The sequence below is a fragment of the Ceratotherium simum genome, chromosome 9, assembly GCF_057802395.1.
Source record: "Ceratotherium simum simum isolate JZ-2026a chromosome 9, ASM5780239v1, whole genome shotgun sequence".
NCBI classification, from domain to species: Eukaryota; Metazoa; Chordata; class Mammalia; order Perissodactyla; family Rhinocerotidae; genus Ceratotherium; species Ceratotherium simum.
The window spans coordinates 15,556,531-15,700,709 of NC_141908.1; positions in this window are offsets into that span (position 1 = coordinate 15,556,531).

The following is a 144,179-nucleotide window of genomic DNA, read 5'->3' on the forward strand; positions in this document are numbered from 1 at the left end:
ACAGTCAAGGGAAGGGGCCCAAAGTATACTGCCTGTTGATGGAATTCAAACGAGAGAATTAACACTTTTAACTCGGGAGATAAGATGTAAAAAGTGTCAATAAAATAACACCTCACTTTAGAGCATCGCTTCAAAACTGTGTGGTAATCTCACTTAATCCTCACCCGACGGCAGCATTGGACCCATTTTTTATATTTGGAAAAACTGGAGCACAGAGATGTAAATTACCTAAAATCGTAGGAGAACTTAGTGCCAAACCTCAAGTCTTGGTATTTCAAACCCGGTTCTCCTTCCATCACACTGCAGCTCCCCTGAGAGCTCTATCCTATGAGTTAGCAAACTGGCTGAGGAAGGCTTCAAGAATACAGCAAAGAGGCCGACCAGCAGAGGGCAGAGAGAAAGTGTAATGTCAGGTGGGCACCAAGAGAAATAGAGACTACCCGAGATGCATTTCATTTTTTCACTTTGTTCCTATGACTTTCATGCTGGCTGATGTTCAGACTTGCTTATTTAGTCTGGTCTACTGAAGTGTGCCACAAAGCAAACTTTAAAAAAAAATGAAATCATGCTCCATGACTGGGAAAAACCAAATAACCTCCTCAGGAAGTAATGACTTGGGGTTGCTCCTCTTCTTAATCATTTTGTGGCCATATTATCAAGGTGGGGAATAAATAGCAGAAATAAATATCATACTGTTTGTATTTCCTTACTCCTCTAATGATTGTTTTTCAATAATAGAGAGAGTAGTTGAGCTTTCACCTAAATTTCAGGAAATTTGGATAAATTCTAGGTGTACTCATTCCTCGGTCCATCATTTTGGAAGTCTAAATTCACCCTTCAGAGTGGAGAGGCTCTGTTAACTTATATTTAATATTTAATTGATGCAAACATTTTAATTTGGATGAGGAACAGTAATATTAACTGTGATATAGCACATTCATTTTTAATAAGCCCTGTAAATATTATTGCATATTTCTGGGAATTTAATTCAAAAAATTTAATGTGAATGAGCATCCAGGGAGCATTTAAAAGTCTTACAAAAATGTAGCAGGGAAATAAAGAAGGAATTCCAAACATACCAAATTTCTTTAACAATTTTTTAGCAATTTTCCTTAATATTAAACCAACTCAATTTGGAAAGGTTACATACACTTAAGCACATGATGCCATATGAGAAATCAAGATAAATGGAAAATATATAACTCCTTTTTACAGAGCATGATTTCAATACTTAATTCATCATCCACCCTTTTGACAGAGAGCTTTAGTATGAATCTAAGCTCCAATACACAATGCACAAACTATAGCTATTTATTACAATGTTGTGTCATTTGTCACTTTTATGGAATTCAGTGTATTTTGCAGGCTGTAAAATGGGCTAGAGTGATTCAGAAATGATCTATGCCATCATTATTCCTCATTTCTAGTGCTTGAATTGCATCTAGTCTCCCCAACAGGCTTGATTTATTAGGTGAATAAATAACAATATGCTTCAATAATGTATATCTATCGAGACTTCATTAGCTGCCCAGGAGATGCTGTCCTGATTTTAAATAATTGAAACACATGTGATGGGGTCCAGTGGACTTGAGATGATTGGGGCATAAATATTTACTAAAGCAGAGTGGTGTAGGGAAGATGCTTTCAGAATAGATTGGAATTGAAGGGACACATTCAAATGACAGTAAATGTTCTTTGTAACAGTGTAGAGATTTAGAGCCTTCTGCTCTCAAAATAGAAAAGGCAACTTAGAGTGGAAGGTGAGGAGATTTGTTTATTTTCTCTGAATCCCAAACAGACTCCTCCAACTTTCAGCTGACTCACCCTTAAAAATATACCTGTAATGCTGGTCAAATTCATGAATGACTAAATTCCCAAGCCCACCCAGTGCTGAGTCTCATAATCCAATAAAATAAAACCCCCAAGGAGTGGCGTATATTGCTCTCCTCAAGGCTAGCACTTTACCTTCAATAGTTGAGGTTATTTACTTGCTAGGTTAAATGAGTTTATGCTCTTAATTAAATATTTTTTAGCTCTCTGTCTGTAACACACATGTGATGAAATAAGTTTAAGTCTGTGGTCAAAAAGACTTGGTTCAGTGCTGTTTCATAAACTTCTAGAATGGTTTGTGTCAGAGGCCATTTATAGCAAGTGCAGCTTAGATAGTTTATAAAGATAAACCTAGTAGAATTTCTAACATCCCTCAGCTGGCATATTTTGACTGAAAATGAATTTGGGGAAGGAGAATTTATTTCTTGTCTAAAATAGACTTAGGAGTTCCTTCTAATTGGAAAAAATATTGTCTCACAAGTGATGAATAGATGCTCAAGGATAATATTTGTTTCTTCTCTAAAAGCAAACTGGAAAGTTCCTTCTCTCTAATTGGAGATGGGGAGGAGTAGTCTCAAAAGAGAGAAATAGTTGCTAAAGGAATGATGTATCTACAGCTAAAAAGTGTGTGCGTGTGTGTGAGTGTGTGTGTGTTTTATTTTGGGGAAAGAGATCCATCCTTTCTCTCCTTAAAACAAACAAAGTCCTCCTCTTCCTTGTTCCAGTGGCACAGGGACAGCAAGAGAGCTAAGATGTCCAGCAGCCTCTGAACCAGGAATCCAATTAGAGAGGTGAATGGTACCATTACCTGAAGCATGAGGCTCTTCACCAAAGTGTCAGTGAAGATGAGTAGTTAAATATGATGAATCAAACCAATGCTTTCCAACACTGAATGCATTTATTTGAGGCATCAGAGAGGACCCACATTAGCACATGATCATACATATTCCTTTTCTTCTAGAAGCTTTGGATGATTTCTGTATCCTGTAATTACCTTGTTTCTGTAACCTGGTGAAAATACAGCATTCTCAATAATGCCTTGTTATGTGAGGACTGAGGCTTGCGTGGGAGAGGTAGTGGAGGGAAACATAATAGATTGGAGAGTACATGAGCGTCGTTGTAGGGAACCTTGACCTGACCCATCACTGGGTCCAACTCCCTTCTCGTCCTGGACCAGTGCTAAGCCTATGTAGATACAGGGTATGTACACCTGGTCTTTCTGCCAGCAAGTCTTCCTACCTGACACTAGCCTGAATCTACAACTTCTCCCTGAAAAATCTTTGGTTTCTGTTGGCCTGATATTCCAGATCCTGGGCACATGATATCCCAGGAACCTTGAATTGCATACACCATAGCCTAATTATGCCTCAGATAAATCGCTTAACCTCAAGAAGCCATCTCCTTTTGTGATTTTGCCTGTTGCCTCTAAGTATATTACATCCACATCTGTATTTTCAGGTCCAAATTTTTTTCTTGAGTTCCCACATATTCAACTGCTACTACATGTTGCTACCTGAATATTCCCAAAATGCAAGTCTACATATTTAGTACTGGTTATTTTTAGTTCACTATATACCAAGAATTATGTTAAATGATTTATATATATTATTTATAATCTTCATAGTAATCCTATGAGGTACATAGCAATTTATTTGAAAAAAATCTATTGAATGCCTACAAAGCATTGTGCTAGGTATTGGAGTACAACAATAAAAAGGTTAAGTCCTTACCCTCATGGGACATACATTCCGAAAGAATTACTAGTCATATTGTATTGATGAAGAACTGAAGCTCAGAGAGATTGATGGACTGACCAGTGGTCCCAAATTTAGTAAGTGGGTAGAGTTACAATTTATTCCCATGTTCTTTATACTACACAACACCAACAAATGTGTGTTATATTCTTCTCGGTCAAGTGTTGGCAAATATTTCTGTAAAGGGGCAGACAGTAAACATTTTAAGCTTTATGGGCCATACAGTCTCTGTCACAGCTGTTCAACTCTGTCCTTGGAGTGGGAAAATAGCCACAGGCAATGCATAAATGAATACACGAGGCTGTGTTTTAATAAAACTTTATTTATGGCTGGAGGAGCATGGCTTGTTGACGTGAGTTCTAGACAATTCCTCTAACTCCAAGGATTGTGCTTTTTCTGTCAACATTACTATATCTTCTAATCATGTATGTGAAAAACCTTGAATTTATCTGTAAAGGCTCCTTCTCTTCCACGGTCCTCCTCTTCCTCCCAACACCCACAATATAGCCTGTGGCTCACCAATAATAGCTTTTTCATAATGTCAATCACAATACAGATTAGATGACTTCTAAGATCAATTGCATATTATTTTAAATCACTAGGACCAAAATTTATCCTACAAAGAAAACCCTTGATGATGGACTCAAATAATGTTAGCGTTAAAAAAGACCTTAGACCAAATCACTCTATAAATGGCACATAAAGTAAGTGCAGGCTTGAGAGGCCAAAGGTACATATCTGAGAAAGACATATTATAGTCTCCATTTTCTCCTTCCCCCCTTCCTTCCTTCCTTCCCCCCTTCCTTCCTTCCTTCCTTCCTTCCTTCCTTCCTATCTTCCTCCCTCTCTTCCTTCCTTCTTTCTTTTCTTTTTCTTTCTTTTTGTAATCCAAGATAATATCTGTGATTTTCCAGGAACAGAGTTTATTTTTTGCCAAATTGGGAGAGGAGTAACTTCTCACCCTCTGGGCTCTATCCCCTCTCATTACCATCTGCAATCACCAATGTCCACACACCTCTGATCTACTTCCTCACAATCCATGCAGACTGGTGGAACAATCCCACAATCCAGAACTCTCTTTCTTGAGAGGCCACCTCTATTAATTAGGAAATCTACCTAATAGGGAGTAGGAGTGAAGAGAGCTAGAGTGTAGTTTTGATGTGAGGAACTAAGTATATTCATTTCCTATTGCTGCTGTGACAAAGTACCACAAACTTAGTGGCTTAAAATAACACAAATTTATCATCTTACAGTTCTGAAGGTCAGAAGTCCAAAACGGATTTCACTGAACTAAAATCAAAGTGTTGGTAAGATTGCACTCCTTCTGTAAGCTCTAAGGGAGAATCCATTTCCTTGCCTTTTCCAACTTCTAGAAGATCCCTCATTCCTTGGATGGTGGCCCCCAGCCAGCAATTGCATCATTCTGACTTCTGCTTCTGTCATCACATTTCCTTTTCTCTCTCTGACCTTCCCACCTTCCTCATTCCCCTTGCGATTACACCGGGACAGATTGTATAATCCAGGATAATCTCCTCGTCTCAAAATCCTTACCTTAATAACATATTCAAAGACCCCTTTGCCATGCAAGGGAACATTCACAGGTTTCAGAGATTGGAACATGGACATCTTTGGACGAAGGGACATAATTCTGCTTACCACACTAAGCTGCATCCACAAGAATATGTTTATTTTTGGACATGAGATATACTTCTGACTATATTGAAATACAAAATACAAATTAATTTTGAGTCACTCATTGATTTCACAAATATTTATTAAGTATCTGTTATGTGTCAGACAGTGTGACAGGAGGAGGAACAGGCAGGAAGAGTATGTGGTTCTGTCCCCAATGTGCTTAAGGCATGGGAGGACAGTGTGTTCAGAAAGTCAGCAAAAATCTTTGAAGTATATCTTTAAACATATATTCTCTATACCACTCACATTGGCCATTTTGTTTAACAGATATTTATTGAGCACCAACTGATGTCCAGCATTGTGCTGAGCACTCAGTATATACAGCAGGAAGGATGAAAATTCCCTCTTGGAAAGAGCTCATAGTCTGATGGAGGAGACACACAAATGAACAAAGAGTAAACAAGTTGAGATAGATGTTATAAATGAAATAAAAGTGGCATGGGTGAGATTGACTTAAATTGATTGTCTAGAGACAATCTCTTTGAGAGGATGACATGTAAATTGATGCCAGAAGATGACCTTCAAGCACCAACCATGTGTAGGGCTTGGGGAAGAGCATTTGAGTAAAGGAAGCAGAAAGTTCAAAGGCCCTGAGGCCAAATAAAAGCTTGATGTGTTTGAGGTCAAGAAAGAGAGTCCATTTATGGGGAAGAAAGCTAGGGTAGGAGATAGTCATGAATTTTTAAAATTGTTTTTGCTTGACTTAAAGTGAATCCACTGCTCAGAGGACTTCCAAAGACCTCTCAGCCAATCAGAAGATAGGCTGAGGATGCGTGCTTCAGGTCACTCTGTCTTCACATCCACTATCAATTTTGGAGGTCAATAAATACTGCATGGTGATGATTACGGTTTTTTGAGCTTCTCCTGAACAACAAGTAGTTCCCCAACTTTTCATTTCCAGTCATGCTCGTGAATTTTTTAATTCACTACCTGGAGTGTGGAAAAGATTTCTAAGAAAGATGCTCTGGTGATAAGATCTGGTGCTGAGAGATGTGCAGAGGGAGAAGGATGGACATTCGGAAAGAGAATTCAAGACTGTAATCAAGACCGGAAGTGCATACCGTGTGAAGAGTTCCGTGAGAAGATTTGACTTACTAATAAGGCTCCATTTAGGAGACTGTCATGATTGTGGTCTGAATGAGCCCTAAATAGATCAACTACGTGGCAATTATCCACACTCCTTCCTTTCATTATTTCAGACAATCTAGAACTCACACTCTAGAAACAAGGCACAGTTGATATACAAACGCATGATAATGCGTTTTCTCTATCGACAAACGTCTACTCGCAGAAGACTGACCACTAGTGCTCAATCCCCCAGCCTCCTCCCAGGAAAAAAACATATGAAGTGAATACCTATTGATAATAACTGAATATATAAGCTAGACCCTGTTTGCTGACTTGTTAACTAAGAGGAGAGATAAGAATGTTATGGGCAGACTCCCTCTGGATCTGCAGGTTTCTGAAGCCATTTACATGGAGAGATGTCTGTATTAATCTCCACTTCTATTTTCAGTTTCCCTCTTCCATGTCCCCAGTCACAATTAGGACAATTTATTAAATGCTTTGTTTCTAATATGCCCCTGCCTACCTTCTTCTACTCTACAAGGCTGCAGAGAAGGGGCTGTCAGGGAAGCCAAGTTTGACTTGGGGCACAACCATCTTGCTCACTACCTATGAGCAGAAGATGAGCCAGGAGAGCTGCAGCCTGTCAGCATTCTGAAGGAAGCCTTCCCCACTCTCCTTCTCGCTAAAGGAATTTCATTGCAGGCTAACCTAGGGACCAACTCTAGAGAGAAAAAAAAAAAAAGCCTCAGCATTCACCCCTACTTTTCTCACCGTTACATATCCCTCACAGAATCTATTTTAATTCTAGACCCCGAGTAGAGATCTAATAAATAGCTCTTTTCTCTTCTCGGCAAAATTTTTCAAAAAAAGCTAAAAAACCATTTATACTACCTGTTGCCACTCTCTTATTTCCATTTTTTCTCCTCAACTCACTCCAATTAGTTTTTGTCCCCCCAAACACTCTCTACAGTCACCAATAACCATATCCCTGCTCAAGAAAAATGTTTAACTCTGTCATCTTAACTTCTCAACGTTGTTTAGCACAGATCTAGAATGCTACTATGCTACACTCATCGAATTTTCCTCCGATCTCAAAAGCCACTCCTTCTCCCTCTCCCTTGCTGGACCTCAGCTATTAAACCTCCAGATCCTAAAAGCTTGGTCCCAGAGTTTGGTCCTCAAACCCCTTCTCTTCTCTATTTATACCCTTTCATTAGTTGATCTCATCCTTTCCCTGGCCTTAAATACCATCTTGACACAGATGCCTCCTAAGTGCCAGCCTGTCTCCTCAAAATTCTAGCCTCATATCTATTTACTTCACTTGTACATTGTAAAAGTCAAACTTTAAAACGTTGGTACTGAACTATCTATCTGTCTCCATCAGCTTTGTTCCTCACCACCAACACAGCCTTCTCCCTCTCAGTAAATAGCACCAACATCCACTCAACTCTTCAGGCCAAACCTAGGGAACAACCTTATTTTCTCTCTTTCCTTCCCATCCCACAGTGTTGTCAGCTCTACATCATATATATGTGATATATACACGTCATGTAGTCATCAGATATATACACATAACTCTAATTACATATATGTTATATATATGTATTTTTCACCATTTGTCCTGTTACAGCCCTAGTCCAAACCATCACCATCTCTCCCCTAGACCTCTGCAACAGCTCCCCAACCAACCTTCCTGCCTCCCTTCTTGCCCCTAAGTCAATGCTCTAACAGCTGCCAAAGAGAATTTTCTAAACCTTAAATTAGATCTCACCACACCTCTCCTCCCTCTTAAAATTTTCCAGACTTTTCCCTTGGAATTGACCCAGTCTCTCTCTCTAGCCTCATATCCCAATCATACTTCCCTTTGCTCCAGTCACACAGGGCAGCTCCTGTGCCTTCAGGGTACCATGCTCATACCTGTCACACTGTCTTGTACTTCTGCCCCTTCTCCTTGGGATGCACTTCTCCCAAATTCTCATATGGCTCTGCCCTTTCATCATCTGTGTTATGACTATACTTACACATGATGCTTGTTGTATAATAAAACAATAGGAAGGATTATAGTGTGTATATATATATAATATCAATTATATGAATCATTAAACATTTATATAGTTTATTGCACCAATTGTATAATAATTGCACTTTGAACTTATTTTTTCTATCTTGTTTTGCTAGAGGAAGGCTCCCTGAGTGTGGAGCTGTTTGGTTTATTCACTGATGAATCCTTTTAGCCTAGATAAGAGCCTGGAGCATAGAAATACTTAATAATCTGTGTTGAATGAATGAACTCAAATATTCTACCCCTCAGAGATCAAAAGCTACACAGATAGCCATTATCTATATCACATCCTTCAGAGTACTCATCAATATCTGAAATTGCCTATTTATTTATTTGTTTAATATATTTGCCTATCTGTTTATTTGTTTCCTGTCTCCCCCACTAGAATCTACGCCCCTTGAAGGCAGGGATTTTTGCTGGTCTTGTTCATTACTGAGTCCCTATTTCTGAGAATGGTGCTTGGTATATAGTAGCTGCTCGGTAGATACTTTTGGTCTGACCAGTCTTGATGTCCTGAGACAACAAGGGAAGCTGACATGTCCAGTAGGAGCCACTTCAGACAGTCCAGGGCTGGAGTCCTCTGCACATAGAAACACACCGCTACTCTACTCTGAGTGTACACTACAATGTATATGAGTTACTATATGAGTTACATAGAATATAGTATATAGTGTACTGTAATGTACACACTATGTACTGTATATGGAGGGAGGTAGGGATTGGTTGAGAGCCTTTGTTCTGCACCCAAGACCAATCCCACAAAACATTGTGATGGCTTAATTTGTCATTGGCACTTCTCCTTTTCAGTTTCAGTGTTCTTTTCGCCCTGATGCCCAGGTGCATCATGTTTGTTGACTCACTGGCTAGGGGCAGCAGCCCGTGGACACTAATTGTGTTCCTTGTCCCTCATCTGCTCTTTTTTTTTAAATACTTACCTGTTTGAGTCCTTTTTGCTACCTTTGTTGCTTTCAGCTGAGAATGATAGCAAAAGGATAAATCAGAAAAGCAAATTTATATGAATGCCCCAATATCCAAGGGGGCAGAGGATGCCCAGCCCATTAAAGGTAGATTTAAAACCTTTGAAGAGTCAAGTTCATGGTGGGGAGTAGGGTGTTAAAGCCCTGACGTGGACAATAAGAGAGGTAGTTTGAGGGTACGTCATCACACTATTTATTTGATAGTATGTTCTGTATAAGAGATTGTCCCTACGTGTACCCACCAGGTCAGATCAACTGTGAGGAAGCTGAGGGTACTGAAGTGGCACTGAGAACCTCATTTTGATCCCTCATGACCTCATGCCAACTTTTGCTCCCTTTTTCCTCCCACGTGGACTATTTGTTTAAGATGCCAGGTATGTGGCCTCCTATATATGGAGCTATATAGAGCATCTCACTCGATTGACTCCACAAATGAGGAGCTCAGGCCCAGAAAGGGGATGAGACCTGCCCAAGATGATACACCTTTGGTGGTGAACTAGATCAGAATCCAGAACCCCTTGCAGCTCAGAGCTCAATTCTCACCAGCCCCTACATCTGGGGCAAGTCCTGGCACCTTCTACTGATGCTTCAATAGATGTTGTTGACATTTTAAGGAGAAATCCCCCCAGAGTTCCTGATCTCAGGATGGTTACTGAGGGTTGGAGTGGGTCAGAAAGGAAAACATGGGATGAGAATGAAAGAAACATGGGTATGGACAGAATTGGACCCAATTCAGAATCCATCAAATTATCCAAATGTCCTTCAGCAATTATGGATTCATAAACATAAACCTTTCAATAAGAAGTTCTTCTTGACCATCCAACTCAAGATAGTCTCACATTTCCCTGTTTTATTTTCTTTCTAACACAATGGAAATCATCTAATTTATCTGTTTTCTTGTAATTATCAGCCTTGTCCATTAGAAGGCGAGCTCCATGAGGATGGGATCTTATGTGTTCTATTGACTTCATATTCTCAATCTTGGAATAGTGACAGATATTTAATAAATATTTGTTGAATTAATTAACACTGAATAAATCAAAGTTATTGCATAGGTTTTGGTACCATGGAATCCTCAAATAAATATTTTTTGAATGAATAAACCTATTATTTTATCTGCCCTTACTTCTACTGTTTGAATCTAAGAAATCAAACGTCTCTGCTTTGGAAAAAAGATTCCTTATATTTGAGATAGCTGACAGCCTGGATGGCTGGTCAATCATTATAATTCATTTGCTGTCCAGTCCACATTACCACTTTATCTAACTCATCTCTCATAAAATGACAGAAAACTACTGAAAACCACTCACCTCTCTTGAATCCCCCTGACATAGACCCAGAGTGAAAAGGTACAAATATCACTCTCCCCAGGGAGAAGCAATCCCCACCCTAGTCATCATCAGATGGACGGTATTATGATTCCTAGGCACTGAAATCTATCATCTTCAGCTTTTCCACCTACCCAGGAACAGACTGTGGTAATAACTTTAAGGAGCTGTGTTTCAATTCCAGCTGTGGATCAAATTTCCACTTATAAGATTTAACCTGGAAATTATCAGTGACAACCACAGGGGGAACATGAACAGCTGATGTGGGAGGTACATTGGGAGAAGCTGGCTCAGCCTGGCAAGAGGAAAAGACAAGTGATGCACAAGGCAGACCTGAATAAAGAATGTCCTTGTGGAAATGAAACGTGATGTACAGTAATTCCAGCTGTGAAGCCACCAAACAGCCTATTAACAAATAAGTGGCTTGATGTGATTATGGATAAGACAAGTGAAATTAAAGAACGTCACAGGCAATGAAAGCCACATCTGGGAGCTTTGATTGAGAGCTGGTGAGAGGGCTAAACAGCAAGAGGAGATGATGACTGGCTCACACTTTGAATAAGAAAATCAAAGGAAAGGGGATACATGGGGGAAATTCTATTTAATTGGGGTGCAAATGTAGGGGATCATTAGTCTCCAACTTTAAAAGATTAAAGATAAAGGCTGAGAATTATAAGAATGTATAATAAAAAGTTAGAATGTTTCAGCATCTTGAGCCGTAGGCATTTCATTCATTCAATAAACATTGCTGAACACCTCAGTGCCAGGCACTGTGCTGATACACTGAAGAAGACTAAAGACCTCATCTCTTCCCTCCAAGAGATTAAGTTCTAGGGACAAACAAGGCAGTTGAAAAATACAGAAACAAATTTTGTGGTGGGAATCAATGCATTCTACTCCCACAAATGTTATGCTCTTTGAATTTCAGGAACAAGAACCCCTTAGCATGCTTTTAATTGCTTTTGCGTATATTATCTCATTCAATCTTCACAACACCCTGTGAGCCATGCAACAAAGCTGAGAATCTGAGACATCTACACACATCACAGGGCTAATCATTAAACAAGCTGGGATTTGAACCCAGTGTTTGCTCCAAAACTCATGTTCTTTCCACTACGCTATGTTATCTCTGTGGATACTTAGCCAAAATAACACCTGGCAAATCTAGAAAGTGCATAGGCTCCCCTTTTCTTGTGCTTTGTGTCCAACTAGAGTGACCCCATTTTACCTTCTCAGAGAGCAGGAGCCTTTCAAACCTCTCTTGGCAGGATCAGAAATTTGTTTACAATCTGGATAATTGGGGGTGGGGGGGAGTGTGTATTTTATTCTTCCCAAGGTTATTTGAATGCTAACATGTGCTACACTGTAGCCTTAAGATCTAAGCCTGAATAAAAATCTCCAAACAGCAATCAGGTCAGGGATCAGCAGGGAGAGACAGAGGGAGGTATTTGAGGTAGGGAAAGGAAGCCTCTGAAAACTCGCTGCCGAAGTCCCACAAATACTCAGCTCAGCGATGATGCAAATGTGTCCCCCCAGAAAGGACCAGGTCTAGGATGCAGGATGGCGGAGCTCTGTTTGTGGCAGTAGTAGCATCTCTGAGAGAATTTGTCTCCAGCAGCAGTCAGCTCTCTCAAGTCTGTTGTCTGCAACACTTGTCACCATAGAGAGGGTGCTGACTGAGCTGGAACTCAGAGGAAACTTCTCTCAGCCTGGAGCCTGGCCGCAACACTAGGAGGCAGCAAAGTACCTGGGAAAGGAACGCGCTTCACTTAACTTTAGCTCTGGAAATGTTTGTTATTTGGTGAACGTGTGTCGTTCTGCTGGAGTTGTGAATATAGTAAAGAACTAGAAATCGTAGCCTTGACCATTTAAGGGTGTACAATCTCACTGAGGATATAAGAGAAATAAATCTATAGTCAAATTTTTAAAGGGGGTGGGGAGTGGGAGGACTGTTCCAGAGGTGGTCATACTGAGAGTAGGTTTTAGGAAATAGATAAAGAGAGATCAAAGCAAACTACTTAGTTAAGGAAAGCTTCATGGACAAGGAGGACTATGAGACAATTGTGATGAGAGAAAAGAGAAGATCTTTGGTGGAGAGCAAGAGTCCAGATGGTAAAATAAGCCCCAAAAAGATGGAGGTGGGGGGAGCTGCATTGCATTGTCTCAAAGAGGAGATTTTGCAGTGCATCTATTACATAACAGCCCAGGGCTACAGGTTTACAATCATCATTCAATTTGACTCTCAAAATAACTGTGTAAAGGAAGTACTCTGTTTATCCCTATCATAAAGAGAATCTCAGAGAGAAGTAATTTCTCTAATAGGCAAGAGTCAGAGCTAGAAATTGAAAGATCATTCACACCATTCTTTATTCAAGTATCTACATGGGTCAGATGAAGTGAGATGAAGGTAGATAGTTTCCCTGACCTCAAAGAACACACAGCTTGTTTGTTCAGGACACTGACAAATTAATCAGGGATTTCAATCTGGTGTAACGTGTCATGCAACCAATTCAGACAGGGGATTGGTTTATGGAAGACCCTGTGTGGTGCTTTAAGTGAGTCTTGAAAAATAAACAGAAAACAATCAACAGAATGGAAGAAAATATTTGCAAAAGACACATCTGATAAAGGACTGTTATCAAAAATATACCAAAACAAAAACAAAAACCCATAAAGCTCGAAAAGAAGGAAACAAATAACCTGATTAAAAATAGGCCAAAGACTTTAACAGATAGTTCACCAAAGAAGATATACAGATGGCAAATAAGCACATGAAAAGATGCTCCACATCATATGTCATCAGAGGAATATAAATTAAACAATAATAAGATATCACTACACCTATTAGAATGGCCAAAATACACAACATTGACAACATCAAATGCTGGTGAGGATGTGGAGCAACAGCAACTCACGTGTATTACCGGGGGGAATGCAAAATGGTACAGCCACTGTGGAAGACAGTTTGGCAGTTTCTTACAAAATTAACATATTCCTGCCATACAATCTAGAAATTGTGCTCCTTGATATTTACCCAAAAGGACTGAAAACATGTCCACACAAAACCCTCCAAATAGATGTTTATAGCAGTTTTATATGTAATTGCCAAAGCTTTGAAGCAACCAAGATGTCTTTCAGTAGATGAATGAATAAATAAACTGTGATACATCCAGACAATGGAATGCTATTCAGCACTAAAAAGAAATGAGCTATCAAGCCATGAAAAGATGTGGAGGACCCTTACATGCATTTTGCTAAGTGAAAGAAGCCAATCTGAAATGACTACGTACTGTATGATTCTAACAACGTGACATTCTGGAAAAGGCAAAACTGAAGACAGTAAAAGGATCAATGTTTTCCAGGAATTAGTAGAATGAATTGGCAGAGCACAGATGATTTGTATGGCAGTGAAACTACTCTATATGATACTATAATGATGGACACATTTGCCATTATACATTTGTCCAGACTCATAGAATGTATAACACCAAGGGTGAACCCTAATGTAAACTATGGACTTTGGATGATAATGATGTGTCAATGTAGGTTTATCAATTGTAGCAAATGCACCACTCTTCTAGGGGATGTTGATAATGGGGGAGGCTATGCATGTGCAGGGGCAGCAGGACAAATGGAAAATCTCTGTACCTTCTGCTCAATTTTGCTGTGGAACTAAAACTACTCTAAACAATAAAGCCTATTAAAAAATAATAAATAAACAGAAGATATCCAGGTAAAGGAAAGGGCAAGGGTTGTTTCAAGATGGGGAAATAGCCTGCATGTAACCCCAGAGGTGAGAAGGACTTGGCTCAGACAGGAAAGTGTACAGCAGCAGGCCCTAGAGGATAAGGGCATAGACTCTGAAGGCAGATGTCTAGTCTAAGTCCTGGCCCTGCCCCCTGCCAGCTGTGAGACCTTGGAAAAATCATTTAACCTCTCTGTGCCTCAGTTTCCTCATCTGTAAAATAGGGACAATAATAACACGTGTCATAGGGTTGTTGTGATGATCAAATGAGGTAACATTTGTAGAGGACTTAGAATGGTATCTGGCAAATATGTAATGTCATATGACTGGATTCTTTTTTTTTTTTTTTGTGAGGGAGATCAGCCTTGAGCTAACATCTGTGCTAATCCTCCTCTTTTTGCTGAGGAAGACCGGCTCTGAGCTAACATCTAGTGCCAATCCTCCTCCTTTTTTTATCCCCCCCAAAGCCCCAGTAGATAGTTGTGTGTCATAGTTGCACATCCTTCTAGTTGCTGTACGTGGGATGCAGCCTCAGCATGGCCGGAGAAGCGGTGCGTCAGTGCGCACCCAGGATCCAAACCCGGGCCGCCAGTAGCGGAGCACGCGCACTTAACCGCTAAGCCACGAGGCCGGCCCTGACTGGATTCTTAAAATCAAATCTGATCACGGAGGTCCTTTTGTATTATGCTAAGGAGCTTGGAATTTATCTTGAGAATGATGCAGGAATGTTGGGGGAGTTTAACTAATACAGTGAAATCTCTGGACCAGCATTTTAGAAAGCTGAGGAGACTTGCAGTAATTTAAGTGAGAAATAGGGAAGATCAGAAGCTAAGGCAGTGGCCACAGAGAAGGACAGAACACAATGGGTTCAAAAGATACTGAGAGTGGAATATCTAGAATGAGGTGACAGAATGGATGGGGGCAGAGATGGCCCCTAAGTTGTAGGCTTGGGGATGTGATAATCTCTGAAGGAGGTAAGATGCTTCCCTGTGATCCTTGGCCTTCTCTTGCACTCCCTATCACCCCATCCACCACCCTGGGCTGTTTCCCTCTGTGTAAAATGAGTGCTTTCCAGAATATAATCTCTAATTGGCCTTTTAGCTCTAAGAACCTTTGTGTGTCATGTACAGAAATGAGTCCATTACAGGTCAGAGTTTCTCTGCCAGTATCATGGTAGCCATCCTTGCCCTCCCTCTTCCTGTTTATATAGACCATATAGTTTCTATGATCTGCTTACAAATGAGGCTGTAAATTGGCCACCTCTTCTTCTCAAACACGTTAAGTACCCAGAGCTAATGCTTGACCATTGCAAATGGCTCTCTAAGTGGAGTCTTATCCCACGCCGTGGATCCCTCCCTGCCATATGACACTGATGCAGAAGTCGGTGAGTGATTCTGGGCCAACGAGAAGGATGTGCTTCTCCCGTCCTGTCCTACCCACCCACTCCTTTCATGCCTGTGTACGCTACCACATGAAAGTTTCCTGGAGGCCAAAATGTGACCCAAATGAAAACAATGCATTTCTAATCCTTCTCCTTCACCATCCACTGCTAACACGAAACGAATTTAGTCAGTAAGAAAACTAAACGTTACTTGCTTTGATTTATATTTCTGTTTTCATGTTCTTCTGTTTAATAGGTATTCTCCCACTCCTTTTTTAAAGCCACACATTGGAGTATTTAAACACATCTTTCTTTAGAACTAAACAAGATGTTTCACATTTCAACTTCTCTTTCTTAGAGTCACCTTTCGTATACGTGCCGCAGGAGAAACTTCGCAGAAGAAACAATTTTTCTTCCCTCATTACAAGCAATTGGTACATAGAACACTCGTGCATGGAGAGAGGTGATGTCATTTCATTCTGTCTGTTGGGGGTCACCGCCCCCACAGGTCCCAGAACTAACAGACCCACAGCCACCAATTCTATGTGTTTTCAGCATCGCCTGGGAAGCAGCTCCAAAAGTGAAGTAGAAGATGATTAGAAACAACCTGCTGCTTCAAAGACTCACCCACCTGGCCCTCCAGGCTTGTCCCAGGAGGAGATGCATGAATATAAAAGCAGTTTCTTGCTCTCTCGCCAATCCTCACAATTAGCCTGTTATTCGTCATCCCATTTCAAAGATGAGTAAGGGGAGGATTAGAGGAGGTGAGTGACTTGCTCAATTGTCCTACAGAAACACGTCAGGGCCAGGATTAGAATCCAAGTGTCCTCACCCTCTTGATCTCTGTATTCCTGATTTTGAGGCTATGTCACTGGAATTTTGTTTTGTACCTTACGTAACATCACCACTTCTGAGCATGGCAGTGTGACAGAATCAAGAATGCAGCAAGACTTCCCTTACTCTCCCAGCCCCACTACCTGAATTCCAACTTGCTCCAGCTTCTCCAGAGAGATAAATAATATGAATACCAGTAATGAATGTCTCTGCCTCTATTCAACGGTACTTTACAGTTATAAAGTATTTTACATATTTTATCTGATGTGATCCTCAGAGCAGCTATACTAGAGCTGAGTGAGGCAGTCTCCCTTTGCCCTCCACTCGCCTCCCTCACCTCCCTCTTCTGGCCGTGGGAGGCTGATCTCTGTGGATAAATCAACAGTGGTCCCTGCAGTGTGGCTTCCGGTCTATTCTTCCTGAGGAAGACACCACAGGAGATGAGAGGACAGCAGGAGAGAGAGGTCAGTGGATGTGGTCACCAGCTCCCTCGCCCACTAGGTCAAGGCACGGCAGCAGCTGTGCTCCCCTGAAGAGGTGACATCTGTCCAGTGGTCCACTTCTACCCTATTCTATAGCAATGGCTTCAGTACCTTCAGCGTTCTGTTGACCATACCCTCCCCTGCTGGTAAAGGTGCACCACTACTGTGGGAAGCAGTCAGTCTCCAAAGGCTACTCTCTATATCTACATATGTATCAGACTCACATACATATGTATATACCTGTGTATATAACCATATAAATACATATATACTCATAAATACACACACACACACACACACACATATGTCCTAGCGCTTTTCAGATTGAACCCTGACCTTGACTAGCCATCACAGATGATCAGATGGCTAAGGGACTTTCTCTTAGTCACACAGCCAGAGCCAACTACAAAATTTGCTGGGGCCCAGTTCAAAATGAAAAGGTAGATCTCTTATTCAAAAAGCAGGAAAAGAGCTCTTTCGTTTCTTCTGTGGTCTCCCTCTTGATCTGTCATGTGTTTATTTTATTTGCTCCTTAATGCTACACTCCCCAGGAGCAGGTGCAGGCCCTCATGGCACCTGGGGTCCAGCCCCACAAGTTGGCAGGCCGGGCATGTGCTCTCAACCTGAATCCTCCCGGCGCCTGCCTCCAGGCCCCAAACGGGCAGAGAACAGCAGTGATCACTGGGCAGGAGCAGGGGAGCGGCAAAGTGGTGCCCTGGGGAGATGGGAAGTGGCAGGTGGTGAGAAGGCCAGTGAGCTGAGGCATGCTCCAATGCCCCATTGCACTTCACTTACAAAACGCAAATTCAAAGATAAAATCAGTAAGAATTTTGAAATGACAACGACAGAGCATTAAACTCCAGAAGCAGGGTGCCTTTCGGATGGGGCTTATGCTACTGCACACCGAAGATGCTGGCCCTACACGTGGACAGGTCGTGATGGAGCTGGAACTTGAAGAGTATCTGACTCTGAAATCTGTGCTTTTGCCATGGAATCACATTGCTTTCCAAAGCCTGTACATGGCTGCTCTCACATGCAGTGGGAAGATGGGGGTCAGCATAAGCATACACCCTGACAAACAGATCACACCCTTAATTTCTCAATCCTATAACCCACCTCCACTCTCCATTTTGTTAGCTGAGGAAGGAAGGTATTTAGTTTTCCTTAGAAAACAAGGTTGTGCCAGACAATATTTCTAGTGACTTTTCTCCTAATCTCAGCATCAGAAGCACACTGAGCCTCCATTAAGTGTACTCACCCAGCAGAGGTGGCAAATCACTAATTAGAATGCTTTGCCTTAGGAGATACGGGTATCACCAACTGCTTTAAAATTGAACAGTGGGCTTGACCGTTCTTGCTGGAGGTGGAAGTATTGGTTGAGGGAAAATTCAAAATCATCAGACTGGAAAAACATTTCAGCACTTTGGGCACACTGCGGGGGCATTGACTGCAAGAGTGTTTGGCTGCCTGGGTAACACTGAAGTCTGACTCTCAAGAAGGGATTGATGGTGTTGCTTACTGTGCATGGGGGCAGAGGAAATGAAACACAGAACGGCTACCAGAAAAGAAACAAAGACCACCAATATGAGTTTGCAAGCCAGGAATCTATTTCAAAGTAGAACTTCTTTGTGGATTTTCCACACATAACACAAGGCACAGGTGTCTCACATAATAAAGTGGCAGCAGCAAAATCAAACACTCACAAGAGTTTTGCACGTGTGAGATTTGCTCCGTGGATTGAGGTACAAAGGAGATCCAAGATAAGACTGAGTTTTCTTGCAGGTGGGATCAGGACTATTTCATAAAACATAAACAGTCACATTTTAAAAAGTTAAAATAAAGAGGTGAAATTAACCAATTTAATAATATATTTTATTAGAAGAAAACATAGGCAGTACGCTCTTCGACATCGGTCTTAGCAACATCTTTTCAAACACCACATCTGACCGGGCAAGAGAAACAATAGAAAAAATAAACAAATGGGACTACATCAAACTAAAAAGCTTCTGCACAGCAAAGGAAACCATCAACAAAACGAAAAGACAACCTAACAATTGGGAGAAGATATTTGCAAACCATACATCTGATAAGGGCTTAATCTCCAAAATATATAAAGAACTCATGCATCTCAACAACAAAAAAACTACCAACCCAATTAAAAAATGGGCAAAAGACCTGAACAGACATTTCTCCAAAGAAGATATACAGATGACCAACAGACACATGAAAAGATGTTCAAAATCACTAACTATCAGGGAAATGCAAATCAAAACTACAATGAGATATCACCTCACGCCCGTCAGAATGGCTATAATTAACAAGACAGGAAACAACATGTGTTGGAGAGGATGTGGAGAGAAGGGAACTCTCATACACTGCTGGTGGGAGTGCAAACTGGTGCAGCCACTATGGAAAACAGTATGGAGATTCCTCAAAAATCAACGATAGAACTACCATATGATCGAGCTTTTCCACTGTTGGGTATTTATCCAAAGAACTTGAAAACACCAATTTGTAAAGGTACATGCACCCCTGTGTTCATTGCGGCCTTATTCACGATAGCCAAGACTTGGAAGCAACCTAAGTGCCCATCAAGGGACGAATGGATAAAGAAGCTGTGGTATATATACACAATGGAATACTACTCAGCCATAAGAAACGATGAAATCCAGCCATTTGTGACAACATGGATGGACATTGAGGGTATAATGCAAAGTGAAATAAGTCAGAGGGAGAAGGTCAAATACCGTATGATTTCCTTCATTAAGTAGTAGATAATAACAACAATAAACAAACACATAGGGACAGAGATTGGATTGGTGGTTACCAGAGGGGACGAGGGGAGGGAGGCGGGTGAAAGCGATAATTCGGTACATGTGTGTGGTGATGGGTTGTAATTAGTATTTTGGTGGTGAACATGATGTAGTCCATGCAGAAATAGAAGTACAATGATGTACACCTGAAATTTTTACAATGTTATAAACCAACGTTACCGCAATAAACAAAAAATTAAAAAAAAAAATAATAATAATAATATATTTTATTGAACTTAGTATATCCAAAATGCTAATAAAAATTGTTAAATTATTAAAGAGATATTTTTCACTAATTTTTTATTGTCTTTAAAATATAATGTATATTTTACATTGACAGCACTTCTCAGTTCAGATTAGCTGCAATTCAAGGGCTCACCAGCCACATTTGTCTGGTGGCTATCATATTGGACAATGCAAGCCTAAACTCTTTCTTAAGCATTAAAGTCTATTCCATCAACTAACAAGGATTTAGGAAGTCTTTCCTCTGCTTAGTGCCCCCTGCAAGAATCCTTGATACCAGTCATGGATGGATCCCAAGGCAGCTCCTTGTAACTGGAAGCTCCTAGAGAAAAGATATTGTGTGTTATTTTTTTTTTTTTTAATATGGTCAGTGACCTGGTTGGAGACATGCATAGAGTTTATGATGTAATGAATGAGTGAATGAATGAACAAATGAATGACTGTCATTATGGACTACCAGCAGGATTGAGAGGGAATAAAAAATAGGACAATAGAGAGAAAAAACACACATCATCACAACTTTGAACTCGATCTGGTGTTCAAGACTCTCTACGTCTTATTTCTTAGTATTAGTTTTAACCCCATACAACATTTCCCATTGTACTCTGTAATAAAAGCTAATCTCAGGGCTACTCTGCACAAGTAAAGAAAAGAGGAGGATTCTATCAACTGGCGAGTTAAACACACACATATTATAGTCCCTGCTTGGAGATTTACAGTACACACCAGCACTATGATAAACACAGCTGAAAGAATTTCTTTTCAGCAGGACTTCTCAGAGCCTTTAATATGCTGATATTTAATAGTCCTCTCTCTGCCATGTCTCTCCACCTAAATGGTGAGCTTGTTGAGGGCAGGCATCACATTCATTTTGCTTTTATAACCATTTTAGGGCCTTTTATTCCTGCTGGCACCCCTGCCCCTACAATCCAAGCACTGTTAAATGTGGCCTTTTACAATATAATCCGATCACATCACTACACTGCTGAAAGCATTCTGTAAATCTCATCATGCTTAAATGATGTAGAAGCTCCTTCCCATGACCTACAAGGTTCTATGTGATCTGGTTACTATGTATAGCGCGAAACCTGATGGCCTGCCCCAGCGGTCTGCAAACTGTGGCCCTGGGATCTAATCCAGTCTGTTTCTGTAAGTAACGTTTTATTGGAATACAACCACACCCAACTTTAAGTTCTGTGTCTGCTTTGGATACACTGGCAGAGTTGAATGGTTTCCGTAAAGACACTGTGGCCCACAAAGCCTAAATTATCTCCTGTCTGATCCTTGACTGGAACAGTTCACCGACCCCTGGCATACCCTTTCACCTTTGTTCTCTGCCTTCCAGCCCTGCTGGCTTTCTTTCTGCACCTGAAACTCACCACACTCTTTTTGCTTCAGGAATTTTACTTCCGTCATGCCCTCTGCTTGGAACATTGCCCCCACATTACTGCAGGACTGGCTCCTCCTTACTGCTCAGGTCTCAGCTCAAATGTCACCTCCTCGGTTACCTCCCCTAACTCTCCAGTTTAACATGGCTCTTCCCCCCACATCCCGTTACTCTCTCCCTTTACCATGTGGTTTGTTGTTGTTGTTGCTGTTGTTTCTTCACAGCACCTACCACTGTGCTGAAATGACTTTATTTATATGTTTACACACTATCATCTGTCTCCCCTAATAGACTGTATACTCCCAAAGGGACATTCTCTCTCCCTTTCACTGCTGTAGCCCCAGAACCTAGAACTGTGCACAGCACATAGTAGCTACTCAAGATGTACTTAGGAAATAAAGATTATGGAATAAATAAATCCATGTTGGGTTTGCCATATGGCCTCAAGGAAAGAATTTTATGGACTCATTCAGATCAGAACCATAATGGCTTTTAGAGACCATTTAGGACAAACTTCTCATTTTATGTACGAAGAAAATGGGGACTCAAGAGAGGATGTGTCTGGGTTGAATCCAGTTTGACTCTTATCTCAGGCCCAGGGTACCCTGACATCCAGCCCGTCACTGCCTTAACTGACTGTCCACATGGAACTTGATTTAGAGCAGCCTTTCCCAAGGATCTCATTGACCAATAAGCTTTGGAAGATCACAAAGCTAAGTGAGATAGTTTTTTTACTGAGAATTCCTCACATCTTTTAATAAATTATTTTTTGCAGAAAATCTACAAAAACAGGATGTTTTATATAGACTTTCCTAAACAAATTTGAATCCTTTTTCAACACTAGGAAAATACTATCATTTTCTGTATGGTGATCTATATTCTAGTCAATCTTGTTTAGTGAAAGCCGGCAAAGAGAAATGATTAGCAATGTTACCCTCCCCAAATCTCTTTGACGCTCCTATAGCATTCTTATAGCATCCTATAAGGATCCTATAGCATCCTTAGCTCTTTGCTTTATCAATAATCACAGTATATGGAAATTGGCTATTTTGGATCTGTTTCCTATACTAGAGTAAAGCTCCTTGAAGGCTAGAAACATACTTGATTCGTCTGTGTATCTCCAATGATTAATACTGCCAAGAATATAAAAAATTCTTAAGAAGTGTGTCTTGAATTTTTTCCACCACAATGCTTTTGTCTTGGCCTGGAACATTCTTTCCGCAAATGGGTTTTTGGCTCACTCCGTCACCTCTTTCAAATCTTGACTCACTTCTCAACAGAACCCACACTGACCACTTTATTTAAAATCCTAAACCTCTCCACTTGAACTTTCTGATCTCCCTTATCCTATTCTATTTTTTCCCAAAGCACTTATCACATTCTAATACTCTATATACAGTAATTTGCACAGAATACTTACTTTCCACGCCCTCCCCCTACTAGACAGTAAGCTCCAGAAAGGTGAAGATTTCTTTTTTTTATCTGCTATATTCACTAATATATCTCTAGCACCTAGAATGATTGAATATTAGGTGGTCAAAATAAATCTGTTGAATTAGAAAAATGAATTCACAAATGAATGAATGAGGCTGAAAAGACCAAGCTGCATCTCAAGGCTCACCTGAGACTGGCTAGCAGACTAGCAGACCTTGCTGTAATCAAAGCAGATGCTGGGTACTCCTCTCCATCCAGGAAGAAACTAGAGTTCAGGCCAGCCATGTTTAAGAACAGCACTGAACAAATAAAAGTTAACAGCCCATACAGGAGAGGAGTTTGCCTTGCTTAATGACTTGGCAGTAGAGCAAGCGTGGGGAGCGTTTGAAGAGATTTGAGAACTTATCTTTTGTTGTCTCCCTGTTCCCATAGCCCAGAGGAGCCATGAGCAATATTTCCAAAGGACAGCGAACAATGTAATCTTGTTCAACCACCAGGAGGCAGGATGTACCATTAGGATGAAAGGAACAAATAACAGTTACTCTTAACTGATTTCCACGAAGAAATAAATCTTCTTAGAAGGAAAGGGAGTAGATTACCTTTTACCTCCAGCTGTCTTCTACTTATTCTTCAACTTTGGCTGAGGGGCTGAGAGATTGAGGATGCCGTCAATATGGGGCTTGACTGGGGTTAAGAATAATAGAAATTAGCACTTGGGCAAGAGGCGTTATGGGAGACCTTAGATTTGCACTTAGCTGAGCATTGAAAACAAGATGAGGCCCATGCTTAGAGATGACAGAAAACAGGAAACAAAAAGAGGAGCTAAGTGGTTTAAGTTAATTCTTTTTATAAAAGAAAAATGATAATGGTAAGAAAATGAAAACTTTGTTTTTGTAACAAGTGAATTTTGACAATTAGTACTGTTATTCACATTCCATGATCTCCTCAGGAAATGGAAAAAGCCACTAGAAGAATTAATCTAGTCTTTGTGGGGAAAACATCTTTTAAATTTCATTCTATTAACTTGGAAAAGAAAACTCGCTATTCTCTTGAGCAAAACCAGGGCGTACTTGAATGAAGCCAGGACTTTATTTATTCAAGGTTTCAGGCATGTGTGGAGAGCAAGAAGTGGAGCCAAAGAGACTCATAAGAAAAATCTCATCCTAAGAAATGAGAGGCAGCTTCCATTCCTGGGTTTTACCACTCTTTCAGGATGCTCAGCTTTGGAAGCATGGCGCAATTAGGAGTCAAAAGAAATAAAGTAACTATCCATTTTTGAGAACTTATGCTAAGTTTTTTTTTTTACATGGATTTCCTCATTTTATCCTGTGAGAGCAAGACAGTATTCACTACCACTTTACAGATGAGAAAGCTGTGGTTTACTGACGGAGGTAGATAGCCCAGGGTCACCCAGCTAGCGAGCGGTGGAGTCACCCACAACCGAAGCTGATTTGATGCCAAAGCTCTTGTTCCTCTATACTAAGAGATAAGAGGGCCAGAAACTCCATCCCTCAGCAACACAGAGGATGCTAGGGAGGCTGAAATCCAAAGGTCTCGATGTATTAGTAAGGTAAGACATATAAATCCAGGTCTAAATCTCTCAGCGTCTCATCCGGAATCAGCCTTGTGGAAAGGCAAAGAAGGCATGCCCCCGGCGTGGGCCTGTGTGAGACTTGCATGCTATTCGTACCCAGTAAGCAGAGCAGATGGAAGTAGATGAAGATATCCAGGGAGATACAGAGACACACAAGCAGAAACTGCTTGTTAAAACTCTCCTGTTGGAATTCCTCCCTTCCTTCTTTTTAACCACATTTTTTTCCTCAGAGCAAAAATAACAGAGGAATATTTCAATAATTAAAATAAAAACCATAATCCCATTACACAAAGGCAACTATTTCCTTCTAGTCTTTTTCTGTGATATGTTAAATAGTTTTCATTACATTGTAGTGCTTCCTGCTGTGTTTTCTCAATATGTAACATCAGCATTTTTTTGCCATTAAAATTCTATGAGTTTAAAATGTTTAATAATTTTATGTGGAAAAAAATTAAAACACTTTGTAAATGTAATTTTAATATCTAGGTAGCGTATCATCATGTATATGTCATAATTTACTTAATTCCCTAAATGTTAATCATTTAAAATATTTCCATTTTTTTCCTATTATAAATGACAAAGATTAATTTCTTTGACTTAAAGCTTAGCATTCTGCAATTACTCAAATGCCTTAGGAGGGTTGGAATGTGAAATCTGATGGTCCATCTGTATATTGAGAGAAGGAGCTTGCCATATGTTTTCCTGGAAGCGGGTTTTGAGGGTGGGTAGGTGTGCAAGCAGGAGGGCGTGGAGTGCCTGGCGCTTGGAGAATGGGACTCTCCCAAAGGGGAAGGTGGCACAGAAAGTAGAGATTGGGCCAGCAAAGACCACCTCACAGTGCTGACCACCCTGAATGCACCCTAACATAAACCACTGGACGGAATATGAATGACTCAGACCTAAAGTATCCAGATTCATGAGCATACCCAGGGAGTATAAGGCCAATCCTGAGTTTTAGGAGGGAAGATTCCTGTACATTGAAAACAAAATAGAGTGGTTGAGAAAAACTGTGACAGCCTCCATCAGAAGTCACATCACCCACCAGAGAAGCTATTTCTCAAAAGAGCAAATAGCTCCATTGAGAAGTTTCTGAGTTCTAACTTGAAACATTCTTGAAGGCTATATTCACCTCTTAGAGATGTAGAGGAGACATAGTATTTAAAGGACCAAAGAGATTGGTCTTAAGCTGTGACAGGAGCCGGGGAAAGGGTATATAAGTTTCAGAAGCAAATTTCTGAAGGAAGTTCACAGCCTTTTCTGAAGATAGGACTAAGAAGAGGTTAAACAATACTATTTCATGTCTGATTTTAGGAGTGGGGGAACCTGGTAGGGGCATACTCAGAGATAAGGGCAAGGGTTGAACGACCTTTCACGGAACTGTTACATAACAAAGTGTTTGTGAAGGCTCTTAGTTTCTACTCCTTTTCATTTAAGCCTCAATGTAATTAAATCAAAGTCAACAATAATGAAATATCATAAACAATTTTAGTGTTTAATATATGCTGACGAACGTCATTAAGGAGATGGCTACAACAGACAGGGAATATTTAGTGTGGCTCCGTCTGAATGTTACATTGCCAAGGAAACTCAATATTAAGTTTTACTTTAATTATTCCAATGAAATAACTTCTCTAAATCATTTTAAAACCATGGCCAGGAATACTTAAGGAATTTCCAAAATTCTTTTAATGAGGATTTGCTAACTTTATCAAGTATATACAAAACATTCCAGTATTAAAAAATGTATATATTTGAATTGTTAATACTACTGATGTATCATTCATTGGTAACCTTTTAAAATAGGCAAACAAAACTTCCAATGACTTTTTCTGTTGAGTTCTGACTAGATGACAACCATCCGTCTCAGATTTTCCATGACAGTTCTAATAACATATATTCCATGTCATTGTCCTTCCAAACTATCATATTGCCCTAGATATGTCAATATAATGGTGTCAAAAGTACTCTTATTAGATGATTCTCCACACTTGGAAATGACACAAAAATCCTTTGTCAGACTATATTTGATTTTCTATTGGGAAAATATTATCACTCCATCAGTCTCACCAAAAAAGCTGAATTAGTGGTATCTGCCTTTAAAAATATGTTCCACATTCCTTCTGCCACTCAAACCCTAGGTTTCCATCTCTATTGTGTACTCTAATATTCAAAAAAATTAAAATATACACTGAAAATGTACAGTAGGGAGGTGATAAATTAGAAATTCTTGAAATTATCATTACTGGCAAAAAGCATATTATAATAATTTACTTATTATAATAATATTACTAGTAACTTAATATAAACAACTACTGTTCTAAGTGATTTATCTGCTATGGCTAGATCATTGTGTTTTTGATGACTAAGAGTAATATTGTGTCTGGGAGGCCTCTGTTCATTCATCCTTGCATGTGATCACTCCACAAATATTCACTGAGTAGCTTCTTTGTGCCTGGCACTGTATGAGGTACTGAATATACAACAGAGAACAAAACAGTCATGATTTCTATGCACATGGAACTTACAGTTGGTCAAAGATAACAGTGAAGCTGAAACATGAAGGATACATAAGAATTAGCTAAGCAAAGAGAAAGCAGAGAGGCAAACAAGGGGAGGGAACAGCATGTGGGAAGACCCTGAACACAGAAAGTTCTTGAGATATTGAAGAACTGAAAGAAAACAAGTGTGATAGTGTAAAGTGAATTAAGGGGAGAGTGTGATGAGAATAGAAAGGGCTGGATGAGGCAAGGTCTATAGGCCTTACGGAATAGCTTGGATTTTATTTTAAGGAGATGGGAAGGAAATATAGTTTCCTTCAGAGCTGTGAAATAATAAAATGTCTATTTTAGAAACATCACCCTGGCTGCTTTGTGGAGATTGATGAAGGGTAACAGTAGAAGCAAGCAGATCAGGGTGCTGGTCCTCTTCTGTGCTCATCAATATCTGTTCTCTTCTCCTTCTGAAGGACAAGGAAGACAGTCACATCCCAGCTCTTTTGCACTTCGATTGGTACAAGCAAGTAAGTTGGTGAAGGGGCCATGAATAAAAGTAATATGAAGCACTTACAGACCCAAATACAGAGATGGGTGTGAGCTATCTCTGTGTTCTACCCACTTGGGAGGTTCATGCTCTATAAGATACATCTACCAGAAGCTGGAGACTCTCTCGGTCTGGGTCCTTAGTGACTGTGAGGAGAAGTACCTCCCATCCACCCTATCTGTCACCCACTAATCCACTACAGTATGAGCAAGAAATAAATCTGTGTTACGTCATTGACCCTGAGATTTCAGCACTACGTTGTTACCTCAAGTTGGGTTAACTTATCCTGCTTAAAACATGGGGATAATAGCCCTCAATTTGTAGGTGTGACAGTCAATAAAGTAATAGATACATAAGTGCATATGACAGTAGCAAGAACCCAGTAGATGCTAAGAAAATGGTAGCTAGAAATTACTATTACTCACTCTTTTGATTCTGTCTCAACTCTGTTGTGAACTAGCTCTCTGGACTTCGGGTGACCCCTTCAGTTCTCTAGGTCTCAATTCCCTGCCCTGTTGAATGAAGGGTTTGTACCTTATCTCTCAAGCCCGGAAAACCTAGGATTCTAAGCTGATAGGCTAAAGAATGCAAGGGAGTTTGTGGTAGCTGGAAAATCTGGACAACACTTTCCAGTCCTCTTCTTTCATCAAGCAGAATAAGCAGATTCTTTGGATACCAGGTCAATAGACAAATGGCCCGAGGAGCCAGGCCACTAATCCTCCCCTTATGCTCTTCTTTGCATCAAGAAAAAAGTGAAACAATTTAGAATTCTTCCAAGGCCACCAAACAATCCTTAATCTCGCTCTGGAGATTTACAAGCCCAGCAGCTAACCCGAGAAAAGAAAGACACCAATTCTTCTGGCTAAGATGGTCACAAGTGTTGATAAACTACTGCTAAAGAATTTCCCAGTTTGCATTTCTGTCCTTTTCTGAGAACTGCCAGGCGAATCTGAAAACCTCCAGAGCCACTGATACAGACTTCCAAATGAGAGGGAGGTTTGAGCTTCCTCCATGTCCTGGGCATTTCTGTGGGCAGGCAGTGCATATAATCCATTTATGTGACAGCATTTCTCAGAAAATCTGGGCTCTGGCTCCAAAGCTGCCACTAACTAGATCTGTAATTCTGGACAAATAACTCTATATCCTCCACAGCTCTGGATCCTCTTGTGTGAAATAGTGATAATAATACCCACCTTATGTACCTCCCAGGGTTGTCATAATGGTCAAACAAGATGGAATAGAAATGAGTGCCCTTTGAAAAGCGCACTCTGCCCCATGGACACATTTGAGAACCATTGATGCATTGTTGTTATTATTGCTATTATGATCGTTCCTGCTCCAGGATGATTCATCCCGAGGGATCTTCCTTGTGCACATCAGGGACAAAATGAAGAAGCTTCCTCGCCTCCTCCGCATCATGCATGGTGTGGCTGTAAAGGGAGTTTGCTGCCTTGAAAATGCAAACAACCTATTTCCGCTGAGATGATTTTCCTTATATAAAAAGGAACAACTGTTTTTTCCGGTCTGAATGCATTCCTGTCCCCCTGAGAGATCCTAACTGCTTTATCTCTGTAATCAGTTTACCTTCCCAGGTGCTTACTATTCTCTGAATAAACTTACTAAAGTAAACATCTATTCCTCAGATCTCATGGGAGTCTAATCGACTGTTTTTACCCAACTCTCATCCACAAGGGCATTGGGTGTAATAAAAAAAGCAGGATTGGAGACAATGCTCTATAACACCAGCACACACCTAAGGCATGCTGTGAGGTCACTTAGGGGGTGGGAGGGGAGGGCGCCTAGTAGAGTGCCTTTGTCCAACAGCCTAATCAGCACTCTCAAGTGCCCCTTCCTTAGGAACCTTCAGTCTTTGGGGCTATAAGACTTCTCAGGCATCCAGAGTCCTGCCTAGTAACGCAAACATGTTTGGGAGTGTATTTGAAATTTTTAGCTAAAACCTTGGATGGACTTATTGGGAGCTTGCTGAAAGCAAATTGAACTAGGAGATACCAGAAAAGGGGGTGCATGTTTTGGGGAAGTGGCAGAAAAGAACAGAGAGATTATAAGGAAGATAAAAATTTTAGAGTTGAATTATAGATATCTCATCAAATCACTATAAAAACGACATAATTTCAACTCAAAGAGGTTAAACAGTTAATTAGGAATAGACCAAAGTTACTTCAATTCCAGGCCAGTGAGTGAATTTTAAATCAAAATGGTTCAAATAATTATGGAGGTGGGTAAAATATCCCCCTAAATGAAAACATTCCACTGTTGGCAGCCCTCAGTTTCAATGTTATCATGGCAGGAAACATTCTACTATGTGTCAGATAGTATGCAGGACACATGGGAGACAAAAACAGGGCAGCTCTGCCAGGGCATGGAGTTCAGCAATTCGTATCAATATGGGTCAGAACAATAGGATGTCCAGAGGACTCTGGAAGTGTGGAGCAGGAACTCCAAGTCAGCTGTGGGAGGGTTGGTGAGAGGTTCCTTGAGGCACCCAAGCTGGTGTTAAAGGATGTCCCCTGAAGAGAGAGGACAGGGAATGCGCTCCAAGCAGAGGAGCAGCATTTAGAAAGGCACAGCAGCACAAAACTCCGTGGTGTCTGCCACGGAAATACACGTGTGAGTGTGGTCTCTCTGAAGTGCCACATGCCAGGAAGGCCATAGAGAAAATGAGGTTGAAGACACTTGTGGGGAGGGGAATCCTTCAGCTCTCTGCATGCCGCTCTAAGTTTGGACCTTATTAAAGCAATAACGATTCATGTGGGAGTTTTACAAAGGAAAATGACATAGTCATATTGTATTTCAGAAAATTCAGTCTGGCAGAAAGGAAGTGGATGGATTTGAGGGTGTGCAGTAGGAAAAAGACAGAAGGAACTGATACAGTTAATTTACACATCAGGACCCACAAAATGCAGGCTGCCCCAGTGGCCCAGTCCAAAGTCTAAACCTAAGTCAGCCTGCACTTACAGGAAACACCTCACCATCAAGAAAACCTAACATATGCCAATCACAGTCCTCCAACTCTGCTTTAGCTAGCTCATTGTAGGACCAGCTAGCCTTATAAGGAAATCCCCGACCTCACCAATCTTTCTGTTTCCACGCCGCCTCTTCTGATGCTTTACAGAGGTCGTTCTTGCCCAAAACCCCTCATCAAGAGTGCTCCATCTCTTATGAGGCACTACACTCCCCAATCCACGGATTGTTTTCCCTTGAATGAAGAATATCAAACTCATTATTAAATTGTTTTAGTTTCGTCATTTGACAGAACAAATGCAGGAGATATTCAAGAGGTAAAAATCATCCAAATTCAGTAAATAATTGGATAAGGAAGTGGTGAGATAGGCAATGATTAAGGGCAACCCCTTGGTTTAGTAATTCTTTTAATATTGGAGGAAGACTAAGTGTATGTGTTGGGGGTCCAGTAGGATTAATTAGTTTAGAGACTATTTTAATTTGTCTATATCATATTCTAGTGCTAGATTGAGGGAGAAACTACTAAGATATGAAGGAAATTAAGAGTAGAGAGTTAACCTGCTTTCTCTAGTTTAGCTAACTACCACTTTTACCTAGTAATCAGTGCTAGAAAGCTAGACTATCCTAAATACAATAAGGAAAGAGTATCATAATGGTACAAAAGTAGTTGTCTTAGAATTTATGAAAGCAAAATGATATTACTCTCCACTTAAAAGAAATCAGGAAGTATTTGTTGAATGGGTGAAGGCTTAACGTTAAAATTACACCAGCTGAGTGATGAGTTGAGATGGCAGATTAAACACATGCATTTAATGTTGTTTCCTCATGAAACCCACTACATTTATAGTAAATAAACTTTGTAAAGTCTTAAACCCACAGAAATTGGGACAATAGGAAAGGAGAGAATAGCAACAACATTTTGGAAGCTGAAAAGCAGATGAGCAAAAGGTATCTTAGCAGAACTGAGAAAGTTGAATCTTAAGTCAGTATTGAGAAAACCTGAGAAACAACAGAAGTTATATCTTAGAGTCCTCAAGAGGGTCAAAAAATGCCAGTCCCAGGCAATTTTGGAACTGTAGAGTTGAGGGACAGGCAGTGAGGGGGCAGGAAGAGGCTAAAGTAAAGAGGAGGCACAGGTGAAATTGTTTGAGAATCAGGTAAATCATTAGTTGTCATTTTCCCCAGCCTCATGATACTGAGAGATTTCTGCTACACCATAAAATTCTTGAGGCCTATTCCCTTAAAAAAAAGTAAAAGGTAAAACAGAAGGTTCCTGGGGACACCAGGTACAGGTAAGGGTGTGGATACCATACTAAAACCAAAGGAAATAAGTGACTCTGCACAAGAATACTGACTGTTGAAACCCCAAGTCAGCTTCCTGAAAAGCCCGGGCAGTCAGACTTTGATAGCTGTAGGAGGAAGAGGGGAAGGTATTTTATGGGAAGCCTGACCAGCATAGAAAGGAAGTCTCAAAGACATTGAGCCTTCTCCTAGAAAGGAGCTCAAGTTGACAGCCTACCAAACAGAGCTTCATATAACCTTCTAAGACCCCATTCTTAATCATAAACAGGCAACAAGGTTTACCAGATATCAGAGTTAGAGGAAAGCCTCAAAGTTAGAGAAGACTCTCTCACACGGAATACAGAGACCAAAGTGACAAATAGAATAAAAGCAGCTTAGAGAAAACAGAGACCATGCCAAAAAAAGAAGAAATAAAGAAAACAGTTATTCATAGTCTCAGAGAGATGAGATAATGCAGACATGAAACAAGCACAGAAATAATATACAAGAGAAACATTCCTATAATTTAAAAAGAGAACTTGGAAATTCAAAACATAAACAGAAAAATAAAATGAAAATCTCAATAGAAGAGTTATAAGATAAAGTTAAGGGCACATCCTAGAAAGTACAGAAAAACAAGAGACGGAAAATAGAAAAGCAGAAAATTAGTTGATTACATCCAAATAATAGATGTTCTAGAAAAAGAGATCACAGAAAACAGAAGAGAGAAAATCATCAATCAAGTTATTCAATAAAATTTCCTGGAAATGGACGACAAGAGTTTTTAGATTTAAAGGGCCTAGTGAGAGCCCAGCACAGTGGAATCACAAATTTGTATAAACTTCAAAGCAGGGGGAGAGAAGAGACTTACACAAAGGATATAGAGTACTGAGATGGCTTCAGGCTTCTCATCAATCACCCTGGAAGCAAACAACATTGGAAAAATGCCTTTAACATTCTGAAGGAAAGTTATTTTTCATCTAAAATCTATACTCAGGCAAGTAGTTATTAATATGATGCTATAACAAAGATATTTTCAAACATGCAAGGTTAAAAAATGTACTTCCCTCTCACCCTTTCTCAAGAAATACTGGAGTATGAGTTCCACCCTCCACTAATAAAAGAAAAAGGAGAGAGAGAGAGTGAACCAAAAAAGAAGACATGGGAGGTAGGTCATCCAACACAGGAGAAAGGATGAGAGAATCCATTAGGAAATCAAAAAATGCAATCTTAGTGGATAGCTGTGCAGCATACTTAGAGGGCAACCAGTAGAGTTGGAACCCAATGCATCCCAAGAGACAGACACATTGAGGACTGTCATCACTAAGATGCCAACACCATCCACTTACTTTTTACCAGAGAATAAAATGCCCAGGTGAGCTTGACCCTTATTCGTAGCTCGTCTTGGTTTGTCTTGACAATGTGCTAATGAATTTCCTGTTCTTCACACTGCCATGCTTCCTGAATTAGTTGAAGACATTTACTTTGCATCACAGAGATGTTCATCTTTGACCTACGCCTAACAGTTGTAGGTAGAGCACGATGAGTTCAGAAGCAGAAAATATAGAGCCACCCACTCCCCCGCTCATGTTCCTGCAGGATGTCTAGTACATGGTCCACATCTTAACCCTGCCACATGTCCTCCAGAGGAGACTCATGTGAACATGAGCGATGCCACATGATTACTCAGATTCTATTCTTTTTATCTTCTTTTGGAAGCCTTCATGTAATAGTGGCAATATTGTCCTTTCTTCATACAGCTACTCAAATTTCAAAACTAATCTATATTTTATTTGCCAATACTTACACTGGTGATGATATCATAAATAAAACAAGGGAGCAATTAACCCAAAAGTCAGGGTAGTGAGTACTTCTGGAGGGTGGAACAGAGAAATGCAATCAAGGAGAGGCACACAGGAGGCTTCTAAAACACTGGCCATATTCTAATTCTTGAGCTGTGTAGTGGATGGATAAATGATTGCTTTATTATTTGTAAATGATGCATATGTTTTATACACTCTTCTATTTATGTAATATATCATAATCTGTAAAAGTAAAAATAAATACCATACACTTTTCAAAGCTCTTTGCTTTTGGACCCAACTGATCCTCAATGAACCTCTATTTGGTTCTACTTACATAATAGGGTAAACACTTATTCAGTCACCATCATCAAGAAAGAGGTTATGTGTGACATAAGCAGCACCTTTTAGAAGTCTTCACAGAGACTGCTGAAGACAGGAATACTTAGGGAGGGCTTCCAAGAGTGAGTTGAGTTCAATGTCAAGGAAAGTAGGGTGTGTTTGTCTTCTCCATGCAAGTACCCCGGTTTATTTATTCCTCTTTTCTTCCCCCAGTGACAAGTACAGTGCTTAGAATATAGTAGGAGCTCATAAACATCGAATGACTGGATGTATGTTTGAGGAAAAGGCATTCCAGTCTGGGGCACAAATGCAATCTTTTCTAATACTATAGCTGGTCTTCTTGCTTCCCCCTATAGACTATCTTTGCCCCCTGCTTCTCAGAATTATTAAATGAAGAGAGTTCCTATAATGAGGTTTCAACTAAATCATGTCTATTTTTTATCAACTGACATATGTAAAGTATTCTAGACTAGATATTTACATAATATAAAAATGAATAATGTAGCTTCCCCAGTATCTCTCACTGGCCATCAGTGGTTTTCTCACCGTATATCTAAACTTGATGATTCAAAAGTATATTTTCCTGTTTTGTTGATGCCACAAAACTTAAGAATTAATACTATAATTAAGCCTCTACTGTTTTTTTTTTTTTTTTTTTTGACTATCTTAGTGAAAGTAGAACTTCCACAATGCTTCTGCTGCAATCATTATACAAAAGTGATGAGCTGAGGTCAGCAGAGTGACTTGGAAGAAACCCTGGAGGGGATTTGAGTAGTTGAGTTATTGGCTTGTGCTCTGAGATTTTATTGTGGATGTTCATGAAAAATGGAATTCAAGACCTGCCATTGACCTGAGAGCCGCTAACTGTTTTTGAATGAGCCCCTTTTCTCTGATTATGGGTTATGTTTATTCCCAAACTCCTCAAGTCAGTTTTCAGTTTAACTCACAACAGATTACTTAAATAATAATCATAGAAGCTACTTTCACTGCTGTTGCTGCCTCATTCAAACATTCTTTGTTTTATTTTTGTTGTCCTGGTTGGCTTTCACTAGTGACATTTCTTTTTTATTATTCATCCAATAAATATTTATAAAACAGCAATTATGTGCCATGAACTGTGCAAAGTACTGCAGATAAAATGATGAAAAACAACACATGAAACAGATCTCCACACACACTTGAACTTATTTTATATCAGTAAAACAATTACACAGATATATAATTATTTCCATGATAAGTGCTTTGAAACAAATATACAGACCTATGTCTTAAACAAGTCCTATGGCCTATTAACTGGAGAGTCAAACTCCTGTGGCAAGAGCGGAATGACATTTCAAGGATAGCTTCCCCTGAAATGAGACATTCAATGTAAAATTGCAGACTAGGGATGGGAGGGAGCAAGAAAAGAGAGAGGAAGTTCTGAAGAGAGGAGAGAATTCAGGAAGACACTCAAAGTGAGAGGCCATGTGACAATTTCAAGGAACTGAAAAAGAATGACATGGCTGAAGCCCAATGAGAGATAAAGTAACAATGGAGGTGCAGGCAGGGTCCAGATTAGACAGGCTGTGGGCCACGTTAGAGTTATTTCTCTTTTTTTTTGTTGTTGTTGAGGAAGATTCACTCTGAGCTAACATCTGTTGCCAACCTTCTTCTTTTTGCTTGAGGAAGATTCGTCCTGAGCTAACATCTGTGCCCATCTTCCTCTGTTTTGTATGTGGGTCACCACCACAGCATGGCCGCTGACAAGTGGTGTAGGTCTGCACCTGGGAACTGAACCTGGGCTGCCAAAGCAGAGTGCACCGAACTTAACCACTAGGCCATGGGGCTGGCCCCTATTTCTCTCTATCTTGAGAGCAACAAGAAGCCTTTGAAGAGTTTTAATCAGGAAAGTGACTTGGTCAAATTTGCCCTTAAAAGATCACTCTGCCTGTGTTATGGAGAAGGTCTGAAGTGGGCAAAAGTGAGTGTGAGGGAAATAGTGGATCATTCAGTGCTCTGCAAGAAAAGGGGTGGCTTACTCAACAAGACTTGCCTAAAGAAAAAGTAGCAAAGGGATTGTTTACACTGACAGGAGCAAAATTAAGGAAGCAAAATGGAATAGCAAGCCACTGGCCCTCCTCAGCCTGAAAGGACAAAGGGAGCAGGAGTTTACCAGAGCCTGGTACAAGTCAGGGCAGAAGCGGGGCCAGCTGACAGAGCGGGGAGTGGAGATAAATGTTCTAATCTCTCCACTTCCTAATGCTGCTCTCTTGCCAGTGCCCCCACCCAGACCCACATGGAGCCATAGGTCAAGGTCATGGCAGGTAAAGGCCAAGAATGGATCTAGGGAGAGGGGTGCAAATAGAGGATAACAAACTCAAATGGTTAGCAGATCCCTATGGTGGTCCACATTTAAAGATGAACAGTAGTGAATGGTTTGGAGACACACTTAGGAGGCAAAAATCAATAGGCTTCAGTGATGAATTGCTTGCGGGGATGAGGAAGAAGGAGGGGGGCAAGGATTTCTCCTCAGACTCTGTATGGTGCAATGATGACGCCATGAGATAGCCACTGATACCCTTCACAAAGATAAGAAATCCCAGAGGAGGAAGGGGAGGGTGTGGTGATGTTAAGAGCTGAGTTCAGCGGTTGATATACTGAATTTTAAGTATATTTGAGACCATCAGTGTGGATGTTGAATAAAATTTTGGTCATCTCAAATCCATACAAACTATCAAGTTGCAGTGAGTTCCACAGGTGCAGCCCTTGACCACAGCCACGATCCCACAAACCCACGGCATCAGTTAACCCGGGGTGCTGGGGAGAGAACATGGATGTATTAGAGCATTCCCTGCACTGACTCTCAGCCTAGAGTTTGAATTGAGCATCTGGCTAGGACTAGGCTGCCATATCCCTCACCAAGAAAGAGGTGAGTAGCTAAACCCTGTGGCAGTAACACTCACTCCCACAAAGTGATTGAAAGTTGATTTTCTAAGGTATTATGTCTGAGAATAGAGTCCCAAGCACTCTGACTGACTATTGGGCATTAAACGTAATGTTCTCCCATTGCCTATGAAACCCACTGGCTTGTGTTTCCACAAGATCACAGTGGCACCCAGATGGATCCCTTAGCTAGCGTCTCCTCTGTAGCTACTTCTCTGCAGTGCCTGTGCTTGTGGTGTGTGTGAAGGGTGGCCATTCCATTGCCCATACCTTGGGATGAGGCTGACAGAAATGGTGCTGGATGTGCTGCTCCTTTCTCAGGCTCATCTTCAAGAAAGTTCCTGATATAATTCCGCTTCGCATTGACACTCCACCTTCCGTCTCTGAAGACTTTACCTCTTTACTGTTTCAAATTAGTTTCTGATTGTTAGTCCTCTCACTGGAACCCGCTGTATACATCCAGGATTTCTGCTAATATCTTTCTACCTACTCCTGCCCTAGAACCAAATGTCCTTATTTCGCTGTGTGGTATTATGTCAGCACTATAAAGCCTGATATACTAATTTCTTGCTCATAATTCAGAGGATAAATTAATGCATAATTCCCATGACTGAGAAAACAAGACCAATCACATTGGACAACAGTCCCACTCTCCTACCTTCCCATGGTACCAATACAGGATATTAGGGAATATTCCCATTTTGATTGGGATTTTGACAAAAGGTAGATTGGTGAAACATGATAGGTTGTAAATCATCATGTTCGGTAAACTATCAGAATTCTGGTCTTTGGGAAACTCAGTTTTTTATTGAGAGGAAAAAAGGCATTATTGAAAAATTACCTGGGTGAAAAGAAATGATTCCAGGGTTTAGTGACTCCACATTTTATACAGAGCTAGTCATAGAGTAGACAATTAATAAACTCTTATCTAAAGATTGATCTCATAACCGTAACTACATCTCATTTCATGTGGTAAAAGCTTTGATAGAGGTAACTGAAGTGTCCAAAGGAAGCCCTGAGAAGGGGTCTCAAACACAAACTAGAGAAACTATGGACCATTTCCCAGAGTAAACACTTTAAAAGGTGGGCAAATGATATGACATCAAAGGTGGAGTGTTATAGGAAAAGTGAACAACCATCCACAGTTTGGGAAAGATCACTGTATAGCTATAACTGAAAATAATACCCATCCATCTCTGAAACATAAAGGCACATAAAAATGTTTTCCATGGGATATCTTAGATGATTACTATCTTTATAGCTCGTTCATGGAGAGAATGCTTATGGTAGCAGATTCCAAATAGTTCTGTGATTTTTGATCCTTTCCTCATTTTAGGAGTCCAAGCAGAGATTGTGAAATGGAAACAATATCATAAACAAGTACCAGGAGGATTTATCCTCTTGGCTATCAATGTGCAACCTCTCCCCCAGTTATCAATGGAAACAGAAAGGGAAATAAGTAAAGAGCCCATATTCTCTGGTGGACCAATGTAAAGTACCTCTGCTTTGGTGATTTTACACAACAATATAACTGCTGTTGAGGAATGAAGCTTAAGGCATATTAGGTCAACTGTCCCTTTGGCTGGCACACCAACCAGTGTCCCAGAAATGATGAATAAGCATTGTTCACAACCAGATTACAATTACCGTTTGCCAAAGAACATTCTTCTCAGGCAATAAAATACGACTTTGTTTTCAGTGTCAGACATGATTAAGTAAAACACGTGAAGGTTCCTAACTTTATTGATTTCCTTGAATTATGCTCATATCTCTCATGCTTTTCAGCACCTTATTCATGCCTAAAATAGAGGGAGACATTTGAAAGAACAGCTACAGTTTAGAAGACAAAGAGAATTTAGGCAGGGAGATGTGGAGCAATGCTTCATGGGAAAGGTATAGACATAGGATGCTAAAGAGTGTAGAAAGACTAATGATTTTGCCTTTTTTCAGATATGACTAGCTGCTAAATCAAGACAGTTCCATGGTGATGAACATGAAACCATACAGCTGGAACAAACCTGAGAAATAGTTTAGATAACTTCCTTCATTTTACAGATGAGAAATGGGAGCTCAAGGTATGGCCTGCTTTGTTCAAAAATCACATAGCAAGTAATAAAATCAAAACTGGAATCCAAGCTTCTTGATTCCAAAACTACGTCTCCTTCACCTGGCCTTGTACAATATTTAACACCGCTAAGCCTCAGTTTCCTCTCTGTGAAATGGAGATAATGGCTTATGTATCTCATAGGGTTGTTGCTGGAATTGAATGATCATAATATGATTAAAATTTCTTAGCACAATGATGTTCACGTAGTATGCAATAAATATTAGCTGTTATTATTATATTATACTCTTAACACATGCTTTTCTTCAATATTTTTATTAGAAGCCAGACTCGTGAAATCAGCAATCAAATATATAGTATGACTTAAGTGTACTAAAAAGGGTCCCTTTACCAAATATGTATTTTCCACTAAGATGCCTAAAATCCCTGCCTTCAGGGATTTTTCTTTGGGTTTAGCATTACTTTCTTCCAAAAATACCTTTATACAATAGGAACATGCTTGAATTAATGTGCTAATATCTGTGTGTATGAGTTTAACTGATTATTTTTTTCTAGTGGGGTATAGAGCAAGACTGGATGAAGTTTCTGGAAGCCTAGAAAGTGAGTTAAACATATAAGGAAGAATTCAAAAAGGGGAGACTGAGATATTGCGAATATACCCGCAAACCTTCCACACACAGACCTTCCAGCAGACTATGCTGAATTCTGTGTTCCCCTCACGCTCAGCCCTCATGCTGTGACCTCATCAGATCACAACTGAGTAATGGTCAATTCTGGAAGGCCATGTTGGAGAAAAACATTAGAAAACAACAAAATCTCCAGAGGAGGACGGAACAGGATTAAAGGAATTTAGACGTCATGTAATATGAGAACAAATTATAGAACTGGGGTATATTCAGGAGAACAAAAGAGGAGAGGCCAGAATGGACTTGATTGTCTCCCTCAAATGTAGGAAGGAATATTCCAGAAAGCCACCAGAAATCCTCTCAGGATACCAGACAGTCATTCACCTCTTCCTCTAAATTCCCTTTAGTGTTTCTTTCCTGGCATTTATTACAACAAAACTTGATCATCTATGTCTTGTTTTCTCATTAAGTTTTAAGCTCCTCGAGAGCTGGGACCACGTCTTCTTTACCTTTGTCTTCTCCCTTTTAAGGCAGCACTTGGCATATAAATCTTTTTGTTGAGTGAACGAATAACTTCAAAGCGCAGAAGTACACTATGGGTGTAATTCTCAGCGAGAGATTTCCACTCCATAGCAGGAAAACATCCTCAATGCTTAGATTCACACACCAGTTTACATTAGCAGGTCATGGAAAAGAAGCATCTTGGTTCTTCCATGAGAAACGTGGGATCCTGCACTTGGCTGGCAGGTTGCATTAACGACTGCTAAGACGAGTTCAGGCTTTTAACATTTTTACTCAGAATAAATAGCCCCTAATTGGCCTCCCTGACATTTTCTTCCCTCCCTGAACCACCCTCCACATTTCTTTAAAAATTATCATGCTAAAACACAAATGTCACCTTCACCTATATTTCTTGGAAACTCACTGGGTCTCAGTGCCAACACCAGTGTTTGTTAAAGAATATTTTTGTAGAATGCTAAGGCCATAGGATGGTCAGCAAACAATGGGTCCCCTTGTAAACTAAATTTGCAAAATGCCGCATTCTAGTCCTTTCTTGAGACTCAGTGTGCTCCTTAGTATATGTTAGAGACATTGGTGTGTCCCAGACACGGGACAATCTCAAATTGATTCTTTCTAGTCTCATCTTAATCTGAGTCAATGTTTTCTTTTTATTTTCAACATCACCCACAAAGTGCCCTGTTTCTCACCTACTGATCTTAGGGGCTTAAAAGTTCCAGACTGTTATTAGAGACATGGCATCTGAGGTGAGTTGATCACTGGGGTGGGTGGGGAGAAGAGAAGGGTAGGATGAGCTGGGCAGAATCTCTGGAGGCCATCAAGCAACACTTAATAGCTTAATACGCTGACCATCAGAGGTCATTGTGACTTCACATCTGACAAGACGAATAATAGCTCGATGCTAAGAACACTTCCATAAAGCTCATTGGTGAGCTTTCTTCCAAAAAATCTAGCCTCCGCCACCCTTTCTCCTCTCAGAACCCTTTCATCTCCTTCTCTTGATAAAACACAACTCCTAGAGACTGAAATCTTGCAGTTGTAAACCATAATAAAGCATTGTCTTTTTAATTATTTATGTATTTATGTGGTCATATATTTTGATAGATTGATTCTTCCATTTCATTCCTTTCTTAAGATCTGCCTACCTGTTTTTCTTCTCAATGTGATGTGCAAGTCTTAATTTATTCATCTGATATCTGTTTTCAAATAGTTTACATTCACTTTATCTTAAAGTACGACAAATATATTTTTCTTTCATTTTCTTCTTCAGTTCTTTTTCTGATATGTTATCAAGTTGCCTTTTGTTTTCTATATTTCTCTTCTCTACAGATCTTGTGTCAGATTTTCTTCTCATTGTTCTTCTTGGGTTGAGGAAAGTTTTGTCCAAACCAGTGATTTGTCCATGAAAAAGACCATTTTATGGAGGACAGTGTGAGCAAAGTGTGATCTAGAGAACCCAGTGGTTTCCACTCAGGTATGTGGTCTCAGAACACTTTTATACCAGATCAGCCACATTGCCTATTTGGAGGCGGGTTCTCCTCAGGTTCTAGCACTCCTCTTTGGCTCAGCTTGGTTCTCAGTCAAGCCCCACATCTCACACATCCTCTTCTTTTTGCTTTGCTGTTAGTTTTTATCTCTTCAAGGGACTCTGATAAGCAGCTTTGTAGAATCCATCACACTTTTCAAGATGGAGAGAAGAATGGATTGGCTTTTGGCACACTTCTATGGAGAAGATGGAGTTTCTTCTCCTCTTTTTCTTCTTATCAGTGAATACTTTCATAAAGGGGAGCAAGTTTTGCATTTATCCAATGATCTTTTACTAGAATTCCACTTTCTATACAGTGCCCATGCTTCATCTGCCGCTGCTTTACAATTCCATTATTGTTTACTACCAATGAAAATCTGTATTTACTTTTGGCCTTTCTTATTTTATCTGCTATCAATTTCCAAAAATTTCTACAGAAAAAGCAGCAGCATACTTGCAGTAAGCATTCTGCCCTTAAGCCTTTATGAAGTAGTCTCTAGGAATGCATTATGTGCAAATTAGGGATCATCTGTATTTTACTTAATTCATTTACTCACCCATTATTCATTCACCAAATACCTATTAAGTGCCTCTGTTGTGTGTAGGCCTAAACAGAAATTGAGAGGGAAAAAACCCTCCAAAAACCAGCAGTTCATAAATCCCCTTGAGATAAACAAAAAAGTTTTAAAGAGTTTGATGATAGTTTTAGAGACAACTTTTATTTACTCTGCATTTCTATCATCCATAAATTTTATTAAGCGATGATTATCTGCTTTGTTCCTGATCAGAGAAATTTAATTTCATGAGCTACTGATGAGATTGATTTTTCTAAGAAAAGAACATTGGTCAGTTGTTTCAGTACATTTTTCTCTTTTCTTGTTGGTTGTATTTTGAAGGGGAATATATGGACTCCTGAGAAGATTTAAAGAAGTAAGTATTTTTACGATAACCCCACCACAATACATAAAGGAGAATGTAAAACGACTTCATGTAAATCCCACAGGTGAACTAGTAAGGATATATTTTGTAGACTTCTAAGACAAAAACTTCAATTGCCTGAGTTCTTTGGAGGAAATATGCCATGTAAAGCCAATAAACATATAAATAAGTAATAGACCGATGCAGCTATCAGATGGAAAATATAAAGGGTGGATGATGGCTCCACAGTATGGCTCTGGGAAGTGCACTTGCTGCTTTTTTGAGGCAAGAAGGAGCTGCATTTAGAACTGGGCTGTTAAGGTGCCGTCTTTCCCTGTAGAATGCAGACAAATCCGATCAGGGACTATGGCTGTGACTCTGATTATGACTCAGGGACTCAGTCACAGAAAGTATCAACTGAAAATGAACTGGGGAGTTTGGTCCTCCTTAGCTCACTGGGGTGTGCAGGACTGGAAATTGCTTCATGAGATGTAGGATATCATTGGGTGTCTCAGACCTTTGAACCCTTTCTAGATCAATGTATAGGAAGTGAATGGCACTGGCCAGTGTATGGCTGAGGGCCAGGGTGCACTCAAATAACCAGTACTGATAAAATGACTAAATAAAAGAGAGTATCATGAGGTCTCATAAACAGTTCTCCTGCAGTGCAAAAAGATTAAAATCAGGACAGAATAAGGCTAAGACTGAGAAAAACAGTGAAATTCAGTGACAGGAAGCCTGAGTTTCTCTATCCTACTCATGGAACCTCCTAGAGGCAAGTAAACTGTCCATCTCAGAATCTGATGTGTATATAAATGAAGAGATATTTTCCTTTTTCTTTTTTTTTTTTTTGTGAGGAAGATTAGCCCTGAGCTAATGTCTGTTGCTAATCCTCCTCTTTTTGCTGAGGAAGACTGGCCCTGGGCTTACATCCATGCCCATCTTCCTCTACTTTATATGTGGGACGCTGCCACAGCATAGCTTGATATGCAGTGCGTCTGGGATCTGAACTGGCGAACCCCAGGCCACCAAAGCGGAGCATGTGAACTTAACCACTACACCACCGGGCTGGCCCCTATTTTCCTTTATTTAAAAAAATTATTTCTTATCAATGAGTGATACTATAATTACAAAAAATTTAGATCAGAAGTGACTTCAGAACTCCTCAGCTACAGTGGCCTCAAATCTCTTTTGCAGGCAAATCTTTTCTTCAAACAGTGTCTTATGTTCAAGTCTAGTGCATAGAAGCTTATAACAGAGTTGCTCGGGGCTCAGGCGGAAGTCCCTGACCTCATCACTCAGCCTCTGAGGAACCCTAGCTGAGTGAACAGGGTTCTGAGGAACACTGCTTGAACCACCGAGCTGACTGGTCTAGGGTCCTATAGCTAGATAGTGGTAGAGCTGAGACTAGAAGATACGCTGCTTCGATGACAATCCTCTTGACCAATAACGTTCTAAGTTTAATAAGCACATGAATCACCTAGAAATCTTATTAAAACTCAGATTATGGTTCCATGGGACTGAGAGGGTCCTGAGATTCTGCAGTTCTAACAAGCTCTCAGGTGATGTCATGCTGCTGGTCCAGGGAGCACACTTGGAGAAGCAAAACTTTATACTATACGCCATGTTGCCAGGAGTCACGCAAGCATCCCAGAAAGAAATTTAATCTAAAATATAAACCATCTTCCTGAAAACTCATTCACTCAGAACTTCCACCTTCACAGTCTTGACTAATCTGTACCTAAAAATAGAAGGGGCAAAATAAGCCGAGTAGAGAGAAGGAGAGGATTTGTCAGTCCAAGGTGGCCCACCGACTGACCCTTAGAGAATTAATATGAAAGTAAGGAATGGCTCACATTAAGCCTGATTATTTTTGAAATTATAAAACCAGACTTGAAAATGCTGAATTTTTTTAAAAAGATTTTGAGGAAGGATCTACAAACGGAATGAGTGCAAAAGATGAGACTGACATCTGCCTCTAGAAACATTGCCCAGGAGGTGGCGCTAAACCTCAGAGGTCCTCCCTGGTTCCTTGGCTTCATCCTTCCGGGCACTCACCATCCTGGAGCCTCCCCTTTGCAGCCTAGCATTCACCTCACCAACCGGGGTAGCACTGAGCTTTCCTATCAGATGTCCTCTGTTCCTTACCCTTGCAGACTCTTCATACATCTGAGGCAGCTGATCGAATAATTTGCAGGTTAAAGATAGCTTAATGTGTTTTCATTTCAAAATAGTATTTGGATTCACATAATGACCTTAGAGACTCTAATGTAAATTAGTGATAAAAATATGAGTCAAATGTTTCACAGGCTTCCTTGGCGTCTTTCTTATCATACGGTGAAGACAGACGCTGATTCCTCAGTGGAAGTAGACTCTTGTCCACGGAGTGATAGACCCTTTAAAGAGAGATTTTACCTCTCAAACCCTAAAAATTTGGTTATTTCTTGTGGCATCAAATCCACAATGAAAACTAAAATGAATTGTCATGTAATGAAGATCTCACTAAATCAATGATAAGGTACAAAATGCCTTCAAGTTAGTTGAGAAAAGAGCCGCATGTGGAGAAGGTGATGAAGAATTGATTGTATTGACCTTGATCCATCAAAGTTTCTATGAATACAACATAAGAAGAGGAAAATCTTTTTGTACCCATTGGCAGGATCTGTATGCAAATCAATCATGTGGCTTTCAAAAATTCCTACAATAGATTCTATGTAAAGATTTAGCTTCTTTGAGTGCTAAACATCAGTAGTTTGTGAAAACAAAGAAAGAAGTTAAAAATTTTTCAATAATTTATTGTCACAAAACAGTTCTAGTCCATTTATATTTTTAAATGAGACACTCTTCTGAGTTAATGCGGTAAACCAGTTTAAACTATTTAGAAGCCTCCATTGGTATTGTTTTCTTGTAATTTGGTAAAGTACAAGCAAAGTGTTTGAATAATGAAAGAGAGGCATTTTCTCCTCAATACTACATTAAAGAAAAGCAAATCACTATGTTATAATCCTGTTTCCATGGGAACCTAAGTATAGAGCCAGTCTGATACAAAGCATTTCTCCTGGTGTACATATTTTCCCCCTTCTCCTTAAAATATATTTTTGATTACTGTCCAAAGGCTAACGAGTAAGTCCTGGGAACCAAATGACCGTCTTTGCTCATATTTTCCAGGTTGGGAGAGCTGCAGAAGTAGCTAAAACAGAAAACATCAGAGCCTCGTCCTAGCAGGGCTGGAAGATTGGACTTTGAAGGAAAAAAAAAAGCTCTAATGAATCTGATTCTCTGACTTAAGATATGGAGATTAAATTTAAACCCCTCAATTCCATCTGCATTATTTCCTAAATTGTGTGCATAGCATGCCTCTGCCTGGTGTACCCAGCAGCTGGCACAGAGCAATGCCCTCTTCCACCCTCACCACCTTTAACCAGAGTGAAATCATTCGAGTGACTTTTTTCTGGAACAGTTGTTCTCAAATTCTTGGTACTGGACCAGCAACATCAGCACCACCTGGGAACATGTTAAAAATGCAGATTCTTGAGCCCCACCTGGGATCTACTGGATCAAAAATTCAAGAGGGGCTCAGCAATCTGCGTTTTAACAAGTCCTCTGGGTGGTTCTAACACAGATTCTACAGAATCATCATTTATACACCTGTGTGAATAGGGACTTGTGGGGATGCACGGACTTTAACATGGAGCCGAGTGACCCAGAGCATGCAGGGAAGAGTGGCTACAATTCATGTCTCATCTACAGCACCTGCACTGAGAGATCCCTAAGCAACCTAAGTATCCTGGGCATATTTAATATTTAATGCTAGAAGAAGTATGATGTGAGAGGTGGGGTTGTACAGGGCTGTGTATTAAGATTAAATTATAAAAAAAAGAAGCAGCAAACTGTGTTTTATATCATTTTGGACTTTTCTCTTACAATGAAATTGGGTTGGGGACAACCTTTGGTTCCAAATGGTAACTAATTAATTTAACAAATGTTTGGATAAACAATATTTGAATTTAGACTTTTCAGGGTCCACATTGAACTATTTTCTATCCATTTGTGGAAATAGACTCTCTTATTTGCATCTAAATCAGCATTTTCTTTTTAGGAAAAATAGTATCAGAATACATTGCACCAAAAGCTCTATTTGTAAATCATATCTTCAATAAGCTGCCTACTGTTCAAGGTACCCTAGACCTCTTGCCTGCTCTTGTTAGAACACTGCACGGAGCCCAGATGCCCATTACACAGATGTTGAAAAGGGATTTGGGGGCAAACCAGAAGCCTGGGCCTCAGAGCCTCAAAGCCTCCTTCTAACACTAAAATTCTCTTATCTTACGACAAATTGGGTTCTGGGAGGACACGGCGGTAATCATTCTCAATGTTCACTCTCATCATGAAAGGCTATGGATTTAAAATGTTGGAAAGTAAAGCTGATCCTAGGATAAAATTGGAAATTGTCTGAGGGTTAAATCCTCACTCCAAGCACTTTTCTAATCTCTTGCCTCTCTCTTTAAAGAGTATGCAGAAAAAGAAGATCTAGTTATTTGAAGAAGTTTGTACCTAAAGTCCAGTTAATCGAATATCTGCTGAATAACCGTAGCATGCTGTATAATATTGCCTATGCACAACTTGCTGTCCCTTATTACCACATCGAGTGAATGCTTTGAGTATAGTTTGGGAGTAAGGCTGTGATACTTAGTAACTCCTATTACTCTGATGGGGAATTGGGGCAAATATTCTGATAAGGACCTGAACTTCCTTTTCTCCTGCCTCCACTATGGAACAGTTTATACTTTCTATAGAGAATAGAAACACATTTGTAGCTATTTTTCTAAGAAAAAGTTATTGCATTTTTTTATGTAAGAGATCTACATGTTTGACTTAAGGGACAATAAATAACATTTGCAAAACCCAGTCTTTGTCAGGGACCATGCAGTCTGGCCCTGTGCAATGCAAATATTCCTAACTTCTTTAGACAAGGGTGTATCCTTTTATTTAAGGCTTTGCTCTTCTTCGAGCAATTGATAATGGGATTAAGACCTAGAGAGTCTCTAATTACATTATAATTATATCCATTCTCAGCCTAGGGAAGAGGGCGAGAACATGTCTGTCATTGGCTGTAGCTGATAGCTCAGAAATTCCCTAAAGGTGCTTGGCTGCCAGCTGTGGGCACACCCTCCTGTCTGCACTTCCATCAAAAGTGGGAAATGTCAGGGTCCTCCTGGTGGCCTAGCGGATCCGGGGTGCGGATGTACGCACTGCTTGCTTATCAAGCCATGCTGTGGAGGCGTCCCATATAAAGTGGAGGAAGATGGGCATGGATGTTAGCCCAGGGCCAAGCTTCCTCGGCAAAAAAGAGGAGGATTGGCAACAGATGTTAGCTCAGGGCTAATCTTCCTCACAAAAAAGTTGGCAATGGCAAGGTGAGCCTCAGGACCATGCAGAGAACTGAAGTTTTCCATCTTTAGGCAAAGACCAGATAAAATGCAGATAATATTTAACTATTTTTTGTGCATTGCATTTAATTGAGAACTAACCTGGATAGCAGGTTTTTCTGTGTTGGTGTCTGAAATTCCTTTCTCATTATGACTAAAAGGACCAAAGTGTGCGGGTCACACCTAAGCAGGTCAAAATAGTATTGGTTTCCTCCTCCTTCCTCCTACTTCTCTTCCTCTTCACTTTAAAAGACATCACAGGCAGTGAAATGCAGCTCCTCGAACAGGCGAATGTTCAATCAATGATCTGCCTTTTACATAGCACCTGTCTCTGATCTTTCTCCACAAGGATGTTGGAGGATGCTGGTCAGAGGTGCAGGCAATCCTCAATGAGGAAGTGCTGCCAAGCAGCCTCTACTCCAGTGCTGAGGACAACACTCACACAGGTCTGCTGCTGGTACCTGGAAAGTTCACATGTCTCCAAAGGACCTCATATCCCAGTTCTAAAAACGCTCATGCTTTGCTGGTGGTAAATTAATATTCTCAGAGTCATAAGTTAAGGAGAAAACTCTGGCTAACTTATGATATGTAAGGGAAAATAATATACTTGTTTATATGCATAGCATTGTGCTGAAAGGAGAGGGAAAAATTTACTTTTATCTGTGCTTATGGCCCTCCAAGGACTGTGTTCAGCATTTTTATATATGGTAGCACAATTAATCCTTATAGTAATTTTCTTTATTTACACATGAGAAAACTGAGGGCACAGAGTTTGTGCATCTTGGCAGGTTTGTCCAAAGCACATTAGGCTCTCCAAAGGATGAATAAAAGCATAAGGTACTGTTTCTGTATGACCAAGTCAGTGAGACAAATTGACGCCCATGAAATCATCGGTCCTAAGGTGTGGGGAGATGTTGGGGTTATTTTAGGAACAAGAAGAACTCAAAATGTGAAAGGAGAAGGACATTGGTTGGGGCTTGTGGAGAAAGACCCTTCAAATAACAAGCCTAACTCCTTTCCCAGGTTACTAAACTAACATTGGGGTTCACTTATTCAGAATAAGATCATCTGGATTATGTTTGTTCTTTGAAAGACTAGAGCTTTACCAATGGCAGGAGCAGCCTGGCTATGCTATCTACTTATTTCTGTGCTGTTTCCCAAATAAAAGTAACTCTACGTCATTGATAGGTTCAAAGACAGTAATTAGTATTTTGGTGGTGAACATGATGTAGTCCATGCAGAAATAGAAGTACAATGATGTACACCTGAAATTTTTGCAATGTTATAAACCAATGTTACTGCAATAAAAAAAAAACAAAAAAAAAACAAAGACAGCAATCTTTTCAGAGTAATGATGAGTATCATCTCCACAAGTACCTGGAGATCTTTACAGATAATCATTTGAATTGCTACTTTTAAAAGTAGATGATGCAATATAAGCTTTTCTAGCAAGGAAGAAAATTTATGGAAAACTTATCTCTGGAAACAATACAAAGCAAGAAGCAATTTGAAGCTCACAGACAGCGTGAGCCTGGAGGAAGCATCCTGTGCTGGGGTGATGCCATCATGCCTAGGCTCCCCTTGTGAGCTCAGGATCACTTGGTGGAGAAAATTCACAGCAGAACTTTGAATTATTGTGAGGTTTGGGAGCTAGTGGGTGGTAAAACCTCATGGAGGCCAATCATCCTTGTCTCCACTTACTACCGATTGTTATACAGCATTTAGACCAATAATTGAGTTCAATTAGCTTGGGAGTGCTCCAAAAGCCAAACTCCAGTCCTGTGAAATATCTAACTCAGGTTTATTGGGGTTTCCCTGACATCAGCTTCAGACATTTACATACACTTTTTTTTCTGCAGTACTTTCAGTGGACTGTCCTCAAAAATAGCTAGTCATTCCTTTCCGTCAGTTTTAAATTTCTCATTTTAGTGCAGGAAGAAATGGACAAATGTCAAAAGCCTATGTTTGTCTTTAGCACAACATTTTAGGGCCCAATTATGGAACTTTTTATTGTGATTTATAAGCACGCCTTCCCTCAAGGCACAAGTTCACAGTAATGCTTTCCTGGAGTCATATTGATTTTATGAAGTTTCTTTGCACAGAAGAATGTTCAAGGCTAAATACAGAAAACAACCAACTAATAATTTTTTTGCAAAGCACTATGCATTAGAGATATATCCACATATGGATATAAATATATATATATATATTTTTTTTTTACTGTTGGTATAGGATAAGACTGAATCACTAGTCCCTACTCTCACCTCCTCTATATATTCCACAGAAGGGATCGTTCACTAAGCTTCATGGTCCAGGCATACCCATCATCCCTGAACCATAGAAAGATTTAATACTCTCTGTGTCTAATGCTTTAAACCACATACTCAAGCCCTTTGTCACCTGTAACTAAAAAGACACTTTGATAAATTTAAATTAATAACTACAGAGAAGTCCTTGGCCAATTTTTACCTAAATTTGAGTGCGAGAGTAGAATGGTCACCCCACCACAGGCCATGAAATAATATTCTCCACGGAGAACCTCTTTGATGATCCACATCAGAGAAAATCCTAAAGGTAAATAGCTGAAAAACTAATGAATGTCTCAAAGAACAGTAGGAAGTAGTGATAAGAAACCTAATATTTCCTGAGCACCTGCTGTGTGGCAGCAGGCTTAGTATTTTGTTTACATTACCCCCTTTAGTTTTTACAGCAAGCCTGTGAGGTCTAACAATCTTCATTTTCAGATAAGGAGACCAAAACTGACAAAAGACCAGCAATTAGTGGCAAAGTCTGTATTCATATCCAAGTAGCATGACTAAAACATGTACTGTACCCATTCCGCCATCCGCCTTTGAAGTCCGCCAGGCCAGGGGAATGATTGTGGGTGACTTCCGAACAAGCCTCATAACTCCTGAAGACCTTCCTCCTCCCTGTCTTCCCCTCCTCTTCTCTTTCCTGTGTCCTGCTGCTCTTGTTTCATTTCACTCCCTCTGCCAAGTCCTTACCACCCCATTCACTTATAATAAGGAACAGAAATAAAGTGGTTAGGTTTTTAAAAATCATATCTGTTCCCTCCATAAAACACACAAGAAAACAAACAAACAAGTATGCAATAGGGGAATACTTATATTTCTCTAAATTTTGCATATATGAAATATAGTCCTATATAGTCACACATGCTTATAACTTTCCTGCACTCCTAAACTAGCATCCTGTAGCATTCACAAATGGGTTTCTTCAAATATCCTGTACTCTATCTGCCCTCATTGTCAGCAAATGATCTAGATTCACAGAGAAAGTAGAGTGCATAGACAGGACTTGCTCATCGCCTATTACTCCCTTCACTCCCTTGGATGTATAAATGGGGGATCACTAAGTTGAGGGCGCTTCCTAGAGCCTGGGCCGCCTCCTTCATTTCACCGGTGCGGGTCCAGCATGGAGCACTGTTTCCAGCAGGGACGTCTAGATCTGCTTTCCTCCAACCACGTAAACTTGTACAAATTATTTCATTTCTTTGAATTTCAGTTTCTTCATTTGTAAAATGTGAAAAGAAATAAAAAGAAAAACCCTTCTTCATACGGTTGTTGTGGGGGTAAAATTTAAGAGACCAATAAAGACATTCTTATTAAAGTATTTGGTTCACGGTTAGGACTCAATAAATCTTCATAACAATTACGATTTGCCTCAGTCAGAGATTATTTGGTTGATATGTTTGTCAGAAACAAAAGCCCTTTGAACCTAGTTTAGACCAAAGACAGAGGACACTAGAGGACTATCAGGACATTAGGCAAAAGATCCAGAAGGAGTTGATTGCTTGACGTCTTGGAACACTGGAAGAGGGAGGAATAGCCGTGGGTCACTTCTCTGTCTTGTCACTTAATCTCTTGGGGCTTATCTGCTGCATTTCTCCCTCCCTCTCTCTCTGTCTCTCTCTCTCTCTCACACACACATTGGAGGTCTCTGCTCTCTCAGTACTTAACACAAATTGGCTATCCCAGCCAAGTCCACCTTACTTCTAGTTCAAGCATACCTAATCAAGTAAACAAAGCCTCTGTTTCTGAAAGCCCCTATTTTTGTATTTCACACTCTCAAGGGAGAAAATCCATTTGGCACAGCTTGAGCCAGGTGTCTATCTTAGTTCAATGAACCAAGGCTGAGATGGGGCAATGGTAACTGGCTCAGTGGAGGCTGTGGGAACATCTTCTCTGAGAAGAGGACGTAAGCAGGCCAGATGAATGCAAGGGTATGCCTGCTTCATTATTATTATCATCATCACTGGAGGCAGAGAGAAGACCAGAACAAAGATGTTATGATTCCGGCACAGTGTGCTCTGCTTTCCATTATGACCCATTGTTCTCTTTCCATACACACTAATCCCTATGAGAAAGAGAGTCAGCCCACACAAAGCCTTGTCTTCAAATGTTTATAGCTACATTATTCATAAAGCCAAAAACGGAAACAACTCTAATGCCTATCAAACAGTGAATGGATAGACAAACTGTGATATATTCATACTATGGAACACTACTCAGCAATAAAAAGGATTAAAATATTACCACACGTAACAATGAGTGAATCTCAAAAACATTATGCTAAGTGAAAGAAATCAAATGCAAAAGACTACACATTGTATGGTTCTATTTATACGGATTTCTAGAAGTGGTGAAACCACAGTCACAGAAAACAGACAGTGGTTGCCTGGACCTGGGAATGGGGGGGGGGGGGGTTGACAGCAAACAGACATGAAGCAACTTTTTAGAGTCATGGAACTCTTTTCTGTCTTCATTGTGGTGGAGCTTACCTGTCTGCATGTAATTACCCAAATCCATCAAACTGTACGTTAAAATGGATATATTATGTTGTACATAAATTATACCTTAATAAAGTTTTTTTAAAAAGCTAAGAGAGAGAAAGAAAGAAAAAAAGTAGTGAAAAGAGAGAGAGTCATCTACAAATTCTACATGCTATTTTTTCAGGCAAGTCAGCATGTATCAATTACTGTGTTCAAGGAATATTATTATTACTACTAATAAAAACTTTTTAGTAAGCAATTACCATATGGTGGAAAGTAGACTAAGTAATTTTCTTATATGCATTACTGAATTTAATTCTCACACCAACCCTGCAGAGTAGATGTTATTATCCCCATTTTAGATATTAAGAAGCGGTTGTTCAGATAAACTAAGTTTCTTGCTAAGGTTGCCCAGTTGGTCAGTGGCAGAGCTGGGATTTAAATTCAGGTCTGCCTGATTCCCAAGACTCTGTTCCCAGCAGCCATTCTTTGAGATTGAATCCAATATTAAAACCAGTATTTCCTCAAACCATGATCGTCCTATTGGTTAAAAGATAGGAAAATAAGCTAAAACATGGTGAAATTGAGTTTTTAAGCCAACGTCCATGTTTTTTGAAGATGTGCGCTCTGGTGCCCATTAAGGAGAATCTAAGGTAGTTGAAAAGTGTCTCCTATCATGTAGACTATAACTGTGTGCCGTGTGTGTGTAATATATGCATATATTTCAAATGGTGTGATTTTCTGGTTTGTGTGATGTTTATGTGGAAAGGAATGTTTAAAAAATTGTTTCAGAAAAATGTCAAGTGAAAAGTGAATAATTCAGACCGACTGGAGCCCAACTCAGAAACCATTGCAGAATGCTAGTCAACTGTCACCTAAGCAGAGACCTACTTTGTAGATCATATACATGGAATTTAAAATACTTTATAGTGTATCACTAGACTTGAAGGTTCTTAGTCTATACTGCCAGAGGGAATTACAAAATCAAGACAATTATTGTAAAATTGGAGGGAAGGAGATCTATCTTTGCCTTATCTATCAAAAACAAATGAGTATTTAATGAGTTCCTGCCATGAGCTGGGACTGTATACTGTTTTGGAAAGAAAGTAGAATGAGGCATAGAACTCATTTTAAGATATCTTGCTGTATAATTTCCCAGAAAAAAATTTAAAACAAATGAAATAGACACAATGAAATAATACATTGTATGGTTTCAAATAAAGCTACCATAGAAATTCATACTGGAGGAAATCAGTATGAGCCGGAAGACTCAGAGAAGACTGTGAAGGGAAGAGGCAGTAGGGTAGCAGAAGGGTTTAGCAGGCTGTCTAGGATGAGGAAGTAGACAGCCTGGTTTTATATTCCAGTTGAGTGACTTAATAGCTGTGTTATTAGGCAATTTATTCCTTTGTGCCTCGATTTCCTTATTTATAAAATGAGGATGTAGAACTATCTTATAAGGTTGATATAAAAATTAAACAACAAAATACATGACACGTGCTTAGAACACGTGGCTGGCACATTGTCAAGTCCCAATGAGTATTAGCTATTTTGTTATTATATAGGTGGGAATTAGGGTGAAAGTTAAAACTCAGGTAGATTTACAAAGGAAGAAGAGGGTGGGGTGGGTGCTCTTGGGAAAAGGGAATGGCATGAAGTCTATGAGAGATATTGAGGAAAAGGGCTTCAGTGGGGGGAAAAGTACATTTTATACAGAAGAAGGGCAGAAAATTAAAATGAGATCAAGTGGAGCAAAACTGAAGATGACCTTGACATCAGGGAAGAGAAATGTAGATTACACACAAGAGTGATAAAAAATTGGTTATATTCTTCAACAAGGAATTGCTCAAAAAACAAAGTCATGTTTAAAGAAAATTCGTCTCATAGCAACGTATAAAATGAGTTGGAAATAGGAAGTAACACATGAAAGGAAAATAAATAGAAGGCTATTGAAGAATCCTGTGTATTTCAACAAAATTCTAAACTTTAGGCCTGAAATGAGAAAGTCAGAAATCTACACAATAAAGAGCACCCCACACCAGTCTTACCTTAGAGGAAGACTCTAACTACTTATTGCGACAGTGGGGAGGGAATAGTGCCTGATTCTGTAACAAACGGAGAAAATAGAGGCTTCACATTACTATGCTTGGTTAAAGCACATCTATTGCAACAATCAAGGTAAATTCTTCACTGCATCTCACTCCTTTCCCCTCATAGGCGTTCTAAAACTTATTAGGGATATTTTACAGTACCCCCAAATCTATATAAAATAGAAACTGATGAATAATTGTAAAAAAAAAAAAAAGAACTTTCTAGTGCCTTATATTTCACGGCATAAAAGTCTGACAATATCCAGCATAAAAGAAAATAACAGATAGCCCGGCTGGTCTCAGCAAGGTTTACAATAACCTGGAGCATTTTGAGACCATCCCAATCAGAATTCACATTTCTGTGTGATGGTTGCGCTGGCCTTTATCCTACACTCGCTGCCCTTCCTTTCTCACAACCACTCTAGTAAAACAGTATATTATTTGGGTCCAGATCCTTCTCTCCCTTTCAGGATATCCTCTTTATCTCAAACTCAGGTCCAGTATCAGTGCATATTCTGTAGAGTGAGTCTCAATTCAGTATTCTAAATCCCAAAAAGTGCCCCTCCAAGCTATAATACACTATGAGTATCAAGGTCTTTGAATTTCTCAATCCTTTAAAAGAAACCAAATAAATTATTATAATCTATTGAAACTCCAGAACAATAAACTCTGGTTATAAAGCACATAATTAGATATTAATGATCAAATTAAGCCACTTTTTCACAGTTATTTTTAGGACAAACTCCTCCCTATGTGAAAAAAGCCACTGTCGCAGGAGTATGTTTTTTTATCCCAAAGCAAATGTCACCAGATGTACTGAATTGTATGTGTCCCTCCTTTTATAAAGTTGGGCAAGTCTGGGAGCTCTTGGAGCATCTGTGTGTGAGGCAGCATGTTATTGGTGAGTTTCCAGTCATTGCAAATGGTGTCCGCAGCCAACAGCATCTTAAACAGAGGAGCAGTGCCAGTTAAATTCATTTTTGAAGCTCTTACACGTCTATTTCTAGGGCTTTCTTTGGCTTCTTTATACATCATGCACACACACAGATGCACACATTCACACTCATACACACATGCCCACACACACTTTCTTGTTGTCTTTTGTCTATCTAAAGCTCCACACTGTGGCAAGCTCCATGGTCTGTCCTACCCCAAGTGTTCCAAAATCCTAATAGTGTTCCATTCCCTCTCTCTCAAGCAGAATTCACATTTTTGTCTGGTTTCAATTTGGAAAGAAATCATACATTTAACATTTCCAAAAATTCACACTAAAGCATGAGTCACCAGATGATGGGGTGTTTGAATTCTAATACAGGACTCTATTAACTCGAATGACTTTCTACTCAGTAGAATGTGTGGGGAAGATATTTTGATTGGAGTGTGTTTTGGGGTTCCTCCATGATGGCACCCACATGAGAAAAAGAGGGGGAAGTCAGTTGGCATTCCAATTCTGAAAGAAAACACTCAGAACATAGGTTATTTAGCTAACTCCCTAGTTTTGTTTAGAATGATGACAACTGGTTAATTACTTACCCATGGCTGCTTTGGAGTCTCCCCTTTTAGCTTTGCCATAGCCTAAAACCGAATAATTTAAAAAAATTTTTAACAAAAGAAAGCATATATCTACATACCACTACTCTCTTTATATAACAGGTATATCCATGAACTAGTCTTTTCTATATTAAAATTTCATAAATAGCAATATAGTTTAAATGTTTGAAAAAATTTTTTAAAGGAACTCTTTTGAGTACAGAATATACACACACAAAAGCTCTCATATGGACCCACTAAAAAGTTTCCTAGAATGTTGGTCTTACTTTTTTCTCTTATCAATCGTGTCCTTACTTTTATAGTGTTTGGCCAGATGGAAAGACACCTTCTTCATCAATTATTTCCCACTATGCTTTAAGAGTGAATATGTACTTCTGAGTAATACTTTATCGTATGACACCTGAGCTACAGCTTCATGGGCATGAGAGTCACAAAATGAAATTGAACCGCTCTAGCACCAAAGCCATAAGCAGGATGACAGGTATTGATTGTACCCTAAGATGTAATGTAGGCACCTAATGGGGCGTAGTAATGTACAATGAATCATTAGAATATTATTTTAAATTTTCCATTCACCTGGGGGATTGCTAACGGGGTATTTCACCTTCAAGTCACTCCCCCGCCTCCTCAGACTGGGACAGCACTTGATAAAGGTCATTTAGAATATGGTGGATTTTTAGCAGCTTTTGGAAAATTAGTGATATAGTGATTATTTTCTAGGTCCTAGGGAGCAGAAGTCCATATTACTAAGGATTAGGAATCTTTCAAAATTTTTAAAAATGCATCCTTGTGAGTCAAAACACAAAGCTGGAAGATTTACCTGCAAGAACTGGACTCTAATAATCACAACATAATAAACAATGAGCGTTTATTAACCCCTCACCATTACTACTGGGACAAGGGCTCCACATGCATTATTTCCCTAACATGCACAATAACCCTCTGAAGTAGATCCTGTTATTATCTTCATTTTAAGGATATGACAATTGAGGCAGATGGAGATTAAAGAACTAGCCTGAGATGGCCAAACAGTACATGGTAAAGCCAAGGTGAAAAGACAGATTTTACTGCATATGCAGACTATCCACTCTTAACTACTATATATTTCTGACAAAAAAAAAAAGCTACGAGACCTGAAGACATTTCTCAGGAAGTTAAATGACTGCTCATCTGATAACTACAGTTCTTACTCTACAGCAAATTGCCTAGGCCAACCTCCTGGTCACAGCTGTGAAGTGCATGAAAAATCTCTCCAGTGCCCTTTCTGTGGCTCTCGATTCTGAGCATTCATTGCTGCCCTTAGCCACTGACATTCTCCGTGGAGAACCCCATGCACCAGGTGGATTCCTACCTTGATATTCTTCCCAACAAAATTACCTGTCCTGGGCTCCTTTCTCTCACACACTCTAAAACAAAAGTGTTTCAGATTCAATGTTTTTGTTTCTAGTACATCAAATCTCTTTTCCTTTCTGTCTTTCCTTCACCCTTTGTTTTCTCTGTTTTTCTTGGATCCTGAAGGCCAATCTACTCTTCTTTGCTTTCGAGACACTTATTATCCGAATACGGTAGTGTGGCAGGGTGGTCAGGTCTTGTTTTTAGACAAGACAGTGTTTGATGTTAGGCTGACTAGGTCCAAATCTGATTTCTATGACTATTTTGCAGAGAATTGGGGCTAATCTGATCTGATATATTGGTATGATGCTTCCAAATTAGCATTTTATCAGGGCTTTCAAAGACTTAACCCAAATAACAAAGTAGTGGGGGTTGTGAAAATCGCCAAAGATATAAATATTTTAATACCATAGAATCTTTGTTGCCATCATATTTCATCATCAAATGTATATTTCATTCACACAAAATGTGAGACTGATTCAGCAATTTTCTCCTGGTATTTGTCCAATAGCGTAATTAAAAAGTTTAGGAACTTGATGAAGGGTCCTCACAAATTGTTTAATTCAGTCAATGGAGTCAACAAATATTGATTAATTGCCTACTGTGTGCCAGGCTTCTGTTAGCTTCTAGAAATTCAGCATTGACCAAGGCATAGTTTCTGCTTTCAGGATCTCTCTGTATTGTGCAGAAACAAAATAATTTATGCCATGATAGAAATAAAAAAAGATCTCTGAATAGATGAGGGTGCCCTAATATTCTCAAAAGATCGGCAGAAAGGAGAGAGGCCAGTGAACTCTTCCTGGAGGAGGTGACAAGAGATGAGTCATAAATTCTGAGAGGGAGTTGGCTATTTAGAGAATATTGGATTGTATGAACACCAACAGAAGTTTGAATGGGCAATAGAAAAGTTCTACAGGGCTAGCACATTATTACACATTAGGGTTCATTTAGGGAAATTTATTTATTTATTTTGTATCATCTGCAGGATGGTAAGTTTTCATTCCATAAAGGCAAGAGCTGTCAGATCTATCCTCACTTCTCCCTCAAAACTCCTCTTCCCATCTTGTTTAATCTACTTATAGCTTCCACCTAATTGCCTGAAATGATAAATATTTGGGATTACTTCTGGGTGCAAAGAAAAATGTGTGTCCCATTATCTTAGCCTGAGACCTTCCCCACAACCCAGTAAACCTCCCCCTGCTCCCCAAAAAAAGCCTTTGCAGAAGCTTATTGTGCTACTGTTTCATTAGAGAGAACAATCCCAAGGCAGCAAGAGTGAGAGAAAAGGAGTGTAGGAGGGAGCAAATATAATAGAACGTGTTACTGAGCTGGCCAGAATTTGTGAGACGCTGTTTGCTCAGCCCTGCAAGACATCTTCAGAGAGGCCACATGAAGTTGTTGTAAATCTAAAGACTCCATCCAAAGAGAGGAAAGGAGAAAAAAATTTATCCACACATTCTAACATCCCTTGATCTCGCTTGCTCAGGGCTCACACCAAAGAGCGTTAACTCCCCTGCTCTGGCCTGATGGGCATCTCTTTAGAATCTAGGTCCCTCTGTGTAGCAGTACCTTCCCTTGCCTTGTTCTGTGCCCCCACTTGTTTGTTCCCTGTAGTTATGACCCCGTGGCCCCGCCTTATTCTACATTTTAGCCGATGAGGAAAGCTCAACGTTTCCTTTGTTGTTAGGCAGATCTCCACTAGAATCCTACCCTCTACTCACTGACTGAAATTACCTAAATCCTCTGAGTGTGATTTTCTTTCATCTGCAGTATAAAGATAATCCCACTTCCCTAATAAAGCTGTTGGGATTATTAAATGGGATGATAATCTGAAGGATTTAATAAAATTCTTGACTTGTAATGGGGGAAAGAGAGACATTAGTTTTTTCCCTGAATCATTCTCATCATCCTAGTTTATGGTTCACCACTCACCCTCCTCTTAAACACTTTTATACATGTCTGTGCACGGTGAGAGAGTCTCCACAATACTTCTATTAGGAATACTCTATTACAGTAAAACTTGGTAAAAAGATGTGTGCTGTCATTAAACTATTATCCCCCAGACCAACACCAACCCTTCCATATTCTGCTTGATGACACTGAGGCTGGGATTCAGCAAACATATCTCTGCTTTTCCAGAAGGTTCCACGTCAGGCTCTGCCAAGCGGTACTAGCAAGAAAAACAAGGGACTTACTTCCTCCAGTTTTGCTTGCTGTTGCTGCAGGTGTCACTTCAACGACGGCCCTTCGCCCTGGCAGCAGCATTTGGTTCCAGTTCTACTCTTCTTTGGGTCTTCCCAAACCAGCCGCATTGTGTCCCCTTAGAAATAGTAGAACTGGTGGCAAAGTATCCACTCATTAGAAGTCTAGGTCCCACACAATGTTCTTTCTGATTTAGTACCACCAACTGCACAGAGCCTCTCCCTCCAGAAGTCTGGATCCCAGCTTTCTGGGCCCCTCCTCCAAGCTTCTTGGATCTCATCACCCCAAACCTTCTCCTCCTTCCACCATCTGTAATCATAGAGGTGGTAGCTGCTTCCTACAGTTACCAGCTCTGTGGAATTTTAGAGCTAGTCCTTCAACATTTGTTAACCAATTTCGTGGTCATAGTTTGTCTTTGTTAAAATATCCTGTATGGTTTCTACTTTCCTGACTGGGCACTGACTAATACAAGGGATATTAAAACTTTTCCTGCCCAAAAAGGAAGAAGTCACCAAAAGGCAACATGAAAGCTGTGAAAAGAGGGAGAGGTGAGAAAAAAAGATATTATACATAGACATATATCAATCTATATCTATCTCTATCATATCTATATCTGTATCATATCTATATCTATATCTATATCTATATCTATATCTATATCTATATCTATATCTATATCTATATCTATATCTATATCTATATCTATATCTATCTATATCTATACTTGGCATTTTCTTTTCAGCTAATAGAGAAACCGCCAAAAGGATGGCTTTATTTACTTCATCCAACAACCTTTATTATATCTGGACATCCAAGATACATAGCCCTGTTTATCCTCCAGTTGCCAATTTACCAAATGTTTTTGAGATATCACTTTATGGTCCCATCTTTTAATGGCCTGTCACTGTTGATAGCCAATGCCAAGTAGATTCTTCTGGTATATTTTATAGAGGATAAAACCTCCCCTCGCTACTTCTTGTAAAAGAACATTCTCGGGGCCGGACCCGTGGCTTAGCGGTTAAGTGCGTGCACTCCGCTACTGGTGGCCCAGGTTCGGATCCCGGGTGCACACTGATTCACCACTTGTCCAGCCATGCTGAGGCAGCGTCCCACATACAGCAACTGGAAGGATGTGCAGCTATGACATACAGCTATCTGCTGGGGCTTTGGGGAGAAAAAGGGAAAAAAAAAAAAAAAGGAGGAAGATTGGCAATAGATGTTAGCTCAGGGCTGGTCTTCCTCAGCAAAAGAAGAGGAGGATTGGCATGGATGTTAGCTCAGAGCTGATCTTCCTCACAAAAAAAAAAAAAAAAAAGAACATTCTCCATCTTAGTTATCAAATTGTATTATGCCCAAACTCAGTATCTTATCACAGCTTGAGTTTTCTGAGGAATTAGTTTTCCATGGCTGGTATTTTCTAAAATGATGGATAAGGAGAAGAATGAGATAATGGAGAAAGACTGCATGTTTTCAAATGCTTACAAGTGGTTTCCCAGAGCTAGGGCAATATTCACAGAGTTCGATATTTGCTCTCTTATGATATAAAAGAAAACTTGAATCAATCAGAGTGGCAAATGCAAAGGTAGATAAGATGAGTTGAATGTAGCTGAATTCTTACAGGCACTCTTTAAAGAGTTCTAAATTAAGGGACCTACAGCAAAATGATGACTCAGCACCTGCTTAAATACCAGCACCACATAGGCTCCGGTGACAGGCTATGGATGAGGACATCTATTATAATAATAAAAAATTATGAGAAAAACATATACAAAATAACCCATGAAGATTTTCACGCATATATTTTTAAATATTTCTATAATTCTTACAAATAAAACTTAAACTTTTAAAAATGAGATTAATTGCTCCTTCTTCTCCCAAATTATCTGGCTACCATTTGAACTAGAGACACAGGTTCTCAAAAAGACCTCCAAAATCTCATAAAAGCTCTCCACAAAAGTTCTCCACAAAAAAACAGACAATTTCACTACAAAATTAACTCTGCAGTGACCCCAGTACCACCTACCTGTGATTTAGATGGGAAAGCCCAAAGGGAAGGTCCAAACCTTTCATGACCCAAACACTAGCCCACTCTATGACCAGTACTGAACCTGCTGGAGTACATCAGAACTACTGTTACCTAAAATCCTCTCTATCTTTTACCTTATTCTTGCAGAGTACCCCTGACCAAATGGCCTTAATAAATGTGTATTCAACCAGAATATGACTATGAGCTCCAGCTTCCCCAAAATGCATCCTTGTTATGCCATTTCCTTTTGACAACCTCCAGCATTTTCCCACCCATTATCTTTGCAGAGCTAGACATAATATGCTTAGTAGCTATGACTGTACTCCCTAATCCTTCTAGTAGGAATCTCTGTACTGGAAAGTAATGTCCTCCATTATTCAGTCCTGGTTTCTTTCTACTCTAGAAAATGGCATTCCAGGTACCAAACTTGTACTTGGTTCTTTCTTTCCACATGCTATTTCCCTTGCCTGGAATCTCTTTCCAAATCTTTCTATCTTTAACACCTAGCTCACATTAGTTTCATCTTTTCAATGGAGCTTAGTAGCAATTCTGTGCTCTTTATGTGCAGGGCTCTGCTATAAGCAGCTTCACACATATTAACTTATTTAATCCTCATAAAAACACTACGAGGAATATAATATTATTATTCCCATTTTATACATGAGGAGACTGAGGCATCAGAAGTTGAGTAACTTGCCCAGGATCAGACTGCACAGTGCCAGGATTTGAACCCAGGCAGTCTGGCTCCAGAGTTCAGCTCTTAACCATTATTTTTTTCCTGACATTTTTTTCTTATTCCTGTCTACATTTACCTGCCACTGTCCTAAATTCTTGAAGTATTCCTTCACTAAAATAGATGATTAAGCACTTAATAATATGAAATATTAGGTTATGCTCTAGAGTCTACAGAAATACAAATGAAAATATTTGTTTATATAATACCCACAGATGAGGCCCAGAAAAAGTATTATTTCCTAAAACTTCACCAGAGTTTCACCAGAAGCCAGGTCTCCTAACTCAGAGCTCTATCTGCCACATGGTTTTTACCATCTTCCATAGTAAAAGTGGAAGGAAGTATGTTTACTCCTCTTCTCACTTGTAGAACAATCTTCAATTTGTCCTCTATATCTCTCAGCAATTACCACACAGTCATATCCTAACTTCATTCAAACTAAACTGAAAGAATACCCAACTATCGTTTTTTTAATTATAATTCATTTTCCTTGTTCAATTTTTCTGCAATAATGAGTGAATCTTCTAATCTTTTTAAGTTGGAATTGCTAAGATTGTCTTCTGCTAGTTTCTTGCAATCCATTCCACCTTGTCTAATAGGAGATTTCTGAACTTGTCAGTTGAGAGATTTGGGCAAGTCCCTTTTTGTTTATGGGCCTCCAGTTCCTCTTACTGGTTCCTACTGGCATTAAAGTAAGTCCCTCTCTTCCCTCCCTGCCCGTGCTCCACCCACTTCTGGGCAAACCACTATTCTGAATTCGGAGTCTTTCCTCTTTGAACTACTGTAACCCCCTCATTTTCCTTATACTCAAGCATCCCTCATCTCCCACTATCCTTCCACTCTCTTTTGTCCTTTCTGTCTCTGCCCTCTGTCCCTTTTCTAGGTTCCACAGCAAAAGCTGACTTTCTCCATTTACCTTAGTAATTTCAAGCAGGCTGACACCACACTGTTCCCCACCCTCCACTCAGCACCATTCTTGTCAGTGTGTGCTACTCTGCTCTCACCGGCTCTTTATCTTTTCCGCATAGCTTCTGCTGCTGTATCTCATGATTGGTTATGAAGCTTTCCCAGGTGTGATGCTCTGCCTATAATAATGCAGCACACAATGGCCAGGGCCTCCTCCCATTTCCAACTCCCTGCTCATGCCTCTCTCATTATTCACAGGCTAGGAAATATTCTGCCCCTCCCCATACACTGAGCATCTCACATGCACTCTTACCCCAGAGCAGTTACACAGAAGACCACATTGAAAATAACAGTGTCATCATCATCATGTAGGCAGCCTTTATTGAGCGCCCACCATAGACGACTCTCCTTGCCAATTCTCAGACATAAATTACCTCATTTAATCCTCACAATATCTCTATGTGGTTTGTCCTATCATAATTCCCATTTTACTGCTGAGATATAGGCCTAGAAATTAAATGACCTGTTAGGAATTAAATGACCTTGAGACAGGAACTGTCCACTATTTCTCATATTACCAGTGTGCCTGTGGTAGTATCCACTAGAATCTAAGCTCTGGAGAACCAGGGTCATGTATGTGTTGCTCATGTCTGTATTTCCAGAGCTTTACAGGGCATCTGGGCACACAGTAAATGCTCAATAAGCATTTGTTGAGTGAAGATAACATATTTCCAAAGAGAGGAAGCTATTTCTCCATCTGAAGTTGTATCTTTAGTAGCTGTACCCTAATGCAGAGCCACAGCCAAGTGTACTCAATGCTGCTGTTGTGACTGAGTGTGCTAGTAACCCTATACACTTAGATATTATTAATACAATTAGTTTCCTTTGGAAAGCAACCTGTTTTAGCTTATATTTAAGACAGTTTTTATTTAGTTTGTTGTAAAGAAAGGAATATATTGAAGTGAAAAGTATTTGCATCTAGTTCTGGAAAATATAAGCATGTGCATATAAACCTTATTACTTTCTTCCTTGCAAGCAAAAGGCATTTTCAATACTAAATGATGCTCATTGCATGATTATTATTTTGCAGTTACACGTGTGTGTGCCACCATTGTGGTTACTATTATTCAATTAAAAGAAAATTAAGGTATTTTGGTTAGTTGGTTATTGATAACTTAACCTTAATGGCTCATTTAACAGCCCTCATAGGGGCTTTTAACATTTCATAAAAGTGGTTTAAAACAGAAAATTAGCTTTGGGGAAAAAATTATCCAACATGTCTCTTTGTCAGACTAAAGAATTTCTGTGTGATAGCTCCTATTAAAGAAAAGAGCCACTAAAATAATACATTAATTAGATATGTAAAAATAATCTTTTAAGTAAAAATGCACAAGGCAATCCAGTTGCAACAAATGCACTCAACTGATGTCCCTTAACCAGGACAGAGGTGAAACACCTATGACCCTACGCAGAGCATCTGATAACAGAGTTGGCAAAGGGATGATACTCCTTCCTAGTTCTTGATCAAAGGCTTATATTCATTCATCATTCTATTTTTTTGAGGTCTTACAACTGTTTTCCATGAATACTACATGTACAAAGAAAAAAACGTTGAAGGAAAAGACACAAAGATGCTCATCAGTTCTTAGGAAAATCCTTTTTGTCTCATGAATACCCAATCTGAGAACATTCATTAAATCTGCCTTCAAGGTGATCTAATTACATTCTAGAATTAAATATCTGAAAATTAATTCTTCCAGAATTTACCTGACTTGCATTTATTTTGAGGTCATGTTTTGTTTTTTTTTTTCTTCAGTGAGTAAAATATTCTCAGCAAAACAGCTAACACTCTCCTAAAGATATGCCATATTTGGTGGAGAAGGTCCTAAGCAAATTGCCAATGGAAATGAACCACTTCTGCTAGTATGCAAGGAAAACGGCACTCCTTCTGCTGCAGAAAAGATTTGCATAACAAACTGGAGGGTCAAGTCGGGTTTTTAAACCTGTAAATGAAAAAGATCTATTCTCCTTCCTTTATAGAGATTTAAAGAAATAGAATCACCATGGACGTTGATTTTTATACAAAGATATCCATTGCAGGTTTAATGACAATAGTGAAAACTGAGAACAGACTAAATGTCCACCTTTCAAAGAATGGTGACATAAAGTACACGATATCCACACCTTGAAATAATATGAAGCCATTAATAATGATATTTTCAACAAATATGTCATGAAGGAAAATTTTCAGTAGGAAAAAGCTACTTGTAATGTTTCATTCCTTCACTATATTCTCTAGTTTTCAAATTTTAAACAATTTGAACTTTTAAAATTTTAACAATTTTCTGGTCCTCAAGAGGATAAAGATAATTTTAAATGGAAAGAATTATATATGCAGGAGTCCATTCGGTATAATTGGTTTCCTTGGGAAGACAAATTTCTTAAAATGTCTTAAAGCATTTTGAATATAAATCAGAAGTAAGAAAAAGGACAAAATGCTAAGGTATGAGCTTGCCAGGGCATAGTAGGCACCTGAAAATGCCTTAATGATAATTACGGGTCTGATTTGATACTTATTTTATATCACGATTCTAACTATATTTTCAAACACTGATAGCTTGGCACCATCAATAATATCACAATTAAAAACTTACAGCTAGGGCCAGACTGGTGGCGTAAGGGGTTAAGTGCGCGCGCGCTCCGCTGTGGAAGCCTGGGGTTCGCCGGTTCGGATACCAGGCGCGCACCGACGCACCGCTTGTCAGGCCATGCTGTGGCAGCGTCCCTTATAAAGTGGAGGAAGATGGGCATGGATGTTAGCCCAGGGCCCTTCTTCCTCAGCAAAAAGAGGAGGATTGGCAGATGTTAGCTTAGGGCCAATCTTCCTCACACACACACAAAAAAACCTTACAGCTAAATATGTCTACAAAAGTCTCATCTATAAAGTTCAATTCAACTAATTTTTATTAAACACTCTCCCACACACCAGCCCACATTTATATCATGGATTAACTGAGGCTCAGAGTTTTTAAATACCTTGCCGAAGATTACACAGTTGGAAAAGCAAAGCAATGAATCAAACCTAGATCTTAAAGTTCCAAATCCAAGACTTTTTCCTACACTCAACAGAATTATTTCTTCTCATCTTCCCTCCCAGCTTCCCTGTTGTGTCTCCATTTAGCCAAATTCTATCAATTCTTCAAGTCTTGCCTCCTCCACAAAGCTTTTCTTGGCTGTGTCCAATTCACAGTGGTGACCCGCTGAATATCTGTCAAGTCTCCTCAAACTGATGATGGGTTTGAAGCTCTTGAGGCTCCCTTTCAGGGGCCTTTTTCCTCCCTCTCCCTTCCCTCAAGTTTTCATTCCCTGTAAAGCTGGCAGGACAGTGAAAAGAGCCTGTGCAGAGCTATGAAGAAAGAAAGTGTAGAACAAAACCCACCTACAGTAGGAAGCTCATTTTTCAAGAGGCACATGACGAGGGAGAGCAAGGCTGGAGAACGTACCAAAGGCAGAACAGGACCGTTAGGGCAGGAGATTCTCTGGGTAGGACGTGGCCAGAGGTTGAGAAATTAACCCTTCAGAAAAACACATGTTTCGAAGTGGTATTGCTGCAATAGACATCCTTCAGAAGGCATGTACTGATAATCAGTCTCTAGTGGAGAAGCCATGCTGACCTTATAAAAAAGTCCTGGACCAATAAATTGTTGTAGTATAGTAATAACACATTGAGATTTCACTTTGTTCAGACATTTCTTACGGGTTTTAGATGCATTGTTTCTTTCAATCCCAACATCGGCCCATTGAGAGAACTAAGCCTTTGAGGGGTTAACAAAACGTGCCAAAGGACACAGCCGATAAGTGCTGGAGCTGCATTCAGACTCAGGTCTATGTGCCGTCGTATGTGCCCATAAGACTGTATATTTACTGCAGAGATTGCTGGTTGAAAAATAATCACTTGCTGTGTATGGTCCGAGGTACTTTTACTTCCAGGAGCTAGTCCAACCAAACTCATGTACCCTGTTCTCAAATTCAAGGTAGGGGAAAAAAGACAATTCTCTTGCCAGGCCGCTGGTTGAGAGAGGAGCTAAAATGTAACTCTTTGAGTGCTATGGTAATAGGATGAATGTTCATAAATAGGGGTTACCTGCTATTCCGCACTTCCCGGGAGTTGATGCTAGTACTGAAGAGACGTGAGAGAAAAGTACTTCGATTTCCATTTAAGTGTACTTGGTATTATTTTATCAAGACACAAGGGTCAGATGCCGGAATTCCAGGTACAGCAAATGCAGCCCTCTCTGCTCATCTGGATTGGGAAGCTACTGTCACTTGCCTCATAGGCCATGGCTGTTAGATACAGCGGAACTTGGCCCACAGGCTACGTGTCTATTGGCAGCTTCCCAGGAAGGCTGTCTATATGTTTAATACTGGTTGCACTCCTTCCTAGAGAGAAGAATGGGATGTATATCTAAAAAGTAAAGGTGCAAGAGAGAAAGATACAGCAGGAACATTATAAATACGTCAGGGATCCGGGCATGGATGACATTTCACAAAGCCTTCTGAGGGAATTTGGACTCTGATCAAACATTGAAAGCAGCTTCTGATCATGCTTTATTTTGAAAACAGATTCAAATAGGATGGAAATATTCACATGTAAGCCAAAGGGTGTCTGAGGGAACAAATGCTCCAAATGTTCTCTCTGGCGGAGGGCTTCAAAGAACCAAGAAAATCTAGGACTGAGTTAATGTGTTAGATGATGTAAAATTAGTTAGCATGATCAAAAAGTGCTTGTATTTGCATCATGCTTTACCATCTGCTAAATTAGCCTTGACAAAGAGCACGAGGCTATGGTTCCAAATGTGGAGGACACAGACCAGAGCTGGAACTGAACTTCGAAAGGAGCTGCTTATTGAAAGGACGTTGCAGAGGCCAGTTTAGTCCTGGGGATGCCAACAGACTGGAGTGTTCCAAACTGCATTCTGCAGAGCAGTGTCCATGTGAGATCCTTGGACCAAAACTAGTGTCTTATGTCTATATAAATCTAGAAAACACTACACACTGTGCCCTCCTCCCTTAGAGATTCACATTGCAAATTAAAAGTATATTAAAGGCTATGAAAATTCTGTAATTAAGAAATGCTTAATTCTGCCCTAATTGAAGATTTATTGGTCATGGGCCTCTTTTTCAATACTACCATTACTATTACTAGTGAAACTATTACTATTACTAATAAAAATCGATAACATTAATTGAGCATTTGCCATGTGTTAAACATTGTTTGGGAGTGAAATACATGTATTAACTCACTTACTCTTTGTGTGAGCCTAAAATGTAGTAGGTATTGCCATTATCACCACTTTATAGGTGAGGAAGTTGAGGCGCAGAGTAATTTACCCCAGATCACATAACTAGTAAGCAGTGGGGCCTGGCTTAAAATCCATCCGGTCCCACACCCTGCCCAGTCATTTCACCGCTAAGTCAAAGTTACTCAGCCAATGTCAACAAATGACATACAGGTCAGCCATGACATATTGATGGCTAAATTTGTAAATTGATGGTAAAAGCCATAAAATGGTAAAAATTTAAAGACTGTTTTTTTAGCCATTCAAAAATTTGAAGTTGAAATTACATTTGAACCCTGTTTGTATGTAACTTTTTGAATTTAGCAATTATTACTTCAGCAAATGAAGACTTCATGGGAATAACATGTAGCATCTTACTGTTGAATCACCCCAACTGATCTGTAATTTATTTACCAAGAATAAAGCTCTCCTGTTGGCTAGTGCATGCAAATCATTTGCAGTTCTTTCCCTTTAATGTTCTTATTTTCATGATTTCTCTATTAATCTAGATGTTATGTCTGATTGCTATTGATATTTATCATGCTTTCTTATTAGATATTGATATTTAAAAGGTAACTGATGTGGTAAATTTTGTAGATTTCTATCTCTTGATTTATTTACATGTTATTAGCCTTTGATGTTTAAAATTAATCAAAGTCTGTCTGAGGAAATTTCATAATAATTATTGTTGGTTTATACAAATTTTTATTTCTGATAAAAATAAATGAACATAAATTGTTTAAATTGATTTATTAAAGAAACTATAGGTCTTTATCATTTAAAAATTACATTTTATAAAGTTTTAAAAATTTTCATGATTAAATTAAATGAAACTTAATAGGCCAGTAATCAGAAAATCAATTTTCTGAAACTATAAAGATCATCATTTCTCCTGAGAACTTTATTCTTATATGGATTTAATTTTACTTGACATTTATTTTCCCACCACAATTGGAATGTTTTTGATTAAAGCTGAAGTCACCATATTTATAAGACAAAGAATTTACCACAAAAGAAGCTGACATGAATAATTAGGCAACATGAGAATTCTCTCAAATTTTTGTGTGCCTGATACGTCTCTTCTTCAACATTTATGACTCATTTGCTACAAACAAATTGCCACAGACAAACTGCACTAGTATCTAGTCAAAACAGGAAAATACTTGAGCTTGAAGTGTGTACAATGGCAAAATATGAAACAAAGTTTTTCTATGAGCTTTCTATAATAGTAGGAGGTGGAGCTCAAGAAACTAGTTGTAAGAGCACATCATTATCACTAAATCCAAAGTACTTCCCCCCACCCCCAAAGCGCCAGTGGATAGTTGTAAATCATAGCTGCACATCCTTCTACTTGCTGTACGTGGGACACAGCCTCAGCATGGCAGGAGAAGCGGTGTGTCAGTGCGCGCCCGGGATCCAAATCCCGGCCGCTGGTAGCGGAGTATGCGCACTTAACAGCCAAGCCATGGGGCCGGCCTCCCAAAGTACTTTTAAAGTTTGGTTTCAAAAAGTGACTTACTTTAAAAAATTAAAAATAGAACTACCACGTCATCCAGCAATCCCACTCATGCATATCTATCTAGAGGAAATGAAATCAGTACCTCAAAGAGATATCTGTACTCTCATGTTCATTGCAGCATTATTTACAATAGTAAAAATATGGAAACAGCCTAAGCATCTGTGGATAGATGAATGAATAAAGAAAATGTGGTATATATATGCAATGGAATATTGTTCAGCCATAACAAAGGAAACCCTGCCATTTGTGACAACATGGATAGACCTTGAGGGCATTATGCTAAATGAAATAAGCTAGACAGAAAAAGACAAATACTGTATGATCTCACTTATGTGTAGAATCTAAAAAAGTCAAACTCATATAACCAGAGAGTGAAATGGAGGTTGCCTAGTATGTGAATGGGGGAGACATTACAAGATGTTGGTAAAGGGGTACAAACTTTCCGTTATTGAGATGAATAAGTTCTAGAGATCTAATGTACATCATGGTGATTATAGTTAATAAAACTATAGTATTGTATAATTAAAAGTTTCTAAGAAAGTAGATCAGTGTTCTCACCACACACACACACACACACACACACAAAGGTAAGTATGTGAGGTGTGGATATGTTATTAACTTGACTGTGGTAATCATTTCACACTATATATGTATATCAAATCATAACATTGTAAACCTAAAACAAATCACATTGTGTAACCTAAATACATACAACTTTTATTTGTCAATCATACCTCAATAAAGCTAGGAAAAAAATGACTTACTTCCCTTACATTTTTGAGCACCAAAATGAACTTAGCCAAAAATTGCAAAAAACATGTAAAAGTATATCACTTACTGACAAAAGTTATGGATTCAAAACAACAACTCAACTTTGAAAAAGTGAGTTTGAAATAGTTCATTAGTAATGTTTAATAAGCGTTTTATTGGAACTCTGAAAAAGAATTGTTAACACTAGTAGAATAATATCTGTGTATTCTTGGAGAAAAGCTTCATTATTGTTTTAAAATTCTTGATATGAAAAAATTGATAAAAAATCCATATGCCTGTATTATCACAAGTATTTTCGACACTGTATTTTCACTTGAAAGAAAAGGACAAATCAAAATCATTAGAGCTAGAAAGCTACAACTCCCTTGATGTATAATTTAAGGAAACTAAATTTTGGTGAATGGCAAGAAATGAGTTGTAGTCAAACAGAGAAAACGGTAATACATAAGCTCCTGATATCTGAGACCATTTACTTGTCATGATAAAGAATTACAAGAGATGATCATTAAATTAACCTCCTCAAAAATCACTTGTAGCTATTTCAACATAAAAACCTGATATAAAACATTATGTTCTTGGAAGGAAGCTTGTTAAAAAGACTTAATACATTTTATTTGGATGTTTTAAGCTAATTCAATGTTTAATATTCTATCTAAAATGTTGTCTTTTCTTTTTCTTAAAATTTGAAAAAAGGAAAATGCAATTTTTTCAATAATTCCCTTATAGATGTCCCCAAATGTTATGAAAAATATTGGAGTGTTGCATGCAATACTATGCTCTGTCGACAACACACACAAAAAAAGAAATGTACTTTTGGAAATCCTGGCCCAGTCATTCTGATCTACCCAGGATGGTAGCACCATTTCCTGGGTTTCCACTATTCTTTAGTACGGATTACAACCAACCTATTAATATCAATATCCTGTTTCTTCTATGACTAACTTGGTGGTTGAATGTGGCCCTAATGAATCTTCCAGGCAGTTCAATGTTCTCTCAAATTGGATCAGAGAGTATAAGCAAGCTCATCAACTTGAGTGCCTGAGTATGAGTAGGGAGGAATGGGATAGGAGGATGTGCCCTAGCCCCGACCCCTCTTTTGTACAAGGTAGCATTTAATTCTCAGCTCAGGGATGTTTCCCATCTCCGACTCTAAAGTATTCATGCTTTCCTTTGCTGGAAGACCAGATGATCTTGGATTATCAGAATCAGCTCATCAGTCAGGCATGTGGGATTTTTAGAGTCCGGTTTAGAAATTGACAACACACAAAAAAAATGCAGTGAGGGAGAAGAAAAGGAGAACATTGGGGAGAGAGCTAAAGAAGGGAAGAAGAGAGGATCCCAGACATTCCAGAAAAGATGCAACAACAACCATAACAATGCAAGCTCCTTAGATTCAAGTTATAATTCCAATTAGACACTGTGGTCAGCTTGTGCTTCTCAATACCACCGACGGCCATTCAAATTTACCAACCTACTCTACAGAGCGTTGCCTAGTTAATCCCCCCTTATTCTTCTATTTTCTCTCCTCAGTTTGTGCTACAAGAACAGTGGTTAATTTAGTCTAGTTTTGTTTTTTTTTAAACCTTCGGAATCCTTTCTTCAAACAAAACAGTAGGAGAACCCAGATGAATAAAGCAGAAAAACCACATACTACTCTGTGTTGAAGCCAGGAAGGAACTCCATGAAGCTCCTGTATGGAAGGTTTTGAATTGTTAGTCTTTCTATATTAGTCTTTCTGTTTTGTGGTCTTTCTATCTTATGTTACATATTTATTTGCACATTCTCTGATTGTATATATGTCAGTGCCTCTCAAACTCTAATGAGCATTATCTGAATTACCTAGGGATCTTGTTAAAATACAGAAGCTGATTCAGGAGGTCTTGGGTGGAACCAGAGAGTGTGTATTTCTGACAAGCTCCTAGAGAATGCCACTGCTGGACCTTGGACCACACGGTGAGTAGCAAGGTCTTGTGTTACCAGCTGTAGGCTAAAACCTATGGCAGACAAAAGAAAGTATACATTTTTACTTCCTGCCATTGAAGAACTTAAAAATAATCCATAGAACTGATTAATGAGCAATAAAGCTTATTGTCTAACTAAATGGTTCCTTCACTTAGCGCTTGGTCATATCAGGAAAGTCCTCCAGCACTATAGACCTCAGTTTCCCCTAGGTTCAGATTCATTTTGGTTCCATGATTCTAAAGGCAAAATGGTGTAAATCTAACTGCAGGTGTGGAGTAGGTAGAGAGATCTCAGGAGAGTCAGAGTAGTTAAGGACACCTCAGGTCAGATCCAGGCTAAGAACTGGGGTTGGGCGTTGGGCAGGCTCCCAGCCTCTGCATGGCATAATTAGAGTCTGTGGTCTCCAATGCTGAAGTCACTCCTTTGAGTTCTGCAATGCCATGACCCTCATGGTATTTGCTTTGGTCAAAAGGAATGGGAAAGAATGGCCAGTCTGACAGAGCAACACAAACTCCTCTGACTCAAAAATCTCCAGGGGCTAGGCAGCTAAGGTAAATGAGTGAAGTTGTCCTCAGGCCAATAGGATCTAATGCTCCGGGAGTGTGACAAAAAAAGGTGCTGCTACTCAACTCCAGATGATTTTGCAATTCAAGAAATTCAGAAATGCGGGCATGTTGATTGCAGAGAGGCAGACACTCAGATTTTTCAGACAAATTAGAAATCTAGATTTTTATGTGAATCTTATTTAAAATACGGTGTGTGCTGGGCAACGGAGCCTGTGTGAGGACCTCTGGTTTGCAAGCCCTGGAAGGACTGGATTCCACGTGCAGCCATGAAGGCTTCTAATGAAATCTAGGTTCTCGCAAGTGTGAGTATATTCAAGTATACTTGAGTATCTCGCAAGTTGCCGAGATCTGCCAACCCTGTCCCTTTTTTATGACCAAAAAGAAATTACACAGCAGCCTGCAATAATTTTAGTACACATTTTTTCTTTTTCTTTTGAATGTTCTTGCTTGTTACAAGGTGCTTGTAGTAATAACAGGCTGCAAGTACTTCAAGTGCAGACTGTTCTCTTCTGCTCTGCAGAGACTGCCTATTGTCCAAGAAGCACCTTAGGGTTTCATACAGTTAGTGATTGGCATCTTGTTCCTTTATATATAAAAAAGGTTCGATCATATTGTTATTTATGAAGGCTTCATGACACTTGTTTTAAAGTCGTAGCTGAATGCTTGAGTCATTGGACATTTTCAAACATGTCCGAATGATAGAGGAAGAAAACATACTTGGATGGATGTGCACTGAGGTCTCTCCTTTTTGACAGAAACCTACTTCTACCTCATTTTCTACCCTCTCATCAAATTCAACACTCTGAAGACTGAGAAAAAACAAATAAATCAAATTGGCCCAAAGTGTCTTACTATGTTCTAGAACATTAAAAATTTTTGAATTTAGACAATCCCTGGTAATAACAAAATAGTCAATCAATCTAGTTATCATATTACTTAGATCATTTATCCAACTCTTGGGTCATATTTCTAAAGAGCTATTTGAAAAAATGGGGGAAAAAAGCAAGTATAATATATTGTTTGTTAAATTGGCCCATAAGCACAATAATTTATTTAATTAATTTGTTTGTTTTCTCTTGCTAAGTTGTCAGACTGAATTGAAAGAATCAATCTTGTGTGGCCAAAGAGGTACAGATGATGTGAGGTTTTTTTGACTCAAGGAATTAACCTGGTGACTGAAGTTACAAGATCCAGGATGTAGGTTACCAAGCAGGAGGTTTATTTTTTGAAAACTTCAAACCAAAGTCAACAAGTTGCTTACAAGTAACCATATAGAGAGCAAAATGTGCATTGGACAATAGGCGATCTCTGACAAAAAAGAGTGGAACAATCTCTATTTGAAATTCTTAAAAAAAGACATGAAATTAACAAGTAATTAAAAGTAATTAACAAGGCTCCTACAAAAAAGAAATGGTTGACTAGTATTACCTTAGGCTGTTTTGCACTCCCTTCTTGGCATACTTCTACCTCCAGTTCACTCACCAATCAGTTTAGATATTACTACAGGTGCAAATCAACCTAGCCAAGATCTACCTACCCTGTCCCTGATCAGCAGAACTTTCCAACCGACCCTGACTCTTGTGAAGTCATAAATGATTGTTGTTTTAAGCCACTAAGTTTTGAGGTGGTTATTCAGCAATAGATAACTGATATATTTGGCTTTCATAATTTTCATTTCTACTTAAGATGGAATTCACAGAGCTATAAATCATAAGAATCTATCTCTACTGTATTTTTTTAAACAGGTAAAAATAGATTCAATTAAATTCATAGCTTATAGTGAAAGGTCTATTTTGAAAACCTTATTTTTTTAAACGTAGCTTCCTTTAAAGAAAGAAACAACAAAAAAAGTTAAACTAAATTAAGTAACAGATTTATGTTTAGATCTTAGCGAGAAAGAGAGATACATTTGAAATTTTTCGTAAAATATGATCTCCCTCTGAACATGCTGCATATGCATTAAACCAATATTGTTCTAGTTATCAGCACATATTTATCAATTATGCACAGTAGCTGCAATGGATTTCAAAAATTACTAGAGGTTTATCATTTGGTTCCATGTATTTTTCATCAGCATCCTCCTAAAGCATATATTATACATGCTCAATACTCCCACTGCCTTAGTATTCAGCAGAGAAATATTGCCTCAAATAGGCCTTAAATGTGATTCCAAGAAAGTTAGGTACGTTAGCAATTTGCTAATAAGTTCATTTGATAAGGCATATTACAACACTTCTACCACTTCATTTTGCTCTATCCAAATGCATCATATATAAAACATGAGTATTGGAAAAACTCTGTATTTACTCTAAAATTCTATTTATATATTACATGATAGATCTTTGTGATGGTTTAAAAAAAGAGTAGGCAAACGTTCTGTAAAGAGCCAAATTGTAAATATTTTAGACTTTGCTGGCCCTAAGGTTTTTGTCATAACTCTTAACTCTATCATCGTAGTGTGAAAGAAGCCACTGACAATATGTGAATAAATGGTGTGGCTGTGTTCCTATAACACTATTTACAAAGCAGAAGGCCAGCCAAATTGGCCTGCGGGCTACAGTTTGGGGACCCCTGGTTTAACGCATTGGTGTATACTTCAGTATATCACTTATTAAGATACAAAAGATTATGGAGGGTTAGAAGAAGACTGCAAATGGTCCATAGGAGTCGAGGTAAGGGACAGCATGAAACTACCCAGCCTGTTGATAAAATTAAAACTGGTCAATGGAGAATGGAGAAGGAGAGGAGCGGTGAGAAGCAGGTAGAAAAACAAAATCAGCTCCAAAGCAGTCTCTTCCCTATGACTGTTCCTTCCTCCTACATCAAACGTTCACTAGCTTTTGAATACACTTTGGCACAGCCACTTTGCAAAACTGCTTGGCAGTATCCACCAAAACTGAGCATAGATGTACCCTATAACCTAGTAATTACATTGCTAGGTATGCAATCAACAGAAATACATACATATGTTTACTAAAAGACAAGCTACAACATTTAGAGTGATACTATTTTTTAATTAAGCTTTTTATTTTGAGATAATGGTAGATTCACATGCAGTTGTAAGAAATACTACAGATAGATCTCATGTACCCTTTACCCAGGTTCTTATAATGGTAACATTTTGCAAAACTATAGAACAATATCATAACCAGTATATTGACATGGTTGCAATCCACTGATCTTAGTTGGATTTCTCCAGTTTTACTTGTACTTGAGTGTGTGTGTGTGCGCGCGCATGTTTAGTTCTAAGCTATTCCACCACATGTGTAGGTTCACCCATTCACACAGTCAAAATACAGAATAGTTCTGTCTCCACAAGAATCCCTCACGTTGCTCGTTTATCACCACATCCACCTCTTCTTTTCCTCCTGCTAAGCCCTAGCAAGTACTCATCTGTCCATTTCTAAAATTCTGTCATTTAAAAAATGTTACATAAATAGAATCATACAATATGTAACCTTTGGTGATTGGCTTATCTTACTAAGTGTAATTCCCTGGGAGATTCATATGAGTTGTTATGTCCATTCCTTTTGATTGCTGAGTAGTGTTCCATGATATGGATGTACTACAGTTGTGTAACCATTCACTCATGGAAGAACATCTGTGTTTTTTTCAGTTTGGGGTTATTATGAATAAAGCTGCTATTAATACTTGTGTACCAATTTCACGTGAACATAAGTTGTGATTTCTCTGGGATAAATGCCCAAAAGCATAATTGTGGGTCATATGGTAGATGCTTATTTATTTTTTTAAGAAACTGACAAAATGTTTCCAGAGTGGCTGTACCTCTTAACGCTCCCATCAGCAGTGTATGAATGATCCAGTTTCTCCATATCTTTACCAGCATTTGGTGTTGTCTCTATTTTAATTGTAGCCCTTCTGATAGGTCTATAGTGATATTTCATTGTGGTTTTAATTTGCATTTAGCTGACAGTTAATGATGTTGAACATTTTCTCAGTGTGTTTATTTGTCATCTGCAAATACTCCTGGGTGAAATGTTTCTTCATGTCTTTTGCCCATTTGAATTGTTTGTTTTTGTGTTTTTGAGGTTTCAGAGTTTTGTACATGTACTAGATACTAGTCCTTTGTTGGATATGTAGCTTGCAAATACTTCTTTCCAAGTCTGTAGCTTGTGTTTTTATCTTCTAAACCAGAGTCTTTCTTAGAGTGAAAATTTTTTTTTATTTTGATGAAGTCTGATTTATCCTTTATTCCTTTTATGGACCATACTTTTCGTCTCTGATCTAAGAACTCTTTGCCCTAATCCTGAAGATTTATCCTGCTATTCCTCCTAAAAGCTTTGTAGTTGTATGTTTTATATTTAAGTTCATGATCCATTTTGAGTCAATTTTTATAAAGGGTGAGAAGTTTGGGAGAGCTTCATTTTTTTGCCTATAAATGTCCAATCACTGCAGCATCGTTTGTCAAAAAAGCTGTCTTTCCTCCATTGAATTCTCTTTGCACCTTTGTCAAAAATCAGTTTGGCATATTTGTGTGGTTCCATTTCTAGGTTTTCTATTCTACTTCATTGATCTATGTATCTATCCTTCCACCAATACCACACGATCTTGATTTTTTGGCTTTAGTAAGCCTAACATCAGATAGAGTAACTCCTTACATTTTATTTTTATTTTTCAAGATGGTTTTAGCTATTCCTTTAGCTATGTCCTTCCTCCCTCCCTCCCTCTCACCCTTCCCTGCTTTTTTCCTTCTTTTCTTGTTTATTTTAGTTTTTGCCTTATAGCAGTGGCCAGAAGTTCCAATACTACATTGAATAAGCATGGTGAGAGTGGATATTCTTTTCATATTACTTAGGGGGAAAACATTGAGTCTTTCATCATTAAGCAAGTTGTTAGCTGTAGGTTTTTTATAGTTGCTCTTCATCACACTGAGGTGATTACCTTCTATTCTTGTGGACAGTGCCTGCAATAAATGGGTGTTATATTTTGTCAAATTATTTTTCCAGGTCAATTTATATGATCATATGACTTTTCTTCTCTAGCTTGTTGATGTGGTGGGTTACATTACTTAATTTTCAACGTTGAACCAGCCTTTCATACCTAGAATAAATCCCATTTGTTCATACTGTATAATTTTTCTTATACATTTTTATTCAATTTGCTTATATTTTGTTGAAGACTTTTAATTCTAAATTCATGAGAGAGATTGATCTGTAGCTTTCTTTTTCGTACTGCCTTTGTCTAGTTTTGGTATCAGGGCAATACTGGCCTCATAAAAGAGTTGGATAGTAGTACTATTTTCAGTTGTCCAAATTTAGATGCTGCTCAATAGTCCATCACTGATAGAAAGAATCCATATATTATGGTATTTCATAAAATGTAATACTATTGAGCAATGGGAATAAATGCACCACAAGTACACACAAAAATATACGTTGGTCCCACAGACATTATCTTGAGCAAAGAATCTGGCCGCAAAAGAGTATATTCTATAAGATTACATTTATAAAAAGAACCAAATAAGTGAAAACTAAGTTATGATGCTGGAAGTCAGGATAATAGTTATCCTTTTGAGGAGTAGTTCCTAAAAGGGGGCATAAAGGGAGGGTTTCTGGGGTACTGGTCATCTTCTGTTTCTTTTCCTGGGTGCTGGTTATACAAATGTGGGTACTTATGGACAGTTCATTGAGCTGTGTACTTATCTACCAATTCTGCATGTTTGTTACACTTTGATTAAAAAAGAAAAACAATATCCACCACCCCATCACCAGCCCCACAGAGGAGCTCCCCTTGCACATACCCTGTTTACTTCCTGTTTGAATTTCCACGGACCAGGGTCAGAGGACTCAATACTCATGTAAACACACAGATGAAAACAGCTGTTTTTATAGTGTGTTTGACTAGAAGGACAGGAATTTCATTGTTTTCAGAAAAGAGCCACCATCTACTTTTGTTTCCTTTTAGGCCTTAGGGTCAAACAGCCTCATTGGCGTCCAATGTACAATCCATGTGAAAGTCTGAGAGCCATTCATATTTCTAGGAGGGAAAAAATGGATCAAAAAGTAGTTCTGCCAACTACTTTTCATTTGATGTGCACTCTTTCATGCCTGCTTTTTTCTTGAAGATCGTGATCTCACAGAGTATTCTTCATCACAATACCCAGCTAATTAAAAATAATTTAGCCTGATAGTATCTGTGATTGCAGATATCCTTTCTTTGGTGTTCTGTACTTAAGATTGATAAATGAATAGAGATTTATTAAATACATATTAGAAAATGAAAGCCTTCATTAGTAAAGTACATCAGGAATCTGAAAATATCCTGGCTTCAAAACAATAAGCAGGAATGATAGATTCCAGCGGTGAGTGGCACTGTATCTTATATTAAAGCGGAAGAACAAACAATTCACTGAAAACTACTTCCACCCATGAGATTCAAAGTTCTTAAGCCTTCATATGCTTAGAAAGACCCCTGGCCCTTCTAAGTGCCTCTGATGGTTTGTGAAACAGCACACTGCAAGAAGCCTGCAAAAAACATTGACCGAACACTCTGAGGAAGAGGAAAATTTTGAACAGAATCAATTCACTCCAACTGCAACATATAGTGACTATCAAGTTACCCTCACAAGAAACAGTTCCTATCGATCCACCCACCTCCATCACCCTGACTCTCCGCTACTCTATTTTATTTTACAATCTTCGGGAGAGGAAAAGTTGTTTAAAAAAAAGTTACTAGATGATACCCTACATTTTCAGACTGACATTATAAAACTGTGATATGAATACCACTAAACAGATTAGCAGTGGTTCTCAAACTTTAGCATCCATGAGAATCACTTGCAGAGGCATTAAAAATGCAGATGCTCAGATCCCACATCTACAGATTATGATGGGGCCCTGGATTCTGCACTGTTAACAATCATCCCAGGTGATTCTAATACACAGGACCTGAGAGAGAGAGAAAGATGGAACCAGGCTGAATAAATGAAAATTCCAAGACTGAAAAGTATGTTTGCAAGGAAATAAAGCTTGTTATTTTTGAATACAAATGGCAATAACAACTGAGTATAGATAGTGCTGCCATGTATCAGTAATGTGAGGCCTGATTTATAGACATAAGGAATCAGTAAATATCATATATTGCCCTCATTCATTCATCCAATAACTATTTATTAAACACTTGTGTGCCAGGACTGGAGGATGCAATGGTGAGATATTTCTTGAAAAGCTGACAGTGTAATAGAGAAAACAGAGAAATAAGCAAGCACACTTGTGGCTGAACTGTGCTATGGGGCTGATCTTATTTATTTAAGCCTTGTTTTTTCAGGACAAATCAACCACTGCAAAGGTTAAGAATCCAGGTCACAGAGAGGTTTGAGTGCAAACACCACCCACATTATCGGGGACTCTGGCTCCATCTGTGTCCCCAGGGATGCTGACTTGAATGCTCTACAGGTTCCTTTCTTTCTCCATGGAATTGAGACTCTTCAAGCTGACCAGGCATCTTCGGGCCAAAACAGCTAAAACAGGAAACAGAAGCCCCCACACCACACACGGCAAGTCCTCCAGGTCCTGCAGGTGACCACTCTTTCTGCTCACCTTCAAGGGTCAGAGTGCCGACGACCCTTCCCTAAGAGTTTGAAGCCCTTCTGGAGGATAGCCCCTACCATGACTCTCAAAGAGAGTCTCCGAGTTGCGGCTCTCCTTTTGGATACCTAGGAAATGCCTTATCAGTGGAAGAAAAAGCTACTCAGCAAGAGTATTTTTCTTCTACCAACACCAAAATTGTGTAAAGTGAAGCACAGTACTTACCTTTAGTCTTTCCCTCACCTTAGGGTGACCTTCCTGCTTTTGTGGGGCACATTTTCACTCCAGGTTGAAGGCTAGGACTGATTATCCCTCTCTTTTGAGGGTCTGAATTTGGGGTACTCTGTTAAGAGTTCTTCCAGTGTTGCCTAGAGCCCTTTGTTTACTTGGTTCCCTAAGCGGGACACAGTGGTGCGCTGTGCCAACAAAATCTTGTTTCCACACTTGTAGTATCAGGCACTATTATTTTCTCCAGCTATCATGATTAGATAGAAAATTGATCGAGCCCAGAACCAGAAGAGGGGCCAGTGTGATTGTCCAAGATTTTGTTAACATAGTGGGTGGGAAAAGCAAATTGTGATTTTATGTTCCTCATTCTTTTTATTTTGGTAGTTACATTGTTAGCATAGGTTTTTAGTAGAAAACAATTATAAAATAGTAAAACTATACACAAAATTACAAATCATCCTCTTAGACTTTTGCCAAGGCAAATGGAAGACTCATTTGAATTTGTGTATGTATATATTTATGTATCTGTGTGTGTATAACATATATGTGTAGTCTAACAACTAACTTTCAGTGTTCATATTAATTTGAAAGCTACTTCTTTCATTTAACAATGTATCATAACACCTTCCCATTTCAAAAAAATGACAGAGTTACCATCAATTTCTGGTACTGCAATTTCCAGACTGCATTGCATTTATTGTATAGATTTACCATATATATGGTAAATATATGTATACATGTATATGTATAGATTTACCATATTTTATCTAACAAGTTCTCTAATGTTGTTGTTCTGGTGTTGTTCACAATTTTTCACTACTATAAACAATCTTACATCTTTTAAATATATATCTGAGAGCCTGTGATGAACTCACTTTTACCTACATCTGTGAATCTGGCCAACCATCTCTTTAGGTTACTAAAGTAAAAAGTACAACTTTTTACTTTAACTTAAAAAGTTAAATCTTTACATTTACATTGTAGGAAAAGCAAGCCACTCCAGCAGAACAGATTTGGCCATAACTGGGGTCAAATAAGTATCTAGAAGCACAGTATTAGTTTAAACACAGTTCCTAAATTAATGCAGTTTGTCCAAAAGGTAGGCGTTGGTTCTTGTTGCAAACATAAGCATTTTTTCAGGGGAGTAATTATTATTAATAATAGTAACTTGATTAGTCATAGAAAAGTAAGTATGTAATTATAATAGCAGTGGCTGCCATACACCTCACCTTGCATTCATTTTTTAAAAATTATATCCATATATTGTATCTATTGCTTACCACTACAAATAAAAAGAAGAAAATTGGGGTTATACAGATGGGGCAAGTCTGTCTAGACTTAATTCTATAAATGAATAAGAAGGCCAAAGGATAAAAAAATCAATAAGATTGAGCAGAAAGTGTCTGTGGATCGACACAGGTCTCAGATAGTGAGACACACACCACCAAAGAATTTGCCCAGATTGCTGTGTGCTATTCTCTAGATCAGTATCTTTCATCTCTTCCAACCCACAAGGGGAAAGGAGAGTGCTGAGTCACTCTGTGAGTTGGAGTAGCCTATTATGGGATGTGGTTGCTATGGCAATAGGAGGCATTAGCTAAGGTAGAAGAGTATCAAGATCATTGTATTATTGAGATAAATCTGGACCATATGTGATTTTCCACCAACTTTTTCTTGTGAGCTAGTTTTGGCATTTATCTTTGCCTCCTTCCATAGTGCTGAAACACATCACAAGGCTAATAAAACATACCAAAGTTCTTGCTAGCTAGAGAGATCTCCATTACCAATTAATTTCCTCATGTCTTCTGGGAAATGATTAGGAGTTGAGGGAGATAAGTCTAACAACCACTTTTACCATCTCTTCCTGGCTATGACTTTTCTGAGACAACACGAGGACAAATACTGGGCCGGGAAGTCACTTAAATCCAGTGTGAGAAGAGTACTAGAACGACAGCTTTTTCAGTCTTTCTCACACCAGTTGTCTTGTCCACAGCTCAGTATTTCAGAATGAGCACACTCCTCCCCAGCCTCTTTGAGAATACAACAGGAAAATCTGCCTCTGAGACAGGTTTAATCAAGATACTGACAGGGGCCGGCCCGTGGCTTAGCGGTTGGGTGCGCGCACTCCGCTACTGGTGCCCGGAGTTGGGATCCCCGGTGCTCACCGACGCACCGCTTCTCCAGCCATACTGAGGCCACATCCCACATACAGCTACTAGAAGGATGTGCAGCTATGACATACAGCTATCTACTGGGGCTTTGTGGAAAAAAAAGGAGGAGGATTGGCAATAGATGCTAGCTCAGAGCCAGTCTTCCTCAGCAAAAAGAGGAGGATTAGCATGGGTGTTAGCTCAGGGCTGAGCTTCCTCAAAAAAAAAAAAAAGCTACTGACAAAGACTCCCTCCTTAACCAAACTCAGGCTCCTCTGAGCCCTCTTCTCAACCAGACCTTGACCTTGACCTTGACCTGTAAGGACTGTGGACCTCAGCACAAAGATTCCATCCAAACCCCTGCCCTAAGAAACTTGACCAAACTTGAGCATGGCTTCTAACAACTTAAGGTCATGTCCCTAGGATCACCCTAGCTCCTCTTTTTTTTTTTTTTTTTTGTGAGAAAGACCAGCCCTGAGCTAACATCTATTGCCAATCCTCTTCCTTTTTCTCCCCCAAAGCCCCAGTAGATAGTTGTATGTCATAGCTGCACATCCTTCTAGTTGCTGTATGTGGGACGCAGCCTCAGCATGGCCGGAGAAGCAGTGCACGGGTGCGCGCCCAGGATCCGAACCTGGGCCACCGGTAGCGGAGCGTGCGCACTTAACCGCTAAGCCACAGGGTCAGCCCACCCTAGCTCCTCTTAAAATGCCTGCCTGAGAAAGCTCAATGCTGTCAGGAGAATTTACTGTTTATTTCAGGCAAAACCTGTTGATAGGCCCGGCCCCTGAACCCCCTCTTAAAACAGTTACTATAGAAAGCTATCAATTATAAATCTCTTTCCTGTCCCTTTGAGATATAAATCTTATACCACCCAGAAAGGTCTCCTCCAGGACCTGAGAGCCATCTCTTTGGAATATAAACATTCATGGAAATAGCTCTTGCTCCCAGTGCCTGCAGGAGCGGAGGGGCTAACTTTAGGGGGCACCTTGCCCCAACTTGACCACTACCTCCTGTTATAAAGAAAGGAGAAATTTGTTTCGCCTCTGGATAAGTGTCAGTTAGCAAACCCAGATGGCCTAGTCGTATGGACCAAATCTCCCCTTCACACTCTTCATGCCTTCATCTAGCACATCCAGCATTTAAGCAGTCCTATCTTTTATTTCATTGAGTTAAACTCAGGTTACATGGAGGTCTCTCCTCTAATGAAATAGTATGACTAAATGAAATCTGAACTCACCGCTTTTACAGATGTCTGGCTTTGTTTCTTCCCACAATACTGATTATTGATGTTGTGATGAGTGTCAAATCCTACCAGTCCTGGTCTATAGTACCAAATTCCCTTTGTGATGTTGTCTAACAGGATTCCTGGGTCCTGATAGTTCTGATCTCCACTAATTATTTGATCCCTGGTGCTTTTATTACCTGCCTGAACCTCCAATTTCTCAGCCTTCCTGGCCCTGAAATGTGCCTGTTGATCTCTGCCCCATCTCTTTTCATGGACCTGGCAACGCATAGCTTGTGTGTAGAATCATTTAAAGAGACAAGAAGGGACACATAAGGGACTGAAATAGATAAGAAATTTTCTCATTCTTATCCTCAAAAGGATAAGAATAAAATGATACATTTGTAACTATATATAAATGATATAGATGTAACTAGAATTACACCTATATCATTTTATCCTTATTCTTTTGGGGATCTTTTTTAAATTTTGAAACACTATTCTTTCATCAACTACCAAATTGAAAACAAATATACCATTTATCTTCAAGAAATATGTCATCATCCCTGTTTATTTGTATTGGTTCTTGAAAATAAAATAATGGAGAAGTTGCAGGTATGAAGTTAGGTAGAAACTCCTAGGAGACAGGTTGTTCAATCTTGTCCTCAGCTCTATTTGATTATCCAAGAATCTATCTCATAGCATAGCAATGCTGGAATTTCCTCTGCTCTAATCCTTTAACACCGTTTAGACTGCATAAAGGAAACAATTGGCGTCTTGACTTAGCCAGGAAAATAGTCCAAATCTCTCAAATTTAAACTACTTCCCATTTTGACTTTATAGCATTTGCTCACCAACCAGGAGGTAAAGAGGTAACAACAGAACAACTTTTATTGCCAGCATCATATTTTTATTACTCTTCATTAAATAATAGTATTGAGGAAGCATTATTTATTATACCTTAATGATGTGCTTGCTGGTCTAGTGGTTAAGATTCAGCACTCTCATCGCCACAGCCAGGGTTTGTTTCCCGGTCGGGGAAACATACTACCTGTCTGGTTGTCATACTGTGTTTGCTGTGATGCTGAAAGCTAGGCCACTAGTATTTCAAATACCAGCAGAGTCACCCACGGTGGACAGGTTTCAGCAGAGCTCCCAGACTAAGACTAGGAAGAAGGACTTGGTCACCCACTTCAGAAAAAATTGGCCATGAAAACCCTGTGAATAGCAGAGGAGCGTTGTCTGATAATATGCCAGAAGGTGAGAGGATGGCACAAAGGACCGGGCAGGGTTCTTCTCTGCTGTACATAGGGTTGCTAGGAGTTGGAATCGACTCAACGACACTAGAAACAAATAAAATGATGTGCTATGTACTGAAAAGAACATGTAATTAAGCTTTGAAATAATGATATGGGTTTTAGAGGCTGAAGACTAATCCAAAAGCTCTTGCATTTCTCTTTCTTCTCTCCTATTCCCCTCCATCTTTGACTAATTGACAACTGTTTGTTGAGAAGCTAATCTGTCCCTACAATGTGCTAAACAGTAATAAGTGACCCAAACTGTTATAGCATTACTGTAAAACAAGAGCTCAACCAATGAGGTGCTTAAAACCTAGCTGGTGAAATACATCTTGCATGTATAAGGCAATCAGCCAGGAAGACAGTATATACTAATCGAAAGTTGTATGAAATTTTTTGTACTCCACTTTTAAGTGTCTGTAAGTAAGATATCCTGGCTCCTGTTGATGTGGGAGAAGAAAAATATAACAAATAGAACACACGTCCCTTATTTACAGGAGCCCAGAATTTAATTAGAGAAAGAGAAGATAACACATATATGAATATAGACAGCATTTGCCAAGTAAATTGTGAATTTTCTAGAAGAACATATAGTGAATAAATCAACAAAGAATCATGGTGAAGATGAGATTTGTGAGTATCTTCAGCATACTCCTTCTCATCTCCCACTCCTAAAGGAAATACCTCTGTAGCTATGACGCTTAGTAAAGGATTAGCATTTATTGGGTCCCAATAGCTTTATGTGAGAACTCCAGGCAATAGAGATGGATGAGCTTGTATTTTTAAGACTGTTTTAATTGCCTGATAAGTCTACACTGGCTATTTACAATACAAGAAATGCTAAAGGAGAATCAACCACAGACAGCACACAGGCTGGTAGGGGATGGATACTATACCTCAGGCCAACTGCTATTCCCTGGACCTGCCCTGCACAGACTACCCTTATCCAGGTGCACTTAAAATAATACATGAAATATGAGGCTGACTTCTCTTTTGGCAACCTAAGGTCCTTTAGAGAAAGGTGAATAAATAGTTTGCAAATCTGTAGCAATGATCACTGCAAAATCAGTAAGGAAAGATTTAGGAGGCAGCTCCTTAAATTCTGGTAATTCTACCGCTTTATCAACCTAGAATTCTTTAGACCAGGATAACTGGTTATCTCAACCAAACTGTGACTATCTAAGACAAAATTTCCCATATTTCCCATATATGATATAAATTCCTTCTATTATTTCTAGAACTCTAATCTTGCCAGTTTTTAATTCACTTGATTTTAATTACCAAAATGCAAAGTGACTATACATGTTTTTTTATTTGGGGGATAATACAGGGATTTAAAAAATACTTTATTTCCAACATCATCTTAAATATTTTTTAAATAGTCACTTTAACAAAGCATGCCTCTTCCAAGCTATGTTTTTATCTATTTTAAAATTCCCACAGATTGAAAGCTGACTTGAAACTGCAACTTTAAATGAAAAATGAATAAATGTGGATTTTAATTTCAGTTACCAAAAAGAACACAATCCTTCAGTTGATGTGTATGGGAACTCTTACAGGCAAAAAATTCTTGATTCTTTTTCTCATTACTGAAAATTTTAATAACAAATCCCAATGGAAACCAGAATCTCTATTCAAGTGATTAAAAAAGAAGTATTTACAGCTGGGTTGAAAATTCCCTATAACTACTGCATTAATCACATTCTTCAGGCACTGGGATAATATGGGATAACACATCCTTCTGATGTTTCTGTGTTGCTGTTAGTTCAGACTGGTTGATGAACAATTCAGTCTGACTGGTCAATTAACCCAGGCAGACAAAATGACAGAGGGTGGGGAAGAACCTCATCTTACAAGACAAAGGGAAACACTGCATGCCTGCCCATAGCACTTCCTGGTGCCCATTTGTTTGGTCTTATTAGTTCTTAGCTTCTTCACTCTGGTTTGTTTTTGTCCTATGACCGTAATGACCCCTCTCTCCCAACTGTCTTTCTTCTCTACTTTTAGATAAAGCTCTATTTGCCAGGAAGGGCCTCTGCTCTGTTGATGCATTTTACATTGTTGTTTACATTTTTGTCTGTGACTATTTCCGCTCTGTGGAAGTGTCCGAAGATTGTTCAGCACTCTTCAACTTCCCATGCAACCATTTGGCCATCTAAAATATATAGAAAATCTCTATCTTTCACTCTCCTGGCTGAAAGTTAAATAAGATGGAAGATAAAACCTAAGCACTAAACTACCGTATTGATTGTTTTTGAGGTCTAAGCCATCTCTTGTTTAATAAATATTCAAAATTCTAAATATTTAGCTAATTTGAACAGTGTTTTTATACTTGTGATCTTGTCACCCAGGGAAGACCCTAAAACATTTTCCATGTCTAATGCTTTATTTTTAATTTGTGCTTGTTTATAGGAACCAAGGCAGAACAATGCCAGATGGCAAAACCACACAACCAGTCCACACCAGCAAGGTCCAAGATGGTGATGGGGTGACCCGTGCAAAAGGAAACATGTGCAAAAGATACTGTGCACAAGAAGGGAAGATCTATGCATGCTCCAAATGCCCCCACCCCAAGCAATGATGCAGAGACCCCTCGCCCCTTCATGTCTCATAAGAATCCTGCTTACCTTCCCTTTGGGGAGGAGATGTTTCAGAGCACAAGCTCTGCCTCCTCCATTCACTGAGCAACAAATAAAGTTTCTACTCTGTTATTCCAAACCCGGTCTCATTCTACTGGTGTGAGTGACCCTGGGCAAAAGGACCCACTTGTGGGTCACCAGTCCTTTAGTGCTCAATAACAATCTCAACTCTGTACTAGTCCTCCATTTGCCATGGATTATGACCAAGATACCCTGAGATGATGGACTAAAACAGTAACAGCCTCTGGGATTTCTCAGAGAAAAGGTCCCTGCCACCAGTATAATTTTGCCTCTCTCATGAGCAATCAAGAATTATGCTCCTCTCCTTCCACTGCCCATAGTTTCTAGCTATTTCCACCTTTGTCATGGTTTTGGAAACACAGACATGATCTTTGGAGTTTCTTTCTCTTGCCCACTCTCTCAACTGCATCATAAAAAACCTAACTCCATTTATCTTCTCCTGTTCTATTCTCTTTCATGTCTTTCATTTTCATCTAAAATGGACTCCAGAAACATCATTTAATCATGTGAAGATTAGGGTTCAAAAATCTAGGAGTCATAAAATGAAATCAGATATTGTAAGGACATAAGTCCATTAATTTCTCAAGTGCTTTGAAAGTGTCCAGAAACCCCCCTTAAAATCCCAACAAAATTATGTTCCAAGTTCTACACCCTCCTCTGGGGAAATCCTCCTTTCCTTCGCATCAGCATTCAGAATACATTTTAAAGTTGTCATTCAATTTTACTTTTTTCTCTTTTATTTAATTACTAGAGTTACAAGAGTTCTATTTTTTACATACATTCATGGCAAATGTACACTACTTCAGATACATTAATGCTAAATAGTCTTTTGTGGATAAGCCTCAGGGGAAACATAACAAGCATTTGTAACTGTTTCTGCAGGGAAATGAATTCTGAGTTCCAAGCAATTGATTTACAAATGAACATTTCAAAAGCTACTCGTTTGTAAGTGGAAGACTTCTTTTATCCTGTATTTTCTGCATTCTAAGCTGTAAACCTGATAAGGTCATTCAACAGAATGGTCTTGGGAAAGGTTTTCCAGATGGACGAGATGTGGTCAGCACCTCCAGTTAGCTGTTGCCAGGACATTACACCCTGGAGAGATCTGGACCTCTTGTTGGATTTTCTGAACTTTAACTCATTCAAAAGGGCTGACCTAGACAATGTGGCATCAAGTCCATCCTGGCCACAAGCCTTGGATCTTATAAAAGTAACTTAGCCTCCTAGTTTTCTTATCTATAAAAGGAGAAGAACAACCTGATGGAACATTATAAGAATCAGAGGGGTATATGTAGAGGTCCTAACAGCACCTTATATTTAAAATAAATGGCTAACAAGTAGAGGTATTATTAATGATTCAAAGCATTGATTAGAATCAGAAAGACTCAGGAAGAAAATAAAATTGATTCAACAAAAAACAAGTATTGAGCTGTTATGACTTAGGTCGCAGTGTGAAAGGCACAATGGGGATGTACAAGTTGGTAGGAAGACAGCATAGTAGTCTAAAGATTCTAAGTCTTAGATGGCAAACAAACACTATGAACCAACTATGATCTACAGACATATGTTTTGTTTGTTCCTCACAATGTTTGAAAATTTGAGTTACTTGTCAACATTTAGAAACAGAAAACTTTGCATGAAAATACAAATTTTCAGATTCTCTTGAAAAATGTGAACTCATTTTCCTGCCTGGCAATAATCAGTTGAAAAGCAGTTGTCTTTTTCATATGGGCTGTGAGGCCTCCATTTTACCACGTTCTCCATCCAGTCTACTTCAACCATTTGCCTGCTGCCCCTCTAAGCAATTGAGTTCGCAGTTCTTGTTTTGGATAATATATTAAAAAAGGTATTCCTTAAAGAGTCCTTTATCACTTCTTCTTTCATAACAAAGTCTAAAACTGTCTATTTATTTTAGAAAGTCAAGATGAATTGATATCAAAAGAAATCAACAGTTGGATGGGCACCGATCTGTACAGGCACTAAGGGGTTATTTTTCAAAACGGTTAGACAACTATTTAAGCCCTACACTTTGAATAGTAAATAATGGTTCATATTTATTGGTGCTTAGGGGCAACAGCTATTCTGAGCTTGTTACCTACATTAATTTATTTAGCCGCCACAACTACTTTTTGAGGTAGGTACTAGTTTTTTCCCACTTAGTACAAAAGGAAACTGAGGTAATACTCTGAGAAATTAATTGACCTGCCTAAGGTCACACAGCTGGGAAATGACAGAGCCAGGATTCAAACCAGGCAGTCTGGCTCCAGGATTATCATGCAATACAGACATTCCAGGATGGTCCATCCTTTCCTGGATAATTTGAAATCCTATCATTATATACACTTACATATATATATATATATATATACACACACACACACACACACACATATATACACACATAACATGTATATATATGAATAAACCACACACACATACTATATACATATATATGTATGATTATGGTATTATTTTCTATTGGTAAAATACAGATAGTGAGTATCAGACTGATTTAATTATTGTGGTTTTATAGAATGCTTTGATACATTTCCTGGCTAGTCTCAAACATATTCTCCTCCAAATAAATTTTAGAATAAGTTTGTCAGGTCCATAAAAAATCATATTGGGATTCTAATTCAGATTATATTAAATTTATAGATTAATTTTGGTAGAATTATCATCTTAATAATATTAAGTCTTTCTATCCAATCATAGAGTAGGCTGGTTGAAAAGATCTTTATGTAGTCAAATTGACAGGTCTTGGTGATGGAGTGAAATGAAAGAGAAAGGAAAGTGTGCAGATGTGTTGTTTTTTAGCAGATACTCCCTGACCTGTTCAAGTACTGTGATCTAGACTTTAGGAAGCTCTAGAGCAGCCATTTGGTGGGACCAGGAAGATCATCTTCTCAACAAGATGAGCCACTTGCAGTGCAGAAGGAAATAGAAAATCTCCTCAAAGTGGCGTATCCTGAGTTGTAATAGAAATGGTGGAAGAAAACTAGCGGTACAGTAAGAAGTTCCACTAGGGAAAATCAGGAGAGGCTGGAAGAAAATGTGAATGAAAGGAGAGGAAAAAACAAGTGTGAACTAACGTTTACTGAGTGCTTACACTGTGCCAGGCCCTGTGCTAAACACTTTATATATAGTCTTCCAAATGCCCCTAAAAATAGCTGAGTGATATTGTCCTCATCTTACAGATGAGAAAGCCAGAGTTCAGAGAAGTTAAGCAATTTTCCTACTTTCATACAACCAGCAAATATTAAGAGTAGAATTTGAACTGAGGTCCCTGAGTCTAATGCCCATGGTAGTTGTACCCTATATAGAATGTAATAGGCTTCCTCCAGTCCTGGGCCTGCTCTCCTGGTTTCTGGATGATTAGTGGTGCCCTGTATGGCAGCTCTGACAGACACAGAGCTGTATGCAGAATGGGAAAAACTAACATTTTGAGCTGTACCACTCCAGATACAGCAGTTCTTTTAAATATAATACTACATAAAATTATATAGAGCAACAGAAATTAATGTAATTTACTCTAAAAATAAGTTGAACCATCATATATAATAGAGGATATAGTTGTGGATAAAAAGAAGATGAAAATAAAATTAAAAAAAAAATCTTCGGCTCCCAGAAGGACACAGCTAAGAGAATGAAAAGACAAGCCAAGATTGGGAGAAAATATTTGCAAATCACGTTCTAATAAAGGATGTCTAAAATATGAAAAAAAAAAAAAAAGATTTCTTAAATCTCAATAAGAAAACAAACAACCTAATTAAAAATGGGCAAAAGAGCTGATAGACACCTCATCAAAGAAGATATATAGATGGCAAATAAGTGTATGAAAAGAAGCTCAATGTCCTTTGTCGTTAGGAAATTGCACATTAAAGCTACAAGATGTCACTACATGCCTATTAGAGTGGCTAAAATCCAAAAAACTGACAATACCAATATTGCTAGTGAAGGATTCTCATTTACTGCTGATAAGAAAACAAAGCAGTATAGCCACTTTGGAAGACAGTTTTTCAGTTTCTTATAATGCTAAATATAGACTTATCTTATGTCCCACCAGTTGCACTCCTAGGTATTTACCCAACAAATTTGAATTGATGTCCATGCAAAAACCCTCACATGACTGTTTATAGTAGTTTTATTCAAAATAACCAAAGTCTGGAAGCAACCAAGATGTTCCCCAAAAAGTGAATGGATAGGCATGCTGTGATACATCCACAGACAATACTACTTGGAAATAAAATGGAATGAGCTAGTAATCCATGTTACATTATGGGTGAATCTTAAGTGCATATTACTAAGTGAAAGAAGCCTATCTGAAAAGGCTTCTTACTCTATAATTCCATTCATATGACATTCTGGAAAAGGGAAAAATATGGAGACAAAAACCTGATGAGACATTACAAGGTGTTGGAGAGTTGGAGAGGGGGAGCATTGACTAGATGAAGCACAGGGGATTTTTAAGAGTGGTAAAAATATTCTGTATGGTAATATAGTGGTGGATACATGGCATTACATATTTGTTAAAACTCATAGAACTTTACAGAACAAGGAGTGAATCTTAATGCATGCAAATTTAAAAAAATAACTAGCAAGTTAGGGGATCTCAGGATGGACTGTACACAGTGACAAAAGAATCTAACTGTATTATAAAAGTATGGCATAACCTCACTGAAGAGTGTGGACTAAAAAGGTGTTGACCTAAATAATTTTGGAAATAAATGGAAACTATAAGACTAGAGACAAAAACAACTGTGTATAAGCACAGTAATCTAATTGGTAAAGTTGTTTCTCAAGGGGATGCAAGTTAACAATTCTGAAACCACTGTACATCTAAACCTGAAACGAACAAGCAAGTAAATGAATGACCAGTGGTGGAAGTCAGGTTTCTCACTGTTGTTGTCTGTCGTACAGACAAGCAAAGGGGGAAGTCCAGAATGATCTATGTGGTACAGCATTAGAGTTAAAAACATCAATATAAACTCATGTTTAAATATTTAATATAGATACATATATATAGATATAGAAATAATTATAGATATGCATATACGCATAAGTTAGTACACACACATGTATTTCCTAGCTCTGTCTGCTGAGAAGGCCTGGAAGCAACAACACCCCGGAATAATGAGCACATCCGGCACCCAGATCTTGATTTGTAATACCGTTCTCCAATAAAAGGATCCAAGGCTCCCTGGAGAAATGGCTGATTCTATGGCCAGGGTAGGGAATAAACAAGATAAGCCTGGAGCATCTTGTAGTGTCAGAAAGTAAGGAAACGTTCAAGAAGTAAAAATGATGAGAGTATGTCAAAGGGACATGGGTACCAACTTGAAAGGGTTCCCAATGGCCAAAACTAGAACAATTTGAGCAATAAAATAAAGTAGTATTGGATTATAATCCAAAGTATAAAATAAATATGCATGAGTTCAGACAGATAGAAATAAATGATTGAATAAATAAGTAAACAAGTGAAAAGAGACAAATCTCAGAATAGAAAAATTTCAAATAATTTATGTAGACACCTTCCTCTCAAGGAGATGGAGCATAACTACCCATCTCTTAAGTGTGAGCTATGCTTAGTAACTTGCCACCAAGAGTAAGGTGTGGAAGGGAGGGGAGGGGAGAACATTTTTACAAGGGAGAAACATGAAGCACTACCTTAGCCAGAAATCAGTTGACATCATCACCAATGTCTTGTCGACAGCATACACCGTTGGCGTAATGTGAATTGAATAGCAAATCACTTCTGAAGTTTTCCTCCCCCAAACCCATAACCCCAGTCTAACTATGAGAAAAACATCAGACAAAACCAACTCGAAGGAATTGTACAAAATAATGGACTCCTCAAAACCGTGACAGTCATCAAAAACAAGGAAAGCCTGAAAAATTGTCACATGCTAGAGGAGAAGGCATAAGGATTAAACGTTATGTGGTACCATGAGTCGGACTCTGGAACAGAAAAAGGACCTTAGGGAAAAACTAATGAAATTGAATAAAGCATGGAATTAATAGTAATGTACCAACGTCGGCTCCTTAATTGTGACAAATGTTATCGTAATGATGTGAAATGTTAACAAGAGGGGAAACTGGGTTGGAGTATATGGGAACTCTCTGTACTATCTTCTCAACTTGTCTGTAAATATAAAACTACTCTAAAATAAAAATATATTTTAGGGGCCAGCCTGTGGCCAAGTGATTAAGGTTCCGTGCTTTCAACCAGGGTTCACAGGTTCGGATCCCGGGCGTGGACCTTCTCCACTCATTGGCCATGATGTGGAGGCATCCCACATACAAACTACGGGAAGATTGGCACAGATGTTAGCTCAGGGTGAATCTTCCTCAGCAAAATATATATGTATAGGTTTTTTTTTTTAAAGGAGAAAATTACATTGTATTGTAGGATAAAGTTCTGTTCTAATAAAGCTCCGCATGTGTTTGCTTTGATCATCCTGCTCCTGCATTTTCCTGACATCAGCACAGTCTGTCCCAGTTATATCTCAACTGTGATGAATTTGGATGAATACCACTGTCCTGTTCCCTTTCCATTCACGAGGAGGAGCACTGTATCTTAGATGGTCCAGGTATCATTATCTCCCAACCAGCCCACCAGCCTCCACACAGCTCTCATCTCCCTCCCTCTTTCTTTCCTTTTGTTTCTTTTCCCCTTTCCATTCTTCTTATATCTAAATGTTGAAGCTATCGTCTATCATATTTGGTACACCAGGTACTTCCATGTATTGTTCCTAGTTCTCTGATTTAGAGATGAGGAAACTGAGTCGCGGAGTGTTTAAATAACTTGCCCAAAGCTGGTAGATGTCTGACCAAAATGATAAGGAAGCATTTGTCTCCCCATGCACAGGCCCCACGCACCAGCAAGACATCACTGTGTCTTTCTTAAAGCCTTCTAGATTCTCTTTCTTCAAGCACGTAATGCAACGTAATAAAGAATTGTACTACCTCATTTTTAAAAGTTACCTGATTATTATTGGGAGAGGGGAGTGTATAGGAAAACGGAGTTGATGAATGGAGGCAAGTAATCAAATCCTAAGCAAGGGCAACCTTGAGAAAACACAACCATGATAAAGAAAATTGTCTCTCCTGGTGAACCAACAGACCAGGAGAGATTTATAGGCATGGTACTTCTCGCCACCTTCTCCATCCCACCTAGATGGATCAGAAGGAGCATTGTTTGTGCTCTGCTCACTCAGCAAATCTTATGGGCACTGAAGGTGCTTGCCACCAGCAGTCCTCTTAAAAGGAGGAGCAGGGAAGGCTCATTAAGAGTTCTCAGTTTGCAGGCTGTGCCAATGTGGGGAAGGGGGTGTTGGTGACACACACCCCCTAGCTTCCCCACTGCTTATCTGCTGAAAATCATAAGAAACCCAAATGCTAAATGAGAACTCATTCAGATGAAGCTTGAAATTGATGCGTTTAAAGAGATTGAATAAACTCTTTATGTTACAATCTGGCACGAGCTTTTAATATTAACTAGTACATATTTTATAGACTGTATTTGTTGCCAAACACTAAAACAAACATTAAGATGCTTTTGCCTCAACCGGTACTATGAATGCTTCCAAAACAGTGGTATAAAAAGCCACATAAAACACTTCATAATCATGGAAATCATCTGCATTAAACTCACAGTTGCCATGAAAGTGGCGGTTATTGTTCATCTACAAACAATTATATCTCTATTACTTACTCTCTGTTAGGGAACATTTCGTCAAAAATTCTCATTTAATTGATGTAAGGATGCATTTTGTTTGGGGAAAAACATAATCTCTAATTTGGGTTAATTAAAAGAATAGGCATTCGGAATTAGTGAAAGGCTGATGTCAATTGAAAAAGATGCCGTGTTATTAGTTTCATAGGCAAAAAGTAACCCACACTAAGCTACAAAGCCTACTGTAGGAAAACAAGGATCTAAAATAGAATTGGTCTTTAATGAACAGATAAGAGTAATGCTCAGTGTTCTATGTTTTCACTAACATGGAGAGCTTGAAAAAAGTTTGTTACGTAAGTAGTTGAAACGTACACTCTGTGTTATCCTGTTTAAATTTTGAATTTGTTCAGCAGTCTTTTTCTTTTTCACTATGCAGTTACCATAGGCACATATAAATCGTTATATATTCAGAATTACGGCAGTTCAGACAAATGAGCTTTTTTTGTAGGGAGGGAGTGACAATTAAATTTAGATATATCATCCAATCAAATTATATGCAAAACACCTATAGACTGTAAACAGTCAGTAGTACAACAAAATATAAGAAAGGACTGAGGTTTGCTAGCTTTGAATTTTTTGTTTGGAAGTTTCCAAAAGGATTTTAAAAACCTCAGAAATTTCCACACAAATATATACCCTTAGAATTTAAAAAAATTAAAAAGGAATCATCTTAAATGTATTTGGTTGCAATGGAATGATTTTCAGGAAACAAAGTACTCTATTTTTTTTTATATCCTGCCCTGTTATCATCCTAGCATATTGCTGGTTATGATCTGCGAGAGAAAATAGAAGACAGTTTCCTTGGTTTAACATGCCTGAGTAGATGGTTTGTAAAAGGATTTCAGGAGATGAGGATGGCTTTAATCGCACTGCACTTTATGTCCACCAAGGCATAACCTGTCACTACACAGGCCATGGCAGCCACGCAGTTTCCCCAGGAGTGAATGGCAGGAGTAAGCCATGGTGACAGCAGGATGTGACTCTCTTTCCTACAACTCAAGAAAAGAAGAAGAAAAACAGCCATGGCATTATTAAAGTAACAGTAGAAGGTCATACACTAAGTGACATATAAACTGAGAAAACAACTGTTAACATAAAAGATTTTATAGCTAAAATGTAATATAGGAATGGCAATGCCTTATGATAAACTAAATGATTATCCATTGCTATTTAATTTAAATTGTTTTTATCCTTCTGGAATAAAATATAACCTATTTTGAGAAGAGATCATTCCCTTTGCCATCTCAAGCTGACTTCATTGGTTTTGCACGTGTTACAGAATGACAGAAGCCTAGGGAAGAAGAAAGGAAAAAATACATCATTTTCCAAAGTCTCATAAAATTTTTTGACACCAGCCTCTGTAAGTGGACCTGTGTCTTTCTAGATCTATGGAAGGTCCACTTACAGTGGCTGGTGGTTCTAACCCCTGACATTGTCATGCAGCATATAACATGTACCACTGGTTAATAAAATCGGTGATGTGGGTATTAACAATTTAGATCCCTAGAGCAAAATCTGCCTTGTCATAATGGCCAGATCACTGGTTATATCATCCAGTGGTACAATGTCCCACTGGCTAACAGAAAAGGTCATAGCAACAGTAAGAACATGCATGGTATAGGGAATGGCAGCCATTAAGAACCAAATGTTTCAACATTCATTCTGTTTATTTAACTACTCTGTGCTACACTTTCTTAACATTTCTAGAATTTACTCAATTAGTAAAGGTAATAGCAATTTGCCTATACTATTCTCCTCTAAGACCCAGATTAAGAATATAATCAAATGTTGGTCAGAAGACATTTATTTAGGTAAACACACTAATAATCCAGTTTTTATATCTAAAATATCTAATTCTTGATATAAATTTTAGTGACATTAGCATTTCTTTTTGAAAGTTCTCTCTAACACGTAAGGCAAGATTCACTCTTTTGGAAATCCTTGGTCCTCTGGAAGTAGTAGTCAAACAAGATGGTGGAAATTCCATTAGAAGACAAATCCACGTAAGACCAGGTTTACAATAGGGATAAAAGTATATCATATTTTAAAATGTCTAATATAGGGACTGTACTGGCTTATAACAGTAAGAATTTGATTCATATCAGGGTGATTTAATATCATTTTTCTTACTATAGTTATATTTTATTGATCTATTCATTATAATCCTTGTTTTCTAATAACTCAGAGATGATTGTGAAATTGTCAAGATAACCTCCAATATTGCATTTATTTTTATCAATGATCTCTCTAGTTTATAATATGCATGGAGGATGGCCCCTAGGAATAGAGTAGTAATAACAATGGAACTGGCTATTATTTATTAAGCATTTTTAAAAATGTTTTACATGTATCATCTCATTTAATTCTCATAATTCTAATACAGAGAGCGTTATCACCCCACCTTACAGATGAGGAAATGAGGTTCATAAAAATTTAGAAAACTTATCTGAGATAATATTGCTAAAAATGGCAACCTGGAATATGAACTGAGGCCGTTTGATTCCAAAGCACACAATTAACAAGTATGCAATATTGCCTCCTGAAATAGAGAGTTTGTCTTTGGCTGACAAAGTATACAAATGTCAAAATTTTCAAGTTCATCTACTTTTAAGAAAATGATAACTAGGAAAGGCAATCTATTTAACAAAGTCAATCTCAAAATGTAGAATTTCAGATATCATGACAGGCAGATAGAGGAGACATGAGTGGTCAAGCTGTACTTCTCCTGCCCTGAGATGATTTTATGAAAAATGAAAGAGTTAGAAATTCTTGGATTAATGTAGAATTTGAGGATTACCAAGCAAGATGCTACTGGGATAAGAATTTAGATTCTCAAGAACCGGGTATAATTTTCAAGGCTCTGCCAGGAGACAACTTTGGCAGAATAGCTCATGGTAGCCTAGAAGACTGAAATATTGAGGCAAGAAGATGACTCTTTCTGGAAAGAGACCAGGAATGGGTATTGAAACAGTCTTTTTGGGTCCCAGTCCTTGTTACTTTCTACCTTGCACACTGGCAAACTTAATACCCCTACAGCCTCAGCCTACCTTACTCTTGAAAACAGGTTTCCAACAACACATAAGGAATATTGTTGGACTTCTCTCTATGTTAAAACTGGTTTTGTCTTCTCCGAGTCCAATCAGGCATAAAAGATAAAGCAGGGGATTTTATCTGTTATTATTTTAATGGGAGCATTAATGATTATCAACATAGGATGGTGATAGTTGTGTTGTTTGGCCAAGGTCAGAGTAGGATTATGGTGGAAATGCGGGAAGACCCGAAGGCCTACCTATTTTGCCTTTCCTTCAATACCTAAGGCTTGGGGTTCTGCAAAGCATAGGATAAAAGCCACTTGTAGAGAAAGGAGACAGGGTATTGAGTGTTAAGACTGGAGTTCAAGTGTCAGTTCTTCCACATGATTTGGGGACAGACCTCTAGCTCTCTGACTCAGTTCCTCCCTCTATAAACCCTGGATGATAATTATTCAATACTCTGAGTGCTCCTTGGTTGGTTCAACCAACCTCAGTGTCAGAAAGGTCCTGGGATAGACTGTCACAGTAGCTCTCAATTAAAAAAATCCACGAGACCAGAATGAGCCACATTTACTCCCAGTCCCAGACATTCCTTGCCTGTAGCAATGGCCACCAGTTAGGTCAGTGGATGCCAATCAGTGGTGATTTTGCTTCCCAGAGAACACTTGGGAAAGTCTGAAGACCCTTTGGTCGCAGCAGGAGGGTGCTACTGACAAGTGGAGGCCAGCAATTCTGTTAAACATCCTATAACACATAGGACTGCCCTCGAAACAAAGAATGATCTGGTCCAACGTGTCAATGGTGCCAAGGTTGAGAAATTCTGAGTTAGACCAAGCGAGACCAAGTGGACACAGGAAATCTTAAGTCTATTTGTATTGACTGACAGAGTCTCTGTGGAAGATATAACAGAAACATTGTGTCTGGTATCATCTGAACATTCAGTTTTTATTTATTTACCCAAGACTACCCTCCTAGCTCTTACTCTTGGTCTATTCCACAAACTCATTTCAAGTTCTTTCTCAAATCTTCCCCCCAGATGAAGCTAGATAGGACATGTATAGCTCCACTTCTGCCAAGTGCTTTGCACCTTAGCCTGCTGCTTCCTTATTGTGTCATCAGCAGCAGAACTTGGACTCTACAACCATAGTGGCCAGGAGCAAAACACATGCACTGTGATATGATATTTGTTGCTGTCTTTGCCTCATTTGGTCCTAACTTCATATATGTCCTTGGCCTATTGCTCTCAAATGGTATCCAGAAGGTAAGCTGTTTCTTTTGCTCTATTTTGCTGACCAGGAAAAATTCAGCCCAGCACTTTAAATGCTCCAAATATTAGTCCAGATAATCACAACCACACTCTTAGCAGTTTCCAAAATCTATTGCAATTTATAAAACTATATAGTGAATACTTACTTCATTACATACCGCTATTATTCTTATTCCAACACCACATATTTCCTTCTTCATTTCATCATATCCTATCAACAATAAGTATACGTGTTTTACAGGATTGCAGTTAGCATTCAATAGGAAGCTACCTAAAAATGTTTTGCAAATACTTGGAACACACGTGTTTCTGTTGTGGTTACCATTGTTGATATTCGTACTCTGGCTTTACCTAGGCCCAAATTTCTACAGATTCTTCTGCTTGGGTCTCTAAGGCTAAGAAATCACTAGTCCAAATAAACTTAAAATCACTGTTCATCCATACCTGTGTGAACTTGCTTTTGCTCCTGAATGAACTGTCTCTCCCAGACCCTAAGCTATCCTTTGAAATTAGCTTATGGTGTTATGCCCTACTTGGTATTCCCATGAGATGCACTTTCTGGACTCTGCATTGTTTCTCCTGCCTCATTGAATTCTCGCTTGCCAGTTCTGCTATTTCCAGTCGGCCCCATCTGTTAGTGATACGTGGTAAGGACTTAAAGTGTAGTGGTGACTGTGAAAATGTGAGACTTTATAAAGGCAAATCTGTCAACATGCAGTGATTGTCTGGGGAATCAAGTGCCTATATGTTTTAGAAGGAAGACTCCTTAAGTTGGATATTTTCAATAAGCAGTATTACCATGTAGTATAACAGAAGGGGCTTGAACTGTGGAGACACGGCAGGACAGCGTGGAGGCCCAGTTTTACCCCTTCCTTACTCAGATGGTTAAGTCCTTAATAGTTTTCGCTAGAATATGTGGATCATGTCTGTCCTGCAATGTTAAAAGAGATACTGAAGGCAGAGGGCTTGACCACAACCAGCTATTTAAAATACGGTCCCCACTTCTTTCCTTCGGAGAAAAGTGGTGAAAAATAAATGAATTTCTTGGTATGAGAATTTCTGGCACAGAATAGGTGCTCAGAAGATATTTTTTTCTCGTGTAAAATCCTATTCTTAAAAAAATAATTTCTTCACTTTTGAAATTTTTCTAGGGGCCGGCCGGTGGCGCAAGCAGTTAAGTGCGCACGCTCCGCTGCGGTGGCCTGGGGTTCGCTGGTTCGGATCCCAGGCACGCACTGACGCACCACTTGGCAAGCCATGCTGTGGCAGCGTCCCATATAAAGTGGAGGAGGATGCACATGGATGTTAGCCCAGGGCCAGTCTTCCTCAGCAAAAAAGAGGAGGATTGGCAGATGTTAGCTTAGGGCCCATCTTCCTCACACACACAAAAAAAACCTTTCTAGCTAAACACTCATGAAAGAATTTAGCAGTAAGCCTACACAGCTGTATTTACATTTTTTAAATCCAACTCTATATTGTCTCTCTCACACACACACATATACACACACACAATAGAGAAGAAAATCCTTTGAAAAAGCCAAGAACATATTTGACTTCTTTTCTCCTACTTACGTCTTCTGCCAGAATGAGAGCCATGTGACTATATATCAAATGAAAGAAAACACTAATATTATGAAGAATATTCTGGAGCAGTAACATATCATTCTCACATTGAATGGCCTTCACTCATTCATTCACTCAGCAAGCCATTTTTGAGCATCAACTCCATGCCAGGGACAGTGTTAGACACTACAGTCACAATGACAGATGAGATACTGCCTGTGCCTCCAGGAGCCTGCAGTCTAACTGTAGACGGGACGTATGGCAGAAGGTGGATAGGGTAATGAGGAAGGTGAAGGGAGAGCGTAAGCAGATAAAGATATATAAAGGCAGTGGTGTGTTGTATGTCCAGTAAAAATAAAGCAAGCAGTCTTCCTGGGGCTGGAAAGGAGGGAGTGAGGAAGAGGTAAAGCTTCAGAGAAGAGGTGAATTCCCTGTGAAGTTGTTCAAAACAATGAGGACTATCTACCAGGCAGGCAAAAAGGAGGGACACAGGGCATTCCTGTGGCAGAAAACAATAAACTTCAACTTAGAGGCTTAAAACAGCAGAGGGTCCCGGGTAACAGCAACTACTTCCTTAGAACTGGTGAGAACGTAAAGGAGCAGAGAGAACTCTAAAATAGGAGACAAGAAACCTGAGCTGTCTGCTTGAGTTTCATAGCAAACTTATCTGAGCTCAAATACTAGCTCCACCTCTTACAGTGTGGGAGACCTTGGGCAAATTAATGTCCTTATCTATAAAATAAAATGAATAACTCCTTCCTTGCTCAGTCACCATGGGAATTAGAGATATTCCATAAAGGAACCTAGAACTGTGTGTATCGCAGTGTGTTCATTTAACAATGGTAATGATGCAATGAAGACGACGATGATGATGGTGGTGGTTCTCTCCCTCTCCTGGGTGCTTTTACACATTCCAGCATCCGGAATGTCCCTTTCTTCTCAGATTCTTCAAGATTACTATTGCTTCCCCATCAAGTCTCAATTCAAAGGTTATTCCTTTGTACAAGTTGGAATAGGGGGCACCTTCTCTGATCTCCCAGAGCACATTCACACTCTATTTCCATCACTGACTTAGTTTTCCATGTCCTCCTCCTTCATCCCAGGTGAAGGGAGAGGGGAAAAGAAACCAGACTGTAAGCTTCTTAAAGACTGGCTCTGCGTCTTATGCCTTTTGGTATCCTCATTTGTGCCAACATTGTATCTATTGTGCATTCAATAAATATTTGTTGAATTAACACATTGATAGGCAAAGAATTGGAAAACAGAATCCAGAAAGGTTCTTTTATAAAATAAAAGATAAATAATAAAATAACCTATATAACATATATATATATTTAATAAAATAACCTTTTCTACTAGGGTTCTGATAGAGAATATAACAGAAATTAAAAGGCTTCAGGGAGTTAAGAGTGCCTCACCTCCCCTGTGGCTGGTAGATTTTAGGAGCAGCACTATCAGCATAACACAAGATAATTATCACCTCTGGTTATGAGCTTCTGCAGCACTAATGTAGCGGTGACCACATCCTAGATGAGTGGAGTTCATCAGAAGAGGCCTGAGTTGAAACCAGACAGGTGCTACGGGAGGTGACAGGACAGAGTCCTCAGACAGTGGAAGCATTAAGCACAAAGATCATGGTATGGCAAAGAGCTTGGCTTGTTTCAGGATCAGAAAGGAGGCCAGTTTAGTAGGAGAATAGTCACAGGGGTGGGGTGGGGGGAGAGAATGGGACACAATATGGTCAGAGGGAAGAACATAGGCCAGATACCTGAGGGTCATCAGAGTAAGGTTAAGGATCTGAGGTTATTTTCTTAAAGCTAAGTTAAGATTTAAACCAAGTGTACAAAGTGATTAGAGTAACATTTTAAAACCACCACTCAGCTGGTGAGTGGAGAATTAATTGTGGTAAGGCATACTGGAAGCCAGGAGTCCATTTAAGCTGTTGCCATAATTCAGGTGAAATGTGAGTGTGCAAGGAGTTTGGATGATGGTGGTGGAGACAGAGAGAAGTGGTTAGACTAGATACATTCGGAAGGTAGAACGGGTAGGACTTGCTGATGGATTGGATGGTGGATTGAAGAGAAGAGAGGAAAAGATGAACCTTAGGCTTTGGCTTGAATCTCTGAAAAGATGATGGTGGTATCATTTAAAGTTAGGTGAGAGAGAGGTAGGCAGCAAGGATCAAAAGTCCTGATTCTAATGTAATAAGTTTATAGTATCTATTAGACATCTAAGTGACAATAATGAGTAAAGAGCAGCATTTAACAATAGAAGTCAAGAGAGAGGACTGGGTGGGAGACATAAGTCTGTTGGTGTTCAGCATCTGGTAATTAAACCCATGGTATTTGTCAACAACACACAGCCAGAAGTTACAATCCAGCCAGAAGTTACAATCCAGAGGTCCCGAGCCCCCTTTAAAATTATTTTTGGTGTGATCCCATATATTCTATGGTCCCATCATAAAAACCCCTTCAAGGTATTTCTTTAGCAAAGGGAGGGGGTTTGCTCTGGTACGTCTTTCAGTTGGGCATGCTCTTTCCAGTTACCACAGTTTCAACTGTACATCTAACCATAATCTTTATGTTACCTCTTAACCTTGGAGGCATTTGGGTGTTTAAATGTTCCTGAGGGTTTAATGGCTCCAAGTTCCTAGAGGTACCAGAGAAGCGGTCGCTGTGATAGGCCCTGAGCAACTCTAATTATTTGGATGAAGAATATCACCATTATTTCCCCTCATCTTCCCCAAAGAAAAAAGAGCCCAAAGACATGTAAAAAAAAAAAAAAGAAAGAAAACACAAAGCAAAATTGCTTGGATACTTAGTCATTTAATATCAAAGATGACAAGCTGTCTGAATGAGATAATATGGGGACACTCTCTTGCCACCCAATTGCTCAGAAGTGATGGAAGAGGTCTCTGCTGTGAGGCAATCAGAGACAATGTTATAATTTACTTTATTACACCTTTGTTGAAACAATACTTCAACCACAGTATTGCCTGTCTTTTACAGTATGGGATACATCATACAATCATTGAATTCTAAAATCTTTCTTGCAGATCTCTGTGGTACATATTTTTGGTTTTTTCCCTCCAAACCATCCAATCTCCTTAATTGTTTCTAACAGAATAGACATATGGCTTATGTAATTAGGAGACTAGGAAGGAAATAACTTTCACACACCTCTACATCTGAAATTTCCAGGCACCCTCTATATTTAAAGCTAATGCCACTGATAGAGGTCATTCATGCACATTGGACATTGAAAAGACAATCAGCAACCAATATATCAGAGAAACAGTTATCTGTATATTATCTTCAAATATTAAAAAGGAAAATTTTAGTACATCCCGATGATTGTCATTAGTCAAAAAAGACTCTTTGGGACTAAAAAGTCACCACAAAATTAAAGTCTTTAAAGACCAACTATTATTAGCATTCATGATAGTGGGTGGTACTAAATCAAGCTAATGAACAGATCTTTTGTTCTTATTAAGATTTACATTCAGGAACACCTGTCAGGCTAATAATATCTTATACTTGGACTATCCTGAAAGAGGGACTAGGAATGTGTCACCATCTTCACTTTCTACCTAAAGACACAAACCTCAGGAATGGGTCCCAAGGTCACAGAATTGGATCCTGAATTTAGACCTCATGATCTCGTCTTTGCACTATTTACCCTTCAGCTTTGCCCTCAGAATACAGTCAAATTCTGAAAGATAACACAAAGTCCAGCCCCGCATAAGTATTTGTAGCCTCATTTCTCACCCCACCCAATCACTTGCACTCTATAATATCGTCAGTCTCAACTAATAAATGCTTTCATAACAGTTATATTGCCTTGTTTCTTCATCTTTTGCACATGTTTTTTCTGTGCCTGGAATATTTTCTTCCCCTCTCTAAATCAGTCTAATTCCTATGTAGGATTCTGATTTGGGCTTTGTGAATGCACCCAGAAAATCTTGTATTTGCCCCACCTAACGTTTATCACTTTGTATATATTTGTATCCTAGGCTGTCCTCTTTAAAAACAAGGAGTATCACTCCATTCATATTTGAATCCTCTTTCACTAAATGTTGAAAGACTGAAACAATGAAAGAGTAAGTCCAAGTCTCTACCCATCATGCCATGCTATGCTCACCCATCAACCAAAGTCAACATTTCTTGAGTCTTTCCTTTCATCTGATTTTATTTCCTTCAGAGGACTTACATAAAGGAAAAACTTTGCCATGGCTGCCCTTCCTTAATCAAGAATACCTGCCCTGCAGCCTCTCTGCCCTAATTCTTTCACTGTCTCAAAAAAAAATTATTCAAGCAAAAAGGTCCATCTATTAAATACAATAAGTATTTTCATGCTATTTACTTTCCATTAAAATAAAGTGGAGCACATTTTTCTTAGGGCAAAATCCTGGAAACCAGAGTTGTGAGAAGTGATGTTTTTCAATCCAGCAGCAGTGATTCATCTTGAAAATTACGGTTTCTGAGTAGAAAGAGCCTCACTAAAGTGGCAGAGCCAATAGTCCCTCGAAATGCCCCATCCATTATCATCAGCAGCAACTTGTGTCTGCTATACTAACCCAATCTTCAAAACAGAGGGACAGAGATTGTCTCTGTTTAGACACAGACTTTCCTCAACCCTAATGTAGAAGGACACTCATAATGCAAAGTAGAAGCCACTCATCCTCAAGAGGATTAGCATATCTGTTGTCACAAGCCCTGAGGCCCCTTTGTCATTTCTCCAAATATTGCTTACGTATTTTAAAGTAAAATGTTACTTCTGCTTAAGTCAGGGAGGACTAGTATGTTTCTGAACTCTAAAGTCAGACTGCATCTCTTGGGAAGACAAATGAGTTTATAACCTTCTTTGACTTTCATTCAAAGAATCTTAATTGAGTACCTGCTAGGCATCATATATTGGGCTAGGCACCAGAATCACCAAGAATAAAAGATGGAGACCCTTTAAGAGCCCTTTACAAGCCAGTGGAGAGAGTTACATGGAAACAAATAATTATAACTCAGAAGATTAATTTTTATTAAGCAGACACAGAGAATTATGTGAGAGCATAGGTGATTAGTTGAGATCATAACTATCTGTCTAGGGGAGTCTTAAAACTTTCATCGAGAAAATTACGTATGAGATTTCAAGTAAGAATAGGAATTTGTTAAAAGGACCATTGTGTGGAAAGGTAGATGCGGCAAAGGAAACAATGAGTCCAGAGGTGGTAGGAAGGCTGTATCTATATCATGATAAAACTTCTCAATTCAACCACATGTACAACCATACAGCTACCCTAGATATCTCCCATTTTTGTAGCACAGCACAGGGATGAGTAACTACAATTTTTACTGAATTAATCACTCTTTTAGATGGCATTTAAACTCAGTCTCCTTTCCCTACCTTCCAGATACAGGTCCATGATGAAATCTTACAGATGTTACTACAATATTAGAAGGTACTTTTCAGCTCCCTGGTGACTTCAAAATGAGTTTTTATCATCATTATAGTTAACAATAATTGCAAATAAAATTCTCAGCTTTTATGTCATAAAAATTGATTCTCACTCTCTCACTCAGCTCTCTATGAAAATGTCATATCCCTTAAGAATTGCTACTCGAACAAATTATAATAAAAAGCACTTACATAGCATTTTTGTTTTGGGAGATAATTTAAGTTTGTTGCCCTTCTGTTAGTGGAAAGAAAAGTCTTAACAGGGTTAATTTCCTTCCCCAAGGCCATATGATTCATTGTGTATAGGGAAAGTGAGAATTCAATTTAAGGATGACCCTCCAAAGGAAAACCCATCCAATCTGCCTTATGCTCCATTTGCAGGTAGTAGAGTAGGCTGTGTAGGTTTGATCTTTCTTCCCCATGGTAAGTGAAAAACAAACACACAAAAATATAAGTTCTATGAAGAATTTCCAAGAGATAAGCCTGTGCAAAATGTAAACTCCCTTTATTTCAGGGCTTATCACCCAGCTTAAATCTAGCTCTGCAAAACACTATGCCAAGTCTGTCCTTGGGAGGTCACGTTCGAAAATGATGATTAATTTTGTTCCAGTTGTGGTATTCTGCTGCCAATTATATCCCACCAACATAGCATATATCCAAGGGCTAAAGAACATTCGTGAAGAGGAGAAAGGAATATAGTGATATTCCTGATTACCAATGTTTTGCTAAATTACAGCTGAAGCTGGCAAGAAGGGAGACACTTATCCAGCATACTGTCTGCTTTGTGTGACTATGGATCTCCCTAGTTACCAAAAGGTGTTAATTACCAGATGGCCTCAAACCAAAGTCAGAGAACAAAACCATTGAAAGCCAAACAAAATGCCAGTACACTTTTTGAGAAATTTGCTATGAATTTAAAAAACAGAGAGAGACTTCTCATTTGCTTACCTATTAAACATGGTCTTAAACATTTATTTAGTTCATCTTAAAGCTGATAGAACTTAACAGTCATTTAATAATCAACAAAAATATATTCGATGTCTACTGTGTGAAAGGTTTTGCGTCAAGTAAGCCCTGCGAGGGATAAAAAGATGGACCTAATGAGATCTCAGCTCTCACAGAATTTATGTTATTTAATAACCCTAAATATCATGTTGAAGTTGTTCAGGCTCCATCTGTGATCTCCAAACACAGACAATTCTTTCAGGTAGCCCATAGCACAAATGTGTCTTATTTTGTAGTGTTTTAGCTCAGTGTTTCTGAAACTTGAATGTGAAATCACCCAGAGGGCTTGTTAAAACACAGATTGCTGGGCCCTACCCCCAGAGATTCTAATGGATTAAGTTTGCGTGTGCCTAAGAATTTGTATTTCTAACAAGTTCACAGAGGATGTTGGTGCTGCTGGTCATGGGATCACATTTGAGAAGTACTACTTTAGCTTATTTATTCCATGCTACATTTGTAGAATCATGTTTTTTCAGGGTGAATTAGTGATTTGTCATCACAAATTTATCACCAAGAATATGTTTACCACCTGACCAAGACATGAGTTTCTAGGAAATTATTTACACCTTATTTTTCCAAAAACCAAATAAAGTAATATTAAACATTTTCAAAAACCTTTCAAATTTACCTCAAAAATACATTTTATGACAACACTTCTTCAGAGTAGAAATTGCCATTCAGACACTACAAATGTCAAATAAAAAAAAGAAACTTGCCATTTGACTAAGAAAAAAGCTAATAAAGTACAAAAACTGGCCTATTATTATAACATTGTCACTCTTTATTAAAAAGAAAATAAAAATCTTGAATGCTTCCTTCTAAAAATAATTGAATTTGTAGTCATTTGAAATAAAATTGTCCTATAATATTTTAAAGTTTAAATACTTGGTTATAAATGCAAATCATAAATGACTGTGAATTGGTCATCAGCAGTATTTGTAACTTGTGGTTCTATTCATGGTTATCACAGGCTGTGATTTTTGCCTTAAGCATATGAAGAAGCTGTGCCAGAATAATTAAAAAGATGTAGACCATTGCTAAGAGAGAGAAAAAAATTCTCACATGTACAATATCCTTCATTTTAATTTTTGTTAAGTCTTCTCTTTTGGCTTCTTCAAATATCACCACTTAAGAGAATGGCCCATTCTCCTAATGCTGAAGGAAAATCTGTACCTTGCCAAATGGAACTGTAGGGTTCACTGAATACTGATGATAACTCTTCCTTTAGCATGTCCGAGTCTGTGTTGAGATCATAATTTAATAAAGTTTCTTTCTTTTTTTTCCTGTACGACTAAAGTCCTTAAGATTAGGACTAAGAAGACTCTCTAAGACAAGGCACAATATAGAAGCATATCATAATCTTTTGCACTTAGAATTTTACGTAATAGTGAAATTGAGGGGATCTTACGTTTTGCATATTGTGATGACATAAAGAGGTGGAATTTTTTCTTCTATGCTCTTTGTATTTCTAATTTTTTGTGGGTGTAATTTGGATATTTAATTATAAAATACTCTTTAAGTCTAAATTGCAAGACCAGCCCAAGCACCATGTGAAATACAGATTGGTGCCCATTCTCTAGGCTAGGGGTGTGGAATTAACAATCAGTAAGATGTCAGTGGGTGCAATTCCAATCTCACCATTGTCAGCTGATCACAGTGTCACACTCCAAAATACCAATTTGCTAAAGAAATCATTATGTACCCATCATGCCCTCAAGCCTACGGATTTAATAAAAAATACTTGTGATAAGATTTTCATTCTCTTTTGCTCCCTTATTTTATCTCCTGTTTCTTATAGTACGATTTTGGAAGGGGCTGTGGGCTAGACATAGTAAGGGGGAAAATTCTTTATTTGCATAATCACGCTTCAATATTACAATAAAAAAGGCAGTCAAAATTATCATGAAAAGCAAGTGTTTGTCTGCTCATAAATGTTCTACTTTGAATACAATAAAAATCCTAAGGACTCCTTCAAATATATTTTGTAAAACTTACAGCTACTCCAGCAGGAGTATGTAGAAAGAAACTAGAACTTTTAGGTCTTGGGATTCTTTTCTACATAGAACTGGGAACCTGGATGTGAAGGTAGTGATAGAATAAATCAGGCAGGTTTTGAAAAGGGGAAAGGGAAGGAGAGAGACTGATAGGAATGGGTCACTAGATGGGAAAAGTAAATAAATATTGTATACTATATTTTGGAGTATCCATAATAAAATAAAATATATATGATTCCTGATCCAGGAATCACCAACTCGGATAATTCACACACAAATTCTAACTTCAAAAAAAGGATAAATGATTTCCTCTACTACCCTTAGACATACATGGATGCTAGATTTATATTAAAATATGAGAGATATAAAAAAAATTCTCACTTTTTTAGGCAAAGTTCTAAATTTGCAATTCCACTGGAAAAAAAGTAAACCAAATCCAGAGATTTAACTAGAAGTTTTAATTTGCTTTCAGTGTAAATAAGAGAAGGCAAGATAGGGAAGAAAAATCTAAGTTTGTTGCCCAGCATGGAAACAATTCTTCAGAAATCAACTTTATAATAAGCCAAGATTAGATCTGTATTTAGCATTCCCAGAGAGTCTCTAAAACTTTCCATTACAGATCTCAGAGTGAAAGGTCCTTTTTTTAGAGTGCTGCTACCTTGATGGTAAGATTTGCAGTCATTTCAGGAAAAGTTTTATTGCTTTACAAACTCTCAAATGAGAGAGGGTTTTATGAGTGCATTGCATTCAGCATTCCATCCAAAGTCATCTGAGAACACGCCTGGCACCTTTATTTGTCTTTCTCTGCTCTGTTCTCTCTTATCAGTTTTGGCTATGGAAACATACCTGCTCAAGTACATCAGAAAAAATGTGTCAGGAACTGATTGAGCTGGAGAATGGCCAGAATAACAAAAACAAATGTCAAGCATCCTGAATAACGTTGCTCATTTTATTCCATTATGACTCCTCTCCATCCCTCCTTCTTCAACTCTGCCACCACCATGACCACAAACCACCTTCACTGGCAACAGTCGCTGAATTTGACCCACTGCAAATATCATCATTTTTTAAACTTCAAGTGGGGAAAACACACACACATTACCCTGTTCTTTCTCCTCCTACACGTTTTGGGCTTTAAAGCTATTTTTAGCCAATGCAATTCATTTTTGTTCATTCCCATTGCATTCTTTTTAGCAGTAAACTGTCAAGAGAAGGAACAGCCAGCATTTACTACACTGACAATAGGGAACAATTCCCAAGAGGATTATTACACTGAACTATGGGGGAAAAGTCTCTAGAGGTTTTAGAAATTCTAAAATGGAGCAATTTACAAGATATTAAGTATCTGGATATTTCCAGAGCTCCAAAGTGGGTCACTTATAGTTATCTGCTGGCCAACCAGATTCCATAAGGGAGTTTTATTTAAAATTTTCAGATAGTAACTTTAAGAGTGAGGGAAAAATTCACTCTAAAAAACCAGACTTAAAACAAAAGAACATAGATCCTAAAAGTTCAAAGAGTCTTTTGAGCTCCAATATCTCATAGCTTTCCAAAAACCTCTCATCTTAGGGTTTTTCCTTAGGTTGTTACTGCATTTTGTTCATAGGCTAATGCATTACCTAAATATAGGTAGCCACTTTTAGCATAAATTCCAAAAGCCATAAATGTTTCATAATTGGGCACATAATTTGAAGTAAGAGAGTTTTCCACTCATCCCTTTTTACTGTTGCAAATTGAAAAATACTCAAGTAATTACTCCCTTAATAGTTTAATGCTTGCAACTATATATACTTTATGAACATCACAAGCATCTTTTGCTCCCCAGAGCAATATCAACGGGGGGGCACAAAAGAACTTAACTTGTACAATTAACCAAATCACCCAGAGCTTTGATTCAAGATTCCTTCATTAAGCCATTAATATAATACATTGCTAAGTGGTGGCTTGTCCAATTTTTATGATGCCTTTCATTTCAATTCGATGGCTACAGTTAGAATGAAAAAAACAGCATCTGCAAGATCAGCAAAGTGATGCAAAACCCTTACACTAGAAACATATTTTTTTTTTTTTTGCATCTACAGTTTGTCTGAGGGCAGTCAATGCCAGAGCACCAATAAGGAAATGATTTTAAGTTCCAGAAAGTAGCATTCATTGGTCCTTACTCAATAAATTAAAGGGCAAATAAAACACTGATTCCTATGACCTCAAACACGTAAACAGAAAACCACTGGTCATTTTATGGTTTTCTAAACATACTCAAAGGTAGATAGCCAGTTCGTAATTCTATCTGACTTTAGGCTACAACATGAATTTCCCACTAGAGTTTATATATTACAATGTGGACTGTCATATATGTACTGTTTTGACATTGTTTGGTGATGGTATACTCATATAATTGACATATGTGGGAATCTGACACGCAGAGAAAAACTTAAATCCTAAAGCTCAGCATTTTATTTCTAAACTTGGACACAGTGCAGAAAATTAATGCTGGAAAAGATTCTGCTTTTGCCATTAGAGATGGTGTAAATTATCTAAATTTGGGTTCTTCATGATTTCAGTTAACTCTGTGTGTTTATATATGATGGGAGTCTAATTATGCATCATTTGATATATTCTGGAAACTTCATTGCTTTTAAAAATATTTGCAGATAAATGGAGGAAAATGTACAGTTTATGGTCTATTTATTACTGAAAGACTCTGACAAAAGGTAGGTAAGTTCACAAGAAAGAGACTTATTGCTGAAAATTATATTCCTTTTGTAATTACAGTCTATGTAGTCTTTATCAAAGGCCTGAGATATAAACCAAAAAGTAATGTAATCATAAAAAACAAGTCTTCTCAAATTTTGGAATCTCAGTAAAAGATATGCAATTGTATGTGAATTAGAGACTGCAGTAACCAAAGATAATCCACCAGGTTATCAATTTTTTTCCATAAAAGAGTTCCAGAGGAACCCATCACTTTCCCCCAAGATGCAAAGAACCCACACAGATAATAATCTAATACAGATAAATGGCAAGATAGAATAAATCCCTCACTGGAATTCTGGTTATTTATGTGTCCTTGTAAGTAAAAACATCCTAAAAAAGAACAAAGAAAGTGACGTAAACATTAATTAAAAATAAAACAGAAGAGAAAAATTTTGAGCTTAGTCCTTTTCATTTAACCATATCATAAAAGTCTCAAATTTAAAACAAGCACCTGAATTAAAGAGTGTCTCCAATTATCTCACTGGTTTTGAATTATATAGGAGCATACTAAAGAACATACGTTTTATACTCACTCACTACAGTCACTTTAGTATAACCATCAGTTCAACGCTCACAGTGAAGAATGTGCATTTCTTTGGAAAGGATGAGAAGTCCTCAATCCATATGACAATGAAATACTGTTATCAAATTTGTATTTAAGTTAATATTATTTGTTTCCAGTAGTTCGTAAATTCTTCACCAGTTCCACCAAGAAAACTGACATGGACTAGAAACTCTTCTAGAAGCTCGCTAAACTTTCTTCCTGAAATATAGCACTGATAGATTCTCAGTCAAAAAAGCAAAAGTCATCAAGATAAAAGAATAGTTAAGTGGAAACTACTCTCTCCGCCTACGCACACATGCAAACAGAACCAAATGCTTCTCTCAGATCCAACTTTTATTTCCAACTCAAACCAACTAGGTATCTCCACTGTCAGTGTTCTGCCGTACCAATGTTCATGTGCTAGGTAGATGAATGAAGATACATAGGCAGAAGTAGTGAGAAGAGAGAAAATCTGGGTCCTACCTTGATTGTTTTCGAGGGCTGACACTTGATGTGATGGGACACGCTGGCAGTTTGGTTCATGTTTCAGGACTCTGGACAGTGCACGATCCCAGGTGGAGTTCCAGGATGAACTAGAGATCCACTCTTCTTTACTGGACTTCAGCACGAGCTGCTGCTGTTGCTGTTGCTACTGCTGTTGCTTCTGCTGCTGTTGCTTCTGCTGCTTTCTCACTCCGGAGGCTGAAACGCTGTCAGACTGGAGGGATCTGTATCTCACTTAGCCCTAAATAAAGCATTCACTTGGTTCATCATTCTCAAAGCTCTTGGCGATATGGAATAGAAAGCTAAAGACTGTTTCAATTCACTTGCACTGTGCCTTTTCAGAACTGAGATGTGACAGCTTCACAGCGCAGCCAATGATCTTGGCTCTCATTCTCCTTCCGAAGGGACGAATACCAGAAAACATACAGAGATCAATTGCAGTACCACAGTTTAAAGGGATACTCTCAACTCCCCTGATTCTAGCCAGTTTATACAATTTTTCACTGCAAAAGAAATCTTTCTCTCTCTCTATCTGGATTTTTTTTTAACCAAAATTCATTCTCATTCTGATACTAAATTTTATTTCTTCCTAGATAGTACTTGCAGCCAAAACACCAGTAAATGCTGGAAAAAGACCTGTTGCCTGATTTAAGATTGCAGATTTTTACATCTGTATGGTAAAGGATTGACATTCTCTGTGGATATTTAAGAAATTCTGCAGTAACAGCCAGCCAAGAGATTGACTCTTCTGTAAGCTGGGAGAAAGCTTATGATATATAAAAAAGTTTTCAAACACAATAGTTATTGGATGTTGCACCAAAGCAAGAAAATAGTTTCTTTTTTCCTTTCTTTTTTATTTTTAACTACCTCTTTCCTTGAGGACATATATATTTTTTTATTTCCTAGGACAAACTAGTAGTTAGTGCATGCCACTTCAGCTTCCCAAATAGTTACTTCTGTGCCTCAAATAACACTGTAGACAAAAAAAAAATCATAAATACTTATAAACAAAGTTTTTGCAGAATCTCCAGTCCCCATTGTCACATCAGTACAGACTAGGATGAACATATCATAGTTGGAAATAAGAGATCCAGTAGGCTTGAATTGATGGAGGACACTATTTTCCAGCATTTATTATAAAGTATTAGAGGTGGCCTAGGCTGAGTGTGTATGTCTCATATGTATTTTTTTCTCAATTTTTTTTTTTGTGTGTGAGGAAGAGTAGCCCTAAGCTAAGATCTGTTGTCAATCCTCCTCTTTTTGCTGAGGAAGGTTGGCCCTAGGCTAACATCCATGCCCATCTTTCTCCACTTTATATCTGGGATGCCTGCCACAGCATGGCTTGACAAGCAGTGCGAAGGTCCATACCCAGGATCTGAACCCGCGAACCCTGGGCTGCCAAAGCAGTGGGAGCAAACCCAACCACTACATCAGAGGGATGGCCCCTGTCTCATATGTATTTTTGAAGGGCAACATTTTTCTGTAACTTTTTTTATTGTGGTAACATTGGATTATAATATTGTATAAATTTCAGGTGTACATCATTACACTTCTATTTCTGCATAGATTACATCATGTTCTCATGTTCACCACCCAAATACTAACTACAATCCATCACCATACACATGTGCCTAATCATCCCTTTCATCCTCTTCCCTCCCCCCTTCCCATCTCGTAACCACTAATCCAATCTGTCTCTTATGTGTTTATTTGTTGTTGTTTTTATCTACTACTTATGAGTGAGATCACACAGTATTTGACCTTCTCCCTCTGACTCATTTCACTTAGCATAATACCCTCAACGTCCATCCATGTGTCACAAATGGCTGGATTACATCATTTCTTATGGCTGAGTAGTATTCCATTGTGTATATACACCACATGTTCTTCATCCATTCGTCCCTTGCTGGGCACTTAAGTTGCTTCCAAGTCTTGAATAACGTGAATATTGTGAATAATGCTGCAATGAACACAGGGGTGCATGTATCTTTACGAATTGGTGTTTTCATGTTCTTTGGATAAATACCCAGCAGTGGAATAGCTGGATCATATAGTTCTATCCTTAATTTTTTGAGGAAACTCAATACTGTTTTCCATAGTGGCTGCACGAGTTTGCACTCCCACCAGCAGTGTATGAGTTCCCTTCTTTCCACATCCTCTCCAATATTTGTTGTTTCCTGACTTGTTAATTATAGCCATTCTGATGGGCATGAGATGATATCTCATTGTAGGTTTGATTTGCATTTCCCTAATAGTGGGTGATTTTGAACATCTTTTCATGTGTCTGTTGGCCATCTGTATATCTTCTTTGGAGAAATGTCTGTTCAGGTCTTTTGCCCATTTTTTAATTGGGTTGTTAGTTTTTTTGTTGTTGAGATGTATGAGTTCTTTATATATTTTGGAGATTAACCCCTTACCAGCTATATGGTTTGCAAATATTTTGTCCCAATTGTTAGGTTATCTTTTCGTTTTGTTGATGCTTTCCTTTGCTGTGCAGAAGTTTTTAGTTTGATGTAGTCCCATTTGTTTATTTTTTCTATTGTTTCCCTTGCTCAGACAGACATAGTGCTTGAAAATATGTTGCTAAGACTGATGTTGAAGAGCATACTTCCTATGTTTTGTTCTAGAAGTTTCACGGTTTCAGGTCTTGCATTCAAGCCTTTAATCCATTTTGAGTTAATTTTTGTGTATGGTGTAAAATAATGATCTACTTCCAATTTTTTGCATGTGGCTGTCCAGTTTTCCAAACACCATTTGTTGAAGAGACTTTCCTTCTCCATAGTATGTTCTTGGCTCCTTTGTTGAAAATTAGCTGTCCATAGGTGTGTGGGTTTATTTCCAGCTTTCAATCCTATTCCATTGATCTCTGTGTCTGTTTTTGTGCCAGTACCATGCTGTTTTGGTTACTATAGCTTTGTACTATATTTTGAAATCCAGGAGTGTGACACCTCTAACTTTGTTCTTTTTTCTCAGGATTCCTTTGGCTATTCAGGGTCTTTTGTTGTTCCATATAAATTTTAGGAATCTTTGTTCTACTTCTGTGAAAAATGTTGTTGGAACTTTGATAGGGATTGCATTGAATCTATAGATGGCTTTAGGAAGCATGGACATCTTAACTATGTTAATTCTTCCAATCCAAGAGCACGGAATATCTCCATTTCCTTGTGTCTTCTTCAATTTCTTTCAGCAATGTTTTATAATTTTCAGTGTACAGATCTATCACCTCTTTGGTTAAGTTTCTTCTTAGGTATTTTATTCTTTTTGTTGCAATTGTAAATGGGATTGTATTCTTAATTTCTCTTTCTGCTACTTTGTTGTTAGTGTGTAGAAACACAACTGATTTTTGTATGTTGATTTTGTATCCTGCAACTTTACATATTCGTTTATTACTTCTAATAGTTTTTTGGTGGATTCTTTAGGGCTTTCTATATATAAAATCATGTCATCCACAAATAGTGACAGTTTCACTTCTTCCTTTCCAGTTTACTCATCAGAAATATATTCCACTGATAAAATGCCATTTTTATAATATTGAACTTCATGAAATTTTCATGAGTGAGCCAAGAACAGTATGAATAAACTCTAGCATGAGAATGAATGAACTAATAAGTTTGATGACATAATTAAATATATATATTATTTTTTCAAAAATATTTCCTGTTCCAAATAGAAAATTGGTCTAAACATTCTGCACAGTAGCCCAAATGTTTGAGAATGGTTGAGTTTCAGAGGGTGATAGCTCTAGTAGCACAGTGAAGGTAAGGACTAGACAGTGGCAAGACAAGATAGGCTGAAACCAGAAAGGTTAACAGCAGGAGTGTTAGAGGAATCAAAAAAAAAATCATGGACAAGGAGACGGGGCCACTAAGAACCAGACAAAGTCTGTGTCCAAAAATCTGGGGTAGCTGTATCAAAGCACCACAATGAACACAACCAAAGGACCAAGAAATCCTATGATTTAAACGTTAAAATTTTAAATAAAAAATGTGGCTGGAATTGTGACTAAAATTATATTTTTATTGGACAGTGATACTTTGAATAATCCATAAATTAAAGAAGAATTTATATTAAAAACTTTAAAACATTGTATATTCAAAAACAATAGAAAAATATCAAATTTGTGAGATGCAGCTAAATCGGTATTTAGAGGGAACTGTATATATTTAAATGTACATATTAGAAATGCAGAAAGGCATAAAATTAATAATTAATAAGCAAAATATTGATCTCAAGGAGTAATAAAAAGAATGGTAAAATAAACTCAAAGTATAGAGGAGAAAATAATAACAAGAAGAGAAGATATTAACGAAGTAAAAACAATACAAAGTATATGGCCCAGTGAACAAGCTAACGAACATTTCAACATGTACTTAGCAGTTTGATTATCTCTGAAGAAATGAACATCCTACATCAGTAGGATTGGCTGAGCTCTTCTTAGAAACTACTCGGTACTAGATATCTGAGGAAACTCCAAACTAAATTATCTGGGTAGTCCAGGTAGAATGGGTGTGGGGGGCATGGGAGTATCCAGAGGGGTGGGGAGCAAGAGTTCAGACAGAGTTCCTCATTGAAATCAGAGAACTATACAGTATGGAAAGTACCATCAACACTCCAAGGACTCTTAATTGGGCACAATGAAAGCCAACATTTACATGCCTCCCACAGAGAGGGCATGCATGGCCAGATTGCAACCACTGTAGTCACATGAGATTTTATTCCTTTTCCACAGTTCTTCAAAATTGTCTTCCATCCCTACTTGGATTGCAGTTAGGATGAAAAAAAGACATTGGCATTACCACCTATTGGTAAGTAGTCATAATCCATCTAAAATCTTTTCCCAATATTGAATTTTATAAATGAAAATGAGAAAACACATATTTATAGGATGGGATAACTAGTATACACCATATACTCTCTCTCCATGTCTCCCAGCCTATCATTATATCAAACCCTAAGTTCAAAGAAAAATCAATTGTTCAGAACAAAATATATGACCCAAGTTTGATTTTGGCCATTGTTTTACCTTTCTGTTACATTATCATTTCACAAATCAAGAGAATGAAAATCACAGTAATTTTAAAACATTTATATTTCATTTGTATAGATTTTTTCATAATTTTGTGAAATGTGCTCAGTCTTAATGCATTCACTTGGAATGTACAACCAGAGAAGATAGAGATTAAAAAAATTTTAGCCAAATGCTAGGAAATTATAAATATCATTTAATAAAAATAAATTTATATACAATTATTCTAATTGAGATGTATTTGGTTCAATATGTTTAGTATGAAAACACCTGCAAAATTTCATCACAGTTTTTCACCTGGTAGGATTTTTTAAAATGTTTAGATCTACTCAGGAAACACTATACAGTGAATCATAGTGAACTAGAAATTTTAGGCAATTTAATCCAAAGGATCAGTTTCAGATTTAACCAAAACTAGTGATAATTATATAAAAAATACGTTATTTTTGAGTTCCACAGTTTGTGGAAAATTAGGAGTGAGTCTTTTCCACCCTCCTCATCAAAGGGTAAGGAAGATGGCTACAAATTTTAGGAAATATTGACTATAATGTTTCTTGAACAACAATTGTTTGATCAGGGAAATAGAAAGCTAGAATTGGCTTAATGAAAACATCCCTTTAGAAAAAACATTGTCACGTTGTTAGATAGCTTTGCCACCAATTGTTCTTTGTCTCAGGTCCTGTCTGCCCTAGCCCTAACCAGCTGGTCACAAGGATGACCTGCTAATTGCAAGCTTAGGCAAGCCCAGGGCCTTAGTCAATGAGAATGATATCTGAAAGGATATTAGGCTGTTTCCTTGATATTTGGGGTGCACTATAGAAAATTCAAGTTCCTACGTAACCATAGAGGAAGCCACCTTCTCATCTTAACACCCACTATGTACATCCCAGTCTTCTGCTTGATCTGTCCACTGAGTCATATACAATTTTTGCTAGAACTGAAATGCAGTTTCAAATTGTCAGCTTCAGTGACTCGGAACTTAAGGCCCTCATCTAATTCCTGACTGCTGCCTTTTTCTCCATAAATGATATCTGCTTCTGATGTCTTTGCAGGTTCAGATTGTTCCCTGAATTCACCCAAGTAGATGTCACTGGCCGAATCCTGGTCCTCATTGTCTTTAAGAATTGATCTTTCCTAGAAACAACATGTATCAGTCAAAATAGGCAAGGTTATGCTGCAATAATAAATAACCTCAAAATCTCAGTGTCTTAAAATAATGTGAGTTTATTTCTCAAGATGCTATACGCCAATACTAGGTTGGCATGGAGGTTCTTCCCATCTAAGGGAACTCAGACTGATGGAGGCTCCGTCTTCATATGAGCTTCCATAATCAACATGGCAGAGGGAAGGAAATGTGGCAAAACATGCTCTCACTTAGAGGCTTCTGCCCAGTAATAGCACATATCATCTCTACTTACATTACATTGGCCAAAGCCAGTTCATGGTCACACCCAAGTTTAGGTAATAAGGAAGTGACTGTTACTATGTGCCCAAAGAGGAGTGGAATCAGAATTGTAGTGAACAACCCTAATGACAACCACAACCCTATTGCTGCTCTTTTTCCATACCGCAGAGCCATATGCCTATCTCTGCCAGCCAGCCTCAAGATACCAGCATGCTCACATTTGAGGCTTTATAGCCTATGGCAAGTTCACTTGGAAGAGACTGTAGATAGATATAAGACAGAACTTCCTTATCCTATGTGTCCTATTATCAACATTGCTTTCATTGTATCTTTTCCTGGATTCTTCAAGAGTAGGATACACATCTACAATAATCCTTGTTTGCAAGAAAATACCAAAATTGAATGTGAGCTAAGTGTATGGGTTTTTCCCCCGCTGATATACAGAATTCTGCAAGGGCCAGGGGCCTTGGTAGGTGGCAGGGGAGGCAAGTCTGACTACATCCAGAATACATATGTCAAACCACTGTGCTATACCAATAAAAGACAGATCTTTTTATCCTTCTAAGCATTGTGACTCCACTAATATAACAAAACGTGAAACTCACAGTTTTCACTCTTTCAACAGGAACCATTTCAGGCACTGCTTAAAAGAGCCCAACAATAGTACTATGCACACTCAAGTAGCAATAAAATGCAATTTTATGGAAAAAAAACCACAAATATCTATATTCACTTTTATTTTAGGAGGTCAACTACCATGTAACACACTGTGTAGAACCCACCTATCTACAATCATGTCACATAATATACCAACTAAACAATATGTTGAAGGAATCATGAAGATGATAATTTAGAAAGCCATAGATATATGTCAATCTCATCTGGGAAGCACTTGCTTTACATTTTCAATTTATATTCCCATTTAAATAATGAAGTGCTTCATTATTCTCACTCACTCATGATGTATTGTCTAAAGCCAGATAGATGTAACGAGAGATTAGAATTGATAAGTAAGTGAAGTTATTGTCTAGCTTATGTCAGTCACTCTCTCAATCTGGCTCCCCATTCCCACGTCCAATAACAACCAACCCAATAGCCATTAATGAGTGTGAATTGCCCCTCTACGCATCTCCTTTTATTAGATTTGGCTCCTGACTTTTTTCACTCTTCATTCTTTGTTTCATCTCTTGGACATCACCACAAACTCCTCAGGGTGGACATTTGGCTGATCTCTGACTTCCAAGTACACTGGGTATGCATTACAAATGATGCAAATGGACCTTAGGATGCATCACTGTCACAGATCAGTTGACTGACATTCCTGACAGGTTTCACTTCCCCCTCTTCCTCATCAACTAGAACCAAACATAAACATCTTGGAAATTATTTCTTGCCCAAAGTGGAGTTCCACACCAATGGAAAGACACAACATTATCTCTGTCAATGTCATTCAGTCTTATGCTTTCATTTTTAATGGTGACATTTATGTTTTGTAGCATAATTCTCTTTGCAAAACTGCCAGCTAAAAATGTGATCCAAACTCTAAATTTATAGAACACCAAAATACATAGCCATGATTCCCTCATGAGAGATTTTCTGAGCTCTCCTCGCCCCTAGTTCTCCAGTTGAAATAATTCAGCAAACAGGACCCCCAAAAGTGCCATAGAAATGATCATTTCTATATACAGATTTTTCCATGAATACATAGAATACATAGAAATAAACACTGGAGGAACTCCTCATGTAAGCATAACAATTTCTGCTCTGCAACTGCAGACAAATGCCTTCAATAAATTCTCTCTATGGAGAGAGTCATAAATCATTGTAACAACAGAAATGCACACATGAAATCCACTGCATTATAATTCCCAGGATACCCAGGAACAGACTACTTCATACAGTTAAGCTGTTGGTGACAGTAGTCCTCCAAGCCACCCTACGCTATTCTAAAGTTCTAGGATCTGACTATTAGGAACTTTGACTATAGCTCCTTGGTCACCCATTCCTTCTGTTCTCAATCTTTCCCATTCTGAGGAGTGTCCCAACATTTATGACCTGCAAGGAGTTCACATTTAAGGCAGATAATTGATGAGCCCAATAAAGCAATCATTATTATCATTTAGGAAGATTTGCTAGGCATTCAGGCCTGGATTCCACTGCATGCCCTGCACTTCCCAACCAGCAGAGTGCAGAGCCTTTGACTTCCAGAATTAGTCCCATCTCTTTTACACAGTAAACAAATAGTAAACAAATATTTTCAACTGTGTCCAACTTGGGGGACTAAATTTTACATTCTCAGCAGCAAAGAAGTGCCATAGCAGGTGTGGTTTGTAACTTTACCATTTTGTACATTGTATAAGAGAACAGGGTGCTCATTTGGAAATTTTCTTCTATCTCAACAAGATTGTGGTCACAAGACAAGTCTTCTATAATAAAAATCCAAGGGGAAGTGTTAAAAAAAATTAAATGTTTGTAATCTTTGGGGAGTGCAATTAAAGGACACAAATTCAGAATATTTTCTCTTCCATCTTAGTCATTGCATCCGTTCCAGGAGAATCCTAAAATCAAAGCTGGAATGTTACCCTTGAACTTCTGCAAAAAGATTGGTAAAATGTTAATGTTATTCCTTTCCTGCCATTCCCAATCATTACACATTCTTCCACGGTTGTCTAAAATATTATCTCTTTCCTCAACTTTTCTTCCTGATTTCCCCAAATAAAGCCGACCTCTTCTTCATGACATTTTTATCTTTGCCTCTTTTATGATTTTAATCCCATTCTGACTTTAGTAACTTAGTTCTGTAATTTTTTATGTCTATTAACTTATCCATAAGTTCTTTGAGGGATAAGATTATGCTTCAAAATTCTTCATACACCATGAAATACTTTAATGCATGCTATGCCCACAGAGGATCAATAATAGCATGTAATATTAATTGGTAATTAATTAATCAAATACAGTCTGTTCATTAAGTTTAGCAACAAATAAGTCACATTTAACCTTAGAGCGCTTTTGGTGGAATGGTAGAGTAGACATCAGATTTCAATGAGTCAAAGAGGGAATAAAAGATGAGAAAATAGACACGAGGAATATAAACCACTCTTAAGAAACTTAGCTGTGAAGAGAAAAAATACGTGCTTGGAAAAGGTAATATCACTATATAAATAAAAGTTATTATTACTATTAAAACACGAAGTCTATAGAAAATCCAAATTTTTCTTTTCTCTAAAAATATTACTAAATCTTTCTATCCTCTCTCCCAACAAATATATCAGATATGAGTCAGCATGGGAACCAAATAGCAGATGTGCTACTGAGCTTATTAAAAAATTTAAGCAAAATACACAGTGTCTGGAGTAACAGTAATAAAGGTGGCAGCAACACCAAGGAAGCTATATTTTATTCTGAATTTTTCAAAAAGAATACTTAAGTTCTTCTACAGTATTCTGACTTTTATACTTCTTGTATTTAGGGGGCAAGCCAGTTCAATATTAGTGTTAGTTCCTTTTGGGCTCCTAAGAGTTAAATGATGCAATGATTTAGAATGAAAATATCCTAAAAAGATGTTTTACTATTAAGGAATTTTTATTGAAGCACTGTTTGAATTCCAACAGTTTCCAGCTCTTAGTGCAATACTTAAAGCATTCATTGGTTGATTGAGAAAGTATTTTGTGTGCCTACTATGTTCTAAGCAACATGCTAGGCACTAGCAGTACAAAAGTAAGCAATAATAATCCTCTCCATTGAGCTCACATTCAAGTATGGAGGAGGCAAGATCAAATGGTGATGCCAAATATGGAGCCACCAGCTCTGAGGGTGTATGATCAAAGAAGGCTTCAGAGAGAACATGAAGCATGAGCTGGGTCATCAAAGATGAGACATGGGAGTTCACCAGGTAGAAAAGTGGAAAGAAACAGGAAAAAAATAATGTAGCAATTTTCAGAGGAAATCTGAGGTGTTGGAGTTAGCATTACCAGTGGCAAGACCAGCCTTTATGAGGAAGAGCTATTTCCAAGGAGACTGGAAAAAAAGACACTTATATGAAGTCAGTTGCAGATCTGTCTCCATATTGAGGTGAGAACTGGAAGTACATGAACAGATTCTATACTAAATATGATAGCATAGCATATAGCAATATCATAATCTGCTGAGAATGAATGAGGCAGGGGATTGGGTTAGAGGAATATAATAAAAGGTTGAAACAGCTATTGAGAAGAATTGATCACGAGTGGACCAAAGATAAATAAAAAGATGTATTAGAGAAATAAGGGTCTAGCTGAAAAGGTCACAGCAGTAATGCCAAAGAGTGGTTTTGGAAGAATATCAAGGTCAACTTGGTAGAGGACCAGCACCCTACACTGCATAGGTTAAAGATCACCAAAAGTTCCAAGTTTTCATTCTTTTATTGCTGGTGGCTGAAATGTCCACACTACTCACCTAGGTGCTTAAGGCAGTTCAGTTCTCCTCTAAAATATAAGAAACGGCAAATTCAGAAAAAGATAACAAATTGAATATATGCATGTAATTTTGCTCACTCCAGAAAATCCACCAGATGAGTAAAGAGATTTTTTTTTTTAAGTTATAAACTTACAAGGATGGAAAGTACAAGAGAGGATTCAATAGTAACAAATTTTTGGAAGACTGAAAGATGAGTAGTAAGTGATTTAGCAAACTAAAAGCAGTGGAAGCTTAAGCTAACATCATGTAAAATTGAGAAACAATCATATTTGCACTGAAGAATCATCAAAAGATCCAAGAAGTGACAACACTAACTACCTTTGGAACTGGGAGTGAAAGGGAGTTTAAATGAAGAGCAAGATAATAATTGGTTTAAAGTTGTTCCAGAAATAATTAGATCCCTAGAATCCTTCCCCACTCTATGCATTTGGGGGACTGTCCTTTCTCTACTCCAGCAAATTCCGGAGGTTTCTCTGTGCACTTCCAGAGAGTTCAACTCCGGAGACTGTAAAACAGACGGTATTAGCACAACGGGACACTAGAACAGTGAGATTAAGTAACCAAATGCATATGGAATGCTGACCAACTCCCTTTTCCCCTTTTTTGATTTCCAGAACCCTGGCAGGCACATCTGTATTTTCCAAACAAGAGATTGGAAGAGTCTGCTCCAAGGAAAAGCCCAAAGACGCTGACATCAAGAGACCCTAACAACCCACCCTGATCACCGTGTAAAAAAGATCCAAGTCCACAAGCCTTATTTGTGTGCTCAGAGGTTTAATCATGTTATGAGCTCCTGTTTTAAAAAATGAGCAGAAAACTAAGGATTACTAGACATTTGAAGTAATTCTTTACGTCTAAAAGAGATTAAATTAAATAGAAAAAAAGCAATTTGGAAGAAATAAGGTCTATGAAAAGAGAAAAAAAATTCAAAAAGAAACTATCAAGAGTGATATATCCATGAAACAAGATGGGAATGCTCTTTAAAAAATTAGAAGAGCATTCAAAGAAAAAAAAGCTCCTGAGAATTAGAAACATGATATCAGAATTTAAATAGTCATGTCATGTAAACTTGAGGAAACTCACTTAAATAGAATATTTTTAAAGAGAGGGAAAAGATAAAATTAGAGGACTTGTTTGCAGTGGTCTGATATATGAATACTGTGAATTCTAGAAAAAAAGAAAACAATAGGAAGGAAGAATAATCAAGCAAATAATTATCGAAATTTTCTAGGAATGGAAGGGTCAGATTTTTCAGATTGAAAGTGGGCGCTGAGTGCCCAATATAAAAACAACAAAATCGCTGTGAAATTTTAGAGTATTGAGGACAAAGATGCTAAGAGCCTCCACAGGAGAGAAATAAACGTGTTATACATCAACCCTGGGGAACTAAAGTAGCTGTGAGTTTCTCAACAGCAATTCTGGAAACTGGTAGTCCAAGCAGAACAACATACTTAAGGAAAATTATTTCTAACAGAGAATTCTATAACTAGCCAAACTATCAATCAAGTAGAATGATAGAATAAAGATATCTTCAGATGTGCAAGTCACAAAATATTTACCTCCCACACATTCTTTCTTATGATGCTTCTATACAATGTTCATCAAAAGATTGTTCTTAATGAAACAGTGCATAAAGAACTACTACTAATTAAAGTACAATGGTTGTGCAATTAAGTTGCAAATTCGCTAGCTGCTTTTCAATGGAATAACATTTTTACTTGAAAGAACAATTGAAAGACAAACTATGATTATGCAGACTTGGATTTTTGACAGATATTTTCTCTAAAATGAACAAAGTGAGCCTATCACTTCAGGGAAAACAAATGATGATATCAGTTACCTATGATAAAATCTGAACTTTGAAGCCAAAATTAGAATTTAGGAAACTGCATCTATCATAAGCTTAACATCCTCCCAATACTTACAGACTTTTCTGATGAGACTGGTGGTGATACGAACAAATGTGATTTTTTTATCTTATATGGTAAAATATGTCAACATTTGGAACATCTAAATAAGTCAGTGAACCAATATTTTCCAAGTGACCAATGCATGATATTAAAGATTCATGCATGGTAAAAGATCCAATCAAAGTACAAAACAAACCAATAAACTTTTCATAGTGATGTGGTTTCAGATCCCACATTGCAACTACCTTTTAACAAACTACCATTAGTAGAGTTTTGGTGTGGTATCAAAGAAAAAGGCCAACACGTATCTGAAAAGTCTATTAACATACTCCTCTTTTTCCCAACCACATTATTGTGTGACGTCTTTTGTCTTCATGCACTTCAAACAAAACAACAAATTGCAACAGATTGAATGCAGAAATAAATATGAAAATCCATCTGTTTTCTCTTAAGGCAGACATTAAGAAGATTTTATTTTGTTTTGGAAGTTATAGTTACTTTTCATAAAAATATGTTACTTAACACATAATGGACATGTTATTGTGATTCTTAAGTGAATTAATGAATACTTTAAAATATTTCTTGGTTTTAATTTCCAAAACAGTCAACATCCATAGAAATGACCCATATAAACAATAGCTCTTTGAGTTCCTCAAGTTTTTAAAAAAGTGTAAGAGTTCCTAAAACCAAAACATTTAAGAACCACTGGTTTAGGTGAAGGAGGAGAGTGAATATGATGGCCATTAGTTTTTTTAAACTAGTTTTTTTTTAAATAACAAGTGCTACGGAAGCACACAACCAACCACTAGTCCAGCCCCCTCATTTATAGATGAGGAAAATGAAATTCAGAGATGGTAAGGCAGTTGCCCAGGATGATACCACAATTAGTGATAAAGCCAGTTCAAGAGTGCCTGTCTCTTTTCTCTCACCTCAAAGCTTTTCTTCTGTTTCATACTGGTTTCTCAACCTCAGTTTCCCAACCTGCATATCATTTTTTAAGAATGGATATTGTATATGTACATATGTGTGGGGTGTGTGCATGTGTGTGTAGAATTGTGCTAGAGATGGCAATCTTTTCCTTCCAGTTTTCTTAACTCCTCAGAAAACTTGTTCTCACAGCCTCCAATAAGGAAAAACAGACTCCAGGAGCCCATTCCTTCTGGTTACAGCTAATGGGACTAGATAGAGACATTCAAACAAAACAAACTTCTCTTTCTGGAATTTAGAATTGGAAAGTAGAAAAAACAGTCAGTGTCTATTAAGAACTTAAGCCAGAAAAACTGAATAGCTGGGGTTGGTGCAAGGGCAACCACATCTGGACCACACTTGCCAAAGCCAAGAAAATGTGAACAGCAGCAGGAGAAAAGACAAGAAGGTATGCAGAGACACACAGAGAAACGGACTGGCCCTCAACTCTCCAATTCCTGGTTCTAAGACACCATGAGGCCCAGCAATGCTTCTTTATTTTGGTTTCCATAAGGTTCTCTTTAATTGGTTCATTTTGCTTTATCTACTTTAAATGGATTTTTATTACTTGCAATCCAGAACCATGTGTGAGGACAAATTATGCAAATTTACATATCCCCTACCGCAATCATGGTGAAGGACAGCTGCTAAGTGTGTGGTAAGAGATGGCAAAACATAAAGCTCTGCCATTTGCCTGATGAAAGCAGTGCCTAAGGCAGAGTTCACTGTACAGAGAACCAATATGCACGCTTACAGTTGGCAACTTGAGAGTTCAACTCAGAGATTTGTAATTTGGACCAAAAATGTCTTTACCACTTTCATTGAAAAACTGGATATTGCGGGGTTATTCAGGGCTTGATAACACGTCATAAGGTCTTCATAAATAATTGTTAAATTAAAAAATGAAAGCATGACCCATTTGTTGCCAACACTGGCTAAATATTAAGATCATCTGAGAAGCCACTTATCCACAACTTCCCATTCAGTTGGTCCAGGCGGGGCCACGAAAAAATAATAATTTTTAAGAGCCACCCCTCCACCAGCTGATGTTAGTATGAGATGGTGAAAGCACATTAGGACCTAGAGAACAAACTGTATAGAAAAAAAAAACAGTTTTGCAGTAATTTCCAGCTACCTCATTGCAATTTTAGAAATGGAAGGTAAAAGTGGTATTTATACTGAAGAGGAAAAGAGACGTTTTCCTAGTTAAATTCTAGAATGTTCTTTAGAAGTAGTTAAAAAGACTAGAGCAGTCAACTAGCAAAGAGCTAAGAAAGAGTGTCAAATCAAGAGAAATCCAAAAGAGAAAATCACTGCGAAGAATGGAAGAAGAAATAGATGTGCTAGTGACTCAAGTGACAGGATAATAAAGAATTTTGATCAGGATATGGCTGAGATGACAGTAACAAAGTAATACCCATTATATACTAATGTTTACTGTTTTTGAAAGCTCTTTCTAAAGCATACGTTAAATGTGCTAGAAAATGTCAAGGGAGTCAAATGAGATGTGGCTCACTTACTCTTGCTTTATGGGGACTCAAACACTAGTAAATGTAAAATTCCCTTTTAAAAGTATGGTTCTGATATGGCAGAGGCTACTCAAACACGGGGTGACGTGCGCGCGCACGCGCACACACACACACATCATAAGATTGCGGACAGATGTGTATTGGTATCGTCTAAAAGCTTTGTCTTCATCCACATAGAGGTGTGGCACATAAGGATCAGCAATACACTGATTAAAATTCCCCAGCCAGCGCTAAGAGAGGCCTTAGACTCCGGGAGAATCTCTTCACTGTCTTCGGCTTGTAGGCCAAAGACTGCAGAATGATGCAGACCCTGCAGTTCAGCTTGCCTATACTTAAAGACACAGTAGACGGACAAGGCTCCAAAGTAAATCTCCAAACACACTGATTCTTTATTTATGGCACCTAGGACATAGAGAACATTAAGTGAACTCAAAATGGCATGTTGCGATCAGATGTTCAGCTGTTCTGCATCACTGGGAACTACAAAGTTAAAAGAACAGCCCTAATATCAGTAATAAATGCCTACCGGAGAACTCCAGTAAAGCTACAATGATTAAATAACACCAAAGAAGAAAGGCAAAGTCTACAAGACACATCCTCTCTCCCTCTGTCTCTCTCTCTCTCTGGCAAAACGCTCAGGCTATTGGTTTTTGTTGCTTCTCCATTCCCATGTTTGCCAGCCCACCCCCATTCTCATGGAAATTTGTTCAAATGGCAGGGTAATTGAGATCTTAGAGGAGCTACAAAAATTATTTCAAGTCTTTGAACTTATCTCTGAGCAAAACTAATAACTTTAAAGTTGATGAATCCATCCTTCACACTATTTTAATATCCAGATGTGGACTCATATTGATTAGAAGACAGGAGGAAATGAAAAAAATTTTTATGGTGTCACAACTATGAATCAGTCTCTCTCCTAGCACTCTATACATGTTACTTATTCTTAGAGTAACCATACAAGATGTGTCAAGTAAAATTGCTTGCATTTTAAAAATAAAGAAATTGAGATTCAGAGAGATTAATCTTCATAAGGACTAGTAAACAACAGAGCCACTAAACACTGGAGACAGTATTGAAACCCAGGTCTGCTTGATACCTCCATTACTCAGGCTTTTCCATCGGTGAATAGCAATCAGAACTTCCCAGCATCACCTATTCATCACCGTTGTCTGGTGGCTGACATCTAATAGAAGGTCAATAAATATTGGTTGAATGAATGGACAGGTGAATGTTCTTCAGAGGCCCTTGATGCTGAGAAGTGACTCAGAAAAAGGAAGTAAGTAGCAGGAAGAAGACAGTAGCAATACCACGGAGTGAAAGCTCTGAGATTCTCATGAATGGCTGAGCTTGAATTCCAGCCCACCTGGTCGAGGTACCAGTCACCTTGGCAGGTATCCTGTGGTTTGTCTCAGGTGTCTTTTTTCCCTTCAAGGCAGCACATAACAGTGCTTTTAACTTGATAATCCACTACCAACAAATAAGCGCTGGTTGAGGAATGCTGTAGCTACTCAACTAATAACCTTGATGGATTGCAAAGTTTTAGAACAGATTTTGATTGTGTTCAATGTTTACTACACATCTGATAAGTGCAGAGATATTGCAGATTGAGTTTGGGCTGAATGTTCCAGAGCATCTTAATCCACAAAGCTTAACTCCTGCGCTGCCTCCCAGCACAGAGTCCCCTGCAACCTTGATATTCATGGTAGCAATTTGTCCTGCCCCTCTCAGTCTCTGAGATTTTCTCTTACTTTTCCTTTAAATCCTCTTGTTCCTATCCTCTCAGCTCAGGTGCTGGAAAGTTTTTCCCCTTTCAGAGAGAAAATAGTCAAAATTTTTCACAACAATTAAGCACATTTAAAAGTGAATCTTTTGAGGAAAACGCGGGACATATGGCCATGTCCCAGCTCTCCATTTCAAATCTCAGTGACCAGCAGTGAAGTACTAAGGCCCAAATGACCAAAGGCAAACAGAAGCAGACGGAGGAGGCACAAAATTTCACAATGAAAACTCTAAAATCTTATCCACCCCGAGCTTTTGGTAATGCTGGGATGTAAACTTCTCAGTGATAAGTTTCAGGCAAACTCTAAGTATGGTTTCAAGAGCAGGAAATTTATTTCTACAAAAAAAGCAAAATGTATTAAAATAATGAAACATGGTTAGATTTTCATCTGTTAAAGTCTACATTTCCTGAAACCATATTTCTGCTCAGTTTTAGTAACTATGCCCAATGCCCTAGCCAGTGAGTAACCAACCCATCCTATTGGTCAGTTGAACAGTTTCATTATTTAATGGCAAATTTGGGTTTAAAAAGAAGGAAGGAACCTCAACTGGCCTAATCATCATCAAGCTAGCCCATGGTAGATATAGAGAAGGAGGTCATCTATGAGATATAATTACAGCATGCCAAGAGGAGGCATTCTGGGCAAAAAATTGATTCACCGGGACTGGTCCTAGACACCCCACTGGTTTCGTAGTACAGCCAATTGTATGATGCAGAGTCATTCTTTGGGGATTTTCTCTCTATTCTCTTCTTTATAAAATATAAATGTACCTACTTCTGGCAAAATTCATTAAAAATACTCTATCCATCAATTCCTTCATCTGAATATGTGAAATGGAAACAGAGAGAGAGAGAGATCTGAAAAAATATGCATCAAACTTTTGAAATCATTTATTCCTAAGAAGTAGGACATGAAGGAGAATAAGAATAGGAGAAAGAAAGACTTTCTTTTATTTTTTTTAAATATTATACAGGACTGGATTTCTTCACACTTTCAACAAATATGCACTACTTTTGTAATTTTGACAAGAGAAATCCAAAAAGAGAAAATTGTTGCACAGGCTCCTGAAGTGTTAAGTGGCTTATCACTTAACACTTTGCCTTGCCTAAGATGAGATTTCCACTAACTGCTCCTTCATATCACTCTTAAGAATTGTGAATTTGAATCCTATTCTGAATCAAAATATCATAAACTACAAGAGCTGGAAGATCACTTAGGGCAAACTCTGCATATTGGAGGAAAAGAAACTAGGTGGTAAGTCACTTGTCTATGACACATTCTCTCATTCATTCAGCAAACATTCTTTGAGTGTCTATTTATTTAATCAAAAATCAAACGCATGTTGGAATTACAACTATTAGTCTGATACATATCTGACCACGCAGGACTTATCATCTAGTACAAATTTATTTCATACCAATTATGTGGCTGACACAATTCTAAATATATTCATACTCATATACCCCTACTTTTAGATAGGAATTAGTAGTCCCATTTCACAGACAAAGAAATTAAGACTCAGAAACGTTAAGTGGTGATATATCCAAACTCAGATCTTCTGCCTTTCAGTCCCAGGGCTCTTGTTCATTTTCTACTGGCCATTCTTCTCTTAGGATTTATTCTAGGAGACTGGAGACAATCAGATGTAAAACTGTTTTTTGTGATTTTTCCCCTAAATTTCTAGTCCAATATTTTCTCTACTAAATGACAGTGATCAATTTATCAATGTGGCTTGTTTATGGCCCCAGTTTGAAATATTATATTAAATAGCTCAGAAGTATTTCCTTGATCAAGAGCTGATATATACTTGGCAAGCCCTATTACTTAAGTCATCTCTCATGGAAGGAAAAAAAGTCTCATTAGAGGGAATTTTTCAATATTCTCTGATGTCTAATTAAAACAAGAATTAAACATCATAAAACTGATTAAAGTTTATGTGGAAGAAAATAACTTACCCTTTGGACTGCTGGTATTTATCATTCTTGGTGACCTCTCAAGATGAATAATTCTGGCCAAATAGGACTGTGATGAAAAGTGTATTTGGGTTGCTTTTCATGCTTCCTCACAAATCTTTTTAAAGACCTTGAACATTCTGTGGATTGAGGATGTCATGACTTATGATACGGGTTAGAATAAAAGGTATTTTATTGAACCTAGAGTGAAAAAAAAAAATACATCTTCTGTTTTAGGATTATAACTTCCCTATAATTATATCTTATAGGGATGCTATGGACTGAATTGCAGCCCCCCCAAAATTTGCATGTTGAAGCCCTAAACCCCTAATGTGACTATATTTGGAGATAGGGCCTATAAAGAGTTAATCAAGGTTAAATGAGGTCATAAGAATGGAGCTCTGATTCTGTAGGATCAGTGTCCTTATAAGAAAAGACACAAGAAATCTTACACTCCCTCTCCGTACGCGCCAAAGAGGTCATGTGAGCACACAGCAAGATGGATCCTGCCTGCAAGCCAAGAGAGGAGGCCTCAGAAGGAAACCTACCTTGCCAGCATCTTGATCTTGGACTTTGCAGCCTCCAGAACTATGAGAAAATAAATTTCTTTTGTTTAAGCCATGCACTGTATGGTATTTTGTCATAGCAGCCTGAGTAGACTAATACAAGGGAATATGAATGTTCATTTATATGAATGGATAATTTTGAGCAGAACTATCTTTGAGTGGAGAAATTTAAGGTTGCTGTTCTGGACATAGGCTTTGCTCCAACTGATAACTGGTTATGAGAATGACAGCATAAACTCCAATATAATTAATATGACAACCCACACTCCTTGGCACGTTCCTTATATACAACTATGGTGATATGTCAAAGACTAATTGAATTCCTTAATCTCAAAGAAACAAGTTTAGTTGACAGTCTACCTGGCCTGCTTTTCTATAAGATAAGAGCTTCTCAACCTGAACTCATTTTAATTAGCAAAGCCATCAGTTTACCTTTCTTCATAAATATTGGCATTAAAAGAGTTACAGAGGGAAAGAGGAAAATTAGTACAATTTCCAGGGAAGGGTTTATATTGTAACGGAATTTTACAGGAAAGGGAGAACAGACACTCAGCTCATTGGCAAACATTTTCCCTCATGGCAAATCTCAGGGCCCGCTTTCCTGCCAGGCCTCAAGGCAGCCTCAGAATCCATTTCTTCATGGCAGTCTTGGCAGCCCTTCTGATGGACTGGAGTTGGCATTCATGTTAGAACTTGATTGCTATGCCTGAGTAAAACTCACTCTGCCATTTTTTTACAGAGCATAGGCTGAATCTAAGATAAATTATGTGAAAAGCAAGTAAGATTTAAAGCCCCCAGCTTTCATATTATTATATTTGGGAGATGAGAAATATTAATAGTTTAAAACATATTGTGTTGTCTAATAATTGCTTATACGATATTTATCCTTAGAATGGCTGTGGCCTAATAGTACAGATTGGCTAATGCAACTTGCATGTTCAACACCCTTCTCCTTTGCCTGATGATTATAAAGGCCTGTCCTTCAGTCTGGAATGCAGTCATGAAGCCTGGAGATGTGGCAGCTTCCAGCACCCATGAAGTAACCTTTACAAGCATAAATGCCAATACATTAAGGATGGTGGAATAGAAGCGTGAGAGAAGCCTATGTCCTCAAGGTCATTATTGAACCCACCTGCCCTGAACTGTTAATGCCAAACTTCTCATTATATTTGGCAAATATGCCTTTAGGTTTTTCATCAAGAGCTAATCAGATTTTCTGTATTTTGCAGTTGAATACATTCCTGATTAACACAATGGCTTTAATTTTAATAAAATCACAAAACTTTAAACAAAACAAAGATTCCATATGATAAATATTTACTCATGAAAAGCTTACAAACTTTTCTAAGCGTACAAAAACCTAGCTGTTTTTCTCAGTTGAGGAACTTCTCACATCCCTCCTCTATCCTGGGAAAGGGCATCAATCTTCTTGCACTGATAAAGGGAACACCAAATTCAGGCTAGAGTACTGAATAGAATTATAATTCTGTTTGCTTTCATAATTCTATCTTTTTTGTCATTTGATCACTCACTAATTCTATGTGCTTGCTCCAATTCTCTTTTATGTATAATAGTCCCTCTCTTTTCTCAACCCTGGTTGGCTGCCAGCACAGAGGAATTCCACCACACAGGTCAGCTGTGTCCTGACTCTGTTCCAATGCAAGCTATGCTTGGCAACATATAAAAAGGCTCAGAACAACCAGAGTGTGGAGTGTGGAACTGGTCTGGTTTCCCTAAGTCAGTAAAGTTTCTCTAGGTATCTACCAACAAGAAGTATACTTATTGCCCAAACTTATTTCCACCAAGCTGTTGACCACCCAGACTTCTCCCTTAATGTCCTACAAACAGGTCTACTTTAAGGGACCCTTGCACAGGGCCATGATATCCTCTGATTAATGTTTCTATCTCCATTTCTCCACTCTCAAATTTAACATAAGCAAGCAAAACACTCTATTGCATTTGAAACTACCTATATTTATTCACATAGCTGTGGTTTGCATAAGCTATACAACATTTATGTATACATATTTTTAGTTTTTTCTAGAGGAAGCATTTTTAGGGCAGAATCTGTGGAAGTAGATACTATCAGATTTTTTTAAAACAAAAAAGTGTTTATGTGCTCTTAAAGCGTAAAGCAAAATCACCTGATGTCATGAGTGGTCACCTCAGCTTACACACCTATGATTTTCATCACTGATAGGACATTCAGATCAATCAGACCACTTTCCACTTCTAGCCAATCAGAACCCAGCAATGTTTGATTATTTGCAGGTTGCACCCACAGAGGTGTTGACTTATTCCAGCAATCACATTTTCATCACTAAACTGAGAAAAAGTTGATTATGGCTTCTGATAAGAAAAATAAATCTGTTGAAAAAGAACAACTAGTAAAATTATTGCTATTCCAATCCCTCCAAAAAAAATCGACAATTAGGAAAGAATAGTCTAAGGACAGCACATTGGAATCAGGTTGGGCAAAAAAAAAAAAAATCTTGAAGATCATAACTTCCCTAGAGCCTCAGATCCACTCTTCTATTCCACTGAATCCCAGCCTTCTTCCCTGAGGCTCACCAGGATTCAAGACCTAACTCTTCTCAGTCTCTACCTGTGTGGGTTGGTCCCTCTCAATCAGTTGCTGGATTAAGAATCTGCTTCAAACTGATAGGCATCTAAAACTATATTACAGGTCTCCTTTGTGATTCCCATCAGGAAGATGACCATAGAATTGTACAGTTATCTGGGGAGGGAATGTAGAATCCAGTCAATAAAGGGAGTATCGTAAAAAAAAATTAAGCAGTGAAGGAAATTACCTTGAACCTCAGCACAAGTGCAGGATTCTGGCACCGCTCTGCAGGAAGCCTCGTTGGGCAGAAAGTCTTTCAATTTGACTTCAGCCAAGTTTGCTTCCTGAACATTCATTCTGCATGGGGAATCACATGCATCCTTGCCTTGCCAAACTGTGGAAGTATAGGCTTTCCCTACTTCTGCCCTCTCTCTTTGCTCTGTCATCGGGAGTTCCCATGCTCGCTTCAGTCTTTCGGAATTTCTCGAAACCACTAGGCACATATATCAGGTTCTCCCAAGAACTCTTTCAGCACATACCATCATGTGGGCTCTCTGCACCTCAGCAGACTTCCAGCCTCTGGGTAAAATGCCAAGGTCCCTCCTTGCAGGCACTCTCAATCTCTTCCAGTAGACTATTCGGATCCTTCTCACCTGGATTAGGTAAATGAGAAGGGGGTGGGAAGGGAATTCTAAAGCCTTTATATCCCTAGCAATTCCCTCCATTCTATCTTTCCATAATTCCTTTTCCTCTTTCTACATGGATGGAAGGTCCATGGGAAGGTCCATCTCGTCCCCATCCCACTGGAAGGGGATAGTGGGGATGAAAGTCCAACGACCAGTTTTGCTATGTTTTAGTGAGTCCTACATAGATGGCTCTAGCACTTCCCTATCATTCTCCACTTCAAGGTTTCCACTAGAATTCTGAAACAAAAGGAAACGTTCCACTCAAATTTCACTATATGTTCAAAGAAGCTAAGAAATTACGTGCAATGTGGTTTTTTTGTTTGTTTTTTGTTGAGGAAGATTCTCCCTGAGCTAAGATCTGTTGCCAATCTTCCTCTTTTTCTTTTTTTTTTTTTTTTTGACAAAGATTCGCCCTGAGCTAACATCTATGCCAATCTTCCTCTATTTTATATGTGGGTTGCCGCCACAGCATGGCTGCCACCAAGTGGTATACGTCCGTGCCTGGGAACCGAACCTGGGCCGCCAAAGTGGAGGGCACTGAACTTAACCACTAGGCCACGGAGCCAGCCCCACAAAGTGTTTTTTAATCTAGGTTTTGAATTTTATAACATTAGTAATTTGAATATTAAATTAAAATTTACTTAATAAACAGTCCTTTCTATCTGCAAAAATCACTTTTCATTGACATTAAAAATAACTCAGCTGATCCTTGTGACCACTAGAAATTCCTGCTGCAATATCCCACCCACAAGAGCAGCTTGCCTAGGAGTCTGACTGATGTGAGCCCAGAGCCATCCGGAGTTTTCTCAGACACTTAAACACTGATTTAGATTGCTAACTACCCCCACCATGTCTGTGCAAGGGGTCAACACAAAGCTCTGAAAATTTCTCCCGGCCCATGCTGATTCCTCTCCCCACCAGCCCATACGAGGTCTCAGCTTGCCTTGTGGCAGAGCCACAAAAATATTTTTCAACAATTAATGCCTCATGTGTGTGGAAAACTGCAATAGAGCAGATATAAAATATTTCATTCTAAGAGGTCTTCGTCAAGGGAAACAATCAACTACCCAGATATTTTATTCTTTGTTTCAGTCTCTTAAACCCTTCTTTTTCCCAGAACCTCCCAAAATATTAATGTTCAAAGGTTTGGTTTACCATGCAGTCTCTCTATAGATATGGGAAAAGTAGCTTGGCCAGAAATAGGACCTTGATCCCCAAATTGTGGGTAATGGAGACACACTGAAATTATAAAATGTTGTATCTTATTATGTTTTTAAATCAGAAGTAATAATGAATGAATTTATTTATTCAACAAACATTTGTTGGACACATTACTATGTGCTAACCATTATGTTAGTTTGGGGGATCTGGAGCTAGATGGCTTCCAGAACTGTAGAGTGACATAGACATGTAAACAAACATGATAGGTTATTGTGATGCTAAATTCTTGTTTTCTCATTATGGAGATTAAGTTAAAGAATTTCCTCTATATCTCTACCTTTTTACTCTCGGGGAATCATCATAGACTTTGGTATGGGGGACAAAACTAGAAGTTGTAGGGCAGTTGAACATCCTTTTTATCCCAGATTTTTCTTTGGGAGTCTGGAACCACTGAGAAAGACTGAAGCGGGAATCTGAAAAAAGGAGAGATACCTGAAGACCATGGAAAGGAATAAGGATATGGGATTGGGGATTTTCTGTAAATGATACTCAATGCTCCTCTCACTGGAGGAGGAAAACTTTACTGGGAAATGATAAAACCACATACGAAGGATTCTAAGGAAAAGATTGGTAGATCTACCCTAGTCACAAAGAAAATGGAGTTGCCTTTCTAGAAATGAAGTCATGCCTTTGAGTAGCTCAAAAGGGCTTGGGAAATAGGCACTTAGATGAGAGGCTGTCATGAGAGAGTTCCTTCCACCTTTCTCAGGTAATCACTGGGTTCTTGTATTATTATAGGGAGGGGAAGAAACTCCCCAAAGCATAAACTGAATTAGTTTATACTCTCTCATGCAAGGGTTTGGATCCAGATTTAGAAAATCTTAGATTTAGAAAAATTTAGATTTAGAAAATTTAAAAATTTTAGAAAATTTTTTAATGATTTAGAAATGATTTAATGATTTAGAAAAATTAAGAAATTTGATGTTTTTTTACCTGCTTCATGTAGGAAGCTCACTTCTGTTACTCAAATAAATGCAATAAGGGATATGTGCCATCAATTAAATATATGTAGGGACAAAAAGGAAGAAATAGTTAATCTTTCTAGAGAACTAGGAAGGTGTACTAAAAGAAAATAAAGGCTTCATATCACACATATTTCCTGTCTCTCATAAATGGTTGTGTCCAATGTCAGTAGCACGTGCTCAACAGTCTCTTGGCAGAGTTGTGCCAACTGACTAACATGAAAAGGCAATTCTAAGTGAGAATAAAGTGACATAATGAATCAAAGTGGTACCTTCTAAGATGACTATTTGATTTTATTAGGTTTCTTTATTTATTTTATGAATAGATTTTTCAATGCCTTAATCTAAACAAAGGAGTAATAGTGTATAGGTATATTAGGCTTAATCACAGGAGCTGTTCAAGACACCTGATGTCTCTATAATAGCACTAAATAAGTCCCTCTCTTCCTTGTTTCCATGTATGATGATAGGTAATAGATAGACAGGTATAAGTATAGGTATAGGTATAGAGAGAAAGATAGAGATACAGACAGATGATAAAGATATAGATAGACAAATATACAGGTATTAGACTAAAATTAAATGAACAAAATACACTGTTCATTATACGTATATATGTGTAATTGTATGTGTGTGCATGTTTGTTTTTGAGAAAGATTAGAAAGAAAGAAAAGAAGTTCACAAAAGCGTTAATAGCAATTCATTCCAGGAATGGGAATTCCATCTGTTTTTGCCTTTTGTCTTTATATTTTTCACTGGATTTTCTTCAGTATTTTTCAACATATTTCAGTATTATTTTCTTCAAAGCTGTAATTCTTTGATTATATTTTTTGTCTTTCATTTTTCCATCAACATTTTCATGATAGACATATACTACTTGATGATCAGACAAAAATAAAAGTTGTGTTTCTTTGTATCTAATTTTGAAAGCAGGCAGAAGGGGAGGGAAAACTTCTAGTTTGAGAGTCTATGGGCAGTGAGGATTCTAGAAATATTACTTCTTGCAGAATGAGCAGTTAAGATAAGCAACGGAACTCAGAAATCTCAGGGTCTGTGAAGTCTGTGTCAATTGTAAAGAGCCATTAAAATGGAAAGTGCTTCTTATTACCTAAGATGTAGGGCTGACTAAGAGTCCAGGCTCATCTCCACCTCAAGTGTCTGCACTTGCCCTTCGCTTCACCTAGAGGTTGCCACTCGGCTGCTACTTCATGTCAGAGAGGGCTCGGCCCATTTTCAACTTCTCTGACTGCCCACGCTGAGGTCACCCCTTCATCCTTACCCAGTCAATTCTTACTATGTTCCCTTGTATTATTTTCTTCATAGTGAAGACCACAATCTTAAATCTTATTTATATACTTTTCTGTTTATTGCCTAACTCTGCCCACTGAACGGGAGTCTCCATGGACTGAGGCTGTGTCTTACCTGTAGTGCTTTACCACCAGGCTGTGGGACAACTCCCACATAGTCAACATTCAAGACATTTGTGGAATGAATGATTGAAAACATTTATTTTTCTTTAATACCTTAATTAGGCATTTACCAGGTACCAATACTCCTGAATACTTAGAAACTGCTTATTCCATGGAACCAATGGATTAACTGATAATTCCCTGTTTATGTCACTGAATACCTCCCACTCTGCTAACTCAGGGCGGAAGCACAGCCAAATTCATTTTCTTTTCGTAAATAATCCAACTGCCTCATAGGAGGAAAGTTTAATACCCTGGTATCTGGTTGTTGAAAATAAATAATGAAAAACCACTCAACTAGCAAAAAGATTTGCTACCCAGTTGTTTTCATAACTACCCCATTGTATTAAGATTTATTATGTATACCTTTTATTCTTTCACTTAGAGGCGTCTGTTTATAACCTAATATTCTCAGAGAGGTTGCAGAAAATTGAAATGTTTTAATTTTATTAAATCTTTCATTCACACAATATTTTTTGATACAATATTTTATGTTTTCAAGTTCTTTAAGCTTATTTTTATCTGAACCTTGACACTGCTGATTTAGCTGAGTCCTTTCATGGAAATAAATTAATATACCCTAACTATGTTGGATAAACTAACATATAAGCTAGTTGGCTAAGCTAGTCCCCGTTTTCAAGCCAATCCACAAACCAGACTATAATTTTCAATTCAATAATATGTTAATAATCATTTAGAGGAATTTTATAAAAACTACTTAGATAAGTTGCAGATCATATTATGAAAGACAGATAAAATTAATCTTATTGAAATTATGTAAATCTAAAATAAGTAAAAACGTAACATATCATTTTTGTAATAATGTATTATAATTGATAGCTAAAATTTAATTTCTTTGGGAAGAAAAGAATTTAATAAAAGCATGGTATTCCTTTGATACATATATGTGTATTTGATAAATCTAACTATGGTGTGTAGCTTTTTAGAATAATTAAATATAAATATAATATGGTATCTTTAAATGAGAGATAATTTTATTAGTTTTTAAGTCTCCTAATCAAAGTTTTGGGGCATACTTTATGATAAAGAAAGGTATATACTATTAAAAACTAATCGCACCTAGGAAGTGCATTTTTTTCTTGTTATTGGAGGCAGAAAATTTAAACCCAATCAGGAATGCCTGCAATTGGAAGAAATATTAATGCTGTAATTTGATTTTAAAAAAAAACTTTACATTATACCAAACATGAAAGAATTCATGTAATTTTTTAAATTGGTATATTTTGTTGAATATAATCAGAAATTTTTGTAATTCTGGAACACGTTGCAAATCATTTAAAAGAATCTCTAATTCTTCAGCTGTTTGAAGGTGCTTTACTTTCTAACACATTACAGATCATAAGAGTAAGTGTTGATAAGAGCTGAAAAGAAATGCTTACTTCTAAAAACAGGGAAAAGAGCTAGTTTTCGTGTTCAGTGCTTCTTAGTGATAGTCTCTTTGCTTTGCTCCTACAGGACTCTGCCTCAGAGGAATGCATTCTTTGACAATAGTTATGGGGTAGAAGAGGGAAAATTACTAAATGAATATTGTAATTAGTCCCACCATCCCACTCTACCATATACCTGAAATCAGAAATCCCAATACAGCCCCAAATACTTTCTAAACAGTCAATCAACCTTATCACAAACATTTTTAATATACTGAAAGACTGAAAGCCCTGAGGGTTTATAGCGACTCATTTACTAAAGGAGCCCTCCTCTTAGATGTCTAGATTTTTTTACAACCTGGGGCTGTGCACTTTTGTAAGATTTGGGATGGGTGATTTGTAAGAAATATGTCTTTCCTTCATAAAGTAGAAGAACCACTATTTTGAGCACATGCAAGTTCTCAGGAATATAGATTTTAGGAATAATATATGTACACATATGGAAATTAAGGATTTGGAAACTGATAGCCTTAAAATTGTCTGTGTCCATGGGTAGCCCTAATCAAGTTTAAAGACTAGTATATTAAAGCACCTATCACCTGATGACGCAGAATGATTCTCCTCCATCCCTCCCTGGGGCACACTTCCTTTTAAACTCTGAAAACCCAAGAGTCTAATGACAGCTCTTTCACCTGGGTAATGGAGATACTCACTAACCCTCCCAAGGGGAGTTGCCATCAGTAATTCCAGGAGACCTTATCCCTACCCTTTTGAGGGAAGCTACCCTTGTTACTCAAAGGTAATTTACTTTTCTAAGGGAGGTGGTCTAAATTATTCCAAGTTGTCTACACTTAATCTTTGGAGTTGAGGGCTAGAATGAGGGTGGAATGAGGTAACCTATCTTTAGTGATTTCAAGATGAGTTTTCTGGCATATATCTCACTAGAAAAGATTTTAAAAACATAAATGTTCTCCAATGCAGTGTCCTACTTTACCTAAGTTTACTAAAATTAGGAAGGATATACTTGAATAAAGCAGTCTTAATAAATAGGAGTAAGAAGTATTGCTTAAATATATCAGTTTGAAATGAAAATGATTCCCTAGTGAGAACATCCTAAGTATTCAGACTTTACTGTGGGGAGGACAAAGAGCTCCACTTGTAGCCTACCATGGTTGTTCCCACTAGTTAGCTCACCAAATAATGCAAAAGTACGTCAGCACAGTAAAGGAATGAGTAAGGGCTTTGGAGTTGGAAAGATATGGGTCCCATCTCCGGTCTGGCCCTTGCCAGATACATGATCTAGGGCACGCAATCAAGTTTTACTGTTGCCAACTATAAAATGAAGATGAAATTACCAACTTCATAGGATTTGTGAGGACTTATTGAATATTTGTAAAGCATATAGCACAGCCATATG